Raw genomic sequence first — 125,029 nt, forward strand, 5'->3', positions numbered from 1 at the left:
GTACCTTGAGTCTTCTGATTTATTCAGGGCTTTAGGACCTCAAGGTTCTCAACCCTGAAAAAAGAAGACACAACGGCCAAAGGGGATCAGCTCTATTAGGGCATCTCCAGTCCAGTGAAGCCATTAATCCTACAGCAATTTTGGAGAAGGGAGAGGGGGCAGGTCTAACTGACCATAGAGTGCTATAGGGGAGAAAGGAGCCTAGTACTTTATCACAAAAGGCAAGAGCAGACTACAGAAAGCAAATCTAACACCTCTTTATTGATAGTCAAAACAGATGACAAGGCAGGGCCTACTGTGGTATATCAGTGCCCTGGAGAAGGTTACACAACAGGTAGAAGGGGCTTGATAGAGAAAGGGCGAGACAAATCTATTTTTTAAAATCACAGTGAGAGTCAAAGGTAAGTCAAAACTTTTCATTTTAAATAAAGTCATCAACTCATAACTCCATGACACTTGCTTGTATCTCTCCATTGCAATTATCTCATCCTTCCTATTACCATAGTTATTTTTGTCCCTGTTTTCCACCAGTTAGATTGTAGACTCCTTGAAGGCAGGGTCTTTGCCACATCCATGCTTGGGCTGTCCTGTGTACCTGTAATGTTCTTGGCTTTTTGAATCCTTTAAAACCTAGTTCAAGTAGTGTCATCTCTAGGAAGTCTTCCCTCATCCCCTTGGTCAACAGCACTTTTTTTTAAAACCTCTCCAAACCATTTTCATGTAACATTAAATATTAAAAGCATCTGGGTTTGTGTCCTATATACCTACAAGACTGTATGTTCCTTGAGAACTGAGAATATGTCTTAGCTAACTTTCATATTTCTTCCACTTTGTGGCACTATGTTTTGCACATAAATGTGTGGCATGGTGCTCTGCACACTTAATAACAGAGGCTAAATGAACCAAGCCCCAAAGGCAGACGGTGCTCTGCACATAGTAGGCCCTCAACTGTTTGTTGAATAATCAATGAATTAGAGGATTGTTAAAACTTTCTAAGACTTTGTAGTGAGACATCTAGATAAGATGTGACTCCTCTTTGTGCACAGCAGTTACATCCTTGACTTACCATGAACAGGAAGTGCATTCTGACTGTTTTTTTCCTATAGCAGGTATTGGCTGCACTGGACTGTCTGTTTTCTTTTATCATGTGTCTCTCATGATTAGGGCAGTAATATGCTAGATGGACAACCAGGGTTCAAGATGATGAGGGTATAGCTGCATCTGTGAGACTGGACCCAGCCTTGTCCCATTCAGTTCTCTAGCCTTAGATGAGTGGCCATCTCAGCAAAGAAAGGGAGAAGATTCCCACCTCAAACAAGTGAAGAGGGTGAATTACAATTGGTATTAAATTTCCTATTATTAATATCCACAGACCCAACTCTGAAGTGCAGACTGGTTAAGCCAAGGCAGGACTTTAGTGAAACCTTGGGGGAAAGCTATGGCTGAGAATGTGGCCACACATACAAGTATGGCCTGTGTGGTCTGGCTAATCTGGGAACCCCTGGAGCCTATCTTTGTATTCTTTCTTCCTGGGAAGAAAAAACAGGAAGGGAAGGTTCAAGCTAACTACATTTTCCTCTATTATTTTCTTGCCTCCTCCTCAGTCCTCTCAGAAGAGACAATTTGGAAGTGAATTTTCCATCTTCTTCTCTGCAGGTAGTGGCTGCCAAGGGACCTGGAGAAACATCTGGGAAAGGTTAACCCCCATAGTTCCCATCTTCTACCCTCTTAAGTTCCCCTTGACCTTCAGTGGGGCTGTCCTTTGCCAAGCTCCTCCAAAATCAGTTCCTATCAATTCCAGCACCCCCTTCACCACAGATGCATTTCTGACAACCACACTGGCTAATTTGGGATAGGAAATGGGGAGGGTACAGCCACTCACTAGTTCTGACAAGAAAGCCAAAACAATATCTCTTATGCCTTAATTTGGTCTGGTAGGAGGCCAAATGCCTCATCTCTTGAGAAATTTAATGAGAGGATAAACTCACAGCTCTCCTGAGGCAACAGCAGGGACAAACTCTCAGATTTCTTTCCTAACACTGTCCCAACCTCTTAGAGGAAAAAAAAGATACACTCCTCTTTCTCTCAGTAGGTGTGGTTTCTGAGAGGTCTTCATCCCAATTTCTTGCTTAGTGAACTGCTAGGAATTAAGAGGATTTTTGGCAATTGGAAGAAGAGGAATGTGTGTCTATCCATGTACTCTGTGTCATTCATAATGCCTGTATTTGTTCATTTGACCCAGATCTCTCAGAGCTGTGGCTAAAACTGGAATAATAACCATTCCCAGCCAATTGCCAATAGCAAAATTGACCAACAGTCTTCCTAGGAATCCAAGAATCAGAGAATGTCATAACTGAAAGGGCTTTTGGACTGTCAAATGTTATAGCTGGAAGGGACCTTATATAATATATATTATTTATGTATATAATATTATTATATATTAACATATGTAATATATAATAATATATAACATAGAACATAGAATGTTATAACTGAAAGAAATCTTAGAACATAGAACATAGAGCTGGAATCCAAAGCCTTCACGTTAAAGAGGAAGACCCAAAAGAGCAAGTGATTTGTCCAATGACCCACCAAGTCAGTGACAGAACTAGAACTAGAAGACAGATCTCCACACTCCCAGTCATAGAGATGGATCTTGAAATGGAGATGGGAATTAGGAAGATGAATATGGCCAGTAGGTAGTGTGCATGAAAGCAATGTGATGATACACTGATATGACCCAAGAGTTGGTCACAATGCTTGAGATACTACTCCTCATGGCTGCTTTTGGTACTGGCTCTCAGTGGCAGTGTAGAAGTCCTCCAGCACACTTTGGAGATATTCAAACGTAGGCCGGTCTTCAGGTTTGTTCATCCAGCAGCGAGTCATGATGTTGTATAGCTCTTCAGGGCAGTTATCTGTACGAGGCATCCGGTATCCACGATCCAGGGAACGGATCACTTCAGGGTTAGACATTCCTGAAAAACAGGAGAGAAGAGTCAGATAGGGAAGGAAAAGTAGGAGCTATCCACATACTCTCACCTAATTTCACTTTTGACTTGTCATGAATTTGAGGGACAGAAAGCTGGGGTTTTAGAGGGGCTATCCATGGTCCAGAAGTAGTCTGATTTTTACCCTCAACTTTTTCCAGTCTATAATAAACCTGCAAACTTAAAAGGTCCCCAAGAGGTATGGCCTTCCTCTGTTCTCTATCTAACCTAGAGATGTTTAGATTTAGGAGGACATCCTTAATGTTCTCAAATATCTGAAGGACTGTTATGTAAAAGAGAGATTCAATTTGAACTACACAATCCTAGAGAAGAGTATGAGACTGTAGTATGGAGGCTATAAAGACGCAGATTTCACCTAATATGCAAAAGAACTTCCTAAAAACTTCCTAAAAATATGGCTGCCTTGGTAGGTGTTGAGCTGCCAGTCACTGAGGGTATTTAAGCAGAGGCTGGAAGACCACTTATCTGAGATAGTGTAGAAGGGATTCATGCACTGGACATGAAGTTGGACAAAAATTATCTCTCTTCCAGTTCTGGGGTTCCATTATCCTAGTGATCTGTCTATATCCTTTACCATAACACATATAATATATATGTACATATATGTATGCTCCATCCTTTTCGTGGTGATGGTCACTTGCTACAAGTGGTACTGAAAAGAGTGGTAGCCTGGCTGCTCTAACTAGACTTCACAGGACCATCTATACTTTTGGCTTTCTACTTTTTAGCTGAAGTGAACTGGTTTTTTGTTTTTTGGTTTTTTTGGAAAGCATGTCCTGGAAACTGGCTTATAGTAATTATTATTAATTTTTTTTAGAGGCAATCAGGGTTAAATTACTTGCCTAGGGTCATACAAATAGTAAAAGTCTGAGGCCAAATTTGAATTTAGATCCTCCTGACTTGAGGGTCAGTGCTCTGTCTACTACTCCACCTAGCTTCCCCTGCTTATTTTTTTTTATTTTTTATTTTTTAATGTTAAACAATCACTGCCATACAATTGAGTTCCCCTGCTTATAGTAATTAAAGTCTAAAAGAGTCTAATTGGTAAGCCAAAAGAGCAGCTTAATAATAAAAATGCTAGTTACAATAATATATGATTTTTATATAGCCCTGTATTGTTAAAAAAAACCAAAACACTTTATGTATACATTATCTCGTCTGATCTTCATAGTACCTCCTGTGAAATTCATTATCCGTGTTTTTACAGAAGGGGAAAAAAGAGATCCAGAGAAGGGGACATGGCAATCAAGGCCAACCAATTAGAATGTAGAAGGAAGGAAGTAAGCAATTACTATATGCCAGCTACTGTGCTAAGTGCTTTAGAAATATTATCTCATTTGATCCTCACAACAATCCTGGGAACTAAGTTCTAACCATTTTACAGTTGAGGAAACTGAGGCAAATACTGGTTAAGCATCACCTAGAGTCACTAAGCTAATATATGTCTGAGGCTGGATTTGAACTCAGAGGTTCCAGACTTCAGGCCCAGCACGTTATCCACTGTGCCACCTAGCTGCTTGGCAACAGTAGAACAGGACAAAGGGAGTTGGAAGGTCTGAAGCACTAGTTATCCAGATACTTTCCTCCAGCAGAGGAATATGGTAGTGCAAGTGGAAAAAACATCTTGGTTTTAGATTCAGAAGGCTTGGGTTCCAGTTCTGGCCCCACTAGGTACTAGCTGACTGACTCTGATTTTCTTTTCTTTCTTTGGGCCTCAGATTCCCCACCTGGGAGGGCTGCTATGAAGGTCAAATGAGATAATGAATGTAAAACATTTGGTAATCATAAAGTGCTATGTAAAACTCACCCATTAACATAAAGAGTATTTTTAGTAAATTGCTACTGTTTTTTTTAATTAACTGGGGCTCTGCCTCTTTTTGATTGTGATCTGGTTTCATTTTCTTCATTTGTAGAATGAAGGTATTGAACCCAAATAACTGGAGAAATAATAATTGCTCATGGGTAGGCTATTAATATGTTAAAAATGACAATACTTTCTGAATTAGTTTTCTTATTTGGTGCATAATTACCAAATGATTACTTTATGGAGCTAGAAAAAATATCATTTGGAGAAACAAAAGGTCAAAAATTTGAAGGGAAATAACCCCAAAAATAGTGGGAAGGAAGGGGCAGTCTTTTTATATACTTAAAATAAATAATAATCAAAACTATTTGTTACTGGTGGAAAAATGGAGAGGTTGATCAGTGGAACAAATTAAATATATAGCATTCAGAAACAAATAAACATAATAGCATAGTGTTTTTCATTCATTCATAATGTTCAACAAACACAAAGACTCTAGCTACTGCAGTATGAGCTCATTATTCAGCAAAAAAAACTCTTGGAAAACTATAAAGTATTCCAGTAGAAATTAGATATAGACCAGATTCACACATCATATATCAAGATAAGCTTCAACTGGATATGTGACTTAGATATAAAAGGTCATATCATAAACATATTAGAGAAGCAAAAAAGAAATTACTGTTTACAACTATCAGTAGGGGAAGAGTTTATGAACAAAGAAGGTATGAAGAGGATCACAGAAGATTAAATGGAAAATTTTGATTACATAAAATTAAAAGGCTTTTATACAAACAAATATAGGTTTAACAAGAAGTTAAAATGAGAAGGGCAACAGTTAATTAGGAAAAATATCTGTGGAATGTTTCCCTAATAAAGGTCTCATCTCAAAGATATATAAGAAATGAGTTCAAATTGATAAGAACAAGAGCCATTTCCCAATAAATAAATTTTCAAAGGATATGAACAGGTAATTTACAAAGAAATAAATCTAAGGTATTAACAACCAAATAAAAAATGCTTCAAGTCACTTAAAAACCACAGAAATGAAAGTTAAAGAGGTTTGATCTTATACCCATCAGACTGATAATGATGACCCCCCCCAAAATATAACAAATGTTGGAGGTACTATGGTAATACAAGCATACTAATGAACTTTTGATGAATCTGTGAATTGGTACAGTCACTCCAAAAAGCAGAAAGGAACTGTGCCCAAAAAGTCACTAAATTGTGCCTACTCTTTGACCCAGGAATATCACTATTAATCATATACTCCAAAGAGACTAAAGGAAGAGAGAAAGCTCACAAATGTACAAAAATATTTACAGCAGCTCTTTTTGTATTGACAAAGAACTGGGAGTGCCATCAATTGAGGAAGATCTGACAAATTGTGATGTGACTTTAAAGGAATATTATTATGCCAAAAGAAATAATAAAGGGGATGGTTTCAGAGAAACATGCAAATTCATACTAATAGATGTAGAATGAAGAAGGAAGGATTATGAGGACAGTTTATACAATAATAACAATGTTTTGATACCACAAACAACTTTGAAAGACATAAGAACTCTTAAGTAATATAATAAACAACCATGATCCCAGAGGATCAATGAAGTTTGCTACTCACCTCTTGACAGAAAAGTAATAGACTCAAAATTCAGAATGAACCATCTATTTTTGGACATGGACAAAGTGGAAATTTCTTTTTGCCTGACCACATTTTTGTTACAAGGGTCTCATCTTTTTCTTTCTTTCTTTCTTCCTTCCTTCCTTCCTTCCTTCCTTCCTTCCTTCCTTCCTTCCTTCCTTCCTTCCTTTCTTTCTTTCTTTCTTTCTTTCTTTCTTTCTTTCTTTCTTTCTTTCTTTCTTTCTTTCTTTCTTTCTTTCTTTCTTCCTTTCTTCCTTCCTTCCTTCCTTCCTAATTTGGAGGGAGAACAAATAGCAATAGAATTCTTTGCTCACAAAAAGATGAGACGAGAACAGAATAATAAAAGGTACTACAAATAGGACAGCTTTGAAAGTTACATGTTAAGTTTATTACATTCTTAAAAAGAAAAGCAGGTTCTACATATTAGAAGTTCATAGTTTCATGTACAATCCCTTCCTGTTCTATAACATATATAGAAATGCTCAAAATTAAAATAAAGGTAAATAAAATGAAGATAATAATCTCTAAAGCTCCTTTTAGTTCTAGTTTCTATGTAATAATGACTCACAACTGTGTAGTATAAACCATTTTCTTTATAAAAATCGTTTTGAAGTGACCAGAACAGTCTTCTCTGGTCAGGGATACAATGGCAAATTCCTATTCTCCAGCTTTATTTTTTCAATATTATCGTCAAAAGCAGAACTCTGTATTGCCAGCCTCATAGGACTATTAAAAAGCTTCAAGGAGATCATGAGTAAGGCAGTTTGCAACTGTAAAGCATTATAAAACTGTAATCAGTTTTGCATACAGGCTAGATTTGTTCTCCAGATTTAATTTTTAGATTTTATGTTAGGGATACACCTTATATTTAGGATTACATAATATTAATGTACCCCTGGCAAATGGATCTTCCGAAAGCATTGCATACACATATTATTTCAAGGCTCAACAATTTTTAATTGTTCTCTAAATCCCATTTCATTGAGCCCAAGCTTCTCTGATATGCTTTTAAGGCCCTCATTATTCTAGCTTCATAATCTTCACCCTCTCCTCACTTTTCCCTCATTCCAAAATATAATTCCTTTGCTCCTGAAGGCATCATCTTCCTTACCTGGATAGGGAATCCGGCCATAAGTGACTATCTCCATCAAGAGGATGCCGAAGGACCACACATCTGACTTGATGGTAAAGGAGCCGAAGTTGATGGCCTCTGGAGCTGTCCACTTGATGGGAAACTTAGCTCCTGGTGGAGGATAGAGTTTAGTCAGAAGAGTTAACTGCAGGGACAGGGGTGAGGGACAATTATGGTGTGAATGAGATCCCCAAATGATCAGCATCTGTCCCCTGGTCCAGCAGTTGCACCACCCTGAAGATCCAGTGTCCATTCTACCCTTGGATACACCCAGGCACTTTCAGGTAGAGGTCTTGGAGGGCAGTTAGGAAGTGAAATCCAACTGTATGTGTTGGCTTTCTTGAACACATCAATAATCTTGATGTAGGTGTTCCCCACACTGAGTTTGATCTCAGTCCTTCCACTTAGTAATAGCTAGCTTCAGGAGGCATTATCAGAATTAAATAAGATAATATAGGTAAATACACACACACACACACACACACACACACACTTTGTAAAAATAAGACTATAAAGAGGAAAACTTACATTTACATGGATCAATACTTCAAAGTTCTGAGGAAGTATTTTGAAAACTTGAAAGCATCATACAAATGTAAGTTAGTATTATTTTTGGACCACACCTGTGATTTCACTGATATAAGGGATTCCATAAGGAGATTCTCCCAGCCAATGCAGATTGATTTCTGGTTTGTAATTTATAGGTGTAAAGGAGGAGTTCTTAGACTTTTTTTCTTTTTTTTAGGGTCATGGACTCCTGTAGCAGTCTGATAAAATTTATAGTCCTCTTCTCAGAAGAATGTTTTTAAATGTATAAAATATAGTACACAGGATCACAAGAGAAACCATTTGTATTATTGAAATACAATTATCAAAATATTTTTTAAAACAAGTTCACAGACCCTAGATTAAGAACCCTTGTCTTAAGGAGTTGCTAGAAGTAGCAAGAGGCAACTAGGTGGTTCAGTGGATAGTGTTGGGCCTGAAGACAGGGAGACATAAGTTCAAATCCAATCTCAGATATGTACTGACTATGTGACCCTGGGCAAGTCATTTAAGCTCTGTTTTCTTAACTTTGAAATGTGGATGATAATGGGATCAAAAAAGTAATATTTGCAAAACGCTAAGCAGTGCTTAGTATGTGTGTATATATATATGCACATGAAATAACCCTAGGCAAGTTATTTAACCTCTTAGAAGAAAGGGAAAGTAATATGCATATATATCCATGTATATATGGTATGTATGCACATGTATAATACACATATAATAACACACTATATATGATATATAATATATATAACATGTAACAGATATGTGTATATGTACGCATATATACTATGTCTATATAATGTATATTATATAATAAAATATAAAATACTTATATAATATATGCATACATTTCTATATTATACAATGCATACTTATGTTGTATGTATATATGTATAGACATCTACATGTATATGATAATACATTATATAACTATATATTATATATAATACTGTATATAATATGTTATATAAAGATATTACATATAATATGCCGTTTCTCTTGCCTTCCAAGAGGTTAAGTGATTTGCCCAGGGTCACACAGTCAGTATATACCAGAGGCAGGCCTTGAACTCAGGTCTTCTTGAGTCTGAGACCAATTCTTTATTCATTATTCAACACTCCTACTCAGTCATTATTATTATATTAGTGAGTTCTCCCACCACTAGCATACACTGAAGGCCCTCCTCGTCTTTGATAAATGGTTTCATGAATAGCTAAAGCTCCCCCCCAAAAAAAAGATCCCTAGTGTCCAATCTTCTGATGATGAGCCTTTCAACTCTTAGCTAACTTGGTCCTTACGCAACAGGCACACAATCAATCAATGAATAGTCCTCCCTTTGAAGCTTTCCCAGTTTAGGAGGATTGATGAGTTGCTCTTTCAACCCTTGGAACTTCTGGCATACACTCTGGGCTTTTTGACCACTTGATGTTTTCTTCTAAGTGTTTATAAATATTTTGGGAGTGGTGATACTCAACATAGAGTACATAAACACAAAATTGTACTTATGTTTTTTGGAGAGGTTATTGGTGTTCTTATTTTTTGATAAAAGGCATGTGATATCTAGGAAAGCTATATAAGTGATAAGGCTTTCATCTGAAAGGAAGGTAGTGAAATGATTTGCTATGACTGATAAGCCACCGGGAAATGTTGAAGTCAATAATTATGAATCTTATCCAGGCCTGTTGCTTTCCACTTCTGCAAAGAAACTAGTATTTCAGTCATTGCCTTTGATGGTGCTTTTTTGTCATTCATTTTATATACATTTCACTAGCAGTCTGCTTTGTGTTTGATCTAGTAAACTGGGTTCTTGCAACCATAAAGACAACTAGAAAATTTCTCTTTTATTATTTTTTCATGGGTGTTCTTTTTCCTCTGACTTTTTTGATTTTCAAACCTCTGTGCTGAAGTTAGATGGTTGTAAATTATTTTTATTTTTTTCTTTTATCTGCTCTTTCTCCTTTTTTCATGTCTGCTCTTTTTCTCTCCTTTTCTCCTCTCTTTTTCTTTTTCTTTTCTTTTTCCTTCCCTTTCCTCCCCTCTCCTCTCTCTTTTTCCTCTCTCTCCCCTTTTCCTTCCCTCTTCTATCTTCTCCCTCCCTCTTCTGTCTCTACCCCCTCCTCTCCTTTCCTCCCTCCCTTTCTTTTTTTCCCTTTTTCTTCCCACTGTACTTTTTTTCTCCTCTCTCTTCTCCTTCATCTTGTTCTGAAACCTCCCCATCCTGGTCTTTGAATTTCAGTCTTTTTCTCTGTCATTTCACAAAGTATACATTCAGTGAAACCAGTCCCTTCTAAGAGAAAAATCATTCCCACAACTTTAAAAGGTAAGGCTAGGTGCTCTCCTATCTGCTCCTCCTGGGTTGGCCAAGATCTCCTGCACTCAAAGCAGTTCGACCTCCATTCTCATTCATAGCTCATCCTGCTCCCTACACCTGAGATCTGGCCTGAAATCTACCCCATGAGTCACTAATGGTCCAGGCAGCCAAGTATAAACTCCCATTAGGATAATCAAATTTTTGAACCTGAGGTTGAGGAGACAGGTCACTTTTGAAGAAGAGAGTTATAAACTCATATATCTAAAAAAAGGGCTGTCCACCTGTCCATTTTACAGAGAGGGAGAGCGTCTGCCCAATGCCACACAGATGGTAAGATTTGGGATTCAAATGCAGACCCCCTCTGACTCCAAATCCAAAGCTCTTTCAAATGTGCCACTCTGTTTCTAGCCTCCTCATTTGGCAGATGTAGAAACAGTCTCAAAGACATTAAACGACTTGCCTAAAGTTGCTCAAGTAGTTAGCGTTAGGGAGGGGCAAGGACTGAAGTCTAAGGCTCACCCTCTTTGTCCCTGGCTGATCCACAAGGTTGAGGCCTGAGAAAAAGGAGATGTCACACTGGGCATGAAGAAGGTTGTAGCAGGATAACTAAGGGGAAATTCAGGGAGAGAGAAAAGAAGCCATGATAGGACCTACCTTCTCGAGCATTGTATAGGTTGTCCTCAATGAGCCGAGCCAAGCCAAAGTCAGCAATCTTACACACCAGGGCCGAGTTGACGAGGATGTTGGCTGCTCTTAAATCTCGGTGGATATAGTTCCTCAACTCAATAAAGGCCATTCCCTCAGCAATCTACAATGCCAAGAACAGAGACAACCACTCTTAAACGTAAACCAAATTTGAAGCAGCAGAGGAGGAGCTAACCAAGTAAGTGTTATCCATTGTCTTCCTCCCCTCCCAGAACCCTTCTGGACCCGGACTAAGATAAGCTTGGGTCCACTAAGACCATTTGGGCTTGGATCAGCTGTTGGACTTCTAAATTGTTAGTCTTGCACCTTGGACAAATGATCATCCAGCCATGAGGTGATCATGATCATGTCACCTTTTGGACAACTCCAGTTAAATTCTTTCCCACATTGAATTGAAATCTGTCTCCTTATAACTTTGAACACAGGCTGCCCTAGAGGGTGGAAGTTTCCCCATGCCTGGAGGTCTTCTAGTGGAGGCTGACTGACCACTTTTCAGAAATGTTGTAACCAGGCTTGACCCCTGCTCTGGTAAAGGTGGGACTTTCCCCTCCACAACCCTTTCCAGGTTTGAGATTCTGTGTTTACTTCATCCTATCCTTGAAATGATTGGATATTCATTTTGTGCAGATTTTGTATTTAGCTGCTTACATGTTTCTCTTTCCTTGAGGGTAGGGTTGTTTTTTTCTTTTTTTTTACCTTATCCTTAACCTAAAACAGTATCTGGATTGTAAGTGCATTTAAATGCTTGCTGAATTGAATTGAATGAACCTCTGAGATCACATAGAATAAAGATGTTCCTTCTTCCCCATGACAGTCCTGTACATAAATTTGGCCAGAAATCCTGAGAGTCTTCCCCTCCAAGATTCATTTTTTTTTTTAAAGAGGCCATTCTTTGCTTCAGTTATTTTTAGTTAAGCTTTAATCATTGAATGGGTGTTGCCTCAGTCAAACTGAGACCTCTTAAAAGACCTTAGCTTGAAAAGACCATGGTCCCCCACTGCATCCTGGACCATCTCCAGTTGTCCTGATCCATATCTGGTCTCTGGACCAAAATGGCTCCGGAGGAGAAAGTGAGGCTGGTGACTTTGCACAGCCCTTCCTCACTTACATCTAATTTACTTGCACATCATGGCATCACCTCCCTGATGTCATGGTTCTCTTCGAGAACAAAGGACAAATAGTAGCCTATCAATTCCTCCCCTACCCCCATCATCTGTTCTTTTCTAAGCTAAACATCCTTGGGATAATTGACTCTGTCAGTGTTAACTCAAATCACTTGGACAAGCTGGTTGACCAAACACATTTTTTTTTTTTTGCAGACACACTGACAAACAGTTCATTTTTGATCTAGGGACAAATGCAGTAACAGTGAAACTTCAAAAATGGTCTGAGTAAAGGGACTTTAGAACACAGAGTATTATTAAAGCTGGAGGAAGAGCCCAGGGAACTAGGGATTTAAATCCAATTCCTGACTCCAAACATAATGTTCTTTCTGTAGCATGATACCACCTTAGAAGGTGAATACAAAATGTTGGAGCTTGAAGGGAACTTGGAACATAGAGCTGGAAGAAAACTTATAACTCTTCCGATCCAACTTCTTCATTTCACAGATGAGGAAACAGACCCAGAGAAGGGGCATTAAGTACCTAAAGTTATAGACTAAGAGGCAGGACTTGGCTTTCAAACTCATGCTATCTTATTAAAGAGGAACCCAGGTAATCAGAACTGTCAGATAACTGGGAATGCTTTTTTAGTTCACTTTGAGGGGATGGAAGCAAATGACAAGGAAATCAGTTCATACCAGGGATTAAATACAAAAATCAATCTCTAGGACACAGGTTGAGTTATAGACCGGAGATCTAAGTGGCACAATGGCTACAGCATGGTACTCATATCACAAAGACATGAGTTTGAATCTTGCCTCAGTCAATTTATCTGTCTGATCCTATAAAAATCACTTATTTTCTCTCAGAATAAGTTTCTTCATCTTTAAAATGAGGATAAGAGTAATAATAACCTGTTGGTGATATCATAAAAAAATTAGAGGAGCAAGAAAGAAATTACCAAGAAGATCTATGAATAGAAGAGTTCATGACCAAACAAGAGACACATAAGGTAAAGTCAACAGCTTGATTAAGTAAAATTAAAAAGTTTTTGCACAAACAAAAGCAATGAAGTTAAAATTAGAAGAGAAACAGTTAAATGGGGAAAAATCTTTGTAACAAGTTTCTCGGATAAAGGTCTCATTTCTAAGATATATAAGGAACTGATTCAAATTTCATTCTCCATTTGACAAATGATCAAATGATATGTACAGGCACTTTTTCAGAGGAAGAAATCCAAGTTATCAATATGAAAAAATGTTCCAAATCACTATTATTTTGAAAAATACAAATTAATACAATTATGAAATTCTACCTCATACCCTTCAGAGTGGCAAAGTTAAAAAAAGAGAATGACAAATGCTGGAGGGTCTATGGGAAAACAGGTATATTAGTGTACTATTGATAGAACTGTGAACTGTTCCACCCAATATGGAAAGCAATTTAGAATTATATCCAAACAACTATTAAGCTGCCCAAAGAAATCAAAGAACGAGGAAAAGGAATTATATATACAGAAATATAGCAGCTCTTTTGTGGTGGCAAATATTTGGAAACTGAGGGGGTGCCCATCAATTGGGAATGGCTGAATAAGCTATGGCATATGAATGTGATGGAGCTACTATTATTCTGAAAGAAATGAGCAAGGTGATAGGTTCAGACAAACCTGGGGAGATTTATATGAATTCATGCGGAGTGAAATGAACAGAACCAGTACAACAATTTATTCAACCACAATAATAATGTAAAACAAACCACTTTGAAAGACTTAGGAACTCTGATCAATACATTGACCAACCACAATTTCAGAGGACTTCAAAGGAAACAGTCTATTCACCTCGTGATAGAGGGGCGATAATTCAGAATGCCAATTGAGATACTTTTTTTTACATGTCTAATGCAGGAATTTGTTTTGTTTGACTATACAAGTTTGCCCCATGGGTTTTGTTTTTCTTGATTTTTCAATGTGGAGTGGTGGAGGAGTTTGAGAAAAATAGGAGGGAAAAGAGGTAGATTTTCATTAAAATAAAATAAAATTTAATTTAAAAATAAGAAGACCTACCTCACAATGTTGCTGTGGATCTAAGGGGATATACATATAAAGCCCTTAGTAAGTTTTGTAAAACCTATAAATGTTAACTATTATTCTTACTAGGATTGGAACTGTGATTTCATTAGTTATAGGAAACTCTTGGGTGAGAAAACTCCATTTACCAATGAAGGATGGTGCCTTCTTTGCAACTTAAGAGTTTTAGAGAGTTAAATAATTTGTCCAAGACTACATAGCCAGTATATATTTAAGGTGACACTGGAACCTGTCTTTTTGGCTCTGAGGCAACTCTAAGGTCCATTAGGTCAATTATTACTAAAAGGTTTCTGGCCTTATCTAACTGGTGAAACTCAATTAACTGGAATTCCATTCCAAAGAAGTTTTTATAACCTGAGTTTTGCTCTATTTAATCAGTGTAGAGAGGACAGAGAGAGTAGCCTATGCACCCAGGGACTTGAGGACCTCCAATCAAGATAGTGGTGTCCTAAGTAAGCTACACCAGTAGATGGCAGCAAATGAACACCATTGTCACAAAGCCAAACAGTGGATCAGAATCTGATTCCTGGTTGGACTTTCTGGGAATCTTTTAGGCTCAAAGGACATAGAAATGGAAGGGGCCTTAAAGGCCATCTGTTTCAATTCCCTCATTTTACAGATGAGGAAACTGAGGTCCAGATCGCTAAGATTACAGAGTTAGGTTTTAAACGCAGATTTCTGAACTCCAAAAACTAATGTTTTTTTCCTTAACACCATATTCTTAACCTGGGGGTCTGTACATGGATAGAATTCAGGGAGCCCTTAAGCTTGGATGGGGAAAGATTATAGCTTTATTTTCAGTGACTACTAGGTGAAATTTAGCATTTCTTTCAATTATTTAGAACCATTATTCTGAGAAGGGGTCCATAGACTTTACTAGATTGCCAAAGGGATCCACAAAACACACACACACACACACACACACACACACACATACATACAAAGGTTAAGAACATCAGCTTTGCACTGTGTGCTGACTTTGTAGTCAGAGCTTGGGGATTGGACTTTTGGCTAAATCACTTACTACCTGTGTCATTAGGAAAAGACATTTAACCTGTCTGGGCTTCAGTTTCTTTATCTGTAAAATGGAGAAGGTTGGACTAGATAACATCTTGGGCCCCTCCAAATCCAGCTCCAAATTTATGATTCTATACACCACGCTACCTTTTACGGACTTCTGGGTGCTGCTGGCCTCTAGGGGCTCAATTCAACTGAATAAGTATGTATTCATTTATTGAGGATTCAGTTGTCAGGATCTGAATCCTCAGGATGCTCTGAGGTAAGCTATCACCATCGGTATCACCGATGAACATTCACCAGGGGTTGGATTGGCCTTATGTCAGATTGTCTCCATGTAGTAGGAAGGTCATGAGAACAGGAGATCTGATCTCTGGGCCTGGCTCAGCCTTGGTGTGTGACCTTGGGCAAATCTCATTATCACTCAGGGCTTCATTTTCTTCTTCTTTCAAGTGATCCATTTGATCTGTACACCTTTAATTCCTTCCTTTTCCTAACATAGTGAGTTAGTGACTATGCCACGACTGGACAGGAAGTCTATGGGCTCTTTCCAGTGGTCATTATTAGGTTTTTTATCCTGACATTCTATATTGTAAAGACTTTTCTTCCTCTGATAATCTGTATTTTAAAGTTGGGAACAAATTAGTTTATTGTCTTCCATGGAGTACTGCATGGAAATTTCAGAGCCTCATTTCCATATTGTTCTCCTAAGAATCCCAGGGGAGGTAGGTTCACTTATTGCATATAGTTTGCCAGCCTTAGGTTTGCATAGTCAAAGCCTCTCTGCATTTCCCTCCCTGCATTGTTCTTAGGGATCCAGCCCTTCCCTGTGCTCATTGTAGCATTTCTGGGATAGAAAACCTTCCCATGCTCAGGTATGGCTTCCCATCCTCCTTTCAAGGCCTTCCTTGATGTCCTCAAAGAGAAGTATCTCTTTCTCCTTTACATGTTCATAGCACTTTTTGGGACCTTACTCAGGGTTCATACTGCATCCTACCTTGTCTTGGTATTTCTGTCTTATCTCCTTACCAGGATGTAAGTTCTTGAGAAAAGGGATTGTAGATTCCTCACGTTCTTATCCTTAACGGACCTTGCACATAGGTACCCAATTAATATATGTGAATGAATGAATGCTCTTGAATCTAAATGTAATCCTTTCCCCACTACATCTCATGGAATATAAACTCCCTGATAGCAGGAATTGTTCAATTCTTTGTATTTATATTCCTGGAGCAGCTGGGTGGTACAGTGGCTAGAGCTTCAGACCTGGAATCAGGAAGATCTTAGTTCAAATCTGGTCTCAGACACTTACTAGCTTTGTAACTCTAGGCAAGTCACTTAAGCCTGTTTTCCTCAATTTCCTTATTTGTAAAATGACCTGGAGAAGGAATTGGCCAACCACTCTAGTATCTTTGCCAAGAAAGCTCCACATAGGGTCATGAAGAATAAGAAACAACTGAACAAGAACATTTATATCCCCAGAACCTAGCATTGTGCCTGGAAAATTAAAGGTGCTTCATCAATGTTTGTTTATTGATTGATTGATCATATGCTGTTTGGATCATAGTTATTTGTGTCATCGCTAGGGGCGCCCTTCCCCTTAGCATCTCCTCTTGTTGCAACCTTTCCTACCCCAATCCTTGGTCTTTACACTTTACAATCTGACCTGTCTATATGCTCTGCAATCCCCTGGCATTATTATCTGACCTACATATATAAATTAAGGACCGTTGGGCCTTGCTCTCCACCCTATCACTGCACCCTTAGACTTCAGCTGAACTTTCTTTGGAGTATCATCTCTCTTAATTACAGTGTGACCTTCTTGGGATTAGGAACTCTCTCACTACTCATTATCCTCAGCATTTAGCACACTGCTTGACACACAGTGTTTGATAAATACTATTTTTCATTCATTCATGCCTTATTTTTCCTACGACTGTAAGGTTAATGAGGCTAGGGACTGTGTCTTATGTATCTTTATGTTTTCTCCATGGTCCAGCACACAGTAGGCACTGAAGAAATGTTTAAATGAATGAACAATCCAGACAAGCAGAGAACAGAAGGAAGAAACCTCAGAGCTGGGAGGAACCTTGGAGATCACCTAGCTGTATCTCCTCATTTTACATAGAGAATACTGAGACCCAGACAGATGAAGTATCTTACCCCATGTCACACCCAGTATTACTGGGACCAGAAATGGCCTTAAGAGTCAAGACTGTCTCCATGTAGTAGGAAGGACAATCTTTTAAAGAGGAGAATTAAGTAACAGACACAGGGTCCTAATCTAAATCCAGTGCTTCTCCCACTGAGCTTCCACACTGTGGAGACCCCAAAGGAAAACAGCAAGGGGGATAGAAAAATGGGTCCTTCCCATGACATCACGGATAATGGGGAGGGGTAAAGAATTTCCCAAGGAGGTTACCCTCTCACCTGGGCTGAGAAATCGATGAGCTTGGGTAGGGGTTGTTTTCGGCCTTCATCACTTTTCAGAAAGTCCAGCAGGCTTCCTAGTTGGGAGGGGGAAGGGTAGGAGAGAGAGCTGAACGGGGGTTCAGGGGCCAGTTGGCTCCACTAACCAACCCTGGTTCCCCAGCTCTACTAGGTAGCTCTTCCCAGGATATGTCAGAGGTAGACCTTGAGTCCAGGTCTCCTGAGTCCAAGGCAGTGCTGTATGTACCATACCTCACAGTACCTCAATAATTTCTTCCTGACTAGACTGCTAACTTCCCTTCTTTGGAATCCCTGAAGTTTCCAGCTCAGGGCAGGACACAGAGTCTTTCCTCCAGCACAATGAATTAGGGTGATGATCCTAGCTTCTTGCCCTCATCTCTTCTCACCAAGGGCAAGGGAATTACCCTTCCAAATCTTCCTCAGATGGTGCATTGGGGACTTCTCTCTCTTTTCTAGGCTGTATTCAATGAATTCATCCCCCAACCCCTCCTTCCTTAGCTGCAAGTGAGCTCTCCTTCATCTGATCTCTTTTTATTTCCCTAAGTACTTCAATCATGGAAATATAGAGTTTCAAGAGTTGGAAGGGCATTAATAGAATAGTATCCAGAATTAGGGAGTTTCATAAAAGCATCTAAGTGCTATGTCAGAGGGAAGGAAGAAATGACCAACTTCCATGTTTCTGTGGCTAGGCTAGGGACAGGGAGTGGAACTAAATTGACTGGGGCAGAAGGAATGAAGGCTTCCTGGAGGAGGCATTTGATCTGGGTCCTGATGACCATCCCCACCTTTTGCCATGAATTCAGTGATGATGTAGATGGGCTCTTCCTTGGTGACCACGGCATGCAGCTTCACGAGCTTGTCGTGTTGCAGAGACTTCATCAGGTTGGCTTCAGCCAAGAAGGCTTCTACGGACATGCTTCCTGGCTTCATGGTCTTCACGGCCACCTTGGTGTGTTTGTTGTAGGTAGCTAAAGAGGGACAGAAACAGGGGTGAGGGGTGGTGCCAGAGTGAGGATCCTCATGGGAACTGCCACCCATACTCCCTCTCCCTGCTCTAAAAAAACCTTGCCCAATTAATCCCACCCAAGGAGGGAAATCACCAATTTCTGAACTTCCTTTCTAAGAGGGAAGAGAGTAGTAGCCTCTTAGGGACACAACTTTAAAGGCAAATTGACTTTTGAATAAGCTGGAGAATTTGGTTTCTTATCAGAAAAACTGCTTTTTTGAGTCATTATTCAAATCTGCCCTTCCCTCTCCCATTCCTAGGTCCTTCCCCAAATCTCCCATCCAACCCAGCCCAGGACTCTTACCCATCCAGACTTCTCCAAATTGCCCAGCTCCTAGTAGCCTCTCCAATTTCAGAGATTCCCTGGGGATTTCCCAGGCATCCTTTTCCCAGGGTTTCTGGGGCTTGGGGACCATACAGGGCATGGTTAGCTTCTGGCATAAGCCATCGCTTCCTTCTGCAATAGAACCCTGGCATCAGTTCTAGGTGACACCCACTAGTTGGAGAGGGAGAATCACCAAGGTTACCCAATTCTTTTTAGGGCAGAGAACCCCAACCAGGCAAGCCCAACCTACTAGTCAATTGTAAATTTTAACTTGGATGACTTCTAAACCAGCTGTTGCTGCTATACCCATCCTACTCCAAACACTTAATATACATTCACAGCTGGAAAGGATTGGAGAAATCATTTCTCTACTTCTTTCTGAGGCCCAGAAAGGGAAGTGACTTGCTCAGAGTTACAAAGTAATTTCTGAACCAGGATTCAGAACCAAGTAGAACCAAATCTTCTGACTCTAAATTCAGTGCTTTTACCTCTGCACCCATAGCTCCTTCAGATACCCGGGATTCTCTGAGGAGGACACAGGTCTTGATCTTGGTGTTGGGGAATACTCACTCTTGTAGTGGGCCACTAGATCCTGCAGAGTGTTAAAAGTGCTCCGTGGGGAGATATAGAAACCGCCATTATCCAGGGTCCGGATCTTATAATGCTTCACTGCATCCTGGTGCTGGGCATCATAGTCCCGTATTGATAAGGAATAGCTGCCTGAGTGGGCAGGAGAGGAAAGATCTCGTCATGGCATCTAAGAACCCCACCATCCTTCTGTAACCCCCCTTCCTTAACCCTCCTTCTCCTGGGCGGGGGCTCCTATTACCATTCACATCATTTCCTCAGCCTTTCCTAGGGGACATAGCCCTGGGGAACTGTCCTTGTCAGTAGGCTGCAGCTGAATGAAGGAAATATCAATGCCAATTTAATAATTCCTTAGTTTGGGCACAAAATAAGGTTGTGGGTGTTAAGCTTCCCTGTGTCCCTTTTTCACACAAACAGCCCATACAGGCAAGCTCCTTTGGGAGCAGCAACTTAGAGGTGGCCACACCCTAGTACAATCCAGACAACTTGTACAAGGCAGCACCTCATACCTCACATCATTGCTTGCTCTGTACTGATATAAGCCATGTGATGGAAAAAAACAATAAACCTTCAAACCCTCTACCAGCACATACCCCCTGAAAATCATGATGACCATGCTGGGGAAGACAAGTCAAGTCAAGTGCCATGACACCATGTACTCCCATCTTCCAAACTCTCCCACATGAACACTCTGCTCTCATCTGAAGCACACACCGTGACCACTGACCTTCCCACAATGCTCTGCCAGTCTGCTCTCAGGCTGGCTTCTCCATCCTCCTCCTGAGCTATGTAGCTTCTAGCATCCTCTAGATAGCCCCCATCAAAATGCAACTGATTGCTCCTCTTCTCAGCCACTCTTAGGGCAGTGAGAGGCAAAAAGGTAATCTTAGTACAAAAGGTAACAACAGAAACTCTCCCACTTTAACCCCAATAATAAACTAGTCAACTGGATGAAAAACAGTTTGGACTGTTGGAATGTTGCAGATGATGTCAGACAAGGTTATTGTGTCAATGAATTTCACTTCATTCTGCTTCTTTGTTACAAAGACTATGTAGTCAAGCTGAGTCTTGTTTCCAAATCTTTTACATTCAACGCATGAACCTACTAAGAAAAAACTGCTCCTCTCTTGCCATCTACTCCAGAATCAGTTGTCCAACCAAAATCTTATAGGTACACACACCTCTGTACAAATACTGACAGCAATTCCCACTTCTATAGCACTTCCATGTTCATGAAGTGCTTTCCTTAAAACAGACCTGGGAGGTAGGAAGCAAGTATTACTATTCTCAATTAGAAAACTTAGTCCCAGAGATGGGACTTTCCCAAAATCATATGGTTGATTAAGTGGGAGACCTAGCACTTGAACCCTGATCTTTCTAGGTCCAAGACCATGGTTCTTTCCACTTTTTCACAAAGTATGCACACATGCACAAAAGCACATACATGCATGTACATGTACACACAGAGTTATCCAGACACATTCATTTGCTCACACATGCAACCATCTTTTTTTTTTTTTGTTAATCTCCATCATGGTTATCACCCCTCCACCCTTGTCAAATACAATGAGGAATCTCTGGGTATCCTGGGCCATGGGAACTGACTGGTTCACAGGGGCATAGATTTAGAAATCAAAGAAATCACAGAAATAAAAAAGTCCAACCCCCTATTTTACAGATGAAGACTTTAATCTAGAGCTTTTTCTATTCTATCATCCAGTTCGAACCTCAGTGTTGCTTAACAGATGGATTCAATTCATCACTATTTAGAAGAGAAGGTTCCAAACTTTCTCCTATCTTTTCAACCCTACCTTCTACATTTCTTCCTCATCCCTCTCTATCACCTCAAAGGACTTTACTTCTTACTTTACTAAGAAAATTAAGGCTACCTAATAAAAATAAGGCTACCTCATCCCCTCTATTCCACACCTCAAAACTCTTCTACACTTTTACCTACCCTCTTTTCCTTTTTGATAATCTCTGAGAAGCTCAGTGGATAGAGCAATGGACCTGGAGTCAGAAAGACTCATCTTCCTGAATTCAAATCCAGTCTCAGATGCTTCCTAGCTGTGTGACACTGGGTAAGTCACTTAACCCTGTTTGCCTCAATTTCCTCATCTATAAAATGAGCCAAATGGGGTCATGAGGAGTCAGACATGACTCAGCAAGACAATCTATGAGGGAAGAGTAGTTTTCCTTGTCAAGGCCAACTCAGTCCCTCTATTTTGTACCCCTGAGCCCCTCTCTTCCATCTCTTCTAGAAACATGCTCTATCCAGGAGTAGTGAACCTGTGACCTTGAGGTCACATGTGGCCTTCTAGGTCCTTGGGTGGGTTTTGACTGAGTTCAAGTTTTACAGAACAAATCCTTTTTTTAAGGGGATTTGTTCCATGAAGTTTGGATTCTGTCAAAGAGCCACACTCAAGGACCTAGAGGGCTACATGTGGCCTTGAGGCTGCAGGTTCCCCACCCTGCTTAGTCTCCTTCCCTCTCTCACCTTTAATCTTTCACTTTCTACTGGCTCCTTTCCCACAGCTACAGACACTCCCTGTGTCCTGTATTCTTAGAAAGCCTTCCCTTGATTCTATCGCCCCTTCAGCTGGTATCCTGGAGATCTCCTGTTTCACTGCCAAGCTGCTGGCCTCTCCTCTAGCTCTCTTCATTTCTTCACCACCCACACATGTCTCCCTCTTTTAGAAAGTGTCTTCAGCTCCTACTTCTTTGCTAAAACAACTCTCTCCAAGATTACTAATGATTTCTTCTTTTCTAAATCCCATTGCCTTTTCTCAGTCCTTGGTCTCCTTGACTTCTCTGAAGACTCTGGCACTACTGGACACCTTCTCCTTCCAGATATTTTCTCAGCCCATCATTTTCTTGACACTGCTTTCTCTGGGTTTTTCTCACATCTGTTTGATTGCTCCTTTTCCCTCTCCTTTGCTGATGGAGCATCTTTCTCCTAATCCCTAAATATTGTTGTTCTGCAACTCTGTCCTTGGTCCTCTTCTCTTCTGGTTCTATATCATTTCTCTTTGTGATCTCACAATTTCCCATGATTTCAGTGATCATCTTTTAGCTGATGAGTCTCAGATCTATATATCTAACCCTAATGTCTCTCCTGAGCTCTAGTCCCACATCACCAAATATTTGCTGGTATTTCCACCTTGGCATCCCTTTGGCATATCAAAATCAATATGTCAGCTGACGTGATCATTTTCCCCCTATGTCTGACCTTCTCCCAAACTTCCTTTTTTTTCTGTTGAGAGCACTAACATTCTTCTAACCACCTAGATTCATAATCTCAGAGTCATTCTTTTCTTTTCCTCCTCTCATTTTGGAGAATCTCCAAATTTTGTTAATTCTACAACTATAAGTCATGTCAATCCCTTTCTATCAAAATCTAGCTGGAGGGACAATATATACATACTGAGGCACATATAAAACACATATATGAGGGGCCAGACAGTACAAATCAATGGAGGTGAGAGATGGAATGTTATGTATGAGGTACAATAAGAAAGTCAGCTTGGCTGGTAGAAAAAACAGAAGGGAATAACGGAGAAAAGTAGTTGGGAGTCAGGCTATGAAGGATTTTAAGTGCCAAACAGAAGAGTTCATATATTTGATTCTGCATATAATAGAGAGTCATTGGTGTTTACTGAGTAGGGGAGTGACATGATCAAATTTATACTTTAGGACAGGGTTGGGGAACCTACGACTTTGAGGCCCCATGTGGCCTGGAGGCCACAGGTTCCCCACCCTACTTTAGGAAAATTACTTTGGCATCTGTGTGTAGGATGACTTAGGGAGACAGGGAGAACAATTGAGAGGCTGTTGCAATAGTCCAGGTGAGAGATGATGGCAGTCTGAACTGGGGGGGCAGCTACGTGAAAGGAAAGAAAAGGATAATTTGAGTAAGATGGTAGAAGTAAAAACAATAGATTCTGCAACTATTTAGATACAAAAGTGAGGAACTAAAGATGGCAACAAGGTTGGGAGCCTCAGTGGCTGGAATAATAGTAGTACCCTCCACGGAAATAGGGAATTTTGGAAAAGGAGTAGATTTAGGAAAGATAATGAGTTTATTTTTAGTCGTGGAATTTGAGATATCTTCAGAACACTGAATTTTAAATGCTCAGCAGGCAGTTGGTGATAATGGACTGAAGCTCAGGAGAGAATCTGGGGTTGAAAAGCTAGATCTGGGAGTCATCTGCACAGTGATGATAATCAAATTTATGTGATGTCACTGAGAGAGTATAGAAAGAAAGAGGGTCTGAGATAGAGCATTGGGGGGACATCCAAAGTTAGAGGATATGGTATTCATGGGGTGCTTTGGGTGCATGTATTTGGACACAGTAAAGGAGGAGAGAAATGGGCCATCATGTCAAGGAGCTGTGAAATGCAAAGGAGAAAGAAGGGAGCTTAGGCGAATGGGTTCTCTTTTCTTGAATAACCAAAGTCTTCAGCTGCAAAGTCAGGAGATGGTATGGGAAATGTTAAGAGGTTTTGCAATAGCCACTATGTGAGATGGAGCAGACAACCAATCAGGGAGGAGTAAAAGGATTGTCTTGCAGCGAGGGCATAGTAGACATTAGATAGCAAATTCATTAGTAGCAGTCTTCCAAGTTGTGTGACTTTCTCCAGCTCCATTCAATAGCGTGTGAGTAGGAATAGAGGAGGAGTAAGCCAGGGCCAGAGTTTTTTGGGCTTTACTATCCATCACGTGGTCCATGTTGTTCTCCAAAGTCAAAGTTACATCTCCCACCTCTGTACATTTGCACAAACTGTTGAATGAACTCCATCTTCCTTCAAAGTATACTTTAGAAACTGCCTCTTCCAGGAAGCTTTCCTTTATCCCCTCACTTGTCTGTGCTCTCTCCCTACTCAAATTACCTTGTATTTACTTCTGTGTACACACGATGCCCCAATAGGAGGCAAACTCATTAGGGCAAGGACAATTTGACTTTTGTACTCTAGGATCTAACAGTATGTGGCACACAATATGTACCTAATAAATATTTGTTGAATTGAATAGTAGAAATATCCATGGACAAAGAAGATAGAAAACATAGGTTCAGGTTCTAGCCAGTCATTCACAAATCACTTCACTTTTGAGTTTCAGTTTACTCATCTCTAAAATGGGATAATAGAATTTGTACTCTCTTCCAGAGCTGCTGTGAGGAAAACAGTTTGTAAACTTGAAAGCTCTAAAGAAATAGAAACTGCTACTACTACTGTTCCTTAGTCAAGTGTTTGAGTAAGGAAAGGGCTACGTTCAAATGGTAGCGCTGGGCTGCTCCAGGGGGATAGCTCCTTACTTGTCCTCCAGGAAACACAGAACCATGAAACATTAGAGCTTCAAGGGGCCTTAGAAACAATCTCCTCCAGCTCCCTCATTTTATATATGTAGAAACTGAGATGCCAAGAAGGGAAGAGACTTGCCCCAAATCACACAGGCTAGAATTTGAACCCCAAGCCCATGACTTCTCTTTGTACTGTACCAGCCCAGGACTACCTGATGCTCTGTATCTCACTGCCATTCTCAGACTTACCTTTGGTGGTCTCACTGTCCCGAATCATGAAGGAGCCCAGTATGTTCCCAGGTGCCAGCAGGTGACGCTCCGCATCCTTACGGCTGATGCCTTTGAAGAACCATCTGTGATGGGAGAAAAGCAAGGTGTGAGAGTAGGTGTTGGGGCTGAGAACCAGGAGAGTCCACGGGGCAACCTTGGCTCCTGGGGAGTGCTGGGGTCACAGTAGAGAATCATAGTAACACCGAGTAACAAAATAGACTCTGAGCAAAGTCACCGGTCTGGGACTCAGAGAAGGTAGTCTCAAAGGTGAGAAGATGAAGATATTAAACTAGATTCTTTCTATTCTCCAAGGCCCAGATCACATGTGACCCATTCTATGAAGCTTTCTCTGATCTCACAGATTTCACTCTTTCTCTGGGTTTATCATGTTCTGACGTGTCATATTCATCTGTGTCCATGTCTTCTCTGCCTACTAGATTGCAAGCTCCCAGGGGACTGACATTGCAAGTTACTTATCTTTTTTTTATTTCCTTAAGAGCTGATCACAGACCTCTGCCATAGTAGGTTCTTAGTATTTGTTGAATGAATGTAGTTAGAGAGATCCAGGATCAAGGATTTTGAAAGGGTGCATGGGGTGAGAAAATGTGATGTTGTTTTCACCTCCAGGAAACACCTGGTAATGAAGAGATTTCACAGAACACCATGGACTTAGAGTGTAGCAGAAGGAATTTGGGTTAGACTCAAAGCAGAACTTACTATTTGGGAGGATAGGCTTCAGAGAGAGGCTGACACCTTTTCTGGGAAGACATTCTTCATCTGTCTGATGGTCTAAACTAAAGCATCCCTGCTTGGATATAAATTATAATCACCCTCTCAACCCTGTGTATCTCTAGACTTCCTTTTCTGAGGGCAGGCAACAGGTATACTTACTCCTCTGTCTCCAATGAGTTGATCTGAGCTACATAGTTACTTGGGATATAGCCCTCCTTTCGAGTTGCAAGAGATCGAGCTTTCCACCACTCTCCAGACCTGTAGGAGGAGAAAATAGGATCATCCCACTGTGGCAGAACTAGAGTGATTCAAACCAACCCTCAGCCCCTTTGTTCCTTCACAAGGGAGAGCTCCAGACTTGACCTGAAGGTCAAGGAATGTCACAATTGGACATCCAACTGACGAAGAGGTTGAGTTTATTATTTCTTAATTACGTATAAGATCCCTTCCAGCTCCAACCTGAATGAGTGTTACTTTCATTTATATGAATTAGGAGTTATATTCTCCTTCAAAGTTCTCTTATGAAGCTTCCCTGAGCTTTGCTGGTGACCCTGGGATCCATATAAGCTCTGGCTGGTGCTAGACACCTAAGAAGATGTCTAGTACAGGTGATGGCCTTCACGACTTTTCTGAGGACAAGCAAGTATGGCCAGGCTCAACACTAAGAAGATGGACACCAACAGATGAAATTTTGTGACCATAAAAATGGGGGGTGTTTTGGGACAAGAGTCAATCTTGGCTAAGACAAGACTACAGGCAGCAAAGAGGCTTGCCTGTCCCTTCCAGGGTTCTGACATGAACCCACTATAGGTTCAGTCACATTCAGGGAGACAAACCCCCGGCCAGGACCTACTTTTCTAGGACCATCATCTGGTCACCCTTCCGGAAGCTGAGATCCTCTTTGTGGATGGCTTCGTAGTCATATAGAGCCACAACTGTGATGTCTGTACTCTCAGAGCGTGCTGGGAAATGGAGACACATGTGTCATCAGGAACTGTCAAGTCAGGGCTAGGCCTACCTCCTCTCCACACCCCCTTCACTCCCCTTTGGACTCCTTCAGTGTTTCCCTTTCTTATGTGTTTCCTTTCTCTTTACAAAAGAACTTTTACTATAAATTTAATAACAATTTCAACAAATATGAAAAGAAAATATACAAATTAAACCATGGAATAAGAAAGCAGCCTAGTATATTAGAAAGAATACAAGATCACGAGTTAGGGGCCCTGGGTTCTATTACTGGTTCTGCTTAATAGTTGTATGGTGTTGGGCAAGTCACTTCTACCCCTTGTCCCCTGCCTACCCCATCCTCAATTTCCTCTTCTGTAAAATGGGAATGAAAATACTTGTTCTTTCTGCCTTGTGGGACTGTGGTGAGGAAAGCACAATTCTATCAGAATATGGGCAGCTATTGTCATCACTGTCCTCAGGGCTGCTGACGAGGCCACCCCAAAGGAGAATGTGTATAAGGTGCTTTGGGAACAGCAAAGTACAGTAGGAATGTGATGCTATTTTTTCGTGATCATCTTTTATACTTTAAGAGACTATATATAATACCTATTTTACAAAATAATCCCCATCTAAGCTTTTATAAGTCTGTAGAAAGTTTTGGTGTAATTGTTTATAACTTCAGAGTATTTTCTGTCAAGTGGTGAAGGGTTTAGCATCATAGTGGGTGAGAAACTGGGAGACTTCAGGTCTAGACCTGGTTCTGTGTGACTTTGGGTGAGTCTCCTTCCTGGGCCTCAGTTACCTCCCTCTGGAAAATGGATTGTTTTGGAAGGAGGGGAAGAGGGAGGGAGGAAAAGAGATGAAGAAGGAGAGAAGAGAGGAGGAAGGAGAAAGGAAAGTTTGCTTTCCAAGGTAAGATACTTTCTGCCTGGGAGCTTCTCTGTTTCTTCCTCTGTGCAGCTCCCAGTTCCTTATCCCTTTCCACCCCACCACACCCCTATGTCACTCAGAGATCACATACCATCAGAGGAGATGTTCTGGACAACACTGGAATCACTGATTATCTGTAGAGAGTGAAGAAAAACAGGATCAGGATCAAAAGAATGAATGAACTCAAAGTTGAACTTCTTTTTTTTTTGTAGAGGAGGACATTGAAACCCAGAAAGGGCACAAGACTTGTCCAAGGACACAACAGAAAATCAATGGCAGAGATGGAACAAGATGCCAGGCGTCCAGACTCCCAGCCCAAAGCTTTTTCCACTCTTCTACACTGCCACCTGCAATCTTTAGCAGATTGAGAAGCAGTTGGAAGACATGTCATCTCCTGGAAGGATTAAAGGAATTGGGAGGGAAGGGGGATACAGGACGAGTTAGGTAGTGGAAAGAGCTCTGTGTCAGGAGCTAGAGGATATAGGTTCCAAGTCTGTTTCTCCTAGTTACTATCTGTGAATTTGGGCAAGCCTTAGTTTCCTGCTCTATAAAATGAGGGATGAACTAGATAATCTTTGAAGTCCCTCCTAGCTCCAAATCTTGTGATTCAGTTGTTAGGGACAAAGCTAGGCACCCAGGGATAAGAGGAAATGAAATGCTGCAGCAAAAGATGGCTGAGAGTCTAGGACCTGGCACAGTAGGTGATAAATAAGGAAAGGCTGCTTTCCAACTTTGTGTGGGATTTATCAGAGCCTTAAAGGGCTTATGCAAGAGGGTACTGGGGATTTGGGGATAAAAAATTAGCCAGCTTCTAGAGACTTCAGAGTAGATCTGTCCAAGGGAACTGGAGACCAATACCATGGACTAAGGGTTCTCTTTGGGCATATCCCCACCAAACAAGGCAGGGAGAAGACAGAAAAAAAATGACTGTTCCTCATGGCACAAGTCAAATGGGGAGCTCACTATTCCCACCAAACCTGAAGTCTTGCTCACCTTTTTTCCAGAGGATGTTGGATCTGGCACATAAACAGGGCCCTGAGTATTTGTTTGAGACTCTTTTTTGGAGAACTTCCCACCATCTTGAGTAAACCTGGACTTCACACACCCCATCCTGGGAGAGAAAAGGGGAAATGTAGCTCTGTGCCCATAGCATCCCCATGGATCCAAATCAACCCATTAATAATAATACCCTTTTCTGGGTATCCAGTGTAAAAAACTTTTTATGCCAAAGGGCAAGAGATACAGATATGATAGAGATGATTATGTTTTTGTAATATAATTGGTATAATTAATCACATAAACAAAAACCCCAATACCATATAATTATATTAATGAATACAGAAAAAATTTCCATCAAGATACAACATTCACTTATTTAAAGCAAAAAAACAAAAGCATAGACATAGATGGGCCCTTCTTTAATGTAATCAAAAGTACAGATCCATAACAAAAAGCTAGCATTATTAGCAAGATAGAAGCATTGAAGGCTTTTCAAATAAGCAAAGGGGTAAAACAAGGATTCCCCCTCTATTCCCCTATTATTTGACATAGTTCCAGAAATATTAAAAATAGCAACAAAAGAAGAAAAAGAGATGAAATATAAAAATGTCAAGGAGGAGGAAAAATTATCCCTTTTTGCAGGCAATATAACCACATATATAGAAAGCCCCAAAGAATCAGCAAAGAAATAAACGACAATGGTTAATAGTCTTAGTAAGACAACAAGATACAAAATAATCCACAAAAATTGCTAGCATTTTTATACAGTGCAACAAAAGTACATTACATTATACCTCAAAAGAGTGGGAAAGAAATGCCATGCAAAACATCTAGAAAATACACAAAATATTTGGATGTTTACCTAATAAGACACACAAAGGATTTAGAGAAAAATATTATTAAATACTCTTTACAGATATAGTCAGAGGGGCATACAGTCTCTCTCAAAGGAAGTCCATCCCTATTATTCCTTGGTTGTCAGATGATGTAATATTACCTCCATGTACTGGAAATTCCACTCAACTTCAGCATGTTGTTAATGAATCCCTTAGACCTCTTAGGATAGTGAAAGCAGGACAGTTTAACTAGTGGTAATATAAGAAATAACAGACAGTAGCAGAAACTCTGTGTCTCCTTTATAGAAATAAAGGAAGGCTTAATTCACTGTTCATGGTTGGGCCACACTAATATAATAAGATGTCTACCACCTAATTTAACTTATAGATTTTTTTTTACAATATACCAACCAAATTGCTGTGGGTTTCTTTCTCATTAATCTAAATAATACCAAAACAAATTAGAAGAACAAGATGTTCAAAGAAAACAAAGAAGAAGAAAAGGAATAAAGAGGGCCTAGAATTACAAGGGCACAAAACTATATTATAAATCAGTAATAATCAAAACTATTTGGCATTATTTTAAAAAACTAAAAAGTCAATCAGTGGAACCATCTAGAAAATGAAGATGCAGACAGCAAACACAGTACCCCAGGATTCTGTAGTCTTAAGAACACAGATTATTGGGGAATAGACTCCCAACTTAACAAGAAACATTGGGAAAACTGAAAATACTAGAAGCAGCTGGTGGTGCTGTGGATAGGGTGCTGGGCTTGTCAGGAGTCAGGAAATTCTGAGTTCAAATGTGGCCTCAGACACTTACTAGCTGTTATCTTGGGCAAGATCTGTCAGTTTCCTCATCTGTAAAATGGGGATACCTACCTCACAGGGTTGTTGTGAGGATCAAATGGGATTATAATTGTAAAAATCACTGAGTACATTCCCTGACATAGTATAAATGCTTATTCCCTTTCCCTACTTTCATTACTAATAAAGAAGACTTTATATGTATATAGCATTTCATGGCTATAAAGCATTTTTACATTCACCCTTGCTGAGGTAGAACATTCAAGGCAGGCAGAGAGTGAACAAGGATAATCTAGGCAATTGGGTCAGCTCTTAGCTACTGCAACAGGGGCTGCTCCCTGTTGGGTCCGAATGAGAGCCAGGATGGCGTAGTGAATAGAGTGCTGAAATTGGCATGTGGAAGACTTGAGTCTGAGTCATCTCTGATGCTGTCTGGGTAACAGCAAGTCATTTAATCTCCCTGAGTCTCAGTCCTAGGGGGAGTAGAGCTCCTCTCCTCAAGAGTCCTGTGATGATAGATAAAGGTATCAGTTAGTCCTCTCTCAAATGCCTAGGAAAGAAGGAAGAGATTGGACTAGGTGTTAGAGGCCCTCCTCTTAATGGTAAGAGTACTGGTTTCTGAGGCTTTGGTCTTGGGCTGTACTCTGAAGGTAAGGAAGGGCCTTCTGTTTGAGAGATGAGTTCTCATGTCTGAGCCAAGAAAGCAAATGAAGTCTTAGGCTGCATGAAAGAGAGATGTGGCATCTAAAATGAAAAATCCCACAGAACTTTGCTCTGGTTAGATTGTATCATAATATCTTGTCTATTCATCTCCCATCTCCATTCCCATTCCCATTTCCATCCTTGTCCTGGCCCCCATCACCTCTCATCTGACTGCTGAAATAGTTTCTTATCCGGAGTCCTTATCCTCAATCTCTTGTCCTACAACCCATAGTGTCCAAGTTGGCTTCTTAATACACATCTGTGATTAAGTCCTACCCTTCATCCTCTCAATCAATGAACAAGGATTTATTAAGCACTTTACTATATACCAGTCATGATAAAAAGTGCTGGGGGATACAAAAAGAGAAACAATTTCTGTGCTCAAGGAGCTAACCTTCTAGTGGGGGAAGCCAACATAGAAAAAAAGGAGCTGAAAAGTAGGTGGAGAAGAAGATACCAGACATTGTGTCAAGCACAGGGGATACAAAGAAGGACCAAAAAAAATCCCTGTCCTCAAGGAGCTCACTGTCTAATGGGAGAAAATTGCACATAAAAAGAAGCTAAAAGGGACGGAGGAGGGGGAAGAAGGGAAAGGAGTAAAGAAGGAAGGGGAAAGGGAGAAAAGGTGCCCTGTGAAGGGGCAGGATGAATTCCTGTAGCCAGGTGGGAAATGATGAGATGACCACCCTAGGCTCCTTCCTTAAATGGAAGATCTGGGAGGAGCTCTCCCTATGTTCACTCCCCAACCCCCACCTTATCCAGTCACCTTACTTAGCTGTTCATCTGGACTTCATCATTGTCTCCAGAAACTCATTTTCCCATAAGATCACATCAACTCTGAAACATACCTCCTCAGTGCCTCCTGCCCCTTGGGTACCTCTAAGTCCAGAGAATCAGGGATGACTGGCCTGAGCCCTTTTTCAAAACAGAGATTCTAGGAAGAACTCACCAGTGGGAAAAGGCTCAGGTTGGAGTAGCAGCAGAGGAAGCTGAGGCATGACCTAAGTCCCCTGCTCAAAAAACCTTCAATTATTCCCTAGTGTTGTTCAACCCCATGAACTCAGGTCTGAGAAGCCAAGAGTGTTGGCTGTGACCATTATAACTAGCCAGGTGCTGAGCAAATTACTCTCCTTCATTGGGCTTCAGTTTCCTCATATGGAAAATAGGGGGTGGGACTAGATTAATTCCATGTTCTATGAATAAAGTCCAAGCTCCTTCATCTGGCATTTCTGGCCCTTCACAATTTGTTCTCAACCCACCTTTCTAACGTCTCCCTCCCCAAGCTGATTCTCTTTACACAGAGAAGTTTTAGAGGACCATTTGCTCATCTCTGAGAACATTCTTTGCTTTCACTTTTGCCTTCTTTTGAAATTCCTATTCATGTCTTCTTTCTCTTATGCCTATCCCTCATTAAAAAAAAAAATCATCCAAGAAGCTTGGATACTTAGATACTTCCTTCTCCAGGGAGACTTCCCTAATTTTCTTCCCTATTCACTTGAAGTGATCTCACACACCTTTGACCCTCTCAAGTTCTCTTTACATTTTCCATGCATTGTAGCTTTTTGTGTTCTTGTCTAGTCTTTCTACTAGACCAGGGGTTCTTAATCTTTTGGCGAAACTCATAGACTTCTCCTCAAAATAATATGTTTAGTTGAATAAAATAAAATACATAGGAAACCAAAGGTTAGTGAAAATAAAGATGTAATTGTTTCCCAGTCAAATTCATAGACTCCTTGAGTGTCCATGGACCTTAGATGAAGAAATGTCTATACTAGAGTGTGATCTTTGTGAGGTCATGAACTCTCAATCAAAGACTCAAAGAACATTAGAGCTGAGAGAAGCCCTAAAATGTCAGACCTGAAAATGACCTTAGTGCATAGAATGTAAAGGCTGGAAGGAATCTTTGAGTATATAACAGTGGTTCCTAACATGAGGACTGTGGATCTTTGTGGGGGTTCATAGAATTATTGCAAGGAATTCCCAGATCTAAAGGCAATGTAGAGGTGCAATGTGGATAGTACACTAGACTTGGGAGTCAAGAAGACTTGGGAGTCAAGAAGACCTGAGTTCAAATCTAGCCTCAAACGCTTATTAGCTATGTGACCCTGGGCAAGTCACTTGATCTCTCTCAGCTTTGGTCTCCTCATCTGTAAAATGGGGATAATAATAGCATTTAACCCCCATAATTGTTATAAGGATCAAATGAGACAATAAAGCACTTTACAAACTTTTAAGTGATACATAAATGTCTATTGTTATTATTGTCGTTGTTACTGTGTGCACACTACACTTTGTCATTTATATTACATTTCATTTGTGGTTGAGAGGGGAAAAAAATGCTTTGAACCTAATTTTCACATGCAAAAGCATCTGGTTGACTTGTGGCTACCTGTTTGTTCTGATTGCCATCTGACAAGGCTGTAAGTACCAGATGCCTTTTCTCCACAACATATGTTTATGAAAGTGAGTTTTCTGCACTTGTATTGAAATCTAAATACTGAAGCAAGTGGTATGTGGAACTAACTCTAAGTTTCATTATTTCATCCCTTCAACTAGACTTCCAGTACTGAAAGCTACAAGCTGGGCTCTATCCACCGTCTCACTAGATAACACAGTATGACCAACAAGTGACCATCCTTTGTGAACTGCGTAAAGAATGTCTCCTATCACAATATTTCAAGTGTACATAGAAGGTGTTGTAATTAATTAAATATCAATTCACTTAAAAGCATCACCAAATTTGTTGAAACTTTTTGTCAGGGTTTTGCATGTTTTTTCAATCAATATATGTAGGGACAGTCCTTAAATTTTTTTTAATTATTAAGAAAAGATCCTTAAACTCCAAAAAGTTGGGAACCACTGGCAGAGAATATAGAATGTTATAGCTATAAGAGTTCTTAGAAACCATTTGGTCCAACTAGATAATTTTTCAGATAAGTAAACTGAGGTCTGGAGAAGAGATGCTATGGACTCAAAGTTTCCTAGCAGACCATATATCCATGGCCAAAGTTTCCCTTGTTCTCTCAGAACTCCAGGATAAGTTAAGGTAGATTACTCTCATTTCCCTGAGGGCTTAAATTGAAGCCCAAATGGCGGAAATGACTTGACCAAGACACACAGAGCACAAGCTCAAAACTACTGAGTAGCTAAGTGGTGCAGTAGATAGAATGTTGAACTAGAGTCAGGAGTTCAAAATCCCGCTTTATTAGGCTTGTGACCATGGGCAAGTCACTTAACCTCTGTTTGTGTCAGTTTCTTCAACTGCAAAATGGGGATGACAATACCATCAACCTCACAAGGATGAGGATCAAATGAGATAGAATTTGTAAAACACTTGGCCCATAGTATAGAATTAGTAAATACTTATTCCCTTCCTTCTCCTCCAGTCTTTTTATACCCATACAGTTCTCATTTAGCCCCCTCCAAAAAACAAACAAACAAAATACGTCAAACCTCTGATCTCTATCTACCATTCTCATCCTAGGGAAATGAAGGAGAAAAAGTCAGCTATCTGGGATGGGTCTATTCTTACCACTTTCAGCACACCTGCCTGGGCACCACACCCACCACCCACCAACTCCTCTACACTTTGTCCCAGAAAGGAGATTTTACAGGGACACGGTCTAAGGGGTATGCACACCTTTCATTACCAATGACCACATAGTGCTCAGACTTTGTACAGAGCAAGAGAGCAGAAGAGGCTTTGCCTTTTAAAAGTTTTTGATTTAAATCAGGGCTCAGAAGCAGCACTGCATGATGGAGAGCTCCATCAGGGGCACTGGAAGAACTGTGCTCTGCTCTAAATGGTGTAGGACCTTGAAAAAGTCATTTCCCCTTTCTGGGCCTCAGCTTCCTTCTCAGTAAAAGGAAAGGATTGAATTAGGTGATTCAAAGAGATTTTCCAGTCTTGCCATTTCATATTCCTAGATTTCTTCCAGTTGTAAGTTTCTCTGATTCTGATTCTAAAGCCTAATCCTCTGGTCCATCTGCCATAATAGGCTGCTAGGCAACAGTGTTCTGGGTCTTCTAACAGAGTTAACTTGAACTATGTTAATGGGGACTGGTTGAGGTTAAACTCTAAAAAAAACCCCATTCTGTTAGTGTCCTCTGTCCTCCCCCACTCCCCTAGGTCATGAGCCCTTCAATCTTCTCCATGGGATCACCATGCATCCATTTTTCTTATCTCTGGATAGGAGTAAGAATAAGGAACAACTGATTAGTCTGGTGATAGGAGAGATCCAGACCTGGAAAACTGGGACTCCTGGGTACTTTTCACAGATCTATCTTCTGAATGACTTTGTAAAAAAAGATGGGATTGGGTATATAGGAGGGAGATTGACTTAGCCTCTCGCTGGGCCCCCTGGGGTCTGTTTGACTCCCTCCTCATTAAGGACAGTGATTGCCAACCTCTTCTTGTAGATGGGCAAACATGGGGCAGGAGGACAGGATGCAGAGGTTGCCCAAGATCCTCTGGGACTCTGGAAGGGTCTAGCCCAAGAGGAGCAGAACCCAGCTGCAGTTTAACCACTGATGCCACCCACACACCCCCTACCTCAGTACCCAGTCACCCCCAGCTGCCCCCACCTGCCTATCCCCTCAGACCCACACATCACCTCTGTGCTTCTCTTTCGCTCAGGAACTTCAAAGCCCCTCCTCACGTATACTAGTTTCCTGAGAGGAACAGGAAGAGTCTATCTGTTCTTCCCATTTTGTAGAAGGGGAACCTGAGAGCCAGAGAGATTAAAAATCTAATCTCAGGTCTCGCAGCCAGGACTTCTGGTTCCTGTTTCGTGCTTCCTTCATTTAACGTTTCTAAGCCAGGCTTCTCCCATTCCATCAACATTCTAATCCCTCTTCTCTTTATTTTTTCTCCACCTTTCTATCCCTTGCCACATTACTCTCTTCTCCCATTTTCTCACTCCCGCTAGGGCCCCCAGTACACACAGCTCTTCTATTCTCTTCCCTCACGAATTGGGTTCATATCACCGCCTCCCCATAAGTAGCCCCAGACTGGGAACACACCTGCAGTAACACCACAACCCGCTGGCCCCGTTTACGCTACCCATTTCTTCCAGCCCTGACGACAGAAGGTGGTGGGATGGTTCTGGAGAAGCTCCTGAAAGCCTTTGGAACTCACCTGACCTTCAGTCTTCTAAACTGCCCCAAGACGTGCGGCTCCAGCCCTGCCCCAGGTGCCCCCAACTCAGTCTTCTTGGGGTTCCGCCGCTTCTGGGGCATCAGGCTGCTCCAGTCGGGTTGAGGAGAGGCTGGCTCTGTGGTCCCTTGAGAGTCCTTTGGGACTCAGTTTCCCTTTGCACAAGGAACTCTAGGCGCCTCTGCTTTTCCAGGGGATGGAAAGGTTGGGGAAGGGAAGTGAGTTGGACACAGGTGGAGTGGTACTCAAACAGACATCCCAGAGCGATCTTAACCCTATTCTTTCTCCTCCTTTCCTCCTTGCTTCAGTCGTTAAAGTGTCCCCTGGAGGGGGGGGAGGGTGCGGACAACTGGAGCTACAAGGAAATAAACCTTGTCTTTAGTTGGTCCGCTACGGGTCCGCGGAGCATCTGAGTTCTAGTCAGCTGGAGACAAGCTCCGCCTACTACATTGCCACCAGCCCCGAGCGGTTCTAAAGCCACCCTTAAACTAAAGTTCTCACAACTACCTGAAAGATTCTAGTCCCGCCCACAGGAGTTCAGACTGGACGAAACATTCTAGCCTCGCCCTGAAGCCTTCAGACTTTCCTGATTAGGTTTTCTCCCCTACCCCATTTCCCCCTAATAGCACTATTCCCCTCTCCCTTTCCCGTGTGACCCTCCCGATCAGCGTCATCACTTCCCAGACCCTTCCCTGTTTCTCTGCGGTTAAAGATTTCCTTCTCTCTGCCTCTACTGTGGGTTATTCAAACATCATGCAAAGTCCCTAACACAGGAACAGTCGCTTTGACGTTTGGGGCCACTGATAATATTTTCAGAACAACTCAGAGGTTTTCTGAGACAGGGAGATCAAGCTCTTATCCATTTGGTTTTTCACTATCTCGATGGTTAGGCTCATTTATTTTGAGGGATTCCCAACAGTTGGTGATCTGTTTGTGATCCTCTAGGCGAACTGTTTGTGGGGATCAATTGAAAGAACTGTAGTCGTGTAAAGAGCCCTGAACTTAATGATCAGAGGACAGGGGTTCACACCCCAGCTCAGCCATTCAGTACCTGTGTGACTACGGGCTAGTCATTTTCCCTCTCTGGTTCTCAATTTCTTCATCTGTAAAAACGTGGGAGTTGGACTATAAGACTTCTGTCCTTTCCAGTTCTTAATTAATCTAAGACTTGGGGGGAGAGGCAGGAATTCGATCATTATTTCTATACTGAAGTAACAGGGGGTCGATCATATTCATAACGAATCCTCTATTATTTTAGTCTAGACAACTTTCCTTCTTCCATGCTAGGAGGAGAGAACTGTAGAAATAAAATGTTAGGACTGGACAGATGCTTAGAAATCACCTACTCCAACAAATGAGGAAATTCCTCTGAAAGTTACATACAGCTGATTGTAATAAGCCACTGAATAGCAAAGTCCATGAGATCAGTGGTCACTTGGGGAGGAGAGGAGGGGAGAATAAATGAAAGAAAATATAATTTCCAAAGACTTACAACTGACCCAAATCCCTTCTTGTTCTGCTTACCCTCCTTTGGACATGTTCCCAGTTGTCAAATTTTTTTCCTGACTGGTCTTATGATTTCAGCAATGCAGGGATTTCCCAATGAGGAACCTTTTTTTTTTTTTTTAAACCAATACAGACACTCACTCTGCAATTTTTAGTCTTAGAGAGTTGTCTGGGGGCACTAAGAATTTAAGTGATTCCTCCAGGGTCACAGAGCCAGAATGAATCAGAGGTAACTCTCTCTCTTTTTCTTCCTCCCTCCTTCTGTCTCTACTTCCCTCCCTCCCTCTCTCTCTTCCTCCCTCATTCTTTCCCTTTCTCCCTCCCTCCCTTTCTTTCTTCCTCCCTCATTTTCTATCTCCCTCTCCCTCATTTCCTCTCCCTCATGCCTTCATTCCTTCTCTCTTTCTCCCTCCCTCCCTCATTTCCCCCCTCTCTCCCCCTTTCTCCTTTCTCATTCCCTCTTCCCCCTTTCACTGAGACATTGCCTCTCCAAGCTGCCAATGTCCTTTCTAAAATGTGAGGCCTAGAACTAAACTGGAGTATGATGTTCAAATTTTATTTAAAAATTCATAGAACCTAAGAGTCTAAATGGACCTCAGAGATCATCCCTCTAGTCAATTTCTTCTACAATCCCTAAACAGAGCTTCTGTGTAAACACTTCCAGTTGCAGGAAGCCACCCACCTCACAGTGAATCCCTTTTTCATGTTAACCTATTACATTCCCCCATGTTAGGAGCAAAGAGCTATAGAAAGAGGATGTAGGAGCTGGATAGGTTCTTAGGCAGTCTAGCCTACAGATACAAAAACCTCATCAGATTCACGTAAGTAACTAAAGGAAGAAATCAAGACTACCACTCGTCAGTGCCCTTTCCATGCTGCCTTTCTAGGTGATTTCTAAGATTCTTTCTAGCTCTAATATTCCAGGTTCTATGGGCTGAGGTCTCTTTGGACTCTAATGTTCCTGAGTGGGAAGTGGGGGTGAGGGAAGACATGATGACCATTGCCTGGAACTCTTATGCTTTGCCAGTGCTGCTGCCATCACCCCACAAGGCGTTCCATAGGAGAGGCTAGTATTATCTTGTTCACTCTGGGAGGCAGGAGACTTGGGATAAGTCCAGTTTAGACACTAATTTGCTGTGTGACCTCGGGCAAACTTTCTTCCAGCTCGCATATACCATGTTCTAAGGCTAATCTAAGCTCCAACATTGTGTTCTAAGGTCCCTTCCAGCTCTGGTATCCCATGTTTTATATTATAAGGTCTCTTGGAGTTTCAATATCCAATGTTCTAAGCTCACTCACAACTCTGATATTCTGAGTCTAGACCTCTTTACACCTTAACTAGGGTACAAACAATTGTGTCTCAGTTTCACACCCCAGAAAAAAAGAAATCAATATTGGAATCTTATTTTTAAAAAATTAGTTCTCTATACAGAATTGTATGTTGTCATGGGGAGGGAGGGGGGAGTGGGTGGTAGGTGTTGGGGGGAGAAAATCTTAATTTTATGGCAGCGATTGTAAAACATTAAAAAATAATAACAAAATTAAATTAAAAATTAAAAAAATTAAAAAAAATCGTTCTTTTGCATCTCTTGTATTCCTAGCAAAGTACTGAGCTCCTTAGTGGACACACACATACGTATATATACACATGTACCCTCACATGTGTTTACACACAAACACATACATACAGGTATATACATATATGCATGCACACAAGGCACATTTATCTAGGTGCAATGTGCACACAAAAACACACACGTGTTCACACACATGTATACTCACACACATGCTCCAATATACATGCAAGCAGATATACGTGTATGCCCCAACAGGTATACTCAAATGTACACATCCCTACACACATGCAGACATGTACACACAAGTACAACCACATATGAGCACACAAACACAATCCATGCACATACACCTGTATGCACACACAGGTACACTCACATGTATGTACACATACACAAAGTTCCTTGCCTTTGAGGAGCTTACAGCTTCTTTGTTGAATCAGGATAAGTATACATTTGTGAGATAGATAACAAGACAAGGGAGTAGATATAGAGCGTATACCCTAAACCGTATGGTAGAGATTCTAAGAACTATATATGTGGTGTACAAGTTAATACTATGGGAACTCAGAGCTGGGAGATGGGCAGGGTTCCTTGTGAGTAGGAATAGTTAAAGAATACTCAAGAGGGCTGTGGAGAGGCTGAATTTGAGTAAGAAGCAGAGAGGGAAGAAAGAAAGAAAGGAAGGAAGGAAGGAAGGAAGGAAGGAAGGAAGGAAGGAAGGAAGGAAGGAAGGAAGGAAAGGGAGGGAGGGAGAGAGGAAAGGAAATAAGCATTTATTGTCAGGCAAATATTCGTGTACCAGGCACTTTGCTAAGCACTTTACAATTATTATCTCATTAGATCCTCACAGAAACCTTGTATAGTTGGTGTGAGTACATTCAATCCTGCCATCTACCTACCTGAAATGGAAAATGAGGATGAGACTTTGGAATATGGCTTTGGGATGCTATGGAAACATTGGGACTTCCTCACCTCCTCAGGACAGCCCATTAAAAATCAGAAACAGGTTTCTCATCTATTAGACTCTTTACTGCTTCCCCAGATTATATCAGTAATTAAAATTCCAGGAGACACTTGAGAAAACAGTATTCTTGTCTGTGTAAATGACTTCGCTGACCAAGCAGCTAAAATCACACCTTTAATTTCTCAAATTCCTAAGATATAAGTCCTCATAAGCATGGCCTTAGTACACCCATCTCTCTCTGAAGGCCTGCCTAAGACTTCTAGCCTAATAAAAGAAGAGCTAACCAGAAAAAACTGCTCGTCACAAAACAAGATAAGCTTCAAAAGGAGGGATGTAAATTTGATAAAACTATGAAACTATGGATTGGTCCAAATGGACTTCTAGTACTCCCTTAGAATTTATCCATCCCCATGATGGAATAACTTCCTTCATTCAGTCACTGGGGACCCAACAAGCTAGTGGAGTTAGTTCGAAAATATTGGTGGGACATGTAAAAAAATATTTATAGCAACTTCTTGTGGTGGCCAAGAACTGGAAATCAAGGAGATGCTCATCAATTGGGGAATGGCTGAACAAGTTGTGGTATATGAATGTAATGGAATTCTATTGTGCAAAAGAAATGACAAACAGGTGGACTTCAGAAAAATCCAGTAACACTTTTATGAACTGATGCTGAGTGAAGTGAGAAGAATCAGGAGAACATTATACACAGTAACAGCCACAGTGTTAGACTTAGTAATTCTCAACAATGCAAGGGCCTAAAATATTTCCAAAGGACTCATGATGCAAAATGCCATCCACATCCAGAGAAAGAACTAGGGAGTCAGAACGCAGAATGAAGTAGACTATTTTCTCTTTTGTTTTTTCTTTGGTTTTGTTTTGTTTTTCTCATGGTTTCTCCCATTCATTTTAATTTTTCTATGCAACATGACTAATGTGAAAATGTGTTTAATAGGAATGTATGCGTAGAACCCATATAAGATTGCATGGTGTCTTGAGAAGGGAGGGCGAGGGAGGGGGAGAAAATTTGGAACTCACGGAAGTGATTGTTAAAAACGGAAAACAAATAAATTAATAAATTTGGAGGGGGAAGAAAATACTGAGCCACTAGGTGACAGAGCCACTGTCACTGCCTATGGGATGTGTCCCACCTGCTCCAAGCACAGCATCCAAACCTCTGAAGCCAGCTTATGGTCAGTTTCCTTTCCTAGATGAGCCCTTTGAACTTTATTCAATTTTATTTAACTTTATTCGATTGCCACCTGCCCTTGGATGTAAATATGCTTTGGTTATGGTATGTTTTCCCAGTGGCTGGAAGTGCTCGCTTATCGTACTGCCACAGCCTCTGGGGCAAAAATTCTCTTAGTAAAAATCATCTCATTATGGGGGGTTCCTAAAGAGAAACATAGTGATAGAGGTACCCACTTCACAGGAGCTTCATTAGCTAAGCTACTTTCATTCTGGCCAATTGCTCAGCACCTCCATTGTGCCTATTACCCCCAGTCATCTGAAATAGTTGAAAGAGTTAATGGGATACTTAAAACCTCCCTTGCTAAACTCTCTGAGGAACTAGGTATCCCTTGGTCCAAAGTTCTTCCTTTAGCCCTGTTAAGCCTTAGGTCTAGACTATTTGGTTCCCATAAGCTCAGTCCCTATGAGATATTAACAACATCCAATACCCCTGTGCCCATGGTTTGGGAAGCATAGCAGCCAAAGGCTCCTTCCTATAATATTGCATTGGGTTGACTCAGATGATATCAGAGACTTACCAGTTTGTTTCACAGTCCCATTCTTTAGAAACTTCAACCGAAACCCAGCTCCTGATCCAACCTAGTGACTGGGTCTACTGGAAACATCAACTCTGAAAACACTTCTTGGAGCCATGGAAAAAGGCCCCTTTGAAGTCCTGCCCACCACCCCCAATGCAGCCAAACTCTGGGGAGTGGAGTACTGGGGCCACCTGTCACATCTCAAAGAGGTAGTACCTCCCACTTGGGTTTCAGAACCCACAGGTGACCTGACCCTACAGATTAAATGGAGTCTGAGTCAACCGACATCTGAGGTGGACAGCTGTTCCCAAGACCCCCAGGATGAGAAGACAACAGCTAATGTAGACCAACAACTCAAGAAACCGGATGTCAGCTGAGGTTTGTAGTTACTCCCTCTATGAATCAAGGCTTTTTTTTTCTCCTTACTACTGTTCCTTCAATCTCTTAATGTTCATGGAAATAGCAAGTTTTTCTCTTTCACTTTTATATTGTATTTATCTCCTTAAGTTGTGATTAAAGAAAATTTTGCTATTTACAGTAAAAATTCCTGGGATTGTAATTTGTTTTGCATTTTGATTTCATGCATAGCTGAATTTTCACAAAGCCAATATTAGAAAATGGCATGTGCGGCAGTGTGAGGGCTGCTAAGGTGAATGTCTGTGCCTGGGAAAGGTTGTGAAGATGACTTAGGACACAGCCTAGGTATGACCCTCCTGACTTTATTTACCCATCATGTTATTTCCTTTCTGGAAAAGGAAAATTCCCACCTGATTAATTCTGTGCCTTGTTTTATCACTCTTTAGCTACATGGTTGGCTGTCAGATGCTACTCATGCCTGGAATCAAACAGAGTTAAGGAAGTTTTTCCCCTGTTATATGATAACTATGTCCCTCTTTTTTCCTTTTATAGCAAATTTCTATAATGAAGAAAATTTTCAAAATCATATTTCAAATGAATGTTCCTCATTGGTCTTCAAGGGTCATTCCAGCCTTTTTGGCTGAAAGGAGGAAATGAGAAAAGAATTTATAGTTTTCATGTTAATCAATATGATATGTGCAATGAATATACTAATAATTTAGTTTTCTCAAGAGCTAATTTCTAGCTTGAGAGTCAGAGCTTACAATGCAGCTTGAACTGACTAACCAAAACTCTGACAACACTCACAATCACTGGACTTTAAGTGAAACAAATCAAAGATTGTAGAACCTGTTCCTCATCATCCAACTCTGGTTCTGTACTTTAGGGGAGATGGTCACAATCCCCAAATACTTGATTCCAGAATTGTTGTATTGTGGGACTTGTAGGTTTCTCGTGGGAAATCATTAAATGATTGTTTGTAATCCACCTTCCCCACTTGTGATTTAAGTATATAACCTGTGCTTTTACTTCAGTTAAGGGAACATTCCTCACTCTGAAACTGATTAATGAAACTATTTGATTACTGATACTCCGTTCTCTATGCCTACTTTGCTCAGCTCAGAGCATTTTCAGGTTGGAGACTGGCTCAGTAAAAATCCGGTTAACACTTGGGAGGTAAGTACTATTATAATCTCCATTTTATAAATGAGGTTAAATGACTTATTCAGGGTTACACAGCTAGGAGGTATCTAAGACTGGATTTGAATTCAGGTCTTCCTGACTTCAGAGCCAGTGCTCTATCCACTGCACCATGCAGCTGATCTGGGCTGGGGAGCTTAAAGAATATGGATTAGCAGACTAGAAGCAGGGACATTCAAGTTGGAGAACAATTGTGAGAAAAGAAATGATAGGAACACAATATTTAGTGCTGGAAGAAAACTTAACTATCATCTGGAGTTTAAAAAATATAGGCTTCTAGATCTAGGAGGGACCTCAAGAGTCACCTAGTTCAACCTCTTTATTTTACAGATGAGGAAATTGATGCCCAGGGACTTGCCCAAGGTAATATAGTGTCAGAGATTGTATTTGAACTTAGGTCCTCTGGTTCCAGTATCAGTGATCTTGATAGCATACCCAGTCCAACCCTTCATTTTGCAGAAGAAACTGGAGCTTGGAGACATTAAATCAGTGACATACCATAAGTCACATGGGGATGAGGAGCAGAGTCAGGATTTGACCTTAGCTCTTGACTCCAAATCCAATTGTCTAAAGATCCATGTTCTTGTTGTTCAGTCATTTGAGCCATGTTTGACTCTTTGTGGCCCCATTTGGGGTTTTCTTGGCAAAGATACTAGAATATTTTGCTATTTTCTTCTCCAGCTCATTTTACAGACAAGGAAACTGAGGCAAATAGCATTAAATGATGTGCTCAAGGTTACTCAGCTAATAAGTTCTTGAGGTCAAATTTGAACTCAGGTCCTCCTGACTCCAGAGTTGGTGCTCTTTCCACTGCATCTATGCCACTCAGCACATATTCATTCACTCATAAAATCCAGAGGTTGACCTAGATGAGCTCCATGGTTCCTTTCAACTCTATGTTTAAGGATCAGTGTTCTTGGCTCCTACCTCCTTCGTTTTCATTTTCAGGCCCTCACATTAAAAAATAGTCCCCACGAGGTTGATTGTCCCCAACAGCAGGGCTGCTTCCATCTCTTTAGAAAAATTATTTTCATATTTCCCGTTGTACTTGCATTTAATATTTTAGATTTTCTAGAATTCCTATTGATTGTCTAGGCATTCTATGCAAGAATAACTGGGGTGAGGGGAGGGACAAGGGAACACACAGTTACTATGGCATAATATTCATTTGATTCCTTTTGATTTTCCAAATGTTCCTACCATTACATCACAAGATATTACCTAAGAGAGGTTAGCAATTTTCTTGCTCTGGATTGACAGGCAGGAGACCTGGGATGAAGACCAGATAATAGTTACTAATTTTCCATGTGACCTTGGGAAAGTTCACTTCTCCTCTCTGAGACTCACTTTTTTACCCTGTAAAATGCAGATATTAAACTACAACAACTTGCCATACTTCTGTCACAGAGCTAAGACGATGTTCTGTTAAGATGATAGATGGGAAAGCTCTTTGTTAGGACACTGCAGTGCAGTAGAAAGATCAGTGGAAACAGAAGTGAGCCCTGGCATTGCCAGTAACCCCTTGTGGGACCTCAGACACGCTGCTTCCCTGTTCCAGGAATCAGTTTCTTCTCTTTCTTCTTCTTTTTCTTCTTCTTCTTTTTCTCCTTTTTATTCTTCTGCTTCTTCTCATTTTTTCTCCTTTTCCTCCTTTTCCTCCTCCTCCTCCTCCTTCTTTCTCCTTCTCCTACTCTTTCCCTTCCCCTTCCATCTTCCCCTCTCCCTGTCCTCCCCTTTCTCCTCATCCTTCCCCTCCTCTCCCTTTTCCTTCTCCTCCTCCTTCTTCTCCCTCTCTTCTTCCTCCTCTTCCCCTTCTTATGATTCTGAAATGAAAGTTGCTATAACTGTTTTAGCAGCACAGACACACTCACATGTAAGCTGAGGAGAGAGTCCAGTGAACGTCAGAATGGCTTGAGCTATCTGCTCAAGGTCACAGGACAAGTCAGAGGGAGAGAGGAAATTAGAACCCATGGCCCTGTGTAAAAGGAGAACATGGTGCCCCATGGGAGATCTTTGGTCAACTTGTTTATAGCCTTCTTTGCCCCTGGTGCTAACCATCTTCAGCTGTGTGTCCTGTGAGGTATGAATTAAGCATTTTCTCCTTTAAAAATTTTTTATGCTGCTTTTTGTTTCTACATCACAGTTATTTGCAGATATACCCCCCTACCACACACTCACCAAAGAGCAAGAATGAAAAAGAAAACAAGCAAAATCAATTAACCCAGAAACACAATCTTCAGCAGGCAGTTCTTTACCTCTCCAGCCAAAGCAGGGAGGTACATTTCCTTATTTCTTCAGCTTTGTTTTAGGATTCTTTTTATACATATCACTGTAGTCTCCCTTTAAGTCCCAACTAAAATCCCACCTTCTATGGAAAGTCTACTTAATTCCAGTACCTTCCCTTGGTTAATTGTTTCTTATTGGTCCTTGTTTGTATACATTTCTTTGCTTTTGGTGGGTCTCCCTCTTTAGATTATAAGCTCCTTGAGGGCAGAGGCTGTCTTTTGTATCCCCAGCACTTAGCACAGTGCCTGGCACATAGTGGGCACTTGATAAATGTTTTGTTGATTGTTTTTCACTTATTTTTTCTTACAACATGGCTACTATGAAAATATGTTTTGCGTGACTTCGTATGTATAATATGTATTAAAGTGTTTACCTTCTGCATTGGTGGGTGAGGGGATGGAAGGAAGGAAGGAGAGAATTTGGAATTCAAAATATTTAAAGGTGAATGTCAAAAATAAATAAAATAAATTCCTTAAAAGTAAATGTTGATTGGTTGTAATATATGTCACATCAATTGTAATATGTATCACATGAATATTATATACATGTATATATAATTTTCCTTGTTCTTCCTAGCTTAATAACAGTCACTACACAATTACACTTCTCTCTCAGCTGAATTCATTCATATCTACCACTACTGAATTCCCTCCTCAGGTTCTGAATGAGGCTGGAAAACTACTCCAGGTCCCAGGCTGTTGGATGGGTCATTTAACCGAAGTGATTTGGAAACTTGACTCATGGCCAGACTTTGCTGAGCAGGACTGATGTTGAAATGCAAACTAGGTTTAGATTTCCTGTATTCAGGGACCTCCAAAAAGCTCCTCCCTTAACCAGCCTGTTCCTCACTGCTCTTAGTGAAACCATGACAATGGAGCAGTAGAATGAATATTGGGCTTAGAGTTGAAAAGGTCAGAGCTCAAATCCTGCCTCAGATGCTTACTAGGGGTGTGATCCTGGGCAAATAATTTCTGTCTATTAGTTTCAGTTTACTCATCTGTAAAATGAGGGAGATGGACTGGATGATCTATAACATCTTTTCCAGCTCTGAGATCTAAAATGCTGAGGTCATTTTTGGACTGATTCACAGCATACTTCAGCTCCACCTAGGAGCTGTCCAGATGTGCCAGGCTTACAGCCTGACCCGAGTGACTCCCAAACGTTGGGGCTGAGGCTGTACTTAGAAGAACAAGAGTTACTTAAGCCCTTTTAATCCACACTGACCCAAGTTAAGCAGATCCCAGGCACTTTTGAATACATTAGTCAGGAGTAAGCTAGAGACACACAGAGGTTGATAGAATTCCTTTGGTGATCAATGATTACACCTGTGAATTGTGTTTCCCTTCTTCCCTCTGTTAGAAAATGGGGAAGTCTGACTAAATTGTCTCAGGGAGGCAGAGGGAAAGATGGGCTAACAATAGCATGGAGCCTGTGCTCTATGTTCAGGTGAGTGGTATTGACAGTCAGGGGTATGGAACTATAAGAGAGAGAGCTCTTTGGACCAGTACAATCAGGAAGTCTTCATTCATGGAGGAGGTAAGACTAGAGTTGGGCCAGGGAAAATGGAAGTATGTGGAAAGGCAGAAAGGAAGAGTGAGAACCTTCTAGGATGGATATGAACAAAGACTGGCTGATTAGGCAACAGAAATTGACAATCTAGTAGCACTCTCCTTAGCCCCTCATCTAAATCAAATCTTTTTCAATTTTTTAAAAACATTTTTACTTGAAGTTTTGAGTTCCAAATTTTACCCTTCCTTCCTCTCCCCTCCCCCCTTCCAGAGACAGTAAGTAACCAGTTATAGGTTATATATGTGCAATTATGTAAAAACATTTCCATATTAGTCATTTTGTACAAGAAGATTTAAATAAAAGAAAAAAATTGAAGAAAAAAGTGAAGAAGAAGCATGCTTTAATCTGTATTTTCAGACAATATCAGTTCTTTCTCTGGAGGAGGACAGTCCTTTGGGATTGTCTTGGATCATTGTATTGCTAAGAATGGCTAAGTCATTCACATTTCATCAAATAATATTGCTACTACTGCGTACAATATTGTCCTGGTTCTGTTCTCTTCACTTTGCATCAGTTCATGTAAGTCTTCCCAGGTTTTTCTGAAATCATGCTGCTGGTCATTTCTTATAACAGTAATATTCCATTGCAATAATATACCACAGTTTGTTTAACCATTCCACATTTGATGGGCATCCCTTCAATTTACTCTTAGCCACCACAAAAAGAACTGCTGTTTTTTGTACAAATAGGTCTTCCCCTGCTTTTGGGGCTGTCTTTGGGAAATACCTCTAACAGTGATATTACTGGATCAAACGAAACGCATAGTTTTCTGCCTTTTGGGCATAGCTCCAAATTGCTCTCCAGAATGGTTGGATCAGTTCACAACTCCACCAACAGTGTATTAGTGTCCCAGTTTTCCCACATCCCCTACAACATCTAAAACTTTCCTTTTTTTGTCATATTAATCAATCTCATAGGTGTGAGGTGATACCTCAGACTAACCCAAATCTTAACTACTGCCTAAAAGATAACAGACAAACATCTCTGCTTGATGTTAAAATTCCTCCTCAATCAGACCTCAGCTCCTCTGTCTGTTTCTCCCACTGCTCCCTTGCAAGTATTCTCCATCTCATCCAGATCAGTGTCCTCTCTGACCTCCAAATACATTATATCTTGTTATTACATCACTCCCCTACTTAGACTCTATAGTCCAACCAAACTGGCATTCCCTCTGCTCCTGCTTTTGCAGTCTTCCATTCTCATCTCTAATTGTTCCATGCCTGGAATGTATTAAATACCCTCCCCCCATAACCTCTTAGAATTCTTTATTTCCTTCAAAATTCCACTCAGCTGACACCTTCTACCTGAAACCTGAACCTCCTAACTGCTAGCATTCTCTTCTCCCCACCCCCTCCAATGCCTTTTATTTATTTTTGTATAAACTCATTTTTGTATGTTATTTGCCCTGATAGAATTTGCCCTACTCTTTGAGCTTTCATAGTCTACTTCATATTAAACTATTTGTACATAGGTCTTATCACCCATACTAGCCTGGAAACTCCTTTTCCTTTGTTTTTTTGTTTCTTTGTTTCTTTCATTTATTTATTTTTAGTTTTGAACATTCACTTCCATAAGTTTTAAATGTTCTCCACCTCCCTCCCCAAGATGGCCTGCAATCTGATGTGGGATCTACGTATACATTCCTATTAAACATATTTTCACCTCACTCATGTTGCTAGAAGAATTATAAAGAATAGGAGAAACCATGAAAAAGAAAAAAACAAAATGAAACCAAAAAGAAAATAGTCTGCTTCATTCTACGTTCAGATTCATTTCATAGTTCTCTCTGTGGATGGATGGCATTTTCCATCATGAGTCCTTTGGAATCGTTTTTGGTCCTTGCATTGCTGAGAAAGGCTAAGTCTATCAAAGTCAGTCATCGAACACCGTGGCTGTTACTGTGAACAATGTTGTCTTGGTTCTTCTCCCTTCACTCAGCATCATACACTGTAAACTCCTTGGGGGCAGGAATAGCTCTTAAACTATCTTTATATCTTCAGCACCTAGCACAGCACAGGGCACATAGAACACTCTTATTGATTGATTGGACTATATGCAGAGCACATTCCAAGGCACTAAGGAAGACACAAAAATAAAAAAAGGCCCAATCCCTACTCAGGGAGCTAATAATTAGTATGAGTGATAAGACATATACATATATATACACAAATGCATATTTATATTATATGTCATATATGTAATATGCACACATACATACATATATATTAATATGAAGTAGAATATGAAAGTTGTATAAGATGAACCAGGTCCAAAACTGAATAGGAAGAGAGTGGGCTTAATTGCATTTGGAAGGCTGGGTACCACTTTCAATGACCCCACACTGATTGCTGCCCCAAGACCTGTGTATTTACCACCAAAATTCTCTTTGTGAAGCTCTATGGCTGTGGATTATAGAACCCTAACACTCAGAAGAATTAAAATTGTGACCCACCCTTCCCCCCCAGGACAATAGAGAGATGGATGGTGGGTGTAAGGAGGCTGGCACATGTCACCAATGATCACTTGTATAGAAGTGACATAAAATATATCAGTGAAGACATAGGTGACCCAAGAAAGAAATGGGTTGGTCCCATTGCCTGCCTAGAAGATGTACTGGCTCTGGTGTCAGAGGGCTAGGGTTCTAATCATGCCTCTCATGCCACCTGTGTGACTCAGGCAACTCACTCTCTCTGGCCTGGTTCTCCTGATCCATAAAATGAGAGTTAGATTAGCTGGTCCCTGAGATTTCTTCTAGTTCTAAATCTATGAGTTTATGAATCTTTGATCTATGGGCCTATGTAATGACAGCAAGAGATAAGAGAAGAGGCACACTACCCTGGGACCTACAAATTATTAACAGGCCTAGAGATAGGACTGGCAGACCTTCTCATGGGCCTGGTAGATCTTATGGGCCATTTCTGGAAGGGCATAAACAAGAAACTGAAAGGATGAAAAGGTGTGGGTGGGTCTCATTCTGTACCAGTGGAATGATCCTCAATACCAGTGAGATCGTGGACCCACCTAAGCATTCAGGTAGAGTTGCATGGGAGAAGTACAGAGTGTTATGTGATGATATTAGCTGGGTAGAGTCAGGAAAAGCTTCACTGAAGAAGCAACATCTGAGCTCATTCTTGAAGGATATGGAGTGGGCGTTCTTAACCCTTTTTATGAGCAGCTATGTGGTATAGCAGACAGACCACCAGGTCTGGAGTCAGGAAGACCTGAATTCAAATGTGGCCTCAGACTCGTACTAGTTGTGTCCCTGTTGGTGTATCACTCAACTTCTCTTTGTCTCAGTCTCTTCATCTGTAAAGTGGGCATAAATAACCACACCTACCTTGAAGGGTTGCTATAAGGATCCAATGAAATGGTAATAATTATGAAATACTTAGCACAGCACCTGGTACATAAGTAAGCACTATATAAATGTTGGCTACTGCTTATTATTCATATTAGGGACCTCTGACAATCTGATGAAGCCTCTCTTAGGATAATATTTTTAAGTGAGTATAATTAATGTATATAGGATTACAATGGAAATAAATTATATTTTAAAAGTTATCAATATTTTTTTTTAAAAAGCATGTTTATAGACCTCAGGTTAGAAAGCCCTGATGATATCAAAAGGTAGAGATAGCAGGTCATAGGAGTTTCCCTGCTCTTTGTTTTTATTCAAATAGCCTCTGTCTTAAATGCCAGTTATGGATGGGGCTGATGGGATGGGAGGGAGGAGGGTAGGAAACTGAAGGGGGAAGTGTAGAGAGAGAAAGGGGTATAGCGTGAAGTTGTTTTTCTCTCCCAGCTGCATGGACACCTCCAGCTGGTGGCCTGTTCCCCTAGGGGATGACCAGTGGTGGGGAGAGGAACCAGGAACATGGTTCAGTTACACAACCTACAGGTTGCTCCCTTCAGAAAAGAGGAAGTACCTATTGGACTTCCCCATCAGCTGGGTCTGTCAAGTTCAGCCCTGTTGGGGGAGGGGGAGCCCCAACTGTATGGGGAGGGGAAGGCAAAAGACTGCCTGGGGTTGGGCACTGGGCCCAGAGGGCACAGGGAGGACCTCTGGGACTTACCCAGCCCAAATTACCGTCAGAAGTGAGATAGTATGAGTGGTGAAGAAACAGGTCCCTACCCAAAAATGTGGGTGGGGTAAGGATGTCAAAAGATATTTGTGTCCTATTTCTGAGATAATTACCATCATTATCATCATAACAACATCAGCTTTCACTAAATATTTTCTCTTCTGCCTCCTTGTGGCACGAAAGTGGACTATGTCAGTAAAGTCCAAACTCCAGTTAAATCCAACCAGACTTCAAATTTGGTAATGGCCTAGGTGCTTGTTGTCTAAAGACTAGCCCAAGCTCATAGAATCATGGATCTGGAGCTGGAAGGAAACTCAGAGATCATTTAGTCTAACCCTCTCACTGGGGAAACTGAGGCCTTGAAAGACTGAGCAGGTCTCCAAAGTCAAACAGGTAATTAAGTAGGAGACAGAGTCCTTAACTACACATCTCGCATGCCTTCCTCTGCACTATGCTGCTTGCAACAATTTCAGAAAGGTTGATGATGAAATTTTTGGTCATATCAACTGGAAGAATATCTTCTTTACATTGTAAAATAACATAGATGCTTTCTATGTATTTGTTGTTGTTCACTCATTTTTTGCCTCTGAACATTTGGTGTTTTTGTGACCGTATTTGGGGTTTTCTTGGACAAAGATACTGGAGTGGTTTGCCATTTCCTTCTCCAGCTCATTTGAGGAAACTGAAGAAAACAGGGTTAAGTGACTTGCCCAGGGTCATACAACTTATAAATATCTGAGAGACTGAATTTGAAACCAGGTCTTCCTGACTCCAAGGCCAGCATGCTATTCACAGTGCCACCTAGCTGCCCTATCTACATATATGAGAGGATATAATTTAAGTATTTTGCAAAATCCAAAGCTTCGTGTAAATGCCAATTACTGTTATTATTATTTTAGAAGGGTTGTGCTCTATGTTGGTGAAAAGAGGACACACTGAGAAAATCATGACTAGGCCAAGTGCTCACATAAAAAGAACTCCCATTTCTGTATTGCTTTAGTATTTATAAAATCCTTCCCCTTTAACAGCATCATAAGATTAATGATCCTCACTTTACAGATGAGGAAACTGAACCCCAGAGGGGTTAAGGGACTTGCCCTGGATCACACATTAAGTGGTCCAACCAGGTTTTGAATCCAGGCCATAGCTCTTTCCTCTAGGCTGGAAACTTAGAAAAGGAAACAAATGTCCCTCCCTTTTCTTTGCCCTCCTCTTGACCAGGTCCTTGAAGATCCAATTCAAAGCCTTCCCCTTCTGTGAAGCATTCCCTGACTACGAGATGCCTCCTGGACCTCTTCTAGGACAGTGTCTACCATCTGTGTCTCTTATAGGATACAGAGCATAAACTACCTGAGATTACTTAAAGAATAAGTCCTTTCTTCTCAGGTAGACTATAATTCTCCCAAAGGTTGGGCTGGACTTTTCCTCCCTTATAATCTGCCCCTCCCTCTCTACCCTTCAGTGACGTTAAGTAAAAAGAGCTGAGCACACGCCTGTTGTGCAGCTTGGGAGGTGCGTGGATAGAATCCCAGGTCTACAGCCAGGAAGACTCATCTTCATGAGCTTAAATCTGACCTCAGAACTTTGCTAGCTGTATGACCTTGGGCAAGTCACTTAACCCTGTTTGTCTCAGTTTCTTCATCTGTCAAATGAGCTGGAGAAGGAAATGAGAAATCTTTGCCAAGGAAGCTCCAGATGGAGATTCACAGAGTCTGAACAACAAAAAGTCTGGAGAAGTGGAAAGTGAACTGGATTTGGTTTCAAATCCTGGTTCTGCTGTTATTAGCCTCGAGATCTTGGGAAAATAACTTTCTCTTTCTGGCTCTTCAGGTAGTAAATGAGGGAACTGCCTTCTAAGGTGATCTGTAAGGTCCCTTCTAGCTTTAAATCCTGTGATTCTATGAATAAGTTAATATAACTTCCACTTATCCCATCTGTTCTTTCTACTGGATCCTGATGTCCCACAAGCTCTATACCCTTAGGCTGGGGCTGCTTGCTGCGATGATAGGGTCAAGGAAAGTCAACCAGCATTTATTAAACACCTATTATGTGCTATTATCTCACATAAGATAATAGTGTTAAAGGACTTAGCATATTACCTAGATCAGTAGGTGCTTAATTAATGCTTATTCCTTTCCTTCTCCCCCTCCCCCAAGCACTGGTTATGTGCGATCAGGAGCTCCAGGAAGATCTCTTTTACCTCCCTTACCACCTGTCCCTTCACCAGAGGATAAGCCTCTCATCTCTCAGCCAGAAACAAGGATGAGACTGGGTGGCTGAGCTGTCTCCCAGGAGGTTTGCCTGGGTTCTTTCTTCCATTTATAGGACCATAGGAAGAGAACTCAGAGGGCTTCTTAATCCGTCCCAAATCTGAGCAGGAATCTCCTTTATAATAAGTGGCAATTTAACTTCTGCTTGAGCTCTTCCAATAATAGGAACTCACGACCTTCTAACTATACCTTATATGCCTCAGCACCATTCCATTTTTGAACGGCTGTTACTGCTAGGGACTGGTTTTCCTTTATGTTGAATTGATATCTATCCCTCTGCAGTTTCCACTCAGTGGATCTAGTTTTGTCCTCCAGGTCCAAGCAAAACAAGTCTCATCCATCTACAAGACAGCTCTTTTGATTCAAAGTTCACCTTAAGTTTTCACAGATCCTTGGCCCTTTCTGGACAGCAGGTCTGATAGGCTGGAATGAGAAAGGGTGGATGAGAAAAAAGAGGGTCCTGAGGACTTGAAGGAGAAAGTTCTTTCTAGTGTTGGGGAGTCTAGGAGGCACTGAACTGAAAATAAACTTCACCAACTTCACTATCTTGCTTCAGGCTGACCTGGCCTTATGCTGACCTCAGGGGAAGTTCCATGCTTGCTGCTTCCTTCACAAGGCTGAGAACCAGCTGATGCCACCAGCAGGTCCAGGGGGGAGTTGGGGGGAAGTGACTGTCAGGATAAATTTGAATCAATTGTGGGTAATGAAGTGGGAAAGTCCTGACCCCTCTGGAGTCAGTGGGCCCTCCATTCCAGAAGAGAAGCTGGTTCAATGTTTTTTAATTCTTTGAAGTAAAAAGGAAGTTTGGGGAGGAGTAAGAACTTCCTCAGTGACCAAGGAAGTTACCCCATCCCTGAGGTAATAGGATCCTATGATAGGACAGAGACATAAGCCCTTTTGTCTCCTTGGGAGAGACTAGGCCCCATGCAGGGGGAGGCTGGTTAGGAAGTCCAGGTTCTATGAGCAGATCCTGAGCTGACACTGGTGGGTTTCCCTGGCCATTCCTAGAGCCCTTTAAGGGTTACAAGGCACTTTCCTCACAATTACTCTGTGAGGTAAGCAATGCAATTAACTTTTAGGAGAAACTGTGGCTCAAATGGGGCTAAATGATTTGCCCAGGGTTACACAACCAGGAAGTGTGACTGGGGAATTTGATCCCAGGCCTCCTGGTTCTAAGCCTAGCCCTCTTTTTGCTACATATACAACATTGCCTCTGAAAAAGTCCTCAGGGAAATGTTCCCTCTGAAAACTATCCTAACAGTCTTCTACTCAAGAATTAACAAGATTTCCCAACTGAACCTCTCCGAATCTTAGTTTCCCATTTGTGAAATGAGAATAATATTATGTCCCACAACAGGGTTGTTATAAGGATCAAGTAAGATAATGTATGTCAAGTGCTTTGCAAATTTCATAGTGCTACATAAATGCTAGCTATTCCTGTCATTGCTGTATATCGTTCTTGTCTTTTCAACGAAGTTATTGTTATGACTACTGCTACCACCATTGTGGCATTCCAAAATAAGTCCAAACTCCTCAGCTCTTCCAATCCAAGGGCTTCCACCAAGCCCTCTTGGTCCCCTCTAGCTAATCAGCTTGTTTTACTTCTCCTCCCCTATAAGCAGCTCCCAGCTGTGTCTTCGTAGGACCCCCTCACTATGCCCTGAACACACTAGGTCCCATAGAATGTAGGGACCCTAAGGGCAAAAAACATTTGGTTTTTGCTTTGTATCTCCAGGGCCTAGCATAGTTCTTGATTTAGAACCATTGTTTAATCAATGCTCACTAATTAATTGATTACTACTTCTATGCCTTCATTTGTTCTGGCTCCCCCTTGTACATCTCTATTGTTTTCCCCACTGTTCTTTCTCTGTCAAAATCCTACCCCTCACAAGTTCCACCTATTGTAGGAAGCCTTTCCTAACTGTGCCATAGTGACCCCCTCCCTTTCCTAAGGTCCAGAGCATTTGCTATCTTTTGCCAACTTGGACCCTCCATTACATTAAGTCTAACATTTAATTCTGCCTTGTCCTAATTCTGTTTTTGATATGTGAATCTTCCTAACTGGACTATGAGCTCCTTGTGATCAAAGACCTTGTTTGCTTCTTCTCTTGCTCCCCTCCTTCAAGGAACTGAACACTGGACCAAGTACACAATAACTAGTCAGTAAAGACTTAGAAAGTTCCTGGATGGGGGTTATACCCATGGTACCTCCTAGGGAGGTGGATTGCTTGAGCATGATAATTCTGAACTTCAGTAGGGGTTGAGTTTAGGAATTCAAAGCTACATTAGGGCTAAAAAACCAAGCCAGTTTCTATAACAGGTTTGGTATTAATGTGGTAAAGGGGAAGGGTTACTGGAGGGGGGGTTTTACTAGGCTGCCTAAGAAGGGCAAACTAGTCCAGGTTAAAACTACAGCCGGTCAAAGCTCTCTTGCCAATTGGGCCCATGAGTGTAGACTGTACTTCCAATCTGGGTGAGATAGAAAGACCCAGACTTCTCCTTCCACCCCCACAAGAAGACAGAAAGCTAAAGAATGTCAGAGCTAGGGGGACCTTAGAATATAAAATATCAGGGTTGAACATAATCTTAGAACATAGAACATAGCATATCAGAGCTGGAAAGAACCCTAAAGCATGGACTGTCAAAGTTCAAAGGGATTCTGGAGATCATTTATCCCAACCCCTGCATTTTATATATGGGGAAACTGAGAACTAGAAAAAGAAAATAATTTCCCAAAAGTGAGGCAGTGAAATAATGGGAAAGCTAGGAATAGAACCTCCAGTCCAGAGTTCTTTCCATTAATCTCTCTGGGCCTCAGTTTCCTCCTCTGTAAAATGATGGGGTTGATTAGATCATCCTGAACATCCTTCCCAGTCCATATTCCATTATTGTCATTGAATTTCACTTTGGGATCCTAAATGGAAATCATATGTAAACATTCATTCAAGAGATGATGAGTGAATAGGCCTTTTAGTTTTTTTAAACATAATTAGTTTTCAGTTTTCAACAATCACTTCCATCAGTTTTAAATTTTCTCCCCCTCTCTTCCCCTCTCCCTCCCTGAGACAGAATGCAATTTTATATGAATTCTACACATTCTTAAACACATTTTCACATTATTTATGTTGTATAGAAGAATGAAAACGAATGGGAAAAATCATGAGAAAAACCAAACCAAATGAAAACATAACACAAGAGAAAAGAGCTTCATTCTGAGTTCTAGTTCCATACTTCTTTCTCTGGAAGTGGATAGCATTTTGCCTCAAGAGTCCTTTGGGGATGTTTTAGGTCCTTGCATTGCTGTGAAGGGCTAAGTCTACCAGAAACAGTCCTCGCTCACTGCGGCTGTTACTGTGTACAGGATTCTCCTGGTTCTGCTCATTTAACTCAGCATCAGTTCATATAAATCTTTCCAGGCTTTTCTGAAGTCATTCTGTTTGCCACACTAGTATTCCATTGCATTCATATACCACAACTTCTTTAGCCATTCCCCATTTGATGGGCATCCCCTCGATTTGCAGTTCTTGGCCACCACAAAAAGAGCTGCTATAAATATTTTTGTACATGTGGGACTTTTATGATCTCTTGGGGACACAGCCCTTTTAAAAAGTGGTATTTCTGGGTCAAAGGGTTTTAGTTTTTATTAAGATCAGGTTATTCTCTATCTTCTATGGATTTTCTCCTTTAGGGCCTTCTTTGGCCCCAAGGAGACCCCGAGCACCAAGAATATAAGCTCTGGTAGTTTCTGGAAATTTGGAAGGTCTCTGGGACCCTAAGATGCCTCTGTTGTTCAATCTTGCTAAACTCAGAGAATTTTCATTATCTGAAGACCAGCCACCAGAGGATGGTTCTTTGGACCACAGCAACTCCTGAACCCAGATTCAAAGGTTTAAAAGAATCGGAGTCTGTATCAAGGGAAAGAATACCTACATTGACGAAATAATGGATCCTTTCAAGTCCTATAGGTTTTCCATAGTTCATCTTCCTACTGGGAGGGATAGAGGGTTGTCCTGGACCCTAGTCAGTCTAACCAGATCCAGTGTTCCCCCTAGTAGTCCCTACCTTGTTCTTATCCAGTCTGCCAAGATGGTACCATCCGTCTTTTACAGCTGCACCAAAGCTAATGCAAACTCGGAACTAAGAGGGTTTGCTTAAGGAGCCCCACCTCCCACTCCACCCCCTGCCCTCCACCAAAGGGACAGTATGGGCCTGGATTGCTGAGAACCCACGTGAAGTAGTTCCTCTAAAAAAATCATGAGTGACCAAAAACCAAACCCACAACCCCCCTGATGGCAGAACTTAGTACTGCAGAGGCACCATAGCCCTCAACTGGGAAAGAGCTGGGGAGCTGACTAGTTTGCCATAGCCAGGGCAGGGGCCAGCCACAATGTTCTTGCTCCCTTGTCAGGGCTGGAATCAGGAGTCCCCTGAGTTATTTGCCTCCTCCACCTCTGAAATTAGTCCCTATCTCTTCTATTGAGGTCCCCATTCCCTCACTACCCTCCCAACCCCTACTTCAGGCTCTGGGAACATTTTTAAATGCTTTCAGTTGAGCATCTGCCTTCATTGAGTATATAGATCACAATATTTAGAGATCAATAGCACCTTAGAGACCATCTGTCACAGAGATGCAACCATTTTGTGTTTGTTGGACCCCTTGGCAGTCCACTGAAACTCATGGACCCCTTTTCTGAATAGTGCTTTTAAACACAGAAAACAAAATGCATAGGATTACCAAGGAAACTAAAGGTTAATAAAAATAAATATATAATTTCTTTTCCCATCCAAGTTCATGGATCCCTCTGAAATTTATTCATGGACCCTCTCCATGAACCCCTGGTAAGAACCCTTCATCTAGTCCAAATCCCCCATTTCACAAATGAAAAAAATGAGTCCCAGAGGGTTTAGGTTACTTGCCCAAGGTTACTATGTAGTAAATTCAAATCAAGCCCCTCTGACTTAAAATCTAATGGTCTTTGCATTATACCACATCAAACCTGACCTAGTGAAAATCTCCCAGGTCTCTTTACCCACATCTCAGACACAAACACTTTTGTCGTAGCTATACCATCTATGCCCTCTATACAACCCCCAATACATGTTGTTGGGGCGTAGGGCTCTCACAGGTAGTTGTCCTCTCCTTCCTCAGCTCTACCTGGGCCCTCCTCCTCATCCCCACTGTCCTCTTCCTCTCCCTCCTGTGCCAAGGCCTCGATGTCATGGGTGATGCCAGTGAGAATTCGATTGAAGGCCTCGGCCTCTGGGTGGGGAGCTCGACTGTCATAACTGCGCACAGCAGAGGCCGACGTGGAGCTCATACTTCGCTTGATCCGGCCAAAGCTGTCAGTGAGTATGCCGCCCTCTCGGATTCCCACACCCTCCAGGAAGCCTTCAAAGTAGCCGATGTCCTGGTCCGGAATAAAGGGCCGCATCCCTGTAGGGGCCAAGAGGCAGGTGGCTGCTCTGTCATCCCCACTGTCTCCTGCCCTATATTTCCCAGCCAAAGGGAAGCCCCAGTCTGAGCCTCTGAATTAGCAGGACTGGTATCCTCAGCCCCATGTAGTTCTGTAATAGAGGGAGTGGCTGGGAATTATAGGGTCATAGATTGAGAGCGGGAAGGGACCTCAGGCATTTAGTCTACTCTTTCATTTTATAAATAAGGAAACCGTCACCCAAAGAGTATCACTAGTAAATGGTAGGGGTCAGTAGTAAATAGCAGAGTCCAAATTTGAACCCAGGTTCTCGGACTCCAATCCAATGCTTTTCTCATCTCTCAGAAGATATATCAGACACTGAGTCGAAATGGACTTAACGGGATACACTGCCAAGCCTTCTCATGTACTGTTTCCTGGGCATTGCCTAGCAAGGTCCCACAGGTAAACATGCTTTTAGCATGTTTATGAAGTCATTAGAGGAAGCTCTAAAAGGACAGGTACCACATCCTCAGTCTTATCTCTCTCAGTGCTCTGCATAGGGTTCTTAATCAATAGGATTGTTGAATGAAACATAGGAATGCTTTTCTTATGGTGGTGATGCTAGTGGTCATTAGGATGGTTGTGAAGGGTGGATGGTGGTAATGGTGTTAATATCTAGAGAGTTCAATAAATTTTTGATGAATTGGGTGGTGAGGGAAAGGTACTGGGGATAGATATTGGGGTGATGGTGGTGATGATACTGGTATAATGGGGGTGGAAATAGTAGGTGGTGATAGTGATGACCATTATCACAGGGATTGTGATGATGGGGGGAGATAATGGGGGCAGAGGTAGTCATAGTGATAATTGGGCAAGACCCTATAGAGCATTTATGGATCACCAAATCCAACCCTTTCATTTTAAAGAGGACAAAACTAAGATCCAGAATGAAGTGACTTGTCTAATATTATACAGGTAGTATATGGCAGATCTAGCATGTGAACCCAGTTCCTTGTGGTCCAAATCCAGCATTCTTTCCACTGTGCCACATGATGGTGACTGTTAATGGGGAAGGGGACAATAATGATAGAGGCAGGGTCCAGGGCTGATTCTTGAAATGGGAGGACAGGTTACAGCATGCTCACCCAAGAGAAGAAACTTCCTCTTGTCCCCATAGAGCCGAAGAAGATGTCCACAGTACTCTTGCACAGATAGCCCCAGCCTGTATTCCCTCAGCAGCAGGGCAAATTGCTGGATCTCAGGTGGTGACAGCTTGTTTCGCAACTGTGGGGAGGAGCCAGAAGGTGGGACTAGGCAAAAGAGAGGATAGACCTATGGCGGGGCCCATGTTCCACAGAATTTGGCAAAGTATGGCTAGTATGACTGCTGGGGGTGAGACTGTAGGCAATTCAGGGGGCAAAGTGGAAAGGGAGATGGCTTGCAATCTCAGTGCTCTATTACTCAGAAGTGTTTTGGGGAACACAGTCCCATATATCCCCTCTCTGTTTGCTTCCTAGAGAATCAGGGAGAGGATGGAGACCTAGGACAGAACTCAAGTACAGGGACACATATCTCTGCCCTCTGTGCTATCAGAGGACTACACTGAGAGATCTGAGCATGGGAATAGAGGTGGCAGGTGAGCAGGGGTCCCACGAGATAGGGGAGTATGTAGACTCCCAGGGAAGGAAAGGGGGAGGTGGGAGCTCCCATGGGCACATGAGGGAAAGAGGCAGAGGTTTCATTGGGCACCACTGGATGTGAGTATGTGGAAGGAGAAAGATAGGTGAAGTAGACAGGGACATGAATGGATGTGGGAGGATAGGGGTGGGGATAAGGAATGCTGTGAGTGAGGCTTCCACAGAGTGCAAAAAGATATAGAGGCTCAGGAAAGAGGGCAGGAGAGCTGGGGTAATCTCCAGAGCTTGGAAAAGTGGCACTGACCTTGCCTAAGCCTTACCGTCACCATGTAGTCCTGCAGCTGTTCCAAACCCAGACTGCTGCCATCACTTTCACTGCAGTGAGATCCCTGGAAGGAGGGTGTGGATGTCCCACTATAATAGGCTTCGAAGGTGTCATGGGAGCCATTACTGGAAGGCATGGATAGAGATAGATGCCCTGAGTCACTGCACTGAGCCTGCTTGACCACCCCCTCTTAATCCTCCCCTCAGCCGAGGTCTCTTCAGGCCAGTGTGTAGTTTCCTAGGGTCTGCCACCTTAGTCAGTCTGTCAATAAGCATTTGATAAGCACCTGCTATGTCCCAGGTACTGTGCTGGGGATACAAAGAGAGGCAAAAGATAGCCCATGCTCTCAAGGAACTCACAGTCTACTGAGGGAGACAACATTCAAGTAACTATATGTGAACATGTTATGTACATGATAGACTGAAAATAATCAGCAAAGAGAAGGCACTAGAATTCTGGAGGACTGTCCTGGAACAGAAGTATCAGATATCCAACATAGACTGTGAGCTCTACCGGGTCAGGAATAAATAGCATGCGCCTTAACTCAACTTTGCTTCCTCACCTAGGGCCCTTCACACTGTAGGTATTTAATAAATATGGAATGTTTCATAAATGAAATCCCAATTACCTGAGGAAGATGTTTAGCTTTGTGGCTCCATCCCGGGCTTTCAGACTGAGCCACACCTCCCCTTCTCTTCCTTGTCCCCCCTTACCTAAGCACATGCTATCACACACACACACACACACACACACACACACACACACACACACACACACAAAAGCACAAACGAGGATGGTTGTGAAGGGTTGATGAAAGGTACATACTGGAGCCCAGAGCCAGGGCTAAATTTTCAGTGTAGGTAATTTATACCTAAGAAATGTGCAAATGCTACAAATCAAGGCTTGGTTTACTGTTTTATCAATTGTCTAAACTTAAGAAAGTGTTAAAAATGCAGATTAAACTTAGAAGTGTGTGCATATAATTTTTTTTCCCCTGAGAACCCATTTGTTAAACATTGACCAGCACAGCCCTGACTGAGGGTAACAGTGACTTTGTTGATGACAGGTGATTCAATAAATCTCTGATAAACATAATTGAATGGTGCTAGGGTTGGGGCAGGGGGAGGATTTAGTCATTGGAGTGATCATAGGATCAGAGAATGAGACCTGGGAAGAATCTTGGACTACAACATATGCTGCTGGCTGTTCCCTAGGGGAAATCTCATCTTTAACCTAGGATCAGGGTATCAGTTTTAGACACGCAGAGAAATCATAAGCATGTCACATCTACCAAGGGCACTTAATATAATTTCTCAATTATATACAGGGTTAAAAAAATCCACTTATTGAAGAAAGCTCAAATGTAGCAGAAAGGACCCTATTCTTGAGGGCAAAAGAACTGTGTGTCCCAACACTTTTCCTTAAAATGATGTGACGCTTGTTGATTGGTGTGGCTAATTTGTGAGATGACCCCGTGTTACCTTGTACTTGCTTTGTGGTATAGTGAAAAGTGATGGAAATATTTGGACCCAAATGCCAGCTCTTCTGTTACAAGATGATTGATAAAGTTTCTCTCAGCTCTTTTATTTATTGCAGTTATTAGAGTCTCTCCTAGCTCTTCTATTTACTGCAACTGATAAGGTCCCTTTAAGCTCTCAGGCCTGTGATCCTGTGACATGTGTAGCTTTGAGTAAGTTTCTTCCTCTCCCTAGGCCTCAGTTTCCTTATTGATCAACTGAGGGCACTGAACAAGATGACCTCTAAAGACCTTCTAGGCCTGACTTTCTATGATCTGTGTTCTAAGGGTCCTCCCAGTACTTATGCTTCATATTTTTTTTTTTGGCTTGGTGAGTTTCAAGGTGCTAGATGATAGCTGAGCATCTTTAATTTCCTCAGCATCCCCCAAAAGTGCCTAGAGCTAGGCTAGCACACAGCAAGGACTCGGGGACACCTTTCTTGCCATACAGTGGCGAAGAATTTCCCCACGAAACAATCAGAGGCATCTGGGGGTAACTACTGGGGTACATGGAGAGGGATGGGTATTGGGCTGGGGGGAGGGGAAAGGGACAGTACCAGTTCTGGTGGAAGTTGGTACCTACAAAGAACTGCAGCAGCTGAAATCAGCATCATAGCCATAGGTCCCATCTGTGCGGCAGCTCTCACCTGCAGTAGGAGAGAGGTCAATTAGAAGGCAAAACAGGATTCCATATTTCCTGGGGCCATGTTCTTTCCGTCCACTGGTCCCATCCCCAGACAGCATCCTAGGAACCAATCCCTAATTCCTATCCTCATAAAATTCCTTATCCCTTAATAATAGGTCATATATTCCTGACCATTTAAGGCTTACAAAGCATTTTCTTGAGAAAATTAAAAAAAAAAAACAGTGGGTCAGGTAGTTAAAATATTATTATCTCCACTAAACAGAGAAGGAAACTAGGTATCAGAAACAGGAAATGATTTGTTTAGGGTCATGTATTAGTAAATGTCAGAGCCAGGATTTGAACTCAGACCTCTTGCCTACATAACAATCCTCTAAGTCTCCTTTTCTAAGCCATGAAATATAAAGGACAATTGAAAGATCTAGGTGTGTTTAGGCTGGAGAAGAAAAGACTTAGGGGCTGGATGGAAAGAGAATGGGGCAGGATGGGGGCAGGATCCCTCCCTGTCTTCAAAAATCTTGAAAGCCATCACTGGATTTAGACTTATTCTTCATGGTCCCAGAGGTCAGAACCAGGAGCAGTCAGTTGAAATTACAATGAGGCAGATCTAGGGTTGAGGTAAGGGAAAATTTCCTTTAAATGACTTGCTTTAATCAGTAGGATCCTATCTAGACCATCTAATCCAACCCCCCAAATTAGAGGTGAAGAAACAGAGGGCTAGAGGTTTGGGACTTTAAGGTCACATAGCAGACATGGGATTCGAACCCAGGTCCTCCGTCTGAGTTCCCTGTAATGGGAAGTGTTAACTGGGTGGATAACCCTTAATCAAGGATACTGTAGAGGAGGTTCTTTTGAAGGACAGCAAACTGATCTGGAGACCTCTTAGATCTCTTTTAGCTCTAGAACACTATAATTCTAGTCTTAGTCCCTGCTCCAAAATTAAACTTTGGGTCCTGTCAAAGCAGGAAGCAGGTATATACTTTCTTCTCTTGGGAGTCTCCCAGTACAGAGCACAGGGCTGGGCACACAGGAGGGAGGCACTCAATAAAGTTTTCTTGATTAGTTGATTAAGTCTAGAGTCCCTCAGGACCAGGAGTTTCTACCCCCATTCCCCTTTAGATCTGCCTTTCTCTTGCTCCTCCAATCCTTGCATGTACAGTCAAATTTCTAGTTGAGTTGGGTGGGAAAAGGCTGGAGAGACAGAAGGCAAACCAAATTGCATGACTCTCATTTGTCCACTTCCCCTACAGTGCCTAGGGCAGGGCTAGTACACAACGTCAGCACATCCAAAGATACTTCCTCCTTTGCCTAATATTGGCCCAGAATTGTCACAAGGGAAAGAGGAATCTGGAGTGACAGCTAGCTGTGGGGAATACAAGAAGGGATCTTTGCTTAGTCCTGGAATGCCCTTTCTCTGCTCCTTCCCACCATCTCTACCTGCTGAAATCCTTACTTTACCTCAAGGCCCAGTTCAAATGCTTTGACCTCCATGAAGCTACTGCCACCCCAGCCAGTCACTGAACGTCTCTAACTAACGTCCTTGACTTTCTCCCCACTGTCTAAATATGAAAGTGATCTCTTTTATTTAATCTTATAGTACCTTGTTCACATCTCTCTTGGGTACTTATTGGAGAGATATTTGAGCATAATAGAAAGTCACTGGACTTGGAGTTAGAAGTCCAGAGTATGAGTCATAGAATCATAGCATCTCAGAAATAAAAAGGACTACAGAGCTATTTTGGCCCAGCTAGTACCAGAACAGATATTCTCTCTAGCATGTACATAACAAAGATCCATCCAGCCTCCACTTAAAGACCTTTAGTGATGGGGGATGTATTACCTTTTGAGACAGTCCCTTCTACTTTTGGACAGCTCTAATTTTTATCAAGGGGATAATTAGGTGGCACAATGGACAGACCACTAGACTTGGAGTCAGAAAAACCCATCTTCCTGACTTTAAGTCTGGCTTCAGATACCTACTAGTTGTGTGACCCTAGGGAAATCACTTAACCCTGTTGCCTCAGTTTCCTCATTTATAAAATGAGTTGGAGAAGGAAATGGAAAACCGTTCAAATATCTCTGCCAAGAAGACCTCAAATGGGATCACAAAGAATTGGACATGAAAAGCAACTGAACAATAAGTTATTGACAAGTTTTTCCTTATATGGTCCTGAAGTCTATAGTATGGTATAGTGGGAAGGAAACTGGATTTGGAATCAGCAGACCTGGGTCCCAATCTTGGCTTAATTACCTGTGTGACTTTCAGTAAATCTCTTAACCTCTCTGGGTCTAATTTCCTCATCTGTAAAATGAAGGTGTTGGACTGAAGGAAGGAAAGAAGAATTTATTAAGTGCCTACTATGTGCTAGTCACTGTATTATGTACTATACAACTATTATCTCATTGAGGAGGGTATTGTTATTGTTCCTATTTTACAGATGAGGAAACTGAGGCAAACAGGGATTAAATGACTTACCACAGCTTGAAAATGTCTGAGGCCACATCAAGTCAGGAAGATGAGTTTTCCTGACTCTGCTCCCTTTGTGTCACCTAGCTGCCCCGTTATACATAGTAGGTGCTAAATAAATATTTGGAAGGAATTGATGGATGAAGAATAGCTTTCTAGCCCTTGGTTTGTCTCAGAGGCAGCTGATCTGTCCTCCCTGCCTAGTTAGATTCCCTGAGCTGGGCTCAAATCTTTTCTTTGTATCTTATTACCTGTGTAATCCTGAGCAATTCACTGAACCTCTCTAGGCCTCATTTTCTTCATCTGTAAAAAAAATGAAGGGATTGGACCAGCTGAGAGGCATTATGGAGTAGTGACTAGTGTGCTGGACTTGAAGTCAGGAACACTGGTTTCAAATCCCACCTGATGCGTACTTAGTTGTTTGACCGCATCGCCACCCTAGCCAGTCACTGAATGTCTCTAAACTTTGGTTTTTCCTCATCCGCAAAAAGAAGGGGACTGGACTCCCCAATCTCTTGCGGTCCTTCCAAGCTCTAACTTTGCTGATCATTTGATTCATTTTATTTTGGTTTGGTGACACATACGAGGAAATTGGCACCGAGGGGAAGCTGCCCCTGACCCAGGACTCACTGCGGCTGATAAGCCAGGGCCGTTCAGGGGTGGAAGTGTAGTGGTAGCCAGCCCGATCCACACACTCGATGGTCTGATCACCGTAGATGATCTGGAAGACCTGGCAGATGAGAGCACAGGATTCTTCTGCAGCATCCTGACCACAAAAGAGAGGAGACGTTAGTAACTAAAGACAACTCTGAGCTGGGGTATGGGGGTAGTAGGTGAGGTAGCTTTGGCAGCCTGGAAAGTGAGGAACAGGGTGGTACTGAGAAAAGAGCCCTGGGCCAGAGATTCAGGAGACCCAGGTTCTAGACAGCTCTGCCTCCAATTCGCTGTGTACTTTTGGGCAAATTATTTCCCCTCTCTGAGCCTTAGTTTCCCTATTTGTGAAATGAGTGGGTTGGCCTGTGTGGTTTCTCTAAGGCCCTTATAGCTCTAACATTCTATGTTCTTTGAAAATGTTCTTTCCAACATTCTAACTGGTTGGAACATTCTTCTCTATTCCTCTCTTTGAGTCATTGTGAATATTTCCTACAACAGGGCATTGGAGGATGGCTAGCAGTCTTAAGGTTTTCAGAGGGGGAAAAAAGATTTATTCTCATATCAGGTCTTGACCATCAGGTTGGAGATATATTTAAAACAGGTGAACCTTTGAGGGAGATCCCTTTAATTACAACTATCCCTTTCATATTGAAGGGGATAGAGGTGTGGCACCCCTGTGATCTCGAAAATCTGTGTACAATTTTTTTAGCCCTCCCTTTGTACCAGAAAAGAAGTCTCTGGGGGTATTTCCAGTACTTTATTATAAAATCTGGGTTGATATTATACAATACTATACATATATTTTATGCATTCTAAGTTTCTAAACTTCTGTGTTTTCTGTATCTTCTGCAAAACTTCCCCCCAAATTCCCATTTAATTTCTTATGCCAACCTGTAATATATCAAACTATGATGAGTAAAGTTGCAATGTGGAAAGGATAACTGTACAGTCATTGTTTTCAGTTCAGTTATGCTACAGGATAGAGCTTTGGGGCCCCTCAGCAGTAATGTTGTAACATCCCTTACCTCCATCTTTTCTCTCTTCTTGTGGCCACCACCCTAGTTCTACCTGATCTATCAGAGTAACTGCTTAACTGGTCTTCCAAAATCTCTCCAAATCTGTCTCCAAATCTCTCCTCTGTCCAATCTGTCCTTTGTGTGATGCTAGAATTATCTTCCTTATGCATGGATCGCCTCATGTTCCTCTTCCACTCAAAAACATTTAATAGCTCCCTATTGCTTGCTGACTAAAACTCAAACTCCTCTACCTGACATTCAAAATCCTCTATACTTGGACACAACTCTACCTTTCTAGTTACTGAATACAAGTCATCTTGCATTCTACCCTCTAATCAAACCAAGCAACTGTCACTATCACATACTCTGAACTTTCCCAACTCTGTGAGTTTGTTTGTGTTGTACTTAGAGTGAATGTCCCTCTCCATTTGAACTACTGAAGCCTTCAAAGATTACTGCTTCCACAAAATTTTCCCTGATTCGCCCAATTTTTGGTAATGACCTTGACCCTCCAACTTCAAATAGCATCCTGCACCTCTCTAACAGACTTATCATATAATATTTTATATTAGAGTTTTCTGGGTTGGTATCTTACGACTTTATTAGACTTTGAGTTCCATGAAGACAGGGACAAGACAGAACACTGGATTTGGAATCAGAATGAACAATTTGGACCCTGAGCAAGTAATTTAACTTCCTTGAGACAAAAATTCCTTGTCTGTAAAATGGGGATTATACCAATTACTTCATGGGTTATTGTAAGAATCAAATGTATGTAAAGTGCTTTGTGAACCCTAAATTACTATAGAAATGTGAGTAAGTTTCTAAATTTTGTATTTTCCTCAGTTTCCAGTACAGTGTTCTGCAAATGGTAGGTGATTAATAAATGTCAGTGGAGCTCTTTTTATAGTAGTGAAGGACTAGGAACAAAGTAGACACTTCTGGGTTGGGGAACAATAAGCAAATTGTGATACATGAATATGATGGAATACTGAGTATTGAAAGAAACAATGAAGGTGATGAATACAGAGAAGTACAGAGAGACTTAGGTGAACCAATGTAAAGTGAGAGTTTGCAGAATCAGGAAAACAATACTCATAAGGAACCACACTGTAAAAGGAAACAACAGCAACAGAACAACCAAAACTGAACGTTGTGAAGTTGTAATGACCAAGCTGGGCCCTAAAGAAGGGATATGGAAATGGACCTTCATTCCTTCTTCACAGAGGTAGAGGACTATGGGTCCTTGAATATAATGTTGGATTTGGTTATGTGGGTTAATTTTGCTTAACTGTTTATTTTTCTCTCATTAATTCTTTGTTATAAGACATAACTCTTTGGGAAGGGGAAAAGACATATTGGGAAACAGGCGATGTAAAAGTAAAGACATCAATGAATTTTTTTTAAATGTCTATTGAGTTGAAATTGGATGAATGGCCCAGATTGGGGCTCCAGGGTTCCTCAAGTCAGATGACCCCCAGGCCATAACTCTTGAATTCATTTTGGTTGAGGGGACAACTCACCCTATTGGCAACTGCTAGGATGATGAGGTTGCAGTAGGCATCTGGGCTGGGATCCTGAGGGTCCAGGGGGTTGAGACCAGGTTGTCGACGCTCCCAGCTGCCACCACTGAAGGTCTGTCGACGCTCCCAGCTGCCCCCAGGCTTGCTTCCTTGCCTTAGTTCCCAGCTTCCTCCGGGTTTGCTCCCCTGTCTCCGCTCCCAGCTCCCCCCAGGTTTGCCCCCTTGCCGTCGCTCCCAGCTGCCACTGAATGTCTGGCGCCGTTCCCAGCTCCCAAAAGCCCGGCCCACGGCTTTTTTCTCACCAGCACCTTGCTTTCGTTCCAAGCTGCCACCACCACCACCAGTGGCCCGGCCCTCAGTGCCCCCCCATGCCATCCTCCAGTCCAAGCTGCAGATGGTGTGACGTCGCTCTACACCACTTGAAGGTGGTCTAGTTTCAGGACCACCTCCTGTTGACCTCTTCTCAGGGGTCATGCCAGCCACCCCGGGCTCCCGCCTGCCACCAGGGCACACATCTAGGCCAGCAGGCACTGGATCCACACCCAGGCCTAAGAGAAGATGAAAGAATGACCATATATTCAAGACTAAGGATCAAGACATGGGAAGAAAGGACACATCACCACTCAGGACCTGTTGGCACCTGATATCAACAACATCCTTGTTGCTTTCTCTTTCTTTCATGTAGAGAGGAAGTGTGGGATAGGAAAGCTTTTGGATAAGAAGTCAGGACACCTGGATCAGGGTCCATATTATCTCTAAGGCACCTTCCAGCTTTAACAACATATACAACTAAATTTTAGCTCTGTTGCTTGCCACTTGCTAAATGTATGAACCCAGGGCAAATCACTTGATTCCTAAGCCTTAGTTCTTTATCTGTAAAATGGTGATGATGATTCCTGAATTACACACCTCACAGTAAGGATCATAGTATCCCAGATTTAGAGATGGAAGGGATCTGTCTGAGAGGTGATCCAATAAAGAAATGGGTACCAAGATGATAGGTGATTTTTTCCTAAGGTTGCACAAGTAACGAGTGGCCCAGCAAGATCCCGTGGTTCCTAATGCTGTACTCTTTCCATTATACCACACAGCTTCTCAATACCACCAAATGAATAATGAAAGCAGATCTGGCCCTTATCAGTTTGGTGACTGGTGGAGTTAAAAGAGCACTAGATTTGTAATCGGTTGCCCTGAGTTAGAATCCAGTTCTGCTACTTACTACCTAAATACCATTTTCCAAAATATAACATAAGGACTAGACCAGATCGCATCTAAAGTCTGGAAAAGGAAATGACAAACCACTGCATTATCTTTTCCCAAGAAAACCCCAAATAGGGTTATGAAGAGTCGGACACAACTGAAAACAAATGAACAAGGTCCCTTACAGTCCTGTATTGCCTGGGATAGCAAACTTCTCTCACCCTCAGTTTCTGCATCGGCAAAAATGGGGATAACAGTTCCTATACTATCTACCCCCCAAAAAGAGCTGTAGTGAACAAAGGGCTTTGTAGAAATGAGAGCTGTTGTACTATTCCTGGACAAGGCACCCCACTGTTGTCCTCTCTTTGATGATTATAAAAGTCAGGGCAGAGCCGTGCAGAGAGAACAAGGAATCAGAAAAAATAGGGGTCAAATCCTGACTCACAATCACTGGTGATGATGTTTCATTTTTCAGTCATGTCAAACTCTTCACTAGAGTAGTTTCCATTTCCTTCGACAGCTCATTTTACAGATGAGGAAACTGAGGCAAACAGGGTTAAGGGACTTGACCAGGGTCATACAGCTAGTAAGTGTCTGAGGCCAGATTTGAACTTGGGAAGATGATGCTTCTTTCATTTCAGGGCAGCACTCTATCCACCACACCTCCTAGCCGACCCACGATCACTATCTGTATGATATTGGGCAAGTGATACTCCTTGTCAGCCTCAATTTCCTAATGGGGGAAGGGAATAGGCATGTATGGTTCCCATGTACCAGACACTGTGCTTTTTTTTTTTTTTTTTTTTTTTTTTACAAATCTTAACTCATTTGATCCTCATAACAACCCTGTGAGGTAGGTGCTATTATTATCCCCATTTTACAGTTGAGGAAACAAAGTGACTCCCAAAGTTACACAGTCAGCAACTCTTTGAGGCCAGAGGTCTTTCTGACGCCAGGCTTGGTGCTCCCTCCACTGCACCTCCAGCTGTTTCTAACCTATCTCTATCATCAGCAAAATAAGGGAGTTGGAGCAGTATGGATGGAGTGTGGGCGTTGCATGCTCCTCCTAGGATCTAAGCTCTCTGAGAGCAGGGACCTTCTTAAGTCTGTATTTGTATCACCCCCAGCGTCTCAACTGTGCCTGGTACAAAGAGGAGCTTAATACATGCTTGTTAATTGATTAATTTTTGGTGAGAGACTCTGGGGTGAGAGACTAGGGTGAGGTCAGGAGGAGACAACCTCAAAGACAGATTTCTTTGGAAAAATGGCTGGTCGGGCCTCTAGGACATATCCATCGGCCCCACCCCTGCGTAGCTTCACCCCTGATCAGCCCATTCCCGAACACTAGAGGTACAGTCTTCTCTCACCCTTCTCCCCAGTCCCCGGCCCCAGGATCAGTCTCCCCCTTTGGCCCCGCCCCACTTTGCATCTCACCAGTCTTGAGCACCAGGAGGTGGAGCGCATCGTCCTGCAGGTAGGAAGCGGCCGCGATCTCGTGCGTGGGTATGCGCAGGATCAGCTCCTCGTTGTCCCTCCACGTCAGAAGCAGGCATCTGGCTGACAGGCTGAGGATGCTGTCCTGTTCCGGAGTGCTCTTCAGGGGCAGCTCTTTCAGCTGCTGCGGGGCCAGAGCCAAGGAGAAGTTAGCCCTGGCGCCTTAGCCAAGTCCATCTCTCCGCCCCTCCAGCACACCCACACACCCACTGCTTGCCCTTGGCCCTCTCTCGTCTTAACCTGCCCAGAAGCTCCACAGGAAGAAAGTGATGATGGCATGGGATGGGAACAGTGCCTTGCCCGCCCTGTCCACCCTCCCCACTCCTACCTTCCTCTCTCCTCACCCGTGCGGTGTCCAGCAGCTGCAGGAGTTCATCCCGGCTAGAGGGGTTCAGGGAGGAGGTGACCCAGGTTAAGTGACCTAGAAACTGAACGGGAAGCCCAGAGTGCTCACTTGGGCACCGAGAGCTTTTAGTTGAGACACACCCCTAAACGGAAGGATCATAGATTTAGAGCTGGGAGGGACCTTTCAGAAGAGAAGAGAGTAAGCATGTATATAGTACCCCCTAGGCATTGGGCTAAATCCCATTGCAAACATCTCATCTGTTCCTCACAGGAACACCTCGAGGTAGCTGCTGTTATTATTAATTTACAGCTAGGTTGTACAATGAGTAGAGCATGAGTCCTGGAATCAGGAAGACCTGAATTCAAATGGGTCTCAGACACTAGCTGTGTGACCCTGTGCAAGTCACTAAACCTCTCTTTGCCTCAGTTTCCTCATCTGTAAAATGAGGATAATAATAGGACCTACCTGCGGGATTGTTGTAAGGATCAAATGAGATGATCATTTTCCAAGTGCATAGCGTAGAATAGGTGCTAAATAATAGCTACGATTATCGCTGTTTTACATTTGAAGAAGCTGAGGAATACAGAGGTCAAATGACTTGCCCAGGGTCACACAGCTAGTATGTGACTAAGGCCAGATTTGAACACGTGTCTTCCCGATTCCAAACCCAGTGCTCTATTCACTGAGCTACCAGATGCCTCTAGAGACCTTTATTTTAATCATTTATTAATATATTATAAGGGGTAATCATACTCCCTTATTTTACAAATTAGAAAATGGAGGCTCAGAGCAGTGAAATGATATAATCAGGAGCACATGGCTAGAAATGTCAGAGGTGGACTTTAGGTTTCCATCTTCCTGACTCTAAATCCAGCAACCTCTCCACTACATTTCTATGCTCTTCAGGTTATGGGATAGGGGACATGGTGGAGAAAGGGAAACCTGTACCTTTTGGGTGCTGATAATAAAAGAATAATGTCTCCCATTATGTAGCTCTTTAAGGTATATAAAGTGATCACAGCAACCGTTTTAGTATAAATATTATCTCTATTTTACAAAAAAGTAAACTGGAGCTCAGAAAGAAGTGACTGGGGCCAAGGTAATAAAACTGAAAAGCAGAACCAGGGTTTGAACACAGGTCTTTTTAGCTCAAATCCAAAGTCATTTCCACCATATCATTACTACAATTTTGGGGGTTGGGATAGGGAGGCAAGGCCAAGGCTGGATGTCCCTTGGCCCCCTGCCATTCTTTCCCTCATCCCAAGGATGGTCAACAGACCCCACTAGCTCCTGTCAGAGACCCTCTGATGAGACTTTGTCCGTAGTGAGACCAACAACATCTTGGCTCGCTATTAGAGGACCTGGGTTCAAATCTCCTCTCTGACACTACCTGTGTGATCTTAGACGAGTCTTTAAATTTCTCTGGGCCTCATTTTCCCCTTCTGTGAAAGAAGTGGGTGGAATAGATGACTTCTGAGGTTCCTCCTGGTTCTAGATCAATGGTCTTATGCACAGTGGATAAAAGACGTATCTTTCAGTCTGGAAGTATAAGGTTCATATCATACCTCTAACATATACCATTTGGATCTCGCAACCTCTCAGTGCCTTAGACAGTTCTTTAAGACTATATACACTAAAGAAAGGTCTGTATCACATAGGCAGTATGGTATAGTGAACACAGTTCTGGATGACCTGGGTTCTAATCCTGGCTCTGCTACAGGACCTATTCTGTGGGTCCGCTACAAAGACCTATGTGACCTTGGGAAGGTCATTTCATTTCTCTGTGCCTTGGTTTCCTCATCTGTAAAATGATGGGGTTGGATTATATTACTGTTAAGGTTCCTTCCAATTCTTTATCTATGGTCCACATCAGAAATTCCCCCATGCTGAGGAAGTGTCAGGTCCAAATCCCCCTCCTCCCAAATTTTATGGCACTTCACAAGCTTTGTGAAGTACTTTCCTATCCCCTCAATGCTAATGGCTTCCCTCTAAAATTAGTTTCATATATACATACATGTGTGTGTATATATAGCTATATAGCTGGTTTGTACATAATTATTTGGACAATTGTCTCCCCCATTAGCTAGAGGCACCTACATGGAGGGGAGGGGGAGAAAAGGGACAAGTATTTATGAAGCACCTAGTATGTGCCAAGTATTATTCTAAGAGCTTAAAAGTATTATCTCATTTGATCCTCACAACAACCCTGTGAGGTAGAATAGGAAGGGCCTAGAATAGGAAGCTCTGAGCTAAAATCTAGCCTCAGACACTTCCTAGCTATGTGATCTTGCAGAAGTCATTTCACTTTTGTCTACCTTGGTTTTCTCAGCTGTAACATGGGGATCATAATAGTGCCTGCCTCTCAGAGTTGTGGTGAAGCACAGTGCCTGGCTTCCAGTAGGTGCTTAATAAAGACTTGCTTCCTTTCCTTCCTTCCCCATTAGATTCTGCACTCCTTGAGGACTGGGACTATCTTTGGCCTTTCTTTAAATCCCCAGTGCTTAGCACAGTGCCTGGCACATAGTAGGTGCTTAATAAAGGCTTGTTGACTTATTGGCACAGCAAGTCAATGCCAGAGCTGGGACTCAGATCCAGTGCCCTTTTCCTTGTACTGTACCGACTTATCCTTCTCCTATGTTATACATTCTTAAACCATTTTGTACTTTTCAAAAGCATTTTTCCTCTCTTATTTAATCCTTACAAAATCCCTGTGACATAGGGGAGACCATTCAATCACAAAATTGAGTTTCATTGTAGAAAGATCATTGGATTTGGACTCAGAGAACCAGACTGTAACCCCAGCTCTGGTAAGTATCTGACCTTGAACCAGTCACTTAACTTTGACTGGCTCAGTCCCAATTTCCTGCCCATGTGTCCTCCCACGTAATTTTCTTTCTCCCTCCTCACCTTTACTTCCTTTTCCAGGTAGTCACACAGCAGAATCTGGGGGTCAATGAGGTAGTCCGGGGGATACAGGGGCACAGAGTGGAGAGGCCGTCGGCTTACAGGACTTCTCCCAGTTGACCGACGCCCTGTCTTAGGGAATACCAGCCGGCGGATAGGGGACACAAAACCCTAGGGAAGCAAGAGTGGGGGGGTGAGAACCCTGGGGAAGGGTCCAAGGGTTCAGCCAGACTTCAGTGGGTCTCCCTTGCTCTGTGGGTGTGTACTTTAATCTAGTATGACTTGGGGATTCCCAATAAGGACAGAATTAGGGCAGGGCCAGGGGTGTGCTGGAGGCATCTCATGCCTATGAGCTTACTGTTAAATTTTCAGTGTATTTACTCCTTGAATACTGGTAAATACTACAAATCAGGGCTCAACTCATTATTTTGTTGATTGTCTAGACTGAAGGAGAATATTAATTCTGAGAAAATATTAATGCAGATTAAAATTAAAAGTGTACCATGTGTGCATTTTTTTTTTTTTTTAGAGAATTGGTGTTAAACATTTGCCAGCACACTCCTAGATAGGTCTGTACTACTGAGGACATTAAGTGTGACCAGAGGCTGTGTGTGTGCATGAGTTGTGCGTATTTGAGTATGCAATTACATCTACAGGAAATGTAAATATGAATGGGTATCTGTGAGCGAGAGTGGATGTATACGTATCTTCTATGTTTGCATATGGTTCATAGGATCACAGATTTAGAGCTGGAAGGAAACTTAGAGGTCACCTGATCAACCCCCTGATTTTACAGGTAAAAAAACCTGAGGCTCAGAGGAGATAAATGAGTTGTCCACAGTCACAAGTAGAAGAGCTGGGCCTTCAACTCTAGCCCTCTTTTCATTATACCACACTTGTGTGTGTGTGTGTGTGTGTGTGTGTGTGTATGTGTGTGTGTGTGTGTGTGTGTGAGAGAGAGAGAGAGAGAGAGAGAGAGAGAGAGAGAAAGATAGTTCTTGTGTTCTTGTGAATGCCTTAGTCCATGTGCATTCAAGTAGGTGTATGAGCACATGTGTGTGTACGTTTGTGAGTCTGAGTCTGGCCAAAGAAGTTTGCATACACTAAAACCCTATGAGTCTTGGCCTGTTCAGGTGGAAGGTGTCTAAGCATTGCTTGACCTCCAGGGGAAGAGTATAAGTCTCTGACCAGAGGAGACAGATAATTCTGAAATCAGACATAGTGACTTTCAGAGATGGATGGTCAGACAGATAAAAGCTGTCATTTACATAGTTCTTAACATGTATTATCTCATTTGAGCCTCAAATATATCATGCAATTTAGGGTCTATGGGTATTGTGATCCCCATTTTACAGAAGAAACTGAGGCCCAGAGAGGTTAAGTGGCCTCTCCATGGTTACATGGCTAGCAAATGTTGGAAGTGAAATTAGAACCCAGGTGTTCCTGACTCTGAGTACAGCACTTTATTCATGATGGGCCTATGGGCCCAGATAGATATAAAGAAACAAATAGGGATCTCTGAGGGACAGAATTCCTAGGAGGGGCTGAGTGACCTAGAACCCACCTTTATCCCAATCTAAAAAAGATAGTTACTAGGAGAGAACTGTAAAAAGAGATTCAGGAAGGGGATTCTGAGGATGGATAACCAGGAAGGTCCAGACAGCAGGGTCTGCTAAGAATATTGGGGAAATAAGTTTGGGGTGGCAGTCTGAATCAATCTGTCCCTCTAATCCATCTGGTTCTGGGGAGTCTAGAGCCATTAAAAGCAAGAGGACAGAAGAAAGTTGGGGGTTGGGGGAAGTCTGCCTGCCTGTCTTTTCTCTGAAAAAGATCCAGAGAACAGGAACCACTGAGAGCAGCTGCAGAATACATTTCAGATGTTGTACCATTACGTATTAGCACAATCAGAAAGGCAGGGCAATTGATCTGTAAGCCAATAACCCTGACAAGAGCCCCAGCCTCTCTACCTCTGACTTGCCCATAATCAGCTTACAAAAATAAATTGTTCTAGGCCAGTGTCCCTAAACCAAACCACTTACTGAAAGGCTCACGGTTAACAAGAAAGCAAGAGGCGGTTCATGAGAGAAGAATGCCAATATTGTGTTCTCTATCTGACTCACCTGCCACACAAGCTCTTCCAGGGGACGTATATTCAGCTCAAGGAAACAGAGACAGACTGAAAGTCTACCCCCAAAATTCAGACTCCCAAGGTAGCTCTTCTGTGTCATCCAGAGATATGACTGACATCTGGCTTTCCCTCTTATTAACACAATCAGCTCTGAGTAAGGGCCAGTTTGGGAAGCTGCTTCCATTAAGCAGCCTTAGAGAGGGAGAAAAACCAGTACCCTTGCTAGACCTATCTTTAGAGCTCTCCAGTCTTCTCACTGTACTAATACTAAGGTCAAATACATTTTTCTCTCAGGGCTTCATTTCTTCATCTGGAAAATGAGAGAATTGGACTAGAACTCCATCAGTAAATTAGTTTACCCCATCAGCCAATTTGAATAGGGAAAATATTACATCTTTCAATGTAATGGGTTTCCTTTATAACCCTATATACTTTGCTTTTATGCATTCAAAGACAATATTTTGAGAAGGGGCTTCATCAGACTGCCAAAGGATCCGTAATATACAAAAATGTTAAGAAACTTAACTTAAATGTTAGACTTAAAAAAAAGTTGGTCTCCGAGTTCCCTCCAGCTCTAAGTTCTATGATCAATCTATCTGTCTCAGGGAGCAGGGATAGGTAATAGGATCTCATCCATTAATAAGAGAGGCCCTAACATTGGCTTCACCCTTCCAGAGGCATCTTTTCCCCCTCTCACTGCTCCCCCCTCCAGTATCCCCCATTTTCTGGGCCCTGAAGCCCATGCCCAAGCCACAGCTCCAAACATACCTTTCTCCCCTTCTTCCCTTCGAACTCCATGGTGTGTCCCCCCAACCCCCACCTCTCTACTGGCTGGAGATTTTCTTTGTTGTATTTCCTGCCTCGGAAACTCCACCAAGCAAGCCAGGAATTCCTGCCCCTCCTGGCCTGATAAGAAGTGCTGGGCTAGAGTGGGTGGAAGTGCCAGGGACCCCAGGTCAGGGAATGGAGTTCTGAGCAGGGTGGCAGCCCCTCTTGAGGAGAGCTGGGTAAGAACAGAGAATAAAGGGGAAGTTATGGGAACCACTGTCCCAGAGGGCCAATAGGAGATAATCAGAGCTGGTAAAGTACACCTGCTGGGCTCTGTGTGACTGCACTTTATTCCTATCCAGACTTGGTGCCTAGGGATGAAGTTTAACCTCCCTTTCAGACTCTTGAAAACCCCAGTATTGCCCATTGTCTTCATACTGTCCCTGGCTACGTAGGAGCCAACACTAGACCCTACCCCCTCACGATCCCTTCCTATGCCTTCATTCCTCTCCATCCCAAACTCTCTCTGATCTGATGAACACTCAAAGAACCACAGGACCCCAGAATTCAGAGAGGATTTTGGAGGGCATCTAGTCCACCTTCAGAAAGGGGCTTCATCTAAGGTCATATAGGTAATAAGCATGGCTTTGAACCCAGTTCTGCTGACTCCAAACCTGGAACTGTTTATATTACACCATGGGCAGAAAGGTGCTGTTAAATGTTTAACAACTGTCTCCCCTTCCTCCCCAAATCTGTTTGCAGGATATACTTTAAGATTTAATCTCCCTTATTATCACTTTCCTAAATCTACTCAACATTCAACAAAAACAACCAAGTCCTAATATGTAGCATTTTCAGATTTCCAAGGTGTAGATGTTCACATGAAATGATCAGCTGTGGCAAGCTGGTAAGAGGGGTTCAAACACAGCCCTGATCCCTGAATCAGCATTAGGTTGTGAATGTCTAAAACTTGGTGAAATGAGGCCTGAACTGGCCTCAAGCGACTGGAGTTCTAGTTTCAGGTCAGATCTTGACTTTCTGCATTTGCTATGTGATACTGTATAAATAGCTTGCCTTTCCTGGGCCTTAGTTTCCTCATCTGTTCAAAAGGGGATAATTATTTACCTCAAAGCAGGGTTGTGAAAATTACCTGAGAAGGAATGGAAAAATACCAAGAACTGAATAAAATAAGAGATTATTTGGAGGAAGCAGCTATGGGTATATTGATGATTTAAATAATGTTGCCACTCCCAGTTCTGCCACCATGGCTGTATGATCTTGGACAAGTCATTCATGTTCTTTCTCTTGGCTTCAGTTACCACATCTTTCAGATGGCTTAGACTTAACAGTGTCTGAGGTCCTTTCTAGCTCTGACATTTTGTGATCTATTTGTGGAAACTACAGGTGCCTCCTCAGGTTTGGGGATCATGGAGGACTTCCCAGGCCCTTACTCCATCCCTCCAGCCTTCCCTATTTTCCCCACCCTCCCTACCCCCAAAGGCCAGATGGCCTGGGCTGGGAAGGGCTAGGCCTTATAATTGCTTCCTCTTTCCTCTCTGTATATCCTGCTCTTCTAGCCATGGTGGCAGGAAGCTGGTCTGGACCAGGCTTCAGTCCCAGTCAGGAAGGGAGCATATTTAGTTCCTGTCCTCTATGACACATCCTCCTAGTCACTTCAGACCTCCCCAGCAGTGCAGTTACCCTGTAAGATCTTGGGAGTTGTCTGCAAATTCCTAGGGTTGCTTGTGGAAGGAAAACCAGGCTTTCTTTGTAGTGAAAAAAAAAAAGTAGTACAGGATAATGGAAAGGACACTGGATTTGACTTCAAATCCTGCCTCAAGCCCTGACTAGATGTGTTGCTAAGGGCTTTACCTTAAACCTTAGTTCCCTTATCTGTAAAATATAGTGAGTAATATTTATATTGCTTGGTTTGCAGAGTTGTGAAAATAGTGCTTCATAAACTTTTTCTTTGGAGGGTGGGGAGGCAATCTGGGTTAGATGACTTGCCTAGCCATATAGCTAGCAAGTGTCTGAGACAGGATTTGAACACAGGTCCTTTCGATTCTAGGGCCAGTGTTCTATCCATTGTGCCACCTGGCTGCCCCACTTTGTAAACTTTTAAATGCTATAGGAATATAATAAAAGATTATTTTTTGTGCTCTCCAAGCATGTGTCAGCTGGTAAGGAGATATCTGAGCTGGAAGGTACTCCAGGGCAGGAGTAGGGAACCTGCAGCCTTGAGGCCACTTGTCCTCAAGTGCAGCCCTTTGACCGAATCCAAACTTCACAGAACAAATCCCCTTAATAAAAAGATTTGTTCTGTAAAACTTGAACTCAAAGGGCTGCACCTGAGGACCTAGAGGGCCACATGTGACCTTGAAACCACAGGCTCCCTACCCCTACCCTAGGGATTGCTTAATCTAACCCCCCTAGCAGAGGCCCCCACCCCTCTTCCCTAGAATATTTCTTTAGTCCCCTAACCAGAATCTACTTCTATTCCTCCTATGCTCATTTTCCTAAAGAGCCATTTTGGTCATCTTTCCCCTTACTCAAAACCCTTCAGAGGTTTCCATCTATTCACAGCGAAAAGTCCAAAATGTCTAATTTGTTGCAATCCTTTTTCTTCTTTAAGGCCCATCTCAGATGCTGCCTCCTCCATGAAGCCTCCTATCTTTAAATCATTTGATGACATTTTGTTTCTCCTTCTCTTGTCACTTACCATATATCAAGAGCCCTGGATCTGAAGAACTTGGTTCAGATACTGGCTCTGCCTACTTACTAGTTTTATGACTTTGGGTAAGTCACTTAATTTCATTAGGCTTCACTTTTCCCATCTGTAGAAAGAAGGGTTTGGATGATCTTTAGTTGTATGGTATAATTGGAGAGTAGGGCTCAAAGCAGTCTCACTGATTGGTTTATCCCTTTCTCTAATCAGAAGAGGAAATCAAACACAGATTTCAGCTTCTCGCTGCCCCATCCCTATTCCCCACAACTGAAGCAGGAGGTAGGCAGGGGGACTCACTTCTTATGCCCAGTAGGTTGTCTAGATTTGAGAGGAAGGTCCAGTTCACTCCCGTTTATCCCAGTTGGTCTTGCCTCCATCCCATCCCCAACTTTCTCCTAAAGACACCCCATCTCTTGGCATATTTTCCAAGGGTGAAAGGGTGGCTGTTCCTTCTCACACACCGCCTGATGCATAATACCAAGAAGAGCAGTTAGCATATTCCTGGTTCTCTGTGCCCCCTTTTACACTCTCTGTGATACAACCAGATTCCTGTTGCAATGATCCCCATATCTTGGGGTCACTATCTCTCCTGTCCAATAAGTTCAGTACCTGGCTCACATTTTCTCCTCCCTAACCTCTGCCCACTTTCAAACACCGCGGTCTCCCGATTTCTCAGCCTACTCAGCTCCCATGATTCTGTTTCCAGACTATCTCAACCTCTCATAGGACTAGATGCCAGGTTCCCATTCCTACCCCCAACCTCCACTGATTTTTTCCCCCAAGGGTCAGAATTCCTGGTTGTTGCTCTGAGACAGACCCTTCCCCCAAAGAGGGAGGCTTGGTAGGGAAGGTTAAGCTGTGGCTTCCCATCTGTCTCTCCTTCTTCAATTCAGGAAACATCCACAAGAGCCAGAGGGGTTTGTACTGAAATGACTTTAATATCTCATGTTGCAGCAAAATTAAAAATATACAAAAAGTTTGTGGCATACAAAAAAGTCTCAGTACAGAAAGCCCGGCCTGGGATCCCCTAGCTTCCCCCTGCCTGGGCCCGAGAGGAAGGCAGAGGAAGAAGAGGGTGGCACCAACAATATTGAAGTACATGGAGGGAGACATAAGGTTGAGGACAGAGGGAGGGTGCAACGGAATTGAAAGGAGGAAAGAGGAGGGGGTGAGGGTTGGCAAGGCCAGTACCCAGTAGGGCAAATGAGCTGACAGAGAACCCACTGAGCAGAAGCTGCTGGGGCTTAAGCTGAGAGGAGTCTGTAGTTGAGGATTCCTGTCAGTCAATAGGCAAGGAGTAGGGGACAGGGAAGAAGGAGGAAGAAGAGGGAGGTGTTCAAACTTGAACCATGTCTGAATTTGGAATCCCATCTAAAGTGGGGGCTGCATCTGCAATCAGATCTTTATATGGCCCCTGGAGCCTAGATCCATGAGCTCTGCAAAGGGCAAGAACTTCATAAATGCTGAGTGAATTCAATTCAGTGTAGGATTAGACAAGCTCATGGTTTTGAGCTTGGTTCATGGTTCAAAGCACTGAACTCATCTGGGAGCTTTAGCCCTATGGGAACTCGAGGCAGTTTGCAGCTGATCAGGATTCCAGCCTGGGTAGGCAGGGGCTCTCTCAGTTGATCTGGATGCTCTCTCTTACACTTGGTCTGAGGCATTCATGGAATAGATGGAGCCAAGAGCCCCCTCCCCTGAATTATTGCAGTGTCTCCAGCTCTTGTGATTATGCATAGAAATGTGCCTTTCCAGGATGCCTCCCTGGGTAAGGAGGATCTCATCTGTTCAAGGCCTTCCTGGGGAGAGGGAGCTGAGGTGCCATGACACTGTCAAGGAGGACCCACCAAGGCCTATGTCTCAGGCTACTCATCCCACCCCACTTCCTGGCAGTCATATTTCCAGGGACAGTTCTGGGCTTGGGAGATAGGTTTACCCATCTATCCCCAATTCCAGTTTCTTCTTTTCTTGGGTAACCCCCTTAGCAGAATCACACAACCAATGTTCTCTCTCACTCCCACCCACACCTGCACCCACACCCACCCATCAGAGCCCTCCCAAGGTCAGAGCAGACCCACTTAGGGAACAGTGTACATCCCAAACCAAAGCCTGCAGTCCAAAGAACCTTCCCATACTAACCCTCCCCTCCCCAACTTGACCTATTTTCAGATACTACCCAGATGGCTTGGGGATATCTGGGCCCATTCCTGCAATATATGTTAAAGCACTTTAGCAACAGGTTGGTGCTGTCTCTCATCCTTAAGGGAGAGGGGAGGAAGCATAGAAAGGGCAAAAGAAGGAGCTGAGTTCTTGGAACCCATTCCTGCTTGCCACCTCCACTCTCTTCTTTAGGGTCCTTTGAGGTGGGAGAGAATCTGACTTAGTCCTTTCCTTTATTAAATGGCCCCTGAACCCTGATGGGTAGTATGGATTTAGTGCGGCAGTCCCTGGGTAGGGATAGTATCCCGGGATCTGACCTTATTGGGCACTAAATGTGACCCTAGCCCTTTATCAATGGTTGTTCTTGAACAGCCAGGGGATCTTGGTGGTATGTGTTGGGAGGGATGGTTTCTGAGTGGGAAACAGCTCCTCCATTCCATAAACAGCCAGACTGGAGGTAGGGTTAGGACTCTATTATTGGCAGGGATGGATGAGGTGGGAGTCCACAAGGAAGGTTGCCAAGCCTCATCAAACCCAGCACCCTGGCAGAGAGGAGAAACAGAAGTAGAACCCCAATTAGCAGAAGACAATGAACTCAATCACCCAGACTCAAGTTCGCTCCCAACTAAAAGCCTCAAGGTTCTGATGAGTTCTGCATTATTCCCACCTTCCAGCCCCAAGGTTAGAAACTAGTAACTAGGCTAATCCAGAACAGGCATAGCTTTAGACCTGGCCTGGTGCTAAAGTCAAATCAGGAATGGTTTCTGGCTCCAGGTAGGCTCTAAAGCCAGGAGTTATATTCCAGATAGATTCTGGCTCAAGTTCTGCATTTGCTCCACCCTGGAAGCTAAATTCCTTCCAAGTCTCACTAGTTTGAGAGAAGACAAGTAGCAATTTCTAAGTCCTCCCCAGCTCTGCGATCTCAGGGAGGCAGCCCTACCTCCCTTCCTGGTCACTGGACCTTCTCTCTGGGCACCTGATGGAGATGCCACCCCAGGGGAGCAAGAACTGAGCTTTTCAGCCCCTCCCAGCGCTGCTTATAAGGGGAAGGACCTGGGAAGAGTGATAGCAGCAAGCTTATCTTGTCCATCTGTACTTAAGAAGCCTTCTGGTCAGTCCCAAGGAGCTGCCTTGAGATCCCCAGCTTACCCAGTGAGCTTGGAGGGGTCCAAGTTTCTTCAAAGCCCCATGGGTTTAGGATAGAGAAGGAAAGAAGGGTCTTAGCTGACCTCTGAAAGCTCTTCTAATTCTTAAGATTTTGAGAAGAATGAAGAATTCAGAGGGGCAGAAAGACAAGGAATGTCCACAATACAGGACCTTAATCAGCCTCCTTATCTTTTCACCTCTTAAGTTAGAGACCTCCTATTCCCAGCCCAGGAACAGATCTGTCTACTGCAACAGGACTTCCCTGGCCTGGGGCTACCTCCAGTTTCCTGCTTGGATCTAGCTCTTCTAGTTGACCTAGTACCAGCCACAAAGCAGTGAACAATAGATAAAGGCCTCCTCTGATCCCCAGAAAGACAGCCTAGCCAGCCAGCCCATTAGTGTATCTGGAAGCAGGATATGGGTATGAAAGAGGTAATGGAAGGTGGAATATCTGGGGGGGTGGGGGGTGAAGAGGAAGTACGGAGCACTTGGGTAGGTGGGGAGAGGAGTTGTCTGTACCCAGGAGGCAGTTGATTGATACCCAGGGTATCAGTAACAACCTGGGACCATTTGACGTGGGTGGTTTCTGTGCTGTACTGGGAGGAGAGGGGGGAGGACATGGTAACAAGGCACATGGTAGTCAGTGCATTGGGTGTATGATGGGTGTTGTTGGTGTGGATCAGCCTGGGAACCTAATGGGGCACCATGGCTGATGTATATGGTAGTGGTGGTATGTGTATGTGTATGTGTGTGTGTGTGTGTGTGTGTGTGTGTGTGTGTGTGTGTGTGTGTGTGTGTGTGTGTGTGAGAGAGAGAGAGAGAGAGAGAGAGAGAGAGAGAGAGAGAGAGAGAGAGAGAGAGAGAGAAAGAGAGAGAGAGAGAGAGATTGAGATTGTATGTCCTGGGGGCCACTGGGGGGAGACAAGAGTCCAAGTACCGCACAGTGTGAGAACAGCTGACCCCAGAGGGTAGGCAGTGTCAGGGGGTACAACATGGAATTCACTCACATGGGACCAGGCACTTTTCATGCTCACTGTTAATGACAACCTGGTAGCAAGCTGGAGAATTTAGGGGAACCTTGGGCTCAACCTGACCCTCTCACAGAATCACAGAGCTGGATGGAATCTTCAAGATGATTTCATTTAATTCCTTCATTTTACGGGAGAAACTGAGGCCCAGAAAGGGAAATATGTGAATCAGTAGTCCGACCAGATACCTAATAATAATCATGATAGCTAGGGCCTTTATGGTTTCTAAAGCATTTCATGTTCCCTACCCTAACCCCAGAGGGTAGGAACCTGATGCTCCCCTGAAGTGTTAAGGGACCACACAGAAGCAACAGGAAAGAAAAAAGGTGGAGATGAGACATCACAGTTGGCAGAACCTCCTATCTCTACTCCATCAACAAAGCTCCTTGGTAGTCTGACTGAATAGTAGTGGAAAGAGCAGGAGATCTGGTTTCTAACCTTGACTCTGCCACTAATTCTCTATAAGACTTTGGGTAAGTCCCTTCCCATTTCTAGGCCTTAGTTTCTTCATCTGTAAAATGAGGGGGTCGGGCTAAATGATCTCCTAGTTCCCTTCTGGCTTTTTCTGTGAATCAGGGAACCTAGACTCTGCCCTTACATAGCTGTGTGACTCTGGACAAATCGCTTCCCTCTCTGAGCCTCAGTTTCCTGATTTGCAAAGAGAAGGGTCTCTAAGATCTCTCCCAGCTATAACATTGTGTGATTCTATGAACTTACACTCACTTAAGAGATCAAAGAAGACCCTAGGAAGGTCCCAGGAAGGAAGAATGTGAGAGACAAAGACATCCAAGGGCCAGGCAGGGAACAGAAAGACCAGCTGAGGTAGATCATGTCACAAGAAGGAAGACAAAAGGACACCAGAGATACCCCTGGGGGAGGCCTGGGTAGTCAGAGCTAGAGCTTGGTCCAAAACTCACACCACTGAAGACCAAGCCCTGTCACCTCCTAGACCTAAATTTCTATCTCTGCTCTAAGGAATGGGCTAATGCCCAAGCTTAGAAACAATCATATAAAGTGGCCTAGATTGTGAGTCAGGAGATCTAGATTTCAGTCTTGACTCTGCCATTCACCAACTATTTGAGTATCAGCATCAGTTTCTTCGGTACTCAAATGAGAACTTGGATCAGATGATCTTCAAGGTTCCTTCCAACTCTGAATCCTGGTGACCTGGTTTTGAATTCAGGTCCTGATGCTTACTAGCTAACCCTAGATAAATTATCTCCCTGGGCCTCAGTTTCATTTTCTGTAAAATAAGGGGTGAGGACTACATGAGCTCCAAAGTCCCTTCAAGTTATGAATTCTACGAGCCTGGAATGCTGAGACTTCCAGACTGGTTTGGAAGCATATCGGATTTGGGTACAAAGCAAGGAAAGAACTAGAGGCTAACAGCTTAGATGCTTCAGAGACCCAAATCTCTTTTTTTCCCCTTATAGCTGCCCCTAGACCTTAGGGTTCTTGAACTCCTTTCCATAATCTGGTAGCAGAAAGGGGTTTTCACTGGACATAGAGTCTTTGGGAGTTGAGCCCCATTCCATAGGGAATGGAAGGAAGAGATTTCTTCCCCATTTTCTTGCTAAAATCCCTAGGGAATTCCAGACTCTGATAATCTTTCAGGCTTGTACCTGGTCTCTGGCACAAGAAAAAGGGAGACCTATTTTCCAACTTTGTCTCTGATACTCACTAGCTATGCGACCTTGGACAAATCCCAATCTCTCTCTGAATCTTAAATTTCCTCCTCTATAAAATGGAGATCCAGGCCAGGGGAACCAGAAAGCCATTCTTGGCTGAGAAATGGAAATACCTATCTTTGGGGCAGGTCTGGTCAGGTTTAGGTCCCATCCCAACCTGGTCTTAGCCCCCTCCTTCAGCTACATACTGTTTACCCCACCATCCTGGGACTCTCCCAGAGGTGGATGGGGAAGGTGGGGAGAGATGAAGAAGCAGCTCTGTGTGTTGGCATGACAGGGTCTATACATGATTTCACTGTATGAGGATATTTGTGAAAAAATGTCATGTGTGCTCAATGGGGGGTTGCATCAAGTGCTATGTATGTGGGGTATGTGTATGTGTATATAGATGCATGATATCTGCGTGTGCATTCGTGTGCACATTGGGAGTTACTTTGCACTCTAAGTCCTGCCCTTTTTTCAACCTCCCCCCACCCCCATCCCCCTTTAGTAGAGACAGTGTCCACCTGAGTGCAGGCTCATTATTTAGGGGAAAGAACCAGAGGCTGGGTGTCGGTAAACCTGGCTTCTATTCCTCCTCTGGAGCTAACTTCCTGTGTAAGCTTCAGCAAAATACTTCCCATTCCAGGGCCTCAGTTTCCTCATTTATAAAATAAAATGGTTGAACTAGATGATCTCTAACCCCACCCTATCCCCAACCCCAACTCGATTTGGGGTCCTTAGGCAACAACTTGGCCTTTAAGAGGGGCATTATTCTCAGTTCTCACTCCCACCATGCTCAGTTCATATTTTAGTTATCTGGCCTGGCCTTATCTCTCCCTTTAGTTCCATTTTAGAGGCCAGACCAGGAATATATCATCCTGACTCTGGGCTTTTTTTGGGAGAACAGGATGCCTCAATCTTGAACCCAGGGCCTGAGCACGTTTCTTTCCCTCCCAAGGAATACCCTGAGGTTGGCCCAGGTCTGAAAACCATGGGGGACATCAATGAGACTTCAGCTCCATCCCAAAGCCAAAGGAATCATTTCTCAGGTGCTCCAGGATGGGGACTATAGCTGTGGACCTGGCTAAGGACCAGAAATTCCTATCACTCCCCCAAAGCTTGAGATTCCCAGCTGGGAAACAATTGACAGAATTTATATCCTTAATAATTTCTTTTTTTTAAATCCCCAATAATTTCAAAATCATATTTCCCCTTTGGATGGCAGTTGTGTCACAAAGTGGTCAGAAGCCTAGAGCTTTCTGTGAACTTCAGACCCTAAAATCCTCAGAAGGCTCCTCATACATGGGTTCCTTATCCCAGAACCGCCCAATAAGGTCAGGGTCCAGACCTCCGCAGCAGTTCCTAAAAGGAAAAATTGCAATGCTAAGAAGGTCTCCTAGACACACTGTCCCCCAGAGATCTACTACAGATAGGCATCTAGAACCTGCACAACAGAGTCTAGAACAAAAAAATGTATAGACTCAGAACATTTCCCAGACAATATTCTAGAAACTCCCTTATGCTCTGGCATATGGAAGGTATTATAGTGGATCCTGGAGCCAGAGGACCTATATTTCAATTCCAACTCAACTATTTCATTCTGGAAGACCCTGGACAGGTAAATTCCCTTCTCTGGGCTTCATTTCCCTTGTCTGTAAAATGAAGGGGTTGACTAGATGATTCTTCTAAATCCTATGATCCCAAAGCCTTAACTTCTCCATATCTAGGAGCTTGGCCTTAGGAATTTGGCCCTAGAACAACTCTAAACCTAGACCCTTCATCCTGGCCAGCATCCTTAACCCCAAGAGTTCAGCTCAGCCCAGACACCCTAAGGCATCTGGGACTTCAAGACGCCATGTTACCACATCCAGATCTCAGGTCCCATAGACACTCAAAGGTCGTCACAGCTGGAAAGGACCTTAAAGATCATCTGGTCCAAACTTCTCATTTTACAGTAGAGAAAACTAGGATGCAGAGAGGGAGCATGACTTGTCCAACGATTCAGCAGAGCCAAGATTTGATCCCAGATTCCTTAACTTTAAATCCAGTCCTCTATCATCTAGACCATGCTGCCTCAGTCCTGCAGGTATCCGCAATACCCAACAGAGAGCTGTAATTCAGCTAATGGAACCCATAGCTTCTCTGCTTTTGTTCATCAAAGGTGATGGCATTGGTGGTAGGGCAGAAGATGCCATAGGAAGAGAAGACTCTGGGCCTGGTGGGGAACTTTAGCACCAGTTAATTCCCTGGATCCCAGGGAGTTTGATGGACTGTGTATGGGAGCTACATGGACCAGAGCAGGAGGCAGGGCATCAGTGCCAACGAACTCACCCAAAAAATTGCAAAGAAGAGGGGAGGAGGATTTCCATTGGCTAAGGTCATCATGTTCCTCCCTGCCACCATTGGCCCAAGAGACCTAGCCACCCTTACATCAATGGCCCTTGAAAACTCTAAGCTCAACACTGACTGGTTTAGGGGAGTGGAGCTGCCATACCGCTTATCCCCCAACCCTGATGGTTGTGGAGCAGCCTACACTGTGGTCTCATATTCCAGTAGCTCCCGGGAGGCCCCCATGCTTCGGTATTGCAAACGTGGGGTAGCTGGGGATGAATACTCAAGTGCCAGAATAGTCTTCCGGAGCCGGCGGTCTATAAAGTGGGCATCCCATGCTGGATACTTTTTTCGGGGCAGGTCTATTCGGATTACAGGCCCCTCTGTCCGGGGGGTACGGGCTACTGGCGTGGCTGGGAGGCTGGGCCTGACCTGGAACACAGCCGGGGCACCACTGTCCCGGTCTCCAGGGACCCCATCTCTTTCTCCACCTGTAGTCCGGGGCAGAGACCGGGGTGGGCTGGTAACTGCATCAGCAGAGGGACCAGAAGGGCCAGCACCCCCGGCCTCAGGAAAGATGCCCCCGGGAGCCTGGGGACCAAACATGGGCCCATTGGGGTGTAGGAGGCAGTAATAGACAAGCATGAAAAAGATGCCCAGGGCATAGCTAGCAGCCACCACGCACACCATGATTAAGGCGCTGAAGTCAGTGGGGAAGTTGTGGTTATAGTACCAGATGCCGGTCAGGGCTACATTCTCCACCAGCACAATACAGTAGTAGATGGTCATCCGCCAGCGGCTGCGTCCCTCCTTGACGTTGAACCAGCAAAAGATGTAGATGATGCCCACCACCATGTTGTAGATGATCTCTTCCCACTTGGACATGCAGAAGTCTGTCTCTCCTTGGATGACCCAGAAGGTCATGACGCACCAGTGGGCTACAATGAAGATCCCAAAGTAGAGCCGGAAGACGCTGGCAAAGAGAGCAAAGGCCAAGACTCGAGCAGCTATAGTGAAGAGGTGCCAGAGAATCTGGACTATAGCCCCCTTGTAGGACATGGCACGTTTGTCGTCCCTCGAGTCCCGAAGCACCTTCTGATAAGAAGCGATTATCCAGGCCAGTGACACCAGTGAAGCCGAGGCTGAGAGACCTGTGGAGACAGGGGCCAGAGGTGGGAGGTGGAGGAAGGGGGCCAGGGTTAAGGAGAAGGCAAGGTCTCCAAAGGGAGGGAGAAGGGAGGTAGTGAGAGGTAGGCAGGAGGGCTCAGTGTTAGGGGCAGGGTCTCTGAGAGGAGAGATAAGGACAAGAGGTGGGTGGTGGTAGGGGTTGGGGTAGGGATAAGGGTCAGGGTTAGGGTTTCTGAGAGCAGATAGGGTAAGAGTTCATAGAACCATAGATTTGGAGCTGAAAGGGAGCTCAGAGGTCAATAGTCCAACCTACTCATTTTACAGATGTGAAAACTAAGGCCCAGAGAAATGAAGGGATTCAAAAGCTGGGATTCAAATCCAGGCTCTCTAACTCCAAGTCCAATACTCTTTCTATCATATCTCCTTCTCCTCACCTTGCTTCAGGACATCTACATCCTGAAGGCAGAGTCAAATTCCTGTAGGGAAACACCTATGGAGACACTGATATTCTCGAGGACTGAGGAACAGAGAGATGGACGGAATGGGCTGGTGCAGGAGGAGGGGAATTTTTGAGAGTGAAGAGAGGGGCAGGAGGCACGACCTGAGGTAGCTGGGATCAAGCCTAGGTATGAGTGTAGATCAGAATCTCTGAGATTAGAAGCATATGGGAATCGAGAAGAGGGTATTGGCAGCTGTGGATAGAAGAGGGGACCGGGGGAAAAGGGAGAGTAAGAAAGTAAGAGAATGAAGAAAAGAAGAGGATAGAGACATAAGATAAGAGGGAAGGAGAGGGAAGGAGAGATGGGTAGGAGCCAGTCAAAGGTTGGGCAGAAAATAGAAGCACAGAGTAGAGAGAGGCCTGGATGATCCAGCAAACTGAAGGGTAGAAACCCGGCCAAGTCAAACACTTCAGTCCAGCCTGGGGCCACTTAAGCTGAACCCAACTGGGTGATTTTGCTGACTGGGCCAGAGGGCTTTGGAAGGATTAGGAGAGGAGCCAAGAGGATCCCAAGGACACCCATGGCAGGCCTAGGGCAAAGGCAGGGGAGAAAGAGAAGGAGACAGAGGAAAAGGCAGAGGTGTGAACCTCAAGGAATAGGGAGAAGGCCCTTAGCCAGATCTCAGAGGAATGAGGAGGTGCTAGGGGCCGAGCACCCTGACCTACCTTGGGGTGTTCAGCAACAAATTACCCTCACCACTGGTGCTAAGGAATCTCCCAAGTCAAGGGATCATGCCAAGGGGTCTCCCAGAGAAGGACTGGGAAAAATGAAGGAGTTTTGGACGAGGGGCTGGGAGGGAAGAGGAGTCAGGAGAAAGAGAGGTGAGGGAGTGGTAAGGGATGGGAGGGAAGGATCCCTCAGGTGAGGGATGGGTAGTTGAGGGGCTGAGGGAAACCCAGGGTGAGAGTGGCTGGGAGAGGAAACCTGAGGGGTGGGGTGGGACAAGACTCCTCCTCAGGGAGGGGCTGGGAACGCCCTAGGAGGATATCAGTGGTAAGAGGGGTCCTAGGGTGAGGAGCTGTGGGGGCCCAGGTCAGGGTGTAAAGGAGGAAGATGGGGGGAGGGAGGCATTAGTCCCTCACCCTGCAGGGCCTCGATGTGTTTCTGGAGGACCATGATGCTGAGCTGTAGCACAAGTTGTGGGGCGCTCTTCAGGAAGGCCTCCAGCAGGCGCAGCATACTGATGTCAGCGCTCTCGAACATCATGAGCCAGTAAAAGTGGCGCCTTAGTTGCTCCCCATGCCAGCGGCTCTGCAGACCCAGGTACATGGCCCGGAGGTACCTGGGGAAGATGGGACAGTGGGCAGGTGTGTGTGTGAGGGGTGGGGAGAGGAGGGGACAGGAGCTTCCTAGAGCTACCAGCCCCTAATCGTGCTCAAGGCTGAGGGATATCCCCCCAGTGAGGTAGAAAGGCTGGGAGTAGGAGATGATTCCTGCAGACACTGTCCTGGAGGGAGGGATGGGGACCTTAGTAAGGACAGCTCCCTTTTGAGTGCTTTTTGGTTTACAAAGCACTATCCTCAATACTCCTATGGGTCAAGGAAGACTATTCCCATTTTATAGGAGAGGAAACTGTCTCAGAGAGATTAAGAACCTTGCCTTAAGTCACTGCTAGCTTCAGAGTTCTGATTCTAATCCAAGCCTCCCAACTCCAAATCCAGTGTTCTTGCATTACGGACACTTGAAGGTTAACGTCTGGTCCAGAGTTTCTTAACCATTTTTTTGTCATGGACCCCTTAAGCTGTCTTCAGAAGCTTAGGGGCACCTTCTCAGGACAATGTTTGTTGCCTACATTCATCATGGAATGCTAAATTTCAGTTAGAAGTTAATGAAAATAAAGATGCAATTTTTTTCCATCCAACTTCACAGACCCCTGAAATCAATCCACAGACCCCTTAGTACCCAGGTTAAGAAAGAAAGGAAAAAAATCATGTATTAAGCACCTCTGGTATGCCCGGCGTGGTGGTAAGCACTTTTTACAGATCATATCTCACTTGATCCTCACAACAAACCTGAGAGGTAAGTACTATTATGATCCCTATTTTACAGTTGAGGCAACTGAGGCAGACAGGTTAAATGATTTGCCCATGGTCACACAGCTAGTAAGTATTTGAAGGCAGTTTCAAACTCAGGTCTTCCTAACTCCTGATTTCCTAACTTGCCCTCTATCCACCGTGTTGCTTGTTCTAGTCCAATCCCCTCATTTTACAGATAAGGAAACTGAGGCCTAGTGACTTGTTCAGGGTCACACTGAGCTGCTGGAAGAACCAGGACTAGAACTCATTTATGAAAAATCATGGTGATATGTCCCATTTCCATAGCCCTTTAAGATCTACAAAGCATTTCTTTTCTCATTCACACTCCTCTTTATCTTCTTTCCCCCTTTCTTCTGTCCCCTTCCCTCCTCCTTAGCTGCCACTATTCTCTTCTGGACTCATCCTTTGAGGATGCTTGTAAGGCAAGTATTGTCAACCCTGTTTTACAGACCAAGAAACTGAGGCCCAGAGAAGTGAACTCCTTTGCCCAGGGTCCCATGGCTAGTAAGGTCAAAACTTCCTCTGGGATCTAGTTCAGCTCTCCTGAAGCCAAGCCTATGCTCCTTCCATCACAGCGTCCTCCACTCTTTGGCTGAGATCCATGGCCACAGCTCAATGCTGACTCAGAAGAGCATCAGGTTGGGGTATCAGAAGTAGCAGTATAAGCAGGAGATACTGAGGAAGCTGGGCCTGGCCCAGTGTCCTCTGGAGGGGATCCAGACTCCCTCCCCCACATCCTTCCTTTCCACTCCCACCCCCACCCCCACTGAGGGTCCCTCAGGCCTCACCTTCTGCAGCCTTGGGGACTTCCAGGCCTGCCACCAGGGACCCTGGGACAAGTGGTCATTATTTATAAGAAGCTGACCCAGCCTGGCAGTCTTTGTCACCCTCCCTGCTTCCCTATTCCCTGCAGCTCCAGGCTCCTACAGGAAGAAGAGAGCAGCTGGTCCTACTGTGAACAAGGCCTGAGGAGGAGAGAGGAGGGGGTGGAGAAGAACGGAGGGGGGTCCCAATGGAAGGCCTGGAGTGCCATCTGTTTGCCTGGCTTCAGTCAGGGTGAGGATCGAAGGAGGGCCTGGGACCAGCTCCCAGACCCACCAGCATCGATCACCACATGACAAGCAGCCTCTGCCCCCACCCACCTGCTCTGCCTCCTGTCTTCATTCAAGCCAGTTCTAGACACAGCAAAATAATAATATTAATAATGAGTTCCTTTTCTATAGCACAATAAGGCTTACAAACCACTCTTCATAATACCCCAGTGAGCAAGGACAGTGAAGCTATTATCACCTCCATCTTACTGAAGAAGAAACTGAGGCCCAAGAAGGGCCCAAGGTCCTGAAGCAAGTGTGTGGCAAAGCAGAGATGTGAACCAGAGCTAATGGCAAAAGATTTCTCCTTCCCCTCTCTTCTCTCTCTCTCCCACACACTCCCTCCCTTTCCCACTCCCTCTTTCCCTCTCTCTCCTTCGTCCTTCCTTCCTTCCTTCTCTTTCTCTCTCTCTCCCACATACTCCATCCCTCTATCACTCCCTCTTTTCCTCTCTCTCCCTCCCTCCTTCCTTCTCTCTCTCTCTCTCTCTTTAGCAGGAGAGACAAACTAGTGTTGCTCATTTCTCTGGTCTAAGCCACTAATCTTTGACTCCCAACTGGAGCCCCTTCTTCAACACCCCACCCTCTACAGAAGGAAGCCTATTCTGTATGATTAGAAGGGAAGAGAGAGATGAATCTCCCTCTCCTCCCTTACCCCTGCACTGACCAGTTAATCCCACCCAAGCAAGAGACTGAGATGTCTGCCAACAGAAAAATCAAAGGATGGAGGAGCTCAGAGTTTTGGGTTTACACTCCATGTGTGGGGCTTTGTGGGGGAGTGTGCCATCTGTCTGAACTGTCATTCTATATCCACGGGATCTTCTTGGAATGCAGGGCCTGAGGTTTCTGTAACTTACCATATAGAGCCAGGACACCTTGGATTTTCAGAAAGGATAAATAGTTCACATTTTTTTGGGTGCAACTTTTGAGCTTACAATACTCCCCACTGTATCCCAATGTAGGGATAGTGGGGGCTCCAGTGTGGCTTGGAGAAGTAATGTAAGTGGTATTGTGCCCATTTAACAAGTGAGGAGACTGAGACTCAGAGAAATGCCAGTCTTGTCCAAGGCCAAACACTGTGAATTAGGGGCAGAAGAAACCCATGGATTATAAATAATAACCCCTGTTTCTGTAGGGTTTTCTAATTTCTAAAATGCTTCTCTTAAAACAACCCTGTGAGAGGGACAGGACAAGGATTATTACCTCCTTTTTATAATAGAGGAAACAGGCCCAGAGTTACAGGTTCGAAGCTAAACAGAGCTACCCAGTCCTCCATACTCCCAGGTCTGGATTCTTCTGAATATTTCCCATTACATTATGTTATCTATGCTCAGCTTTCCTTCTCCTACATTTCTCCCCTAGAGGGCAGAGGTCTATTACAAGGAGGTAGGGAACTAAAGCTTTTCAGGATCTTTGAGTCCTTCGGAACTCTCTGCATCCTATAATCACAATAGAAAACATCTGTAGTCATCATCATGACATATTTGTTTGGGGTTGGACCAGAGGATGAATTCCCCAACTGAGAGCAGAGCAAATTTCCCTGAGATTAAATCTGGAACTCTGGGTGAGAGGGAGTACTCTGGTTAACCTTAGTTGCTCTGGGAATGTTAAAAAAAAAAAGCTGAAAGAGCATCATCAGATTTGGTGCAGTAGATAGAGCACTGGGCCTGGAGTCAGTAAGACTTGAGTTCAAATCCAGCCTCAGACACTTACTAGCTATATGACCCTAGGCAAATCACTTAACCTCAGTTTCCTCAACTATAAAATGAGGATAATAACAGCACCTATCTCATAGGACTGTTGTGAGGATCAAATGGAATAATTGTAAAGCCCTCAGCACAGTGCCTGGTATATAAATTCTATATAAAATATTCATCATCACCATGATTTGTTTGACTCTCAGCTCCAGTACTGACTACCTGTGTGACCTTGGACAAATCACTATAACTCTCTGAACCTCAGTGTCCTCCTCTATGAAATAGGGATGTGAATACTTGTATTACCCAGTCCATAGGGATGTTATGAAGAAAGATGTTTTAAAACTGAAAAGGGCCATGACTATGTGAATTTTGGTGGTGATGCTGGTGTCTCTAGAAACATGAGGAGGAATGGCATGGGACCCTGAAGCAGGGGCTCAAACCCAGCTGTTTTGAGTCCAAGGATGGATTTCTTTCCACTTTACTCCATGTCCTCCTATGGCAGATATCTTAATATTATTGAGAAAAAAGTGTAGGATTCTAGTTACGGTACTATGGAGGGTTCAATGAAGGGGAGGGGGACTCAGTGAGCAGATGGGGTCTCAGTAAGAAATCCTGACTCTACAAGCCTAGGTCAGTCGGTCTACCTATCAATCTTTTTGGTCCTGTCTCAACCATTTGTCTGACCCTGCGTGAATTTGTCCCTTCCAAACTTTCCCACCCCCATTCAATGTTAGGTCAGTCTGTATGCCTGTGCTCAGCTGTTCTTTCCTCCACCCCCTTCTAACTGTGGGTCCCTCTGTCTGTTTGGGTGTCTCTCACATCCTTGGTTTCTCCATCTGTCAGTCTCTTGGAGATTCTGCATGTGTCCCTCTCCATGAGTTTTTTTCCCTCTTCCTAACTCATCTTAACAGATTTAGCTAAAAATTCTTCTCCTAGAAGGTCCTAATTCTCTCTCCAGAAAACACCCTACCTACTCCTAAACTGTGCAAACATGAGAAAATGACTGTCACGAGTCTGTTTTCTGAAGTCTGTTCCTGTTGAATACACAGGAGTGGGACTCAATCTTGTGGGAAGAAAAGAATTTAAAACCATGGGTCAAATGAACACATGCTTCTCAGACCCTGGGTCAGAAATCAGAGGTTATAGGAGTAAGTTGAAAGAAAACTTGGAGATAATCCAGACTGTTGCTGAGGTTCAGTCATTTTCAGTCATGTCTAATTCTTCATGACCCCATTTAGGATGTTCTTGGCAAAGATACTAGAATGATTTGTCATTTCCTTCTCCAGCTCATTTTACAGATGAGGAAACTGAGGCAAGCAGGGTTAAGTGACTTGCCCAGGGTCACACAGCTAGTAAGTGTCTGAGGTCAGATTTGAATTCAGGAAGACAAGTCTTCCGGACTCCAGGCCTGGCACTTTTTCTATGGTACCACCCAGCTGTCCCTGAATCATGGTGTACCTTAGGCAAATCACCTCTTTTCTCTGGACCTCAATTTTTTGCTCTATAAAATGAAGGGGCTAGACTAAATGACCATTAGATCCCTTCTAGCTGTAACCCAAGTTCTAAGTTTCCTGCAACCCCATCTCTTCTCTGCGCATGAGGAAAATCTCCTGGCTTGCTCTCACCACTGGTTCTAGTTGCATTATTTCTAACTGCACCATGTTCTATTTTTCTATACTTTTATGATTCATAATCAGGGTTGGCTATGAAATGTTTTCTCAATACTTCCAAAAAGGATAGGCTAGTTCTCTCTTCTTGAGTTTACCACAAGCCCTCACTCCAGAAGGGTGGGCCAGAAAGTCAATATCTAAAGCCCAATGCTTCTCTTCCTGGAGAAATGACCCATAGAATAAGTTCATTCCCCACATCATGACTGTCTTTCAGGAATTCCACCTCAAACCTTCCCTTTCCTGCTCCCCCCAACACACACACACACACACACACACACACACACACACATACTCAGTCACACACACACTCAGTCACACGCACAGTCACTCACTCACACACTCACACACACACACACACACACACACACACACACACACACACACACACACACACACACACACCCCATCCCCTTGCCAATCTTTAGAAAAATGCTGTTCTTGAGTTCTAAGGAGTCAATAAGAGTGAGGCTGTTTTTGAATTGAAAGTGGGGTAAATAAGAGACTCTCCAGCACATCTGTCCTTTACAGCTGTTGCTACTGGCTCTAGGATTTCTCCTTGCAGTGTGAAGACTACAGGCTTCTGAAACTCAAGGCCTACGTAAAATGAGGGATCTTTCAATCCTGGCTGTGGGGGACTATATCCACCCACTCACCCTTGTAATAGCCATCACTTCATGGCTACTATGGTAAGCCTTTCTTGGAGGAGCTCATATTCCTGATATTGGTAGTAGAACAAGACATTGCAAATAACTTGATCATAATCACTTATCTCTTGATTCACTAGATACTCATTATGGAAGATGAGTAGGAAACAGAGCCCTAGCTAGACATTTTTGTGCCAGTGGCAATCAGCATGAAACACATTATCAAATCAACTTTTCAAAACCAATTCTTTTTTTATTTAATTGTAGTGTAAAACGGGCAGAATGAGACCATGGAGGAGTTCACTTGAGGACAGCATCTAGAAACTTCTTATTTTAACTACTTATTCTCACTGAATTATTAAATTCAGTTGCTTCTAAACGGTGGAAAGACTGGAAATCCTATCAGCTTCCTCTAAAACTTGAGTTCTCTAGAAAAAAAGTCCTGATTATCCCACTGTACTGACAACTCTAGTGAGGAAACTGGATCAGCCTCCCACCTCTGAAGACCACAATTCTTTGTGTTAGAATTTCAGCTTGGACAGGTAGTATACTGTGTAATAATATAAAAGCATTAGGGTTGGCACTGGAAAATTTGAATTTGAGGGTCCCCTCTGCTATTTTACTAACTATGTGACATTAGGTAAGTCACAAACCTTATCTGAGCCATAACTTCCTTTGCTGTAAAATGGTGGTGGTGGTGGTGGGGACAGGAAGGACACTGGATAATAAAAGTTGATATTTATGTTGCAAAAGACTTTAAAAACACCATCCCATTTGATCCTCCTGAATTTGATACCATACCATAGGCATTATTATTATTTCCATTTTACAGATAAGAAAACTGAGCCTCTTTCACATTATATGACTTGCCCATCATAGCATAGTTATCGCCATAGCTGCACAACCTCAATTCTAAGCTCCCACTCCCAGACTTGCTGCACACTCTCAGCCAAGTCTTTCTCCCTGTCTGGGTCTTCATTTCCATCTGTTAACTTCAATTCTACTAGACTAAGCTCAATAAAGTCAACTCTATGGGTTTTATTTAAACAACACTCCCTCCCCTCCTCCTCCCAAAGTAATTAGCACAGTACTTGGACACAGCAGGCACTTAATAATATTTTGTTGGATAAAATCAATTTCATAAACATTTTCTAAGTGCTTACTATATGCAGGCCCAGTGTTTGGCATTAAGAATACAAAGACCTGACTCTCAAGGAGTTTATAGTCTAATAATATGGAAAGAATCACATGCACAAACTCCAAAGTATTAGAGTTTAGAGGAGGTCACCTATGTTTAGATGCTTCAATCTAACCCCTTGGAGCTTGCTATGTTACAGTGAAAATATCCTTGATCTAGGATTCTGGAGACCTGGGTGCTAGTCCCAATTTGTCACTGATTTGATGTGTGATTCTGAGTAAGTCACTTCACCAACCTGAGTTACCTTTTCTTTATCATAAAATAAAAGAATGAATCAATCAAGAAGCATTTGTTAAGCATCTGCTATGTGCCAGGTCAAAGAGACACAAGAAGTCCTACATGGTCTTTACGATCCCTTCCAACACTGGCATTCTTTGATTCTATGATCTCAGCAAATCTCAGCACAGTTTTAAAGGGTACATCCCTAAGCCTTATCTTTCCATTTCCCAACCCCCAAACTCCATTCCTCATTTACCTCACTCTGGACCCTCAGGCAGCCCTAGGCTGAAAAGTCAGGAGACCTAAGTTCTGGTTCTAACTCTGCTGTTGACTATGTGCAAAACGAGGGGATTGGACTATGTGACCTGGAGTGTAAGATTTCTTCTAGCAATAGTCTTTTCCCTTATTTGTTCTAAATTCCCTTCCAAATAGAAAGAGAATTGGATTTGGGAGTCCAAAGATTCAGGTTCTAGTCCTGGCCCTTCCACACACTAGCTCCACGATCATGGTCAAGGTATCATGGCAGGACTATTATTACTATACTATTGCGTGGACTATTTGTGTCTGACCTATGGTAGAGCCTTCTGAGCTCATATCACAATTGGACACACTGTACCTTGACCCTAAACATAGTGATATTATTTTGGTCCTCCTTGAGAACAAAGGACAACAACCAACCAATCATGGTAAGATGAAAAGATCAATGAATTTGGAATTAGGGGACCTGGATTCAGACTCCACCTTTGTTACTTATTGATCTGTGCCCTTAAGCAAATCACTTGCTTTCTCATGGTCCAGGTTTCCTCAACTATAAAATGAGTGATCTCTAAGGTCCCTTCCAGTTTTAAATCTATGATCCATATCTAGGTCTTGTTTCCCTGTGATGTAAAAGGGAACTGAATCATACATACACTTCCTCCTCTCAAAGTCATGGGGAAGATACTACAAAGCTTTCTCTGAAGGTAGGCTCTGTTCTCTTCTGCTTCCTGCTTTTCTTCCTTCATCTCTTCTAATCTTCTCTTTCTCTCCATCCCCCACCAGAAGAGTCACAGTGCAAAGCAGGGTGGTGATGTGTGGAGGGAGGTCTCAAGAGGGGTGAATGTAAGAGTTTGGAGGCTTAATAAAAAGAAGAGTTTCCCAACAGTCAGAGTTATTAAGAAGATCTCAGTGACAGATTTGGATGCTTTGATAAGTGGCAATTCCAAATGCTCTTGATTAGAAATGACCTTTTCTTTGAATATCATTGTTCTAACTGAAGCTGGATAGACAAACCTTAGGGAAGCTGTGTAGAGACCCCTACAGTGGGCGGGAGTTTGGACTAGGGACTTCTTAGATGCCTTCTGACTGGTGAGGAGAACTCTGTGCCAGGATTCTAAGAATTTGTCTGACTAATATACATTGACCTTAGCTTCTTTCCCAAACCAGAAACTTTTATAGTAGAAATTCTTCACTCCTTAGTCCCATTCTCTTTCCTTTAGCAATCTTATTATCCAACTTAACATTTAGGCTTTTCATTACTCCCCATCCCTATTGTCCCACTGAGGACCTGGTATTTTGTCCTTAAATATGGTCAAGGATTGGTGGTGTGGTAGATAGACTGCCAGGAGCCTGGAGTTGGAAAGACTCATCTTCCTGAGTTCAAATCAGTCCTTACATACTTATTAGCTATGTGACCCTGTCATACCCTGTGACAAGTCACTTAACCCTGTTTGTCTCAGTTTCCTCATGTATAAAATGAGCTGGAGGAGGAAATGGCAAACCACTCCAGTATTTTTGCCAAGAAAACCCCAAATGGGGTCATGAAGAGTTGGACATGAATGAAAAGCAACACAACAACAACAAAGGTTGTCAAAATAACCACTCTTTCACACTACCACCCAGATTGAAATCTACCCAGGATTCCAATCCTGCTGTGTGACTTGCCCATGATCATCCATTCAGTTAATGGCAGAACTGAGACTAGAATTCAATTGTTCTAAGCTGGCCAGAGTTCTTTTCATTACACTTTAGGGCTACTGGATGTGGAGCTAGAAGGGCACTTAGAAATTATAAACCTTAGAGTCTAATACTCTCCTTTTCACAGAAGAGGAAACTGATGTCCAGAAAGATAAAGATTCTTGCCTAGAGTTCCATATTTATTGAGAGACAGAACTGGGATTTGAATCCATATTTGAGGACTCAAAATCTAGTCTTTCCTCCTTTAACAAAGTTCCTGCCCAAAATCCTGGGAGGCTTCAGAAATTACTAGAAAGAGTCCAAGGATCTAAAGGTCCTTGATAGAATTTATTGCCAAATCCCTTCTTGCTAATGGGCTTAGTAAATTATACTTATCAGGTTAACAGTCCACTCAGGAGAAAGCTGAAGATTAGCAAAAGATAAATCCTGAGCAAGAAGCCTTTCTTTTCCTAAAGGTCAGGTATGGAGTTACAGGCTTAATTGGCTTTACAATTCCCCAGAGTAGAGGCAGAAGAGAGACTCATATGCTGAGCATATGAACCCCTGAGTCCACTTCCCAACTCCAGACTTATGTTACCCTATCAGCTAGAGAGAGAAGGGAGTCTAGGAAACTCGAAGTGAAGGGAAGCTGCTGGTTGGGAAGGGGGCGGGGTGGACTCCAATCAGGAAGAATACTTTGAGATCTCCAAAGGATGATTCCTGAAGGGCACAAAATGTCTTCCAGTTACAGATCATCTAGTTTAACCCTCTCATTATCTAGACAAAGAAACTGATACCCAGTAAGGGGAAGGTGCTTGCCCCAAATCATACAGCTATGAAGCATGAATTTGGACTTAGGAGACTTGAGTTCAAATATTGCTTTGCTGCTTGCTATCGATGTGACCTTGGTAAGTAAGTCTCTTTCTCCCTCCTAGTCTTAACTTATTCCTTTGTAAAATAACATATTCATAGCACATAATCTCCAAGATCCTTCCCAGCTTTGACTTTCATGATTTTAACATCCTAAGTCAGTGGTAGGACAATGTGACTTTTAATTGTGTGAAAGGTCTGGGTCAGGAGATCCTCCTGGGCCTCAAAAACCCCTTTAACTAGGTCATCTGGGAAATTTTCCACCCCAAAATCCTGATAACAGCAACAATAACAATTTACATTTCTACAGGCTTACAAAGCATTGTCCCCACAATAACCCTATAAGTGCACTTAGTACAGGCAGTTTGGGGCAATGGAAAGAACACAGAATTTAATCAGAAAATGTGGTTTTCATTACTATCTTTGCTAATTATTACCTAAGTAACCTTCTTACTTAACTTTGCTAAGTCTCGGTTTCCTCATCTGAAAAAAAGTTAAAAGTTGAATTAGATTATCTCTAGGATATCTTCCAGCTCTAAATTCTATGATCCCACTTTACAGATGAAGGAACTGAGATTCAGAGAGGTAAAAATAACTTGACTAAAGTAAGAAAAGTAACCATTTAGGTCAATATAATTCCACTATAATTCCATTATAAAAATATTCTACTCTTACCCTAACATTCAAGGAGTGGATTCAATTACTTGCTTAGGATTTTTGTTCACTTAGTTGTATCCACAGAATGGTACTATGATGTACATAACTGAGGAAGTCAGGTTTGTCCAACTGGGAAGGAAGTCCGGAGTAAGGTGGAGGAGGGTAAGGATGGAAGGGAGATCAGATTGGTCAATTATCTTGTCCTAGAAATAGTATAAACAGAATTCCAGAACTGAAAGGATACCTCAGCTTGGTACAGGGGAAAGTGTTGGAGGACACTGACTTTGTAATCAAAGGCAAGGACTTGAATCCTGGTTCCTCCACTTACTACCTGAATGACCTCTACCAAGTCACTTCATCTCTAAAACCCTCTGGGCCCTCATCTGTGAAATGAGGGATATAAACTAGATGGCCTGTAAGACTCCTAAAGCTACATTTATCAAGTCCAGCCTCCTCATTTTTTAGAGAGAAGAGAGATGAAGTAACCAAAATCCAGTTAGTTAGTGGAGATGCTAAGGGTAGAACCCAAGCCTCCTGACTTCTAGTTCCCACTCAGGAGCAGGAACTTCTAAGTCATACTATTCAGTCTACCTTACAACGGCCCTCCCCCCACAACCGCACGAAATAATCCACTCCCTGCCTTCTTTCTTGAATCAGTCACTGAATCTTAGCATGTTAGAGCTGAAGGGCCTTTAGAAGATGTGACACAGAATGTGAAAACTGGAAGATACCTTAGAACGTACAAAGACTGTCAAATCTAGAAAAGACCTAAGAGAGCCAGTTCAACTTCTTCACTTTATAGAAGATAGTGAGACTCAGAGAAAGAAATACCTGATTCCCACTGCTGGTTCTCCTGGAAGTCATCCCAATTCCGCAGTCCCAGCCTTTCATCCAATGCTGGAGGTGGCACTATTCTGGTGCTACCTTCCACACAAGATCTTTCCCAATCCTGCCAGTTCTTAGTGTTCTCTCCCTCTTGAAGTTATTTTGTATTGTATGTTCTCTCCTGTACACAGGTTGTATGCTCTCCATCCCCAAGTAGAAGGTAAGTTCATTGAGGGGAGGGGATGTATTTTTTCTTTGTATTCCCATTGACTAGAATGGAGTAGGTGCTTAATAACTGTTAAACTGAAGCTATTACCTCTGTTCATTTATTACTAGTCCTTTTTGAGAACAGTTCTTGGCTGGTCAAAGAAAGCCAAGATGTGGTTCATAGTAAGGACATTCTGAAAGAGGAGGAAGGGGTATGGATTAAGGCTGCTAGTGAGTAAAGGCCAGTTATCTAGGAGTTGGGCTGATGGACAGAGGGAACTGAGCTTTGGCTACCAGGAATAGGAAGTTACCATTTCAGTATCTAAAAATATCTCTCTCCATCTGTCCACTCAGTCAAGGGAAAGATAAATGTAGATTGGTTCCTGAATATAGACTTGATTATTTTTGTGTGTCAGGCTAATAATAATAATGATGATGATGCTTTGAATGGATAGTGATTTTCCCCAGGGAAGTCTGAGGGAGATCAAGTTTATCATCTTGCTGGTGATTACCCTGTCACAGATAGGGGAAACTGAGGCTTAGAAAGGCATGGTTACATGGTCAGAATGATACAAGGAATAAGCAACTGGACCAAAAACCAGAAGCCCTGACCCCAAAGTCTAGTGGTCTATCTTCCAAGCTAAGCAGAGAATGATGATGATGACATACTAGAACTTTGTTTTTGTATGGTACTTTATATATTTTCAAAACACTTTCACATTATCTCATTTGATCCTCACAAGAGCTCCTTGAAGTATGAAGACTAAATATTAGCTCTGTTCCACAGATTAGGGAGCTAAGCCAAAGAAAGGGGAAGGAACTAGTCCATAACTATAGTTATTAATGGAGATAGCAGTAATAGAGAACATAGGCCTCCTGACTTATTTAGTGCTTCTTTCAGCAGAATGGTCTACATTTCCCTCCCCCAAGCAGTGTCAGTATAGGGGCACTTAGGATGGCCTGACTCATCCCAACACTTCTAACAGGCCTATAGATTAACTAGGGAATGGGAGAGATACATTTATCATTAGAGATTCATTGTCTTGAATGAAAATATCTTCTTACAGGATTCTCCAGCTCTTGGTCCTGTTAAAGTAAGGTTCTATCTCAATGTGGCTTTCCCCTGCCTTTGTTGGGGGAACATTCTTCTAGATCCAACTCAGATCAAAGGACTAACAAGTGCAGGGAAGGAAGGGATTTGGAATAAATTGAAATAGATTAGAACAAATTTGTGAAAAACTTCAAGGTCTTCCCTCCTATGGAACCCTTTTCTTTTGCCCTTATGGGCTCTGAGAAATGGCAAGGCTGGTTCCCAAATTCCCATTGAGATGGGGTGGAGGAATAATTACCCCAACTCTACTCATAATCACAGAATATAAAAGCTGCTCAGAATGCAGAATGACAAAACTGGAAGGGACCTTAGAACTTAAAGTATTAGATTTGAAAGAAACCTTAGAGATAACCTAGTTCAGCCTCTTTGCTTTGCAAGTGGGAAAAGTAAGGCACAGAATGGGGAAGGGATTTGCAAAAGACCTCACAGGGTGAAAATGGCAAAGTTAGGATTCAAACCAAAGTCTTCTGACTCTATAGTTCTGTGCCCTTAGTACTACACTACACTAAGAGCTAGGAACCTGAAAAAGCAGCTCAACACAGGGGGGAAAAGGAACATAGCTGGAGAATAGGAAGACTGCAAAGCCTTCCTGAAATAGTGGGCCTACTTTCTTGGGCCTACTTTTCTCTCCTAGGATCCCCTTTCCTGGGGTTTAAGGTAGGGACAAAAAGGGAGGGAAAGACCTAGGGTACTAAAAAGAGGCAACAGAATGGAGATGTTAATTGATTAATAAATGATAGTTGATCATTGAATGTTGATTATAGATCCACCTACCTTTTCAACTAGAAGGACTCATTCCCAATGCTCTCAAGAAGGGAGGAGGGGGGCTGCTGAAGGGGTGAAGGAACTAAAGAAATGACAAGTTCTGCTGCCTCCCACCACTTTCCCTTTCAAAGCTTCCTTTTTCTAAATGCTTCTTCATCACCTCCCCTATTTCCCTCTTCACATCATAAGGACAAACATTTCCAGATAGCATGATATTGCAAAAAAAAAAAAAAAAAAAAAAAAGCAACGACCTTAGAATCAGAAGATTTGCATTAGAGTCCTGACTGTCATTTACTATTTGTTTGACCTTTAGACCATTCACTTAAACCCTATAAGACTCAATTTCCCTATCTATAAAATGACGGAATTATATTAGGTTATCTTTGTAAAAAGTCTCTTTCAGCTCTGACATTCAATGAGCCTATGAAAGAGCCTTTTACTTGGAATCATGATTCTAGTCCTGGCTCTGTCAGACTTGCTGTGTGACTTTGGGAAGTCATTTATCCTTTCTGAGCCTTAACTTCATCCTCATTACAAGAGGGTTTGACTGGATGGCCTCTAAGATCTGAGTTGGTCCTTCCAGCTTTGACATTCCGTGATTCTCTCAACCACCCCCTCCCCCCATCTTGTTCTGCCCCATGCAGGCGGGGCCAGAGGGGGAAGACCCCCTGGGAGGTGAGGGAGAGAAGGAGAGAGGATAGGGTGGGGCTGGGAAATATGGGGAAGGAAATTAATCAGTCCAGTCCCTCCCCGCCCTCCCCCCACCATTTTCGCCTGTCTCCAGCCTCCCCTCCCAGACCTTTTCTTCCCTCCCCCCTTTCCATCCCATCCCATCCCATCCCATCCCATCCCATCCCATCCCATCCCATCGCATTCCATCCAGCGAAACCTTCTTATTTTCCTACCTCCAGACCTGACCGAGCTGCAGGACGTGAACTAGCGACTGCAGGAGCCAGACGCAGAGGCGGCAGCAGCGGCGGTGCGGACGCCGGGCGCCAGATAGAGCGGGAGGGGCGGGTACAGCGGGACCCGGGCCGGGACCGCTGTCCTTCGTGCTGAAGGCGGCGCTGGCGCTGACGCTTGCGCTGGTGCTGTCCTTGGTGCTGAAGGCGGTAGCGGCTGCACCTGGCCCAGCTCCGGCAGATGAGTAGTCATAGACGAACCATCGGAAACTGAGCAGCTGCACCACGAGGGAGGGCAGCAACGCGAAAAGCAGCGTGAGGCCGAACCAGATGTGCTGGCCCTGGAGGTAATAGTCAGCCGCCAGCCACAGGTCGGTGGCCCCGTCGGAGAAGAAGACTAGCAGCGCGCACAGCGACCAGCAACAGTCCCACAGGCTGTAGCGGGGCCGCCGTCCCCCCACCGAGAGCAGCCCCGCCCCAGCCCCAGCCCCAGTCCCCAGAGCCCCCGGAGGCCCCGAGCCGGCCCGGGCCCCGCCGGCCGCCCCCTCCAGGCCCGGGCCGGCCGCGGCGGCGCCTCCATCCGACTTCGCGGCCATGTTGGCGGAGGAGGAGGCGGGGAGAGACTTCCGGGCGGCCTCGTGGTGGGGGGAGAGGGGGAGGAGGAGGGGGCAGGGGGCGGTGGTGGTTGAGAGGAGGTTCTCGCTGGTAGCTTCTCTCTTCTTCCTCCTCCTCTTCCTCCTCCTGCTCTCCTGCTCCTCCTCCTCTCCTCCCCAAACGCTCTCCTCCTCCTCCCTCCTCTTCCTTCTCTTTCTCTTATTCTGCCTCCTCTTCCTCCTCCTTTTTCCTCTCCCCCTTCAATTATTCACTGGCCCTACTCTGCTCCCTCTTCCCCTAGCTGATGGTGGGACGTGATGGGGCAGCCGGGAGAGCAGAAAGATCAGGGAGGAGTTGGGAAGGGGTTGCATCCCTAGTTATTCCTCCTTCCCTCCCTCGGCCGCGCCCCTTTCCCTGTTCCAAGCAGAACTCCAGTCCCCCACTTCATCTTCTTTCATCTCTTCTTCATGGACTCCCCCCTCCCCCAGTACTACATCCATTCATCTTTTCTGTCTTCCCTCTCTCCACTCCACCTCTCTATTCACCTCAGGGGACCTGATCCTACCCTGGCCTTGTAGGGTGTGGCTGAGACTAGAAGAAGGGAGTTGAAGGGGTGACCCATTGAACGGGGCTCTAATACCTCCAGAATTGGAAAGCTTAAGAAAGAAAAGAATAGTTATAGAATGTTAGCCCTGGAGGGGACCTTAGAAAATAGGAACACGCAATGTGAGGACTAGAAGGAAACTTACAACAGAGAAAGATCAGAGCTGTGCCAGAACAGCCTGGTGTAGTTGAAAGGGACCTGGATTTGTAGTCAGAGGAACTGTGTTTAAATCCTGGCTCTTCCCTCAGTATGACCTTGGTCAATTAATCTCACCTCCTTGGGCTACAGTTTCCTCTTCAGTAAAATGAAGAGATTGAACTAAATGATTCCTAAGATTTCTTATTGCTCTAAATTTATGATCCTATGATCATAAAGAATTTCCTCACTAGAAGCTCCCTATACAAATGAAATCACAAATCAGCAAGATTCTTCCCAAAATAACTTTAGAATACATTACAGTTGAAAGAATTTGAAAATCGCCTAAATTTTTGTAGTACTGAGGTTTACAAAGTGTTTTCCTCAAAACAATTCTGGTAGATAGTATAAGTACTATTATCTACATTTTATAAATGAGGAAACTGAAGTAGAGAGAAGTTAAATAAATTCCCTGTGGTTATACAGCTAGTATCTGAGGAGGGATTTGAACCAGATTCCCTGGCTCCAAATCTAGAACTTTCTCCATTATCCTATAGATTATCAAACCTGGAAGGGATCTTAGAGATAATCTAGTCTAAGGATTCTTAACTTTTTTGCACCCCATTGACAATGTGGTGAAGCCTATAGACCACTTTTCAGAATAATGTTTTAGAATGCATTTAAAAATACATAAGATTACAAAGGAAATACAATTATCAAAATATGAAAAAAAGCAAACTCATTCTGAAATCTATCCACAGATCTGTTGGTGATTCATGAACTCCAAGTTAAGAATCCTTGATCTAGTCCAACCCCTTCATTTTATAGCTGAAAAAACTGAGTCTTAGAAAGGTGAGTGACTTCCCTAGGGTCACCTCCCCTGGAAAAAACTAGGATCAGAATTCAAGTTTTCCAACTCTTAAGCCAATGAGCTTTTAGTGACCCCATACTACCACTCCTAAGAAGAGACAGAACCATTGCTGTTTCCACTAGAGTTAGGAATTAGAAATGCCAATTCACCCCTCCGCACTGTGCATCTAACTCTGTGTGCTAAGTTAGCAGGTGTTGGGGGAACATCCACTACCCATTCAGTTCAGGTGTGTAGTTCTTATAACATCTCTGGATTTAAAAAAACACTTCCTTGAGTCCAGGCCCATATCCCTGATTGGAAGACAGGTTAAATGTTTTCTCTCTCCAAACCCCTAACCCTACCCACAGCTCTGACACCCCAGCATTCTTTCTGAGCCTAATGATAGAAAGGAAAGTTTCCCTATAGATACAGAAGAGTTCTCAGAGTCTTGAGCTTCTGGGTGAGGAAGATGGCAGTTTCCAGAGTTCTGTAGCAGTCTCACAGTCAGCAGAAAGCCTCTGCCTGCCTGCCTGCCTGACTTCCTCCCAGCTGATGCTCCCCCAGTGTGGGCCTATCTTGGCTTAGTGCCATGCCTGGGGGCTGTGCCAGACCCAGCTGTTGCTGACAATCTCTAGAGATGGAGGAGGGGAAGGTAGGGAATTGGGAGAGCTTTTCCCTGCTGAATCGTTGGTGGTCTCTACCCAATATACAGCTGCAGGGTGTCCACCAATTGGTTGTTGTGGACTGCTGTGAACTCTTGCTGACTGTCCCTAGAGCCAGAGAAGGGAAGGGAACTGGAAGAGCCTTGCAGATTCAATGTTGGTAGAACCCACCTAAGGGAGCTGTGAGGTGCCAACCATGCGGGTCACATGAACATGTTTGTAGAGGATTGTGTCTAGGTCTAGGGTGGAAATAGGAGACAAAATATAGGCTACCTCCTGAACCCTATGAGTCATCCATTTGTCACATAGCTTCAGAAAGTCTAATTCTTCTCCAGACTCTTCTTTGAAGTCTCCGTGGGACCTCTGGAGGTTACTCCAGAAATAACTGCTACCAACTCTCAAGGGGACAGTTTTGAGGGGAGTGGTGTAGTATCACAGGTACAACAGAAAAAGGAGACTGGAGTTGTGTGCCAAAGTATCAGAAGTTCTGAATGGAATCACAGAATGTTAGAGCAGGAAAGGACTCTTTGAGCATAGAATGTCAGAACTGGAATCAATCAACAGGCATTTATTGAGCACCTACTATGTGCTAGGCACTGTACTAGGTGTTGGGTATATAAAAACAAAAATGAAATAGTTTCTGTCCCCAAGAAACTTTCACTGTAATGGGGAGGGGGCAGTACGTATATATATATAAGTAGAGCATTCCAAGCTCGTATTGGTCTGATTAGCCACAGTCAGACACACTGAAATTTCACTTTATCATGGTGATGTCATTTTGGTCCTCTTCGAAGATGAAGGACAACAACCAAGTATATATGAGACATATACAAATCAAATTCCAAGTGATCTTGGAAGGGAAAACTCAGGGGACCAGAAAATATGCCCCAAAGCAGGTGTCCCTTGAGCTGAGTCTTGAAAGCAATGAGGGATTTCAGGAGGTGGAGGTGATGAAGGAGTGGGTTCCTGGCAAGAAGGATAGCCACTGAGATGTAGATAGAGTATCATATGTGAGGAACAGCAAGTAGGACAATATAACTGAACCATAAAGAGCATGGGTGGGAGTGATGTGTAAGTAGACTGTAAAGATAGGAAGGAACTAGGCTGTGAAGAGCTTCAAATGCCAAGCAGAGGAGTTTAGATTTCATTTGAGAGATACTAAGGAGTCACTGGATTTATTGCATAAGTGGTGGGGGAAGGGAGGGACAAGTGATTTGATATGATCAAACCTATGCTTAACTGCTTTATACAAAATGATCTAGAATGAAGAGAGACTTGGGGCAGGGAGACCAGTTGGAAGTTTTTGCAATAGTTCAGGCAAGAAGTAATTTGAGGCTTTACTGTGGTGGTAGCCATGTGAGTGGAGAGAGAGAGAGAGAGAGACAGAGAGAGAGAGAGAGAGAGAGAGAGAGGGAGAGGGAGAGAGAGGTATCGGAGAGATTGAAATGATGAGATTTGTCACCTGCTGGGATTTGTAGGATGTTAAGGATGACACCAAGGTTTCGTTCTGGGGGACTGAAAGGATGCTGGTGCTATCAGTGGGAATAGGAAATCTCAGAAGGATGAGTTTGGGGAGAAAAATAATGAACTCTGTTTTGAATATACTAAGTTTGAGATGAATACTGGATATTCTGACCCAACTCTATCATTTTCCATGAATTGTCTATGGGAACAGGAACTATTTGTGCATCTGTGTAGGTATAAAGATGCAGCATCCCATGAAGAAAATAGAGTTATGTGTAAGTAGTTAGGAAGTACAGTATTTTTCTGATAAATAACATAACTTTCTATTGGGAAAAAAAGACTCAAATACCTGTACCCAGCAACCAATAAAACCATAGCATCCTGGACTGGCAGTCAAAAGGTCTAGGTTAAAGTTCCAGTTCTACTAGGTATTAGCTGTATGACCTTGGGCAAATTACCCCTTTGGAGTTCCATTCCTCACCTGTGAAACTGAAGTAATAATATATGTGCTAAATACTTCATAGAGTTGTTATGTGAAAGCACTTTATAGACCATAAAATGCAATACAAATATGAATTGTTATTTGCTCTGCATTCAGTGGACACTTAGTTTATGATGTTTGAATTGAACTGAATCTCTAAAAAAGAGGATGATGATCCCTGTCTTACTGGCCCTATGGAATTTTTGGGGGGAGGGAGGAGAGGGGATTGGTAAGGAAAGTCCTGTATACATGTAAGCTGTTATTATTCTTATCAAGTATTTTAAGAACTTTGGAAGTGCTGTAGGAGGCACAAAGATGGGAATCTGAATTGAGTTTTCAAGTTTGGGTAGGATTTAAGCCAGAAGTAGGGCATAAAGGAGTAGAAATGTGAATAAGGCATTTAAGGGCCGGTCTAGAAGGAGTGGGTACATGAAGGGGATTGGAATAGGGGCAAGAGAAGATTAGAGAGGTGTTCTGAGACCATTGTGGACAATATGGTATAAAAAATTTGGATTTGGAGTAAAATGACTTGAGTTCTAGTTCCAGCAATGTCAATTAATTGCTATGTAATTTTGGCAAGTCACTTGACCCTTTTGAGTCTTGGTTTCCTTATCTATCAAATGGAAATAATATCTATTTCAATACTTAGCTCACAGGATAAAAAAGGATAAAAAAAATAGAGCTACAGTGTTATAATGTGTCAACTTTGTAACCGTAATTTGATATGTGTGTGTGTATATATATATATATATATAAAACATTTTAAAATGTTGGGTTAGATTTCTCCTAAGTCCCTTCAAGTTCTGACATTCATGATTCTCCATCCCTTCTATGGCTGGGTTTTTTATGCTTTTATTCAAACTGAGCTTCTTCACTTCCACTAGTCTGACCTATAAATAGACCTAAGGGGAGAAGGAAACATTTGGCACTAGTCCCTCCCCCCTCTGACCTCTAACCCCAGCCCCTTGAAGCCAAAGTGTCTTGGGATTTTTAATGAGGATTCTAGAAGCTAGGGAGGTGATAATGACCTCTCTTGATAATTCTCTTCCCCAAAAGTGCAACAGCTTTGACAGCCCAGTCCAGATGCCTAGCTGTGGCTCAACCATCTGTCTTTCTATGGCTCCATCAACATCTACTGGGAAGAGATGGAACAGAGGGGAAGTAGGAGCTGGGAACAGGGGATAAAGTTGCTTACTCCTAAGCTCTTCAAAGTCCCTTGTAGGCCAGGGTCCATCAGAGAGAGATCAGGTTGGTCAAGAAAGTTGTGCTGAGATAAATCATTACCAAGGCAGAAATTAGTCATGACAATCATAGCATTTTAGAGCCAGAGGGAACCTTAGGGATCATTTATTCTAATCTCCTCATTTTACAGAGGAGGGACCAAAGGTGTGCTTTCAGTCCAGTGCCAGTCAGAGACGGATATAGGAGCATTTGTCACCTCATCTTTATCAAGGTTGGAAGTCTTCACTGAGTGGAAATATCATTGAGCTAGGAGTCCTAGGTTTGAACTAAAAGTTGTAGTTGTAGTGCTTTCAAAACCATTATAACATCTTTCAATATCCCTATGGGGCAAAATTAACCAGGATTATTTCCATTTTCCAGATGAAACTAACATCAAGAGTGGTTAAGTGACTTCCTGAAAGTTGTCCAGCAATATTAATTGAGAAGTAGAATGGTGTGCTGGAAAGTATTTTGGCTTTGGAATCACAGGCTCTGTCCTTAATTTCCTGGGTGACTTTGGGCAAATCACCTAACTTCATATATAAAATGAGGGACTTAGACTAGCTGATTTCTAAGTTGCTTTCAGGCTACAATTGCATGACTCAGATTCAGAAGACCTGTGTACTTCCAATCCATATGACCTGATCTAGCAATAAAATCCTGGATTTCAAAAAACAGATACATAGCCTCATACTCGGTTGAGCTAAAATATAGGTTTTATTGGTTATATATAAACTGATCGAGTAAATAGAACATACTATGGATGTGTGCATCCTGTCTGATTCATCACCACTTGGGTCTCAATTTTGGTTTTGATTTAGAAAGATGAAGAAGTAACCAGCCCTTTCCAGCCTGTTCAGGCTAATTTTGGCTGATCAAAGGAGGTTAGAGTCTGGGGGTTTATACTAAACTAGACAAAGTCCAGGGGGTCAAACACAACTGAACAACAATAATGAGACAGAGAACTGCAGTTCTTTATAAACTCATATACACCTAAGTAAGCAGACTCCAGCCACTTCTGAATGCATTGATGAAGGGTAGGTTAGGTAAGGATAAACTTAGGTACTGGTAGAATTCCTTCGGTGTCAGAGGCTACACTAAATGGACACATCAAGTCATTTTCACTGTTTCTGCCTTATCAGGGGTCCAGTCTTACCAAACTGCATCACCTGAGGCAAGTTACAGCACCTGTTTCTTCATCTGTAAAATAAAGTCAACAATCCCTTTGTAATGGAGTTAGAAAACCCACGTTCAAGTCCTGACCACATCACATACTAGCTGTGTGACAGACAAATCATTTTCTCTTTCTTGTTTTTTCTGTCTCATAGAGGGATGTAGTTAAGGAAAGCACTATTAAAACTACTACATAGCTAGGATCTATTATTGTTGTTTTGAAAGGAGAAATAAGTGGGACTATTATTACTATTGGCTCAGGGCATGGCAGGAGGGCTGAGACCCCAGCAGCAGCTGGTCAAGCAGGGACTGTGCGAGATGTAACCCTCCTCTTTTCTTCCCTCCCCCCACTTGCAGTGACCTGGTGGCTGAGATAAGGCCCAAACCCCTGTGGAAGCTGATCTCATCTGCCTGAGCAGGGAGAATAAAGGAGTGAGAGGCGACCCTGGTGCAGCTAATGAGCCCATCTGCCTGACATGGACACATCGTTAGCATCCCCCAGGGAACAGCTGGGAGAGGGAAGGGGGGAGAAAGAGAGGGATCGGTGCCTGAATGTAAATTATTTACATACTCAGAGATGCAGTGGACCAAAGCGTTCTCTAAAGGGAGTACCCGACAGGGGTGAGGCCCTAGAGGGGAAAGAGCAGGAAGGGTCTGAAGTTCTGTCCCAGTGGAGAGAAGGGGGAGGGTTTGGGGTTGGGGGGAGGGGAAGCCTCTGCTTAAATAGCAGTAGTATTAATAATAACAGCTCGTTTTATATAGTTTACAAAACTCTTCTTCCTCATCTCAGGTGCCATCTTCCACCTTCATACTCTCTTTCCCTCTCTCCCTTTCCCTTTTCATCTTCCTCTCCTCATTTCTCTGTTTCTCTCTCCCTCTCTCCTTTTCTCCTTCTCTCTCACTCTCCTTTTCTCTCTCTCTCCCCTCCCCTTTCCTCTCCCTTTCTCCCCTTCCTTCATCCCCCTTTCTCCCCTCCACACCCTTAGCATTTATTTCTCTGTGTACATGCTGCATCTCCACAGTAGAACATAGGTTTCTTACGAGGACTGCTTCATTTTTCTCTTATTCTTCAGGCCTAATAAAGTTCCTTGAACACAGCACATCCTTAACGAATGTTTAGTTAAAAATCTTGTGAGGCAGGTAATCCACATATTGTTACCCTCCATTTTGTAGGTAAGAAAAAATGAGACTCAGAGGGAAAATGATTTACCCAAGGGTGACACAGAGAATATTAGAGTCAAGATTCAAACCCAGGACCTCCTACCGTAAGTCTAGGGCTTTTCCTACTCCAGTCAAGCAACCAAACAATCAATTTTATTAAGCTCCTACTACATGCCAGACACTGTGCTAAGAACTGGGGATACAAAAAGAGACAAAAGACAGTCTCCCCTCAAGCAGCTCACAATCTAATAGGGGAGACAACATGCAAATGTATACAAACAGGATAAAGAGGAAATAATTAAAGGCACTGGAATTAAGTGGGTTGGGAAAGGCTTCCTATAGAAGGTGGGATTTTAGTTGGAACTTGAAGAAAGCCAGGAAGGTCAGAGTCAGAGCAGAGGAGGGAGAGCATTCTAGGCACAGAGGACAGTCAAAGCGAATGCCTGGAGCAGAAAGTTGGAATGTCTTGTTTGGGAAACATCTAGGAGACCAGTGTCACTGGATTGAGAAGACTGGAAAGTTAGGAGGGGACTTGGTTGTGAATGGCTTTGAGTGCCAAACTGAGCATTTTGTATTTCAACCTGAAGGCAACAGGAAGCCATTGGAGTTTATTGGGTAAACGGGTGGCATGATCATCCCAGTGGTTTAGGAAAATCACTTTCATGAACGAGGTTGGCTATAGCATCAGAGGAGAGAAGGGGGAATATTCAAGAGATGTTGCAAAGGTGAAATTGACAGGTCTTGACAACAGATTGGATATGGGGGTCAGTGATAGTGAGCAGTCCAGGATGACTTCTAGGACTGAGAAGATGGTGTTTCCCTCTACAGTATTAGGGAAGATAGAAAGGGAAGAGGGTTTAAGAGGAAAGATAATAAATCCTGTTTTGGACAGATGCAATTTAAGAAATCTACTGGTCATCCAATTCAGAATGTTAGTTAGAGAGGTGTTAGAAGAAAGGTAGTTAGAGATGCAAAGTTTGGAAATTTTTTTTCTTCCAGAAACTGAGACATCATTTATTTTGGAGATAGTCACAAAAATGAGCAGGATAGGTAGATTTGAGAATTATTAGCAAAGAGATAATAATTAAATCCATGGAAACTTATGAGATCACCAAGTGAAGTAGTATAGAGGAAGAAGAGAAGATGGCTGAGGAGAAACCCCCCAAGGAACACCTATAATTAAAGGCCATGATTTGAAAGAAGATCCAGCAAAGAAGACAGAGGAAGAGCAGTCAGACAGGTAGAAGGAGAATCAGGAGAGAGATGTCCTGAAAATCTAGAGAGAAGAGAGTATCAATGAGAGAGTGATCAACAATGTCAAAGAATGCAGAAAAGTCAAGGAGAATGAACACTGAGGAAAGGCCATTGGATTTAGCAACTAAGATCATTAGTAACTTTTGAGAGAGCAGTTTTGGTGAAATGATAAGGTAGGAAGCTAAATTGTAAGGGGTTAAGAAGAGAGTCAAAGGAGAGAAAGTAGTGGCAACTATAATAGATGGTCTTTTTGAGGAGTTTAGCTGCAAAGTGCATCAGAGATATAGGATAATAAGCAAAGATGGAAGAATCCAGTAAGGGTTTTTTCAGGATAGCAAAGACATGGGCATGAGCCAGTAGGCAGGAAGTGATTGGAAAAAAGTGAAAGTGGGAGGATGACAGAGGGGACAGTCTATTGGAGGAGGTGGGATGGAATGGGATTACTAGGCCAGGTGAAGAAGCTAGCCTTGGTATCATCATGTGAGGCAGAGTGAAGTGGAAGAAGGCATCTGAGTGACAGATGAGGAAGAAGGAGTTCACAGTCTCACATTTTTCTATAAAATATGAGGCAAGGTTTTCAGCTGAGATAGTGGGGGGAGAGGGAGCCATTGGAGAATTGAGGAGGGGTGAAAAAGTTTGTAATAACCTCTTTGAAAAATGGGATAGTGAGTCAATAAGGAAGGTATAGTAGGATTGCCCATAGTAGGATAGCAGTGAGGGCCCAGGTGGCATCATGTAAATGGTTGAGTGATTTTCTCAATCTTCATTCATCAGCATGCATAGGTGTTAAGGTGATGAATGGTGAGAGTGATCCAAGGTTATGCTCAGAAATAGGCAAAGGGGCTTCTGAGGAAGATATCTAGGACCAGTTGAAAAGAGCCCTGATCTAGGAATCAGGAGACCTGAGTTCTAATCTCAGCTCTGTCCCTAATTTTTAGTGTGATCTTGGTAAGTTACTTTCCCCTTTCAAGGTCTCAGTTTCCTTCTCTTTAAAATCAAGAGGCTGGACTAAGCAATCTCTAAGGTCCCTTTCAACTCTGATAGTCTATGCTCTAGAGTATCTTCCAGCTTTGAAATTCTACTATTGTTGGGGAACCATACCCTTCTTTTCCCTCTAAGAAATTAGCCCCCATCACTAGAAGACCTTAAATTTAATAATATTAGAGCCCAAATCCCGACTGACTGTGTTCAGCCTTTCCCAACATGCCTTGGCATGGTGTCACAGGATTGGGGTTATATTGCACATAGCTTTTACCTTTAACTTAGAGGAACTGGGGCTCTGGTCACATCTATGGTCCCTCAGTCATTATTTGGCCTGGTTCTTTTCTAGCAAATGTCACCTTTCTCTGCCTATGTTTGAATTCCTCCATTCAAAAACCACAAGTTGTTTACACAAAATAATCTTAGTTTGGACACAAATTCACCTCAAGTGAGGAATTATTTATTAAATCTAGCAGCCCATTTTTAGGGGGGAGGACCCCTCTGTTTTTTCATCCAGTGGTTACTTAGAGAATCAAAGTTTTCAGCATTTAGGGTGGGAAAGGAAACTGGAGGCTTTTCCAAAGAAGCCAACTACCTCTAGGTGTCTTTGCTTTGTTTTTAATTAAATATTTTATTGAGGCTTTTTTAAAAAACATTGCTGTCTCTTCCCCAGGACTCCCTTACTCTCAAAAGAATCTTCCCACACAACAAAGAAGTGTAACCAGGCAAATAAGTCAGCACAATGGCAATGTACTCATCTCACAAAGTGGCCTTAATTTTGTATCTTGTCAGTCTATAACTTCTCTGCTGAGAAAAGGGAAATGTACATCACCAACAGTTGACTGAAGTCACAATAGTCACTGCATTGACCAGAATTCTACCTTTTGAAAGCAACTATTGATATCTTTCCTTTTTAAGTAATAATAGCTAACGTTTATGTAGCACTTTAAAGTTTGTGAAGCACTACAGATATTATCTCATTTGATTGTCACAACAACCCTGGGTGGGAGGTGCTATTATTATCCCCATTTTATAGATGAGAAAACTGAGGCAGACAGGTTAAATGACTTACTCAAGGCTTAATAGCTAGGCAGTGTCTGAGACTGAATTTGAATTCCTGTGTTTTAGTCCAGTGCTCTATTCATTGCACCACCTAGTGGTCTTCATTTCCCAGTATAACTCATTCCACTTCCCAACTCAGAAAACTATCCCTTATGATAAAAGAAAGAAAAAAGAAAAAACTAACTAATACATCAACCAAGAAAAAACTAACCAAAGCATCAACCAAGAAAAAATTAACCAAAACATCAACCAAGAAAAAACTAACCAACACATCAACCAAGCAATTTTCCATGTAGTTAGTTTCTCACCTCTTCAAAGAAGGGAGAAGAGGTAGTATCTTCATCTATCTTTTTTGGAAATATGTTTGGTCATTATCATTATGCTGTTTTGATCTTTTTGGTTGTTGTTCTTTCCACTTACCTTATTGTAGTCACCAGTTTTCTGGTCCTGCTTACTTCTCTTTGCATCAGTTCACCTCATATACATCATTATATTCATTGCATAAATTCTTCTGCAGATTCTGCAAACTTTGATCTGTATCAGTTCATACAAGTTTTCCTAAGTTTCCCTAACTCCTTCAGATTAATCATTTCTTAAGACAAAGTAATGTTTCATCACAGTTATACATACAAATCTTTTCAGCCAATCCTCAGTTGGTGGGCATCCACTTTGTTTTCAGTTCTTTGCTCTCACAAAAAGTGCTGCTACAAATATTTTTGTGTGTGTATGTGTGCACATGTATGTATATATGTATGTATGTATATATATACAGGATCTTTCCCTTTGTCTTTGACCTTTTGGGGGTATATAACTAGCAATGGTATCACTTGGATCTTCAATTTAATGCTGATTCTAATATAAAGCTCAGTTGTTTCCCAGAACAATTGAACAAATTCACAGCTCTACCAAACAGTGCATTAATCTGGCCACAGTCCTTCCAACATTTTCCATTTTTAAATTTTCATATCCTTGTCAATCTGATGTATATGAGAATTGTTTTGATTTCCATCTCTCTTATAAGTGATTTAGAACATTTTTATGTGGTCGCTGATATTTTGATTTCAACTTCTGAATACACCAATCGTGATAAAGATGAACACAGTGGGCACAGAATTCCGTGTGTGTGTGCGTGCGTGCGTGCGTGCGTGCGTGTGTAGGGAGGGGAGAAGAGTGGTGCTATATTCACACATACATCAGTAATTCTACTTGTTTCCTTCTGTATCCTCTTCTTTGTGGGGAGAATGGCACAATCTCACCAGACTACATCATTCCCTTATAAGTGAACAGATTCACAAGGCTCGAAGTAGGAACAAGTTATTCATAGCTTCCCACGATTGATTCCCTTACCTGTCACTCATCAGTTCACCTTCCTACAGTCCTCTCCAGCTTCCAGCAAATAGCTTTCATTTCCTTTTTCAGAAGATGATCTCTTCTTTCCACCAGCACTACAGTTCAAAACCACAGCTCCATTTTTTTCAGAGGTCTCCTTTTGCAATGTTTAGTTCCTGAGACCACTGGTCAAGTAACATACACTGGCTGCTTTTCTTCTCATCTTCACTGCTAAACCAGCTTGAGGGTAATTGACAGGCCTCAAACCCATCAGTGAGTTAGAGGGATGTTTACTACAAGCATGTGAAGGCTTCCTTAGTGGAATGGGCAAATGAGAAAAATTTGTTCCAGTGACCATAAAGGCAGTGGAGCATTAGATGTTAGTCAAACATTAAATATGCCAAAGTCATCCTCTGCATCCCAAAACAGTGCCATTCATCTTAAATTTTATCTTGCCACTGGACTTCAATGATTCTGGAAGAGAGAGTAAGGCTGATGAATGATTTACAGGCAAGTCAAGACATCACCCCATAATGTCACTGGTCCTCTTTGAAAATGAAGAAAGATCAACAACAGTAGCATCTTTACTGGTACTTCTCATGGTTCTAGAATCTCAGAAGAAGTGTACTCTGGTACGTGCTGATAAATGCTTAACAACCAGCTCTCCAAAAAAAGGGCTTTTTTGCTAGTTACACTTTTAAGCTTAATCTGTATTATTAATACTTTCTCCACCACTTTCTTAAGATTAGAAAATCAACAAAACAACAAATCAATCCCTGACTTGTAGGATTTGTCAATGTCTAAAGTATGAATGCTCACCCCAAAAATTTAATAATCAGCAGTTTGGGCTGGCTCTAGCATACCACTGAGCATTTCACCCTCTGTCCCAAAAGTCTTTCAGGGCAATTCTCCCTAAAGCAACTAGTCAGAGTTATTAAAATTTCCTAATGCTAATTCCTGAAATATCTAGGGAAAGCTGGGGTTTGAGACACATACTCCCCTGCCTAGGCATTTCAATGTATTAGAAAGAGAAAATTTTGTTCTCACTGCTATATAAACAAGCTTTTTTATTTAAAAACTTTTTCTATTCAATTTTATTTTATTTTCAGCTTTGGATTTCCTCCCTTCCCTCACCTACTGAGAAGGCAAGAAATATAAAACACATTACAAATATGAAATCATCATGTGAAACAAATTTCCACATTAGCCATGTTCTAGAAAAAAATAACAGAAAAAGAAAGAGAAAAAATATGCTTCACTCTACATTCTGAATCCATTAGTTTTCTATCTGGTGGTGTATAGACTTTTTCATCATGAGTCCTTTGTTTGGTCATTGAGTTGGATCAGTTAACAAGTCTTTCACAGTTGATTATCTTTATAAGATTGATATTACTTTGCAAGTTGTTCTCCTGGTTCTGCTCACTTCACTTTGTATCAGTTCATACAAGTCTTCCCAGATTTTTATGAAACTGTCCCCTTCATCATTTTTTACAGCACAATAGTATTCCATCCCATTCATATACTACAATTTTTTCAGCCATTCTCCAGTTGATGGGCACCCCCTCAGTTTTCAATTCTTTTCCACCACTAAAAGAGCTGCTACAAATATTTTTGTACATATGAGTTAAACAAACTTAAAAAAAAAGAATAACACAATCTACAAAGAATTAAAGTTGAAGATCACCCAAAAGACAATGGCGAGGCACATGATGAACTTGAACAGGCTGAAAAACCACCAAGGAATTATTCAAGGTAAGAGGTATAAATGATGTCATTAGAGAGATTGTTTTCTAGGGATAGAAAAAAAAGAATTAGATACATTTAGAAAGGGAAAGATAATGACTGCATAGCCTGTGTATTTCATTGCTACTCATGCAATGTCAAGTTATATGGAAGAATGCCCCCGGTGTGTCAGGTGGATCTCCTTTGTTAGATTTATAGATGGACCAGAGTCACACAGAATGGGCAGGGGTGAATGGGTTGCAATCTGCATTATTGAGGGAATGGTCACTTTGATGCCATTATAAATGCATCAGACTATTGAGGTAAGGATGGAAAGCAATTTGGAGCCAGATAAATGCCAAGCTAAGGAAGTTGTGTTTCATGCTAGAAACAATTCAGAGACACTGAAGATTTTTTTGAGTAAAAGAGTGACATGTTCAGATCTGTGTCTTAGGAAAATTATTTTGGCAGCTGTTTGGAATAATAATTGAAGAGGGGAAATACAGGTGACAGGGAAATTAATTTAAGAGGCTTTTATAATCTCTAGGTGAGAGATTATACCTGAATAAGAAGGGTAGCAGTGTGAGTGGACAGAATAGAAGGAATCTGAGAAATATTATGGAAATGATATTGACAACTGATTGGATTTAGGAGGTTGAAAGAGAAGATTAAAAAATGACTGAGGTTTCAAACTTTGGCTGATTGGGGGGGAGGAATATTGCTTCAATGTGTTATTGTTGTTATTGAATCATTTCAATCGTGTCCAACTCTTCCTGACCCCATTTGGGATTTTTTTGGCAAAGATACTGGAGTAGTTTGCCATTCCTTCTCCAGCTCATTTATAGATGAGGAACTGAGGTAAATAGGGTTAAGCGTCACTTGCCTAGGGTCACACAGCTAGTAAGCGTCTGAAGCCAGATTGAAGATGTCTTCCTGACTCCAGTTCTGAACCTCTATCTAGCACCACCTAGTTGCCCCAGGACCTCAAAAGAAATGGAATTTTGGAGAAGAAAAAGGTTTGTTTAATTTTAGACATATTGAGTCAGGATGCCAACAAGACATGTATTTCCTAAATTGGCATAAGGGATATAGAAATTTAAACACGGGGTGTAGGGTGTGTTCAGGCAGTCCATTTAAATTGTCTCAGAAAGATTCTGAGGATCACCTGGCATGACAAGGTACCAGACACTGAAGTTCTTGCTCGAGCTGAACTGTCAAGTATTCAAACTATGCTTCAGAGAGCACAACTCTGATGGGCTGGCCACGTTGTTCAAAGGCAAAATGTACGCCTGCCAAAAAGACTATTTTATGGAGAATTAGCATGGGGCAGGTGATCACATGGTGGCCAGAAGAAACGATACAAGGACACTCTCAAGGTCTCTCTCATGAACTTTGGATTTGACTGTGCAACATGGGAGACACTGGCACAGGACCGCTCAGCATGGCGTGCCCACATAAGAAAAGGTGCTGTGCTCTTTGAGCAACGCAGAATTGAGACAGCACAAAGTAAACGCAGGATGCGCAAATTTGGGATATCCACCCCAAATATTCATACAGACTATCTGTGCCCAACCTGTGGTAGAACATTCCAAGCTCATATTGGTCTGATCAGCCACAGTCAGACACACTGAAATTTCACTTTACAATGGTGATGTCATTTTGGTCCTCTTCGAAGATGAAGGACAACAACCAACCAACCATATACATACACACATATACATACACATGCACATATATATACATACACACAGGTATATGTGTATGTATATATATATGTGTAGATGTATATGTGTGTATATATATATACACATATATAATTTTTTATATATATAATGTTATATCTGTCTAAGTAGTTTTTCTCTTCTAGAACAAAAGTAGCAGTCCTTGTGCTTACATCTGAAAAGACAGCAAACATCTATGTGATCTTGTTGCAAATTAATCTCTCCAAGACTCAATTTCCTCTTCTATAAACTGAGGGAATTGAGTTTGATGGCCTCTGAGGTTCTTGCCACTTCTGTAGCTATGGTCCTATGATCTGCCCAGGTCCAAGATGAGAGGGAGGAGCTTAATCTATGAGCTTTTAGCTTTATGTCAAACAATGGGGAAGCAGGGCAATTGTCTGTCTTAAGAATTTAAGGTGGACAAGGAGTCACTAGGACAAAAAAATTAAAAGAGGAGAAACTGGATCAATCTTGAGAATTTAAGACCAGTGATGAAAAAGGAATCATTGGGACAAAAATATACATATACATATCTATACAACTATCTATTTACATATGTGCATTTTCTTTAATAGGTGGTGCAATGGTTAGAGTGCCAGGTCTGGAGTCAGAAAGACCTGAATTTAAATCTAGCCTCAGACACTTACTAGCTGTGTGACCCTGGACACTTAACCCTGTTTGCCTCAGTTTCCTCATCTGTAAAATAAGCTGGAGAAGGAAATGGCAAACCACTCCAGTGTCTTTGCCAAGAAAACCCCAAATGGGATCATGAAGTCATACACAACTGAAAATGACTGAACAACAAGCATGTTGTTGATGTATATATTTTCATGTTACATATACAAAGAAAATACACACACATGCACACACACACACACACACACACACACACACAATTCCAATCAGCCACTTTTACAATACTACCAAGTTCTAAATGCATGATGTAGTGGTACACACTGGCCTTGTACCTGGGTTCTGTGTGATTTTGGAAAAATCACTATATCCCTTTAAGCCTCAACTTCTTCATCTGTATAGGGTTTAGGCTAGATAGTCTCCAAAAACCCTTTGACAATTTAACTGGGTATGGGAGAAAGGCAAGAAAGATGGAAGAGTCAAAGACAGCTCTGAGTTTACAAATTAGTCTAATATGTCCGATCAATTTCTGAAGTGGGGGGAAAGAGGGTAGAATTCAGAACTCTAAAATCCCTTGTACCTTACTCTAATTCACTCATTCTAGAGATGAGGGACCTCTAAATTACTCCACAAACTATCATCTCTCCTCATCCCTCTTCACCCAATCTGACACCATGTGGTCGTAGTCACTTTGTCAACAAGCATTTGTTAAGTACCAGTTATGTGTCAGGCACTATGCTAAGCACTGGGAATACAAAGAAAGAAAAAAAAAACATGGTCCCTGGCCTCAAGGAGCTCACATGCTAATGGGGGAGAGAGCATGCAATTAACTATGTACGTATAAGATACATACAGTGTAAGTGGAAGGCCATCTCGGAGGCCAGGCACTAACAAAATGAGGGGCAGGGGGAGACAGACAGCGAAAGTAGAAGGTGGGATATAAGCTGAGTCTTGAAGGAGGCCAGAGAATCTAGGAGAAGTAAGGAAGGAAGAGTATTCCAGACATGGGGAAAGAATCAGAATCAGAAAATGGAGAATCCCCTATGAAGATGAGCAAATAGATAATTGTGGCTGGGTTGTAGAATACAGAAAGGGGAATAAAGTTTAAGAAGATTGAAAGGTAAGGGGGGAAGGTCATAAAGCATTTTTTATTGGATCCTGAAGGTAATAGAGAGCCAAGATCAACCTGTACTTTAGGAAAATGATTTGGCCACTGAGTGGAGGATAGATTTGAGGCAGGGAGAATGATGAAAAGTTGATTGCATTAGTCTAGTCATAAGGTGATGAGGGTCTGTACCAAGCTGGCAGCTGTGTGAGTGGAGAGAAAGGGACAAGGCTTGACAACAGATGGGATATGTGTGATATGTATAAGCAGGATTTTCAGTAGAAAAAATTTGGATTTATAGATAGGGGAAGGGCTGAGAGTTGAAA

The 125,029-nt window shown here is 42.8% G+C and overlaps 3 protein-coding genes across 7 annotated transcripts; all 3 read right to left on the reverse strand.

The window, feature by feature from the left end:
- Window positions 1-241: 241 nt before the first annotated feature.
- On the reverse strand, window positions 242-58,616 carry HCK (HCK proto-oncogene, Src family tyrosine kinase). 5 transcript variants are annotated; one of them, XM_072631611.1, is made up of 14 exons: window positions 58,061-58,616; window positions 36,401-36,599; window positions 28,913-29,030; window positions 28,011-28,053; window positions 26,895-27,003; window positions 26,201-26,299; window positions 25,289-25,392; window positions 19,722-19,871; window positions 19,131-19,283; window positions 18,606-18,788; window positions 17,800-17,876; window positions 11,113-11,266; window positions 7,575-7,706; window positions 242-2,978 (listed from the first exon to the last, which is right to left on the reverse strand). In XM_072631611.1, exons 2-14 carry the CDS (start codon window positions 36,499-36,501, stop codon window positions 2,776-2,778), a joined length of 1,626 nt encoding a protein of 541 aa, XP_072487712.1. In that variant the 5' UTR covers window positions 36,502-36,599; window positions 58,061-58,616; the 3' UTR covers window positions 242-2,775. The 5 variants fall into 5 exon arrangements, with proteins under 5 accessions (XP_072487712.1, XP_072487713.1, XP_072487711.1 ...); XM_072631612.1 differs by lacking the exon at window positions 36,401-36,599; XM_072631610.1 differs by lacking the exon at window positions 58,061-58,616 and having other exon boundaries at window positions 36,401-36,988.
- A 126-nt stretch (window positions 58,617-58,742) lies between these two features.
- CCM2L (CCM2 like scaffold protein) lies at window positions 58,743-78,078 on the reverse strand. The gene is made up of 10 exons (XM_072631618.1): window positions 78,034-78,078; window positions 75,141-75,308; window positions 72,232-72,315; window positions 71,828-72,011; window positions 69,194-69,741; window positions 66,631-66,766; window positions 63,474-63,537; window positions 61,370-61,499; window positions 60,558-60,696; window positions 58,743-59,432 (listed from the first exon to the last, which is right to left on the reverse strand). Exons 1-10 carry the CDS (start codon window positions 78,061-78,063, stop codon window positions 59,119-59,121), a joined length of 1,797 nt encoding a protein of 598 aa, XP_072487719.1. The 5' UTR covers window positions 78,064-78,078; the 3' UTR covers window positions 58,743-59,118.
- A 10,496-nt stretch (window positions 78,079-88,574) lies between these two features.
- On the reverse strand, window positions 88,575-107,147 carry XKR7 (XK related 7). Its single transcript, XM_072642750.1, has 3 exons — window positions 106,555-107,147; window positions 91,820-92,003; window positions 88,575-90,272 (listed from the first exon to the last, which is right to left on the reverse strand). Exons 1-3 carry the CDS (start codon window positions 107,145-107,147, stop codon window positions 89,292-89,294), a joined length of 1,758 nt encoding a protein of 585 aa, XP_072498851.1. The 3' UTR covers window positions 88,575-89,291.
- Between the last annotated feature and the right edge of the window lie 17,882 nt (window positions 107,148-125,029).

The sequence above is a fragment of the Notamacropus eugenii genome, chromosome 1, assembly GCF_028372415.1.
Source record: "Notamacropus eugenii isolate mMacEug1 chromosome 1, mMacEug1.pri_v2, whole genome shotgun sequence".
In the NCBI taxonomy this organism is placed as follows: Eukaryota; Metazoa; Chordata; class Mammalia; order Diprotodontia; family Macropodidae; genus Notamacropus; species Notamacropus eugenii.

What these genes read in the sequence shown, in the direction of transcription:
- HCK (XM_072631611.1), bottom strand. Translation starts at nt 36,501, where the DNA reads ATGCCCCAGAAGCGGCGGAACCCCAAGAAGACTGAGTTGGGGGCACCT. An exon ending in CAGATGATGGTCCTAGAAAA is followed by an intron (nt 26,300 to 26,894) that starts GTAGGTCCTGGC and finishes CTCCTCCTACAG; the next exon opens with GTCTGGAGAGTGGTGGAAAG. An exon ending in CCTATACAATGCTCGAGAAG is followed by an intron (nt 7,707 to 11,112) that starts GTAGGTCCTATC and finishes ATCCTCCACCAG; the next exon opens with GAGCTAAGTTTCCCATCAAG.
- XKR7 (XM_072642750.1), bottom strand. Translation starts at nt 107,147, where the DNA reads ATGGCCGCGAAGTCGGATGGAGGCGCCGCCGCGGCCGGCCCGGGCCTG. An exon ending in CAGCTCGGTCAGGTCTGGAG is followed by an intron (nt 92,004 to 106,554) that starts GTAGGAAAATAA and finishes CATCTTCCCCAG; the next exon opens with GTACCTCCGGGCCATGTACC. An exon ending in TCATGGTCCTCCAGAAACAC is followed by an intron (nt 90,273 to 91,819) that starts ATCGAGGCCCTG and finishes CCCTTCCTCCAC; the next exon opens with CTCCCACCTCTGGCCCCTGT.
- CCM2L (XM_072631618.1), bottom strand. Translation starts at nt 78,063, where the DNA reads ATGGAGTTCGAAGGGAAGAAGGGGAGAAAG. An exon ending in GCCCTGGCTTATCAGCCGCA is followed by an intron (nt 63,538 to 66,630) that starts GTGAGTCCTGGG and finishes CTCCTACTGCAG; the next exon opens with GTGAGAGCTGCCGCACAGAT. An exon ending in TTCAGCTGCTGCAGTTCTTT is followed by an intron (nt 61,500 to 63,473) that starts GTAGGTACCAAC and finishes CATGCCTTCCAG; the next exon opens with TAATGGCTCCCATGACACCT.